Below are 142,345 nucleotides of genomic sequence, written 5' to 3'. Positions count from 1 at the left end.
TTCTCTTTCCCTGAGGAGAATCAGGGATAAATGAAAATTCTTAGACACAACTTGAATCATTGGACAATTTTATTATTCTAGACCTGTTATGACCTAAAACAGAGCAGCTGCTGACCTGATATCAAATTCATCTGTAGTCTGAGCCTACATTTAAATTCTGTTTTTGATTCTTCACTTTCTCTCAGACCACTAAACACCACTGGGGCTGCATCTAAACATTCATTTAATAAAATAATCAATTATAACCCATCAGATTCTCTGGTGTTTCAGTCATGGAGCTGTGATATTGATTCTTCTTTTATCTCACACATTTTGCCTTTTTGCCAGCTTTCTCTCCTGGCTTCAGATAAGCTAAACTTTTAATACACTAAATAAACTATCAATATAGTAAATCTTGTCCAGCCTTGGATACTAAAATATTGTGCAGAGCTTTTCCTCTCACACATACTCATAGCGCTGCTTTGTCTGACACAGTTGTGTCACTTTTACCCTGTATTGTGTGTTCAACCTCCCATATTTTTCCCATAACATAAAATCAGCCACTCTGTTACCAGTAGCGTCATCCATAGTTGTGACTTGTCAGATCCTTCCAACGCCGTGTTGATCATGCAGGAGAAATCCTGGATGGATCTTAAGTGACTTTATAACCAGATTCAAGCGGACGCTTATCCTGAGTGCCAGTGTTAAGGTAAGTGAATTCAGATAAAAGAAAGACACCCTGGGTATGCTTTACACCTAGTGTGAGCACACTCTTCAGTGTTCATGTTCATGTTTGTCAAAAAAGCTAATATTCCTGTAACTGTGTGTTCTATGGGTCACAGTAATATGATCAAATATCTGTCGCATCCCAGAAATTTTTAATTTTGTGTGGATGTATTTTTACATTTCTGGGCCATTAACTTTGAGTCTATTTATTATAACATTAGCTAAACTGTATTATGGAGCATTAAAATTAAATAGTCCTCATTTACTTTAGAACACTAAATTCAGTTCATCCTCCCCAAACGAGTTAGTATAGCTCGCCCCTCTTAAGTTAGCAAAGGTTACATTCTTGAGTTTCTATGAAGTGTAGTCCGAAAACATTTAGGTAGCCAATAACAGCCTATCTCTGTTTGACAGCCCACCTCTCTTACAGCCACATTTCTTTAGACATTGCCTCCATCCACATCACTGCTTATCTAACATGAAATCAGCTCACTCAGAAGTTACCCCGTCTGCTCTCCTTTGCACACAATGGTCCAGCTAATGCATCGTGTCCAACAAAGTTTCTATGAGCCTCCACAAATTGCATCAGCAATCAGATAAAATGCATTCAGCTCTCAATGTTAAAAGTTATCTGATTGTGACAAAGGCTCGGAGCTAATGCTATTTCTCAATCACGCTCAGCTGAAACTTGAATGACTTTTTGTACAGATAAGCAAAAGGCTTGACTGCGCCGCAGCAATCCACGAATTTAGGAGGTTTTTTTCAGAGAAGGTAAAATTATTGGGATAGAGACATTCTGAATGAGGAACTGCATAAATAACCTGTGCATGTCTGTCTCCTACAAAGTAGATTTCCATTTTCAAATGGGTTTGCCAAATTCAGTTACAGGGGAATATCTGTTCACAGCATCTTCTAGGACACAGGACTTTGTCACTGAAAATCAAAAACTGCTTCAATACAGTTTTTAACTGGCAGGCGAGTGAGGTGCTTTAAATAAAGAGGATACAGAGTTACTATGAAAAAAATTGAGATGGCATTTTTTGTGCTTCAATTGAGTTTTCTCAGACTTGGTATTGTTCTGAGTTTTTTGAACAGGCTTAACAGAAAGATTTTGGTTAGTATTTTTTTTCTCATAGAACCAAAACTGACAAAATTAATAAAAATAATAATTAATAATTAATAACAACTTAAACAGTCCACAATGGTTTTCACATAAATTTGTTTGACGTTCATATTGACCACATACGTCTAAGTGTGTATTGTCAAAGGCTTCTCTTTTTAAAAGCTCTATAAATGTGAATCACAAGCCACTCCACAGAAAGAACATTTTAACGTATGTTTTTTAAGTTTTAGTGCCATTGACCTCTTTTTTAAGTTTTTCTTCCAACGCTATTACCCTGCAAACACTATTATGTTCTGCAATATAGACAGTACAGAAAGTGAGTACAAAGAGACAAAGTACTTACAATTACCTTAAACAATAATTGTATAATAATAATATATCTTAATGCATGCTCAATCATCCAGGTAAGTAAATCCCAAAAAGTTGATTCTCTTCAACTGTTTTAGACCTAGTTTCAGTCATTGTACAAAGGTACTGTTTATAAGGTTGGGGAAACCTGCAGTCAGCTGAGACTGAAGAAGTCACTTGGATGAGAGATGAAACATTTCTCCCATAATAATAATATAATATCCCATATATATAATGATAATATATTAAGCTTTGCCCACAGTTACATGCGGGGTTTGGTAAAAAAAATAGCTTTTTCACACCTTCCAGGGTGAGATTTTTCAAAAGATTGAATTATACTATGTCAAAGTGTGGCTAAGATTCACTCCAGATCAGTTTGTGTTAGTTTTGTCCATTTCTGCATTGTCAGCCTGTAGGATTATCGTTACCAATTTTTATAATAAAGTGACATTTTTCACCAGTGGGTCTCATTTATTTGAACTTAATAAAACAACGTAAGCTGCATATTTTGTAGTCCATCCTCAGGACAGTGTAGTTTTAACGTGGCATCTCCCGCCAGTGTGAAGGAGTCTAATTTATGTGCATTCTTTTCTTTTTTTGTCATCGTGACATTTTCCGTCGAGGTCAAGAAAAACCTTTTTGTCAGTGTGTCCTTCCTGTGTCTCAATTTCTTTTTATTTTGCTAATATTTTTTGTCACCTGCTTTCCTGATTAGTCTCCACTGTGGTTTATTAGTCATATAAGACTATAAATACATGTCAGTCAGGCTCCTGAGTGTTTTTTGAAATCTCAGTGATTCCAGTTTCACTGATTTATTTTTTATATACGATTTTCTGTTCTTGTACTGGTTCTTTTTTAAATTTTTTATTTTAATGCTTGTTTTTTTAGTGGCTGGTCATTGTTAGGATATTTATTCTTTTGAAAAAGCTGAAGTAAAACTGGCTCTTCTTTTTAGCAGTAAATCTTACTGTGGCCTGGAGATATGGCAACAAGGAAACTTATTAGTTGGCCTTACATTTGTGAAGCTGTTATTGACTGAATGTGCGTTTTTTTTTCTCCCCCAGATAATAAATTTTAAAAACAGCCTTGTGTGCCAGAGGTTACAGAAGGAGAATGCCCTGGTCTTATTCTTTAACAGTGCTTTGTGACTTGCTATAACCTTTTAGAACTTTGTATTAGTTGTAATAAACGGACATTTAGAGGAAAATGTGCTGTGATTGATGTAATAAATGTACACTATATCCATTATGTTGATTAGAAACAAGACAAAATGCATTTGCTGTTGCAAATTAGTAGTTTCTAAATGTATTTTCAGGCTATATAGATGGCTGTGACTGTGATTATTACTGATTACCCTCTTATTTTAAAAATAACTGATCAGTTTTAATCTATGAAACTATAAAATGTCAGTCTTGCTTTTTATTTTTAATGAATGTCTCAACACTAAAGTAATTAATGTCACAATAATACAAAACAGTAAAGAGTCCTTATAAATTGGTGTAATTGGCACTTGAAATAAAAGCTTAATCGACCAGCAGGATTGTTTTTCTTTTGATTACCGAATCAATCAAACGATTTGTTAGCATGAAACAAAACTCCTGTTTCTCTGAGCAACACAGGGGTTGAGCTGCACGACATACTCACGCTGTTATTTTTTACAAGCACATATCAGCCACTCCCAGCCCCTCCAGACGGCTCCTCAGAGAAGATTATTCATCAGACCTGCAGATCTCTGGTCACAATACAAGCCTTTGAACCAGTGGTACTTGTATCAGAACCCCAGACAGTCTGAGAGACACACAGGCTTTAAAAGCCATCCCCAAATACCAGTCCTGACAGCGCCCTTCCTGCTGCCCTGACAGCACCACTACAGCTCGCCTCACACCTTATTAACTGTACACAGCACCCTCAAAGGATTCCTCTGGGTCACAGACAGGGTTATTTACCACACCTGTCACCTGGCTCAAAGGCTTTTGTTGCCTTTGATCTGCTGGATGCAACACAGGAGCAACAACATGCTTTTGCCCGGCACGGCCGCGTTTCATTAGTCTGCATAGTAACCTTTTAGTGACAAAAATCTTCTGATCTTCTGAATCGGGGAAAATTAGTGTGCTGTTATGAAGATAGGGCATGCCAATGAGATTTTCTTTTAAAACTACTTATTGTGTGAACTTTAACTCATCATCAAACTTTAACTAGCAGCTAATAGTCATGACAGTGCAGACTTTCATTAAACACTTACAATTTTAGCATCTAATCAGGGTGCGTGAGTTGGTGCATGAGGCTTTGAGCTGATTAAAAAAGTACAATATATGTAGAATAAACTGCACTGTAGGCTTGCAGCTAAAAATAAACCTAGAAATAAAGGCATACAGTGGAAACTGCACCTGCAATCTGGCATCCAGCACTATACAAACACACAGTCTGTTGCATGCAGCAAGAAATAATAAATCAGAAAGAGCACAGAAAGTTTAAACAGTGGAAAAATCCAACTACAAAACAAGATAAACAGAAAATTTCAGCAAAAAGAAGAGAAAAAGAGGACAGTAAATTTTAATTTATCCTCCGAGGAGCCAATTGAGTTTAATATGCAACCAAACCACCTTCAGTTTCAAGTGCCTTAACCTGGAGCGCCGTTTCCAATCCACGCTCACAAAATTCAATAAAACCACCTGGGAGTCACTGCAGGAAAAGTGAAAATTGAGCAGCCAGATCTCATCCGCAGAACAATTTCTACAGCTACTTTAGACAATTTTTCTTCAAGCATTTTATTTTTTCTGAAGCAGAAATGCTGGCGAAGGATTACTAGGATAAAATTGTATTTAGAGAAGAAATAAACAAGTTACAGTTAAGGTTTAATCGAGACTATAATGGGTGCAATGTGTGCACCTAAAAAAAGTATTTCCCATAGAATGGATTGACACTCTTGTATGGGCTGTCTGATGTTCCTTCCTCTGACCCCACACGCAGAAGAAGAGCTCATCATTGCACAGGTTAGATGGCGTAGAGGTTTTGCTGAGATATGAAGGCAGGTGTGATATTTCAGCTCGTCCTGTGATGTGCAGAAAAATGTGAAAAGCCCTGATAGAGAGCGCAAACCAAAGCTGTTGCACCTTTTGATAATTACAGTAGATTATGTTATTTTCAGAGTGTAGTTCTATTTGACTACAGATGAACACCAGAAAGCTAAGCTTCATACAGACTCTGCATATTCATAAGCAGATATGTTTCTACTGTAGACAGTAGAAAGGTGTAGTTAGTTAGGATGTCTTCACCCAGTGGCTTCTGGTGGTCCAGTTATGAAATCTCGAGCATTTTCATGTTTTTTTCATTTATTGTGGTATTTACTCTCTACATTTTTGCAAAGTCGAAGTAAAACTGGTTCTTCTTTTTTGCTGCACATGTTATTGTGGCCAAGATATATGGGAACAAGGAAATTTCTTAGTTGGCCTTACATTTGAGAAGCTGTTATTGACTGAATGTGAGTTTTTTTCTCCCCCAGATAGCAAATTTTTAAAAACAGCACTGTGTGCCAGAGGTTACAGAAAGAGAAGGCCTCGTTGTTGTTTTTTACCTGTGTCTCAAGATAACCTTGTTCGTATTAGTTGTAACGTTGAGATGAAAATGTGTTGTGAGTGATCACTAAGCAAACAGATGTACAGTATATCCGTTGTGTTCATTAGAAACAAGACAAAATGCATTTGCTGTTGCAAATTATTAGTTTCTAAATGTATTTTCAGGCCATACAGGGCTCTAAAGTGCGACCAATTCGGTCGCAAATGCGACCAAATTTTTCAGTGGTGCGACTAAAAAAAAATATTTGGTCGCACCTGTGTGACCAACTGTTCGGGTAACAAAAAAAAAATCTCTGCAACTCTCCATGTGGTCAACAACAGACACACATTGTGCCCCTATCGTGGACTAAACCAATCAAGAGATAGTCAGGGGCGAGACCTCTCTGATTGGCCGTGGTCCAGTTGAAAGTGCAGGTGGAAGAGAGAGGTGAGTAGCTTGAATAAAGCGATATCAATTCATTAACGGATTCCACACAAAGACGTAAACACAGAGCGGACCCGACGCATCAGAATCAGCTTTGTCTTTCTCGGCTTTCTCACCCCACGGCCCGAACACGGACACGCTGTCGGAATTCAGCAAATCTGATGCGTCGGGTCCGCGCTTTGTGTTTCCGTCTTTTTTGCGCTGATTCTGAGCTGCAGGTTTTGTCTCTCTCCAACCAAAATTCGCCGAGCCAGCAGCAAAAGAAGCAGCAAACTACGCTTCACATTTGATCAATGTCGTCATAAATTTCCTCTGACTTTTGCTGTTTTGCTTCTACCACGAAAATCACACTTCATACACAGCTCTCTCTCTCTCTGTGTACTTCAGGAACAGTTTCCCGTCTCAAATCTCTGTTTTCTGCATTATTCATTCGCTTATTACCCACCAGTCTACCATTGTTTACAGCGCTGTCTTTTTCTTTTTTCACGTAAATGACCTCCAACAAGAAAGCCTAATTTCTGCTGTTCAATACTGAAGAAATTTAAACTTCTTAAAATTATGCAAAATTGCAGAATATTGCAGAATATTTTCAAGGTTATCTGCTATAAAAAGCCAGACCAGGAAAATCTCCTTCATGTTTTTCTGTTTTATTCTCAGTTACTTTCACACAAAGGCATCTGCTGTGATGTTCACAATTCTGATGAAGTATCAGGCCTATCAGTACTGATAAATGATCAGAATTATAATATTTCTGACTGTCTGAGGCTAAATTGAATCGAATCAGGACTTTGAGAACCAGAATCGAATGGATTATAGAAATCAGTGATGATACCCAGCCCTAGTGAGCAGCCTACGCCCGACAGGAGTGGATGTAGCTGTGGGTAATAAGAAAAGATGAAGAACGATTGATAACTTTTTTGTTAAGTTAAGGCCTGATCCGTCTGAAATTCATAGCCAGTGCTCTGACACGGTGCCATCAATCTTTGAACGTTGAAAAAGCACAGTGTATCCAGAAAACACATTATATGCTGCAATAAATGCACTGCCCAAGTGTCCCCTCTCCCCACTGCCTTTCAGCAGCATGCAGCAGCAAACATGTCATCAGAGGAGGCCGAGATGATGATTAAGTTTAAAATTTTCTACAATATTGACAAAGCACTTTAAGCACAAGATTGTTAGTTAATAATTTAGAAATGAATATTGTCTGTATGAACTTACCCCGAAAAAGAAGGTGCACATGTCAAACTGCGGTGTTAAGCGATGCAGTTGAAAAATTTGTGTGCGCCTAACTTTTGTGCCGGTGCGCCTAAATTTTTAAAGTTAGGCGTACCGGTGCGCCCATGTCAAAAAGTTAGTCTAGAGCCCTGCTATATAGATGGCTGCGGCTGTGATTATTATTGATTACCCTCTGTTACCGATCTTTTTTAGGTTATGAAATTATAAAATGTCAATCTTGCTTCTTTTGCTTGCCAACAGTCTTCCTGTCTTTGCCCACTGGTTTGGTTTGTCTGGTTTGTGAGACCCAGTTATGAAGTTCAAACTGTGCATTTTCACTTTTGAGCAGGATTTGAAGGACTTGCTGCAAATGTCTGGGTGCCAGAAACCAGAGGACACACACCCAAACCTCAGAAGATCCAAGTGCTGGTCAGTAATTTCAGCTCATCAGCACTTATACTGTTGATGCTGTGATTCTGAATAGATTGCCATGAGTGATCATGAATAGAGACTCATAAAAGCTGAAGATAATGACGCAGTTTGGACAGATAATTCGGCGTAATTGGAGCTTTGTTAGCAGTATGAACACGTTGATTGTCAGAACTCTTTACTGCTGAAAAATGTTGCTAATTAACATTCAACCTGTTATGACCTTGTTCGTAAGTGCTTTTCCATGATGTGCTGTATTTCAAAGGAGGCACTTAACACCATAATGTAAGATCAATGAAGTAGATTATATATTAGTGCAGTACAGACCTCTATGTCTGCATGCAAAAGAAGCAAAGACATCGTGGTGAGGGTGAAAACACCTCAGATTAAGTCTTTACAGGGGTCACAGTTTTTATTATTAATAAGTAAAAAAAAAAGACTAATGAAAACTGCTATTTTTACACTTTTCTTTGGTAATTGTATTTTTTAATTAGTAATGTCATTTGATATTTTTGATTACTTATCACTAAGAAATGGGAAAACGCAGGGTTTGATATTTTTCAAACAATAACATCTCGTTTTGCTTCGTTACAAGACTTCTTTGCCTCAAAAACAATAAAGCAAAGGAAAGACTGAGCAAAAGTTTTAATTCAGATACATAAAAACACATAATGAGGAGACAGAGTAACACTATAAAAGGCCCACAGAAACTTAAATACACATTTGCAGGAAAAATAAATGTGACATCTGGCCAAAGCATACAATACATTTAAAGGCTGTTTATCTGAAGAAAACTGAATTCTAGAGAACAATTAAGACCTTAGGGTTTAAACATTTCTATAATTGAGTTCATCAACATTGGATTACCTTCCTGTTTAAATCAGATTGCACAATTGACCCTGTGCACGAGAAAATGCTAACTTCCTGGTTTGAAACCGGATGTGGGGTTGTACATTTCCGGTAGCTTTACTTTGCGGTCAATCGCTACTGCGAAGATATACTCCAAAATCATGTCCAAAACTCGAAAACGGAAAGATCGCGTTACGTTTCAAAGGGCAGAAGGTGGGAACACTCACCACTGTTGTGTCATAAAAAATCGAATGATCAATTTTGACGTTTAAAGAGTTTAGATCAATCAGTTGTTTACATCACTCAACACAAGCAGAACTGCATCACTGCAGCAGAAGACACATCGTCCACATTCAGAAGCACATCTCTGTATAGTGACTGGTCTTATGATTTAAACAGGCAAATGTTCAGCATTCAAACTACAGGTGAAGAATAGTCAAACCAGATGTTTCCCCGTCATGTCGATATCAGCTAGTCAAGTACACACCTACACAGCATGTTAACAAACCGTGAAAAAAGCCACACAAAAATGAATGATTGCTGGTAAGGGTTTTTATACATTAGTATTTACGAAGGGTATGTTGTGACTTACCTTAAAAATTACAGTGGTCCCTCGCTATAACACAGTTCACCTTTCACCTCGCTGTTTCACAGATTTTTTAGTGCAAGTTTGCATGTTTTTTTACATCACATTGTGTCCTGCGTCCTGATCGCTTGTGACAATCTCCTCCGTGACGTCTCTCCTGTACAGTACAGAATCGCTGAATCGATCGCTAGCAGTGTGACTCTGAAGTGCAGTGCTGTATGTCCACGATGTCCACAAAACGTTTTGCACCGTCAAAAAATAAAATTGGCTACTTGATTTCACCTATCGCTGGTTATTTTTAGAACATAACACCCGCGATAAAGAGGGACAGCTGAGAAATATAAGATTTGAATCCCTTTTCTCTTTTGCTCTGAGGCGCGGGGAAAAATATCGACAAGTTAATGAACATCATTTACAGATATATTGGGTAAATGCCCAAGACATCTGTAGAAATGTAAATCGCCGCTTGATTCATTCATTTGCTTAACTTGTTTTGGACCGTAAACCAGGCGCGAATAGGACACCGGAAACAAAGCTCCCCACAGGAGTTTCCGCACCGGAAGTAGCATATGCTAACGTGCACATAGTCAATTAACTGGATTTATTACTTATTAGAGAAAAAATACACACAATACTAACTTCTAGTGCACTGTTTAGGGCCCACTCACAAATGTATGGCTGAAATGGGCCAAACAATCTGTAAATAGAAGGGAAAACCAACGGACTTCATCCTATTAGGTCTGTATGGTCATTCAGCCTTCAGCTACACTAGCCAGCCTAAAAGCACTGTCTTGGTCCAAAAGTCTCGGGCAGGGCCATCTTTCTTGGCCTGGCTGAGAAGAACTTCCTGTTTGCTGTTGTAGTTTTTGTCCCCCTTCAGCCACTATTACAACCAGAGAAGATGCCTAAAATATGTCATCTCCCACTACTGGAAAGAAGAAAAATCTCTGTTTCTAAGCATCTGTGCACGCTCACATAAAAATGTGTGTTTCACAACTCATGTGACTACTCTTGCACACAAAATGATCACTATGAGTACCGCCTACTTCGATCAGAGACGTTATCGCGTGACCATGATGAGAAAATAAAACAATAAAACCTTATGCAAATAAGACTGAGATTAATGCTGCAGAAAATCATTAATCTAATGATTTGGCGCACAGAGCGGTGAAATAAAACATTTTAATCCAAGTTAATTGTATTGCTGAGTGTGCTCTCAGTGCGCTGCTGTTTATATCTAACAGTGACAGCTGAGCATTAGAGCTCTGAAACTTTGAACTTGAACCATTTAAACAGCTTAATAAAGGAGATGTTTTAATTTGTTGGTAGATGAAGGTTGAATTCATTTTGATTGAACAGTTATTCTGGGTGTCTGTGTTCTAGTAGCTGCAGCTCCACCAGTGCAAAACAGACTTTTCAGCAGATTAGACTCAAGTGCAACAACATTTATCCATTTTCTAACAGAATTGGTCAGGACCAGGTTTGGGGTTCCTCCTCTTACTTGGCCTTTCATCTCACTGGCTGAGGTCTAAGACCTGCAGCCAATGGATGTCCTCCAGTCCCTATCCTTTTCCATTATAGACTGAGAACTGTCCTTATTTTAGGCCTCACTCTCATACGGTGTTCCCCAGGGGTCTATTCTTGGTCCTGTTTTATTCTCTATATGCTTTTTTAATACAATCTGAAATGTTTGGGTGATCTCTTTTAAATGCTGGAGATCAAAAACTTCTTTCAGTTCTATGATTACTTTTCAGAAGTATGTTTGTTTGTTGACCTCAAAGACACTGACCTGTAATGTAAAAAAAAACCAGGGCATTCTATCCTCTGTTACGACCCAGCCTACGTGTAACTGGGCCTAAACATCTAGGTGACTCCAATGGCTCCCAAGAAAGGCCAGCGACACAGTAACTAAAGGTGATAAACAGCAGTTTATTTTCTTCGGACGTGAGAGGTGTCAAAACAAAAGGGAAAAAAAATCTTCGCTATCAGAAAATAAAAACAAACAAAAGACAATTCTCTAACCTAAGCTCCCATCCAAACACAGGAAAAGCTTTCAACAAAGAGGCTTCTCACTCCTCTACTAAATTACTGCAGTGCTGAATATTTACAGTGAATGAGAATTTACAATGATTCTACAGCAACTATTTGCAAAAAAAGCAATGCTCCTAAACATCAGATAACTACATTACAAAACTTTCACATTTTACAAAAGAAACCATCACTGAGGATTCTTCACACAAATTCACAGAATTACAAACAACCGGCTGGCTCTTTGTTGGGTGTAAAAGAGATAAAGGAAGCAGTAGATGACTTTCAGCTGGAGCTTAAAAGGCTGCTGTCTGTCAATCATCCAATCTGGACTTCAGGAGCTTGTTTGAATCAGCCAATCAGCAGTCCAGCTTGTTTCACCAGCCATTACCCAAACACACCCACATGCCAAGCCAGGGGGAGATTAAAAAAACACACATACCCACACACCAATATGGGAGGAACCACACATCAAAACAGACAGCATGTGATCACCAGTGTTGGTCAAGTTACTTGAAAAAAGTAATCAGTAACTAATTACTGATTACTTCCCCCAAAAAAGTAATCCCGTTACTTTACTGATTACTTATTTTCAAAAGTAATTAATTACTTAGTAACTTAGTTACTTAGTTACTTTTTAAAACACAATTTACAACCTGAATAGGTGATAAAGCGATAGATCTTTCAGCCCAATTCTACTTTTTTGTATAATCCATCATACAAAATGTAATCAAATGGAAAAGTCTCTTTTTAAAACTTGTTTTATTAGTTTTAATCTTTTAACTTTATGCATCAAGCAAAAAAATATTATATGTAACATTCTCTGACTGGAAGAAATTTGTTTAACATTTAAACCTATTTTCTGCACATTCCAGCACATAAAATATTTTTTTGTGTGTGTTTACACTCACTCTTTCAAATAGATGCAAGTAAAACACAGCAGAAAATAAATAAAGTCCTTTGGTCTATTTTCACCTGTAAAGCAGGGGCAGGGTAGGCGGAGGTTTACCCTGGTTCAGGTGTGCTGTAGCGGTCAGTGGAAGAATCCGCGAGTTTCCCATTACGTCGTAGCGCACTCGGTGCTTGCTTGGAAGTTTAGGGGTGTTTTTCGCTGTAAAAAGAAGTTTTCTTCCCATGCACAACGGACACTAATGTTTTTGTCACTTTTTATGGAATCAAACTTAAAGTAAGGTCAGTACTTCCACGCTTTAAACGCTGCATGCTCATACTCTCTCCCGCACTCGATATATTATCCATTGTTGATCTGCACACAGCTGTTGTCACTAACGTTGCACTCGCTTATGTCACTGTCATGAGACATTCTCGCAAAAAAAAAATCACGGTTTTAGTAACGCAGTAACGCAGCGTTCCTACGGGAAAGTAACGGTAATCTAATTACCGTTTTTGCAATAGTAATCCCTTACTTTACTCGTTACTTGAAAAAAGTAATCAGATTACAGTAACGCGTTACAAGAAACGCGTTACCACCCAATCTTGGTGATCACTACCCACAACATTTGATTCAATCATAACACCTCCAATAATTCTGCTTGTAATGGAGTGAAAGAGAAGCTGTTTTCTCCTTCAGGTGTGTCTGTGTCTTCCTGACTGTATTCAAGGTTGTGTTAAAGTGAATTAAATATTTTATGTAAACTTCTGTCAGAGGGATTGGGAAATCGAGTCAGGTAAGTTTCCCTTTTGATGAAAAGAAAACTTTCCAGAGGTGTTATTAATGCCATACTCATCATGGCCTTCCTGTCCAGAGCAGTGATAACACCATAGAGATTCAGTGTGATCATAGGGCTTGAAGAAGTCATCCTGATGTACCACAAAGGATGCCCATCAGTAAGGGTGGTTCCCCACTAATAGATGAACTACTTTGTGTTTTTTAGGTCACTACAGAAAGCGTTAATAAATTCTTCAAGATTTCAAAGATGACTTAATGTTATGGGACACTTTAGATGTGGAAGTGAAAAAAGAGAAATTGGAGGAGCAAACATCCTCAGGATGTTTTCCCATCTTATCTTTTCTTATTTCACTTCCCTTACCGTAACATCAACAATCCATTCAAACAAAGAGAAGTTATGAACTTGATAACATCAGATAACATCAATCGAGATACAAGAGCATTCCTGTCAGGGGCTGGGACCCAGCGTTTTGAGTTTATTTTGTATTTTTGAGCTTCTTATGTTAAGTTTGTGATAATTAGTTCTTGTGTTATTATTAGTTAGGATTTAGTTGAGTTTTATTCTAGTTTTTGTTTCATTTATGTCTCCTTGGTTATGTGTCATGTTTCCTGTCCTGTCTGTCATGTGTGTCGTGTCCATCTTGTGAAGCTGGTGTGTCATGCCTACGTCTCTCCATGTTTCCTGTTTTATTTTGAAGAGTGTAGTGTTTCCATGTTCAGTGTGTTTTGTTTTACTTCCTCCTGTGGTGTCACGATCATTTGTGTCAGCTGTGTCTCCAGGTGTTTCCACTTCCCTCGTTACCGTTCTGTGTATTTAAGTCCTCTGTCTCCTTCTTTTCTTTTTCAGATCGTCTGCTTGTTTTCATGTGAGGTCATGTCAAGTCACAGAGTTTTCGATTCCTACTGTTCATGTTTGGACTGTTTCATAGTTACGTTGTTGAATGTTGCTGTTCGGTTTCATGTTCTTTTAAGGTTTCAGTTTAGTTTTGTCCTTATTTCACCTTGTTTTTCTGTTTTTTGTATCAGCCGCAATGAAGGCTCACCTTTTGTTTAAATACCAGTTCATTTCTTCCATGTCTGCTTTTGGGTCTGTTTCATAAACACACCAGCATTCCCCACCATGACAATTTACATGAAAGGGGTGGTCCTCACAGCCTAACCTGAGCTAATTATACAAAGGTAAACAAAACTATAATATAAGAAAAATATGACGAGATTAAGCTCATAAGACAGAATAGAATAGAATAGAATTCAATTTTATTGTCATTGCACATGCACAGGTACAGGGCAACGAAATGCAGTTTGCATCCATCCAGAAGTGCTTTAGCCATGATATAGATATATTACAATATATATTAGCAATAATATAGGTATGTAAGTATATTGCAGAAATGGGTCTATTATTTCTGAAAGCAACAAAGCAAGGGGAAGGAATAACTCCTGTCTCAGCAGGAAGAAGCCAATAGCAGAATCATAACAAGACTCAGAGAGGGGAAGCCATCATTTCAAAGTGAATGTGTGTGCATTTTAACACACAGACACACACACACGGTGTTGAAGAAAAAAAAGTGTTTTGTTTTTTTAACACTTAAGCCAATAAGACTGAGAAAGGCCTACTATTTAAATAAACTCTGGTTTATATGAAGTCAGGAGGGAATGCTGGCAAAAATGCTGACTGTGTGGGGCCTCATTAATGCACATCTAGAGACCAGTTAAAACCTGGCAACTGGTAACTACCAGGTGAGCAGGTAGTTTCCCCCACTGGTTGCATGTATCTTGTTACTGGCATTCACTAGAGGTTGCATGGTGCTGCACAGAAGACTTCATGGTGATTGCTTTGGTCCCTGGCAAGTTCCAGGCATGTCTGCAAAGTGAGATTGGGACTGGGACTTTTTTCTTTAGAACTGAAGAAGCCTCTTGGATGAGAGGTGAAAAGTCTTCACAATCCTAAAGAGGTCCACTTGTCTTCTTTTTTTCAGTCAGTACAATACAGCTTTTACTTTGAAGGTGAACGGTCTCAGGACTTCTGTTCAGTGATGGTTGCTCATGGTGGGCATAGCTGACCTTCTCTCTCAAACTATCTGTCTTCAGTTCACAGCTGAGTCCGGGCAGGACTCTTTAGGGCATAAAGATGTGACTCTCCTCCTGTCTCATGCAGTGTTGTGTGTAATGCATACTAAGTAACGCGTTACTGTAATTAAATTACTTTTCCACTGAAAAAGTAGAGTAACTAATTACTGTTCATTTTTAGGTATTTTAATTACAGTTACTTACAATGTACTTGCGTTACATTGTAAAATGATTAAACTCGCTGAATATCATTATTTAATTTCAATAATTTGTCTTCTAAACGTAGAAGTAAACTCTGCCACTTTAACATCGCTGTAGTGCAGCTGCACGTCATTTCGCGCCAGTTTGCTGCATAGTCGTATTCTAACGCGGAAGATGTCGGACTCGGCTGAAGCCAGTGGCTGTTTTTTGAAATGGACATACTCTTCACTTTTCTGAAATAAGCAGACAAGAATATTACAGTAATATGTAAGCTATGTCCTGGGGAGAAAAAACTATCGGCCGCTGCTAATAGCACGAGTAACCTACTGAAGCACCTGACACGAGAGCATAGACGAACACTTCTGAGTGATCGTTGTTCATCCTCCATGGATAACACCGCGGCAACTCCTGCTAAGCAGGCAAAACTTGATTTTACTTCAGCAGCACAGAAAGCATCTGAAGGTGAGCTTAAAAAAACGATTGCAGGCTACATTGTGGAAGCGATGCTACCGCTGCGTAGAGTCTCCGTCTTTAAAAAATATTTATTTATTATTTAAAGAGTTTAATTTCTGTTGTCCACTCAAGGTTTATAGGGATTTTAAGAAGTATTTAGTTAAATTACTTATTTAGTAATTAAGTTACTTTTCTGACACAGTAATTTGATAAGTATTTTAAATACAATATTGACTAAGTAATTAGTAATTAATTACTTTTTTAAAGTAACTTACCCAACACTGGTCTCATACACCTGTGGACTGGTTGTTTCTTCTCTCCTACGTGAAGTCTGAGCACTGCTCAGCGCCCTGCACATCGTACACAGCATTCATCAGTTTGCATGCAGGTGTTTTATCCTGATGATGAACCAGCTCTTGTTAGTGTCCGAGGGTCTTACTGGGTCTGAAGTGCACTAGGATGCTTGTTTGCAGAACTACAGTGTTGTCAATGTCTGAGGTTCTTTCCTGTACAAATTACATAAAAATGATGTAAAGAAAGTTTACGATGTTCAGTTATTGTGTGCCCAGCTCCTCCTTCAATTTTATATTTATTGTATCTGCTAATCTTTATGTTATTATGTTGTTACAACCATCCTTTAGTCTTTTCACTGCATCATGGTGGTGCTGGATGATTATTTCTGTGGCAAATAATCCTGTCTGGCTTGGGTACTGTCAAAATGTGGCATCCCATAACGCCCTTTGTTTGGGAAACACAGCTTTAGTTTTTGGAAGCGCTCACTAAGGTCAGCTTGACCATCTGCTGCTCTATGTCATAAATGTGTACATTTGCCAGCCGAGCGGGGCTCACACTCTACCTCTTGGAGAGACTCAAAAACCGCCCCCGCCCCATCTATGATCGCCAGCCAGATACATTAACATCCTCATGCAAATGCCTTCCCTCTGCCAAGGATATTACCTTGGCTATTCTGCACAGGCTGTGGAGGTTAATTAAACATGTTAGAAATAATAAGTCAAAACATGAACAGCTACGGTATCATTAGATTTGATTTATCATCGGGTTTAAATTAATAGTATTACTTTCTTTTCAGGGCAGCAAGCACGTCACATTAGGGGTCACATTAAGATTCAGAGCGATGGTAAATCCCCGCTTATCTTGTCTCTATAGCGGTCCACATTGGCATTTTTAAAGAGAGATAATCTTGACAAAGATGAAAGAGGCACTGATGAAGAGAATATGACAGATAGGCTGTGGCTTGTCTCTTTTCCTACCATCTCTGATTGCTCTTAGCCGCGAGGGGAGTGGATCCATCCCTCCTCCAAAGTCCTATCACCCTCCACATCTCTGGCTGCCTCCTTGATATGTCCTCCTGGACTCCATCTTATCCACTTCTATACAGCCCTCAGACTTCAGCCGCTTTTATCTCCACTCTTCTCCCCGGACTCCTCCAAGTTCAGGCCCCAAATGATTAAAAAAGAAGCCCTTCAACAACCTTGATGTCCTCCTTCTGCTCTTCAGCTTGACCATGCTCTTTGTAGTTTACTGAAGGAAAAGCAACAAAAAGGAAGATCAGACAGAAGCGAGGGCTTTGGGCTGTGACAACTTTAATTTTAATGGATGCTTTCTGCGTAAACCTCTTTAAAACTGCTGCGAGTTCATCTTAATACCGATGTCCGAACTCATGTTAACGACATATTTTCTGCTTTCATGTCTCCTGTAAGTCCAAACTGGAATTTTTTTCATTTTTAAATCGTTTTCTGAAATGAAAGCAGGAGCACCCTGACTATTTTGAGTCAGAGTACTAGAGGAGGACACGCTACTGCTCAAGTGATTGAACCTTTTATCAGGACGCTTTAAAGGGATACAAAAGAGTCTGCACTTGTGCCCCAGATGGTAAAAACACTGCTGTGTATGACGGGGTTTATTTCAAGCTTAACTTCATTTGTATTTGGCCTCCATTAATAATAACTCACAGTACCTCTCTGATTTTGGGGGGTCACTTAGAAAATGTCCTTGTCTCTGAGAAAGCTTCTTTTTTTTATCTGATGTAATATTTTAATTGAACAGGAAAGCTTTAAGGATAAATCTGAGTCATTCATCATGCATCTAAAGTCCCATTTTCACTCCCTTGTTCCAGCAGCACATTATGTTATCTCATGAAAGTTTATCACGCTGACATGGCTTAAAACTGATGTACTGATAAAGGAAGCAATGCATTTCATGTCAGATCGGTTATTTTCACGACCAGCAAGAACTGTAATTAAATAATTTTGTATAACAATGTCAGCTGAAGGTGTAGTATGTGTGCTGTTCTGTTGTCTGATTTAGAAAAGCATTGTTTATAAGCCAAATATTATATTGCATTATTATATCCATCCATTCTGTTCCACTTATGCTGATCAAGGGTCTCAGGAGGGGTTGAGACTATCCCAACTACCACAGGGGGAGAGATGGGGTACACCCTGGAACCATCTACATTCACACCTATGGGCAATTTATATTCACCAGTTCACTTAAACCCACAAACTTCATGTCTTTGGACTGCGGGAGGAAGCCAAAGAACCCAAACGAACAGATAGTGGATTCAAACCCAGGACCTTCTTGCCGTGAGGTGCTGCCCATAAAATAAAATAAAGAAATGTTAAAATCAGAATGGGAGACTTGAAAACATATTTAACTGGCAACGACACAGATATTAACCTGGACATTTTCTATTGTTCATGTCTATGAACAGAGGACCTGGGAAGAACAGCTTTAAATCTAAGACTTGTGTTAGTGGCATCCTGTTAAAAGAAGATAACAGATAAAGAAAAGAGAAGTGGATCGTCACTGTTTTCGTCTCTTCACAAACCACATGGCTTTTGCCTTCTAATCAGCCCAGTCTCGTAGCAGTTTGTTAAAAAAGGACCGGGTAGGACCTATAGTGTTGTGTGTGTATACATATATGTGTACGTATAGATAGGTATAGGTAGTCACCGGCCACTTTATTAGTTACACCTTGCTTGTACTGCGTTGGATTCTTTTTTACCTTCAAAATCAACTTTATACTTTATGACACAGATTCAGCAAGTTCAACAAACTCCACAACACTCAGGTAGGCTGTGGTGTTTAAACAAAGCTCTGTTGGTATTAAGGAGCCCAAACTGTGCCACACAATCTCCTCCACACCATTACACCACCAGCTGTCTGAACTGTTGATGCAAGGTAGCATCAATCCATGCTTTCATGTTGTTTATATGCTAAATTCTGATCCTTCAGTCTTCATGTCGCTGCAGAAATTGGCAACGACTGTGTAGTTTTGGTGAGCCTGTGTAGACTGTAGACTCAGTTTCCTGTTCTCAGCTGACAGAACCTTTAAGGTTCAACATGTTGTCCTTCTGCAAACCTTCATTATAATGATATTGTAATGAGATCTACATGCCTAAAGTCAGGCATTAAGAGCCGTGTGATTTTCGGATGCTTTGTACCTAATGTAGTGGCCAGTGAGTGTAGTACTGCATTCTTGTTTGTCTGGAACAGAACTCTGTATTTTTTTTTCTTGCTCATGTTCAGTCCCAGTTTCCTGTTCTCTCCTCGCATTTTGTGATTTTGGATTTCTAGACTTGTTTCAGCATTAAAACTCGCTTTTCTTTTCAATTCTTCTGCCTCAAATGTCCAGCATTTGCATTCTCACCAGTACAGCCCGACAGGCAGTAAACCACCAGACTATTCAAATATATATGATGTTTTACATAAATAAGTACAATATATTTTATGCATTGCAGAATTTAAGATGTTATACTCCCCTTTCTCATCATTAAATGTGCAGAATGCAGTGATTTGCAAATCATTGAAATCTCCTATGGAAAAAATAAATATAAACTACAGAACACAAATTTTATTCAAAAACTGTTTGTTATGTTGAATGTGATATATGTGTGGGGAAGGTAAGGAGGTCTTTAGCCTGAGACATAACGCCTCTGAAAAGCCATTAAAATAAAGTCGATATAACCTGTTCATTAGTGATGGTGATGCGTTGGCATTTTAAAATCAGCTTTTTCTCAGATCCACTTTTGCTCCAAAAGATAAATGAACACTTCAGCATCAGTTCAAATGCCTTTTGGCCGTGACATAAGCATGAAATATTCAAAGTGTGGTTGTGATGAACACCGAAACATCGCCGCGTTCTGTCTGCTCAGGGCTGAGATTTTTAAAAATGCAATATTTATTCATCTTCAGGGCTGTGTACAGAGAGAGCAGCTACTCCTGAAATATTAGATCTGTTCACTCTCCTGGACAGAATCACTCCAATTTTCCTAGAGACTCTCTGGATTTCAGCAGAGGTAGTTTGGGAGAAAAAAAGCTTTAAAGGGAGATCTAGCAGAAAACTTTTAAAGTTTTCTGTAGGAAAATCCATCACAGTACACGAAGCTTGAATCTGTACTGAAAGAGAGCTGAGGCCGTCTGGCACGTGGTGAGAGGCTGGGACTTTCAAACTGGGCTGTAATGGAATTAAATTACACACAATGGTGCAAAATAAGAAGCAGAGTTAAGGGTTTTTGCCTGATTCAGTGCTGTGTGATAGTATTCTTCAACTTAATCTTCTTTTTCCAACACTCAGTATGATTTGAAAAAGAAATGTGGAGACATTTTAAAGCAATAAAAATGATATTTTTTCCCCTATCTGTCAGTAACCAAGTGTCAGCTGTACTTCACAAATGAGATCCTTGAATTATTCTTGAGATCTGACCACACAAGCTGAAATATTTGGAATCGCGTTAGAAAAACACGCACTGAGACATCAAGTCCAAGGACCTCTCTGAAGTCTGTCACGCTAAAAATGTGACAGGGCAAAGATCAGGATGCATTTCTAAAGCATTAAGTGTTCACAGGCACACGGTGGCTTCAGTAACTGTGAACTGAAAAACTCTGAAGGCCTCAAGACTCTTCAGAGTCTTATGCTGCCCCTAACATCAGCAATCCAGCTAATCAGTCACACAGTGATGGGACTCGCTAAATCAGTCCGGGGTTTCCCAGTCTGGCACTTTCACATCAAAGAGGCAGAGCTGCATATTTTACAAAGGAATAGAAATTATGATGTTAGAAAAACGAGGTTAACCAGGCAGAACAGGCTAAAAGCGTGTGTGTGTGTGTGTGTGAGACCAAAAATTCGAGTGTCGAGTGGCGGGGCGTGGGCTGCAGACCACGCCCCGCCACACACATTAACCAGGTAAATTACATATTTAGGCAGAATTTTGAAAATATCTATTTTTTGTTAGCAGCATAGTGCTTTTTTTCCAATTATTTTTTTAAAAGTCAAGTCAAGGCTCCAAAAGCCCAAAGGCGATATAAGGGTGGAGGCTCACAGCAGTTTTTGTTTGCTACATGGATCATTTTAGTTCAGCTGGGTGTCTTTCCTTTTGTTATATTTCTTTAAGAGTTCAAAATGTGTTAATTACATAAATAAAATGTAATTTTCTCTGTAGCACTTCATGGATTTCATAAGCAACACACCTTAGTTGCTCTGTGGATTCTTTTAAAAAGCAGTTAAAAACTTTTCTGTTCAAACAAGCCTTTTGTTGATCTATGTATTTTATATTCTTTACATTATTTACATTTGATCTTTTACATTGTGTATAATGTCTATTGATTGTGTTGTTTATTTTAATATTTGTGTACAGCGCTTTGTGACTGCCTGTCTGTGAAAAGCGCTTAATAAATAAACTTTACTTAATTTCTTTAGTTGTTCACACAAAGCATAAAGGTAAAAAAAAGACAAACAATATATACAGTGTTATCTTCATTTTAGATGTCAAAAAGTATTTGCGGCTCCCAGTGCTTTCTTTTGCGTGGAAACCTGGTCCAAGTGGCTCTTTGGGTGTAAAAGGTTGCAGACCCCTGGGCTAGGGAAAGCATTATGACAATTAGATGTCCTCACAAGGATATAAAAGGCAAGTATGTGTGTGTGAGAGAGAGGAAAGAAATAAGTGCTAATATTGAAAAACACTGTATAAATGTGTGTGCGCACTTTAAGCATTTGGAGAAGCACCAAAGTCAGTTTAAAGGTACTTTTAGTACTGACACGAATTCTGCAGAATTCAACTAAACTTCTCACCACCAGAGGGCAGTGTTTTACCAGTGGGTCTGTTGAGATGTTTTCAGATACGCGCTTTTAACTTTTGATATTTATTTTTGGTCTTAAGGTTTTTACACACTGGACACATAAAATTCATACAAATATTTTTTATGTTAAAAATGTTTTTGTGTCTCATTATTCTAAATACAACCTTTACACTGACTCACAGTCTACTTATATGTCAAGTTGCGTAATTTTGCAGAATGAATTTGCGATTTATTTATTTTTTAACCAAACTCAATTTTTCGGATCTGAAGAAACAGATATGACCAATCAGGTCAGTGCAGTTTGGCAATAAGTGCACTGGTACTGAATGTACAATGATATGGAAACAGTAAAATGATAACATTTTAGCGCATTTTAGCGCAGAAGCACAGCTGCTCTGAGTCAAACGTTTCTCTGAAATTCCCTGAAATTATTTCTCTGCCTCCGCAGATGTGATCGCAACTCTGCTCAAACTGCCCCACTGACATCTTGAAATATGTACGAAAGCATCCGTGATACATCTTTAAGTCCCAGATCAAACCATGACGTTCTCCCTGCTGCTGCCTTCTTCTGACAGATGAACTCAGAAACTCCTTTTCTTCCTTTTGCTGGTCTGGAAACATCTGCACCAGCTCTTTGTGGCTTGATTTAAACTTCATCTTTTTTTTGAGGATTAATTTTCTGTAACAAAGCAACGATTTCAGTGTGTGTATACGTTACACAACTAGTTTAACATTTGCATCTGAAAAGTTCTGAATTTCCCTTCACTTTTTTCCAACAACATCGGTGTGTGAAGGCCTTTAACTTCTTTGCAGTGTGAAATAGTCTAATTTAAGCAGGCTTAGGTCTCAGTTACACAGACCTAGGGACCAGTCGGCGACTATCAGAAAAACCAATGCTCACTAGTAAGAACATGACCGGCAGGCGAGTGGTTGCTAGAGCTGCTGCACTGTTCCACTGGTTGCTCGGATATTAGCTTGGTCACCCATAGTTTGCAGTGAAGATATTGACTTGTCCAATTCAATTCAATTCAATTTTATTTACATAGCACCAAATCACAACAAAAGTTGCCTCAAGGCGCTTTATATTGTACAGTAGATACAGAGAAAAGCCCAAAAATCATATGACCCCCTATGAGCAAGCACTTTGGCGACAGTGGGAAGGAAAAACTCCCTTTTAACAGGAAGAAACCTCCGGCACAAGTGGGACGCAACAGAAACGTGTAATATTGTCCTTCACAGTGAAAGCTGTTCATTATTGCTCCCCCCAAGAAATTTCAAAAGGCACAACTTTTACTTTGAAGGAGAACGCTCTATCGCAGTGATTTGTATGTGTTTATGTACCTCAAACATACCCTCATCCAGAGCAGACTAGGTGTGCAGCATTAAGTTACCATGACAATGAATCCTGGTAAGAAACCTAAAGTCCCCTTAAATTCTGCTTCATAGTTCAAACTTGTGATGTCGGTCCTCCTGCATTTATAACGTTTTTTCAACAAGACAGTAACCATCAGGGCCAAAATCACTCCAGATTCTGGACTGAGTACATTAATTTCTAAGGATGTGTTCAAACAACACTCTGAGGATTAATCTGACCTTTCCACTGACAGTCACTGACTCTCCTGATTTGCCAAATTAGACAGTAAAGCTGTGCAGTATCACCTCACTTCTTTGTTGCCGTTTAGCCAGTTGGTATTGTAATGAAACTCTGCTCTGATATTACTCTGAAGGACGCTATCATTCCTGTCATGATAACAGTAATAACTATAAAACATCCGCTGCAGAGCTGCACAGCTTCTCCTGCACCTTCTTGCTGATGCAGGCTACAGTGACCAACCAGCTGTCACCTACATGATGTCTGATTTCATATTACGGTGTGAGGTCTGTCAGCCTTCATCCTGTGATTGGCACTCACTCAAGAGAGCCAACATCTGATTTCTGGCCAGTTATTGAAGATAAACGGATATTACTTTCTTTTATGAAGCAAAGAGACCGGCAATCACTGCAGTGCGTGTGTCATTAGCCCTCAAATGAATCAGGACAACGGCCGTACCAAGTGGGAGCGGCGGCAATTTAGGCTGCAAAGAGGAAATGCCCTGTCAAATCGATCTGCCTGCTGTGACATATCAGTATTTAACCTTCCTGCAGTCTCTATCTGAATGGTGTCGGCACATGATTTTGCACACCGGGCTGCTGTGGAGAATTGTTCCTCCCACTCCTCAGACCTTTCACCTGCTGCAAAGGAAATAAAGTTGCTCAAAGGTTGTCTTTACTGAGCAGTGTCTTCATTTTGCAGCGTACGTGGAGCATTTAGACCCAAATGGATTGCATATTTATGCAAAGACATACAAGAACAGTTAGGAAGGAAAAGAGCAACCCCCGGGATGCAGGGAGAGTGACATCTGTTGGGCACATGGGGAACTACGTCTCTGTATGTTATTTAATGTTCCTGAAAGAAAGACTGACACCACTCAAAAAGCTCAACTTCTCCAAAGACATTTTCTTCCCAACTCCAAACACAGCAAAACACTGTGTATTTTATCACACGAGAATTCATTTAAACTTTGCCTTAGGAGATGTGCACTGTAAACAGAAACCCTGTCCGGTTAATGCAGATGTCAGAAGCTTGATGCGTCCTTGCCTGCTAAGAACAATGCCACACAAAAACCATTGCAAAGCTCTTTTTTTTCCAAATTGACTTCCTGTCAGGAGGATTAGTCCATTTAAATGCAGATTTCTACCTGGTGTTGTGTCGTATTGTCTGACTCTCAGTGAGAAACGATTAAGTGCATGGGCGGGGTGTGACACCCCCCCCACCCCCCCACCTCCATTTAGATGAAGCTTTTGCCTCCAAGTTTATTTGTCATTCGCACAGAAGAGATCCAAATGCTGAAGACAAGACTTTAATAACTGGTTCCCAAGGACCAAAGTGACAGCTGAGAAAAACCGCTGAGCCGTCTGGAGATATAATAGAGGCTGTTGCGTTATGCGTAGATTTCACACATTTTTTGGCATTTGAAGAGGACAAACAGCTCTGGTACACAGTTAAAAGTGCCCAGACACCTGAGCACAACACACTAACACTGATGTACCAAAATATTAAAAACACTCAGAAATGAAACCAGTATTGTTGGTTATTTTGGCAAGTGAGCAGTCAGTTTTTAAAGTCAGTGAGCTGGCTGCAGGAAGAAATGGCCTTGTGCAAAGATACTGGGGATTTTAACAAAGGTCAGATTTTAAAAAGCTGAAAACCCAAAATACGCCCGTAACCTTTTTAAGGTTTGCTAAAAGAAGATGGCACATTTGAAAATCCATCCATCCATCTTCTTCTACTTATGTGTCAAGTTGCAGCAAGCTAAACAGGCATCCAGACATAATTTTTCACAGCAAAATGGAAGCGATAAAGTGCTGTGAAAAGTATGTGCCCCTTTCCTGCTTTCTTAGCTTTTTGCTTATGTCACACTTTCATGTTTCAGATTATTAAACAAGTTTCAACACTGACATATTTACTGTGGTTATCTTTGTCTTATGTAGTCTTTAAATGATGATTTCATTTTTTAAGAAGTGTGTGAAAAATTAAACGCCCTCTAAACCCAACTCCTGGTTGTGCCATTCTTGGCAGTAAGAACTGCAATCAGACATTTGCACTAGTTGCGATAGAGTAATATCCTGTTTGAGGTCACACTAAAGAATTCAGCTGGATATAAGTTTAGGCAATGACTAGGCCACTCCAAAACCTTCATTCATTTATTTATTTATTGAGTCATTCAGAGGTGGACCTGCTGGTGTGTTTCTGATGATTGTCCAGCCATCAGTTCATGTCCTGAAGCATAACAATCTCCTTCAGGAGTTTCTGGTAGAGAGCAGAATTAACGATTCCACCAATTACAACAATTCATCTATATCCTGAAGCAGCAAAGCACCTTCACACCATCACACTACCACCACCATGTTTGACTGTTGCTATAATCTTCTTTTTATGAATTGCTGAGTTACCTTTACGCCACATATAATGAGATTCAAACCTTCCAAAAGTTTCAGCTTTTGTTCCATCAGTCCGCAGAATATTTTCCCAAAAGTCTCATCTCACATTCCATCAAGCAAATGTGAGATGAAATTTTTCTCTTTGGAAAATACTTCAACAAAACAAAAAGCGCAAACTGTTGCTGACTAAAAAGAACACAAACTAAATTTGAAGATGCATGATAAATAACAAGAGAGATGCAACTCAAAACAAACTTGACTAGTTTAAAAGCAGCAAACACGATTAACTTTATGAGGTGTGCTAGCGCTTTATCAGTGCATCAGCAGCAGTTGGCTAAATGTCGGGTGTACAGGGTTGTGGAAAGTAAAATCTAAATAACCAGCCCAAAGCCAACCAAGTGAAAACATGGTGCTGGGAGTGCCTAGCCAGGGACAATGACCAGTTGCACTAACTAACTCCGCCTACCAGGAAATTGCAAGACAACACAAATCTTATGACCCTAAGTGAGGACTGGGATGTAGCTGGACTGGTAAAACAAAAGCTTTGCCTTTTTTACCACAACCCTCCAGTACAACGCCCACATTCCTGCTGATGCTCCATCAATCTGCCAGTCATCCAGCATCACTCACCATCAATCCACAACATTTAAACTCCTTTGCTCGGGGTAGCCTCACCCCCACAACCTACAGGAACACCATTTTCCAGCAGAGAACCATAAATAGCCTCAGGCTTGAAGGTGCTGGCCTTTGAAACATTTCTGGTAAAATGTCGCCCCCCGGTGGTGACTGTAAGTTTTACTTACAGTTTGTGCAGAGGGTAAATACAAGAAACACCTTTAAGATGTTCTTTTAAAATGAATAATTTTAATAAAATCTTTTGCTTTTTATTTTTACTTTTTAAATGTATTTACTGAAAGTTATCTTCTCGTCATCAGGTATTGATAAATGTGTGCAGTGGGCTGCTGAGGCCGGCGTGTGATTTATTTTTTTTAATCATCATGATCATCATCAAAGTGAAAGGCAAAGAGTTACTTGGGTGTCCATCTTGTGGACTGATGAGGGATGTTGCACACAATCAATTTTTGATGCCGTTTCAGAGACTCGGTAATCCCTCTGCATACCCTCAGCAGGGGGCTCGTAGTCCTGTTGGGAATTCTTGCTGTGCAGGTCTGCAGGAGGCCAGAGTCTATTCCACCTTAAACTGGCTGATAGGAAGGACGTGTCCGTAGTCAATTTTGGAGGCGGTAGACTGCCACTGACAGCCTCCGGTGATTTTGAGCCTCCAATTGACCTCAGCTCAGATCTGTGGATTTCCTCCAGGCGCTCCGTTTTTTCACAGACACGAGGACGTGTATGAAAAGCTTCACGCCGTCGTGCTGCGTGGCAACAAGTTCTAACCGCCATTCCTCTGTTCCATCCTCTGCAATCATTACCCGCGTGTCACATTTTATAAACTGCTGCAGTTTCCTCATCACACGCCGCTCTGTGAGATTCGTGCTTGGAACAACTGCAGAGTGAACCTGACTTTTTCTGCCAAAGGAAGTTTTGAAGGTCAGAAGTTCAGAGCGAGTTTTTTTAAGGATATTTTCTGGGGTGTGATTTACTGAACTTTCTATTTCCTGATGTTTGATGGTAATAAAACCCTCAGACTCTGAGGTGGTTTGTTCTTATCATGAGAGTCATTACTTCTTATAGGCCTCAAAATGGAAAATCAGATCCTGGATTTTATGATCAGGTGAAGTCTTTACTTAATTTTTTGGCTTATAATAATTCCATTTCCATCTCTTTCTATCTTACTTGATGGGATGCTGCTGAACAGTCACTTTTAGGCTTTTTCTTCTTAAAAAGACTTGACACTTGGTCAAAGACTGGCAACATCCCTGATTCTCATATTGCCGCCTTCATCAGAGATTCGAACCCCATGTAGGAGCATGCCCCAACTGGGTCACCCAGCACCACCTCAACAGGACGATGACCACAGAGCGTGTAAAACCATTTTTAAAGGTGGCGCAAGCATGAACACAGAACAGCTGTGTGGTATATGTGTGCTTTCTGGCCTCTATCGGAGCATCCAGCATCCTATCGGCTCGTTGTCCAACTTCCGACCAGCACTTGACGTGACTCTCCAGACTACGAGGAATAATCTAGGAAAGACTGTATTGCTTTCCACTTGGAATGGCATCAGCTACAGGACACTTCATGACTGAACAGGAAGTTGTTAATAAAAAGAAAATTGCTTTTAGAGACCCTACCACGGCTCTCTACCTCTGCGTCCTTAAAATACTTGTAAAAACAGATTGCTTGTTTGTCCAAAAGCTTTTTTTTTTTTCTTAAGAGATAATACTATAGTTTTTTGTGGATATTTTGTGGATTCCATTTACATATAGAGGATTTTCACATTTGTCACCCTCCCTAGTCCTCCCTTGCCCCTCCTTTTGCCCCCCCATGTAAAATTTTCTAGATCCACCACTGGATTCAGGAAACCTCACCTAGACCATCCTGGAGCTGAGCCTGGGGAGAGGCTTGTTTGAAGGGCTTCCAGTGGGCCCACAGATGGAAAGCCTTGGGGGACTGGTGCTGGTTGGATTGAGCAGTGATTGAAGGCAGGTGACTAAAAGACTACAAAACCTGAGAAAACTGTAGCCAGTCGAAGGTTTTTTCCCCATTACCGCTCCATTTCAACTGATCCAGGGTTAAAAACAGTTTAACATATCCACCTCTTAATCCTGAGATGGATACTTGAGATTTACCCTAATAAGGAGTCACAAAGACGACAGCGGCACTTAGAAACAAATTTGAGCCTTTATTGGAATGTTGCATTAAATACACAAATCCCATTCTTTTCATAATTTGGTATTTAATAATAAAAAAAACTTCTAGTCTAACAATACTGGTCTGACAGTCATCCTTATTCAGTTTCACTTCGCTTTCCTGGAAACCTGACGTGGTCTGTGTGTGAAGAATGAGAGGGCAGACAGCGAGGACGCGGGGAATAAAAGGACGACGCCTACTCGAATTCAGTAAATACTGCGTATCAAAGCTGCACCGAAGATTAAAACAGTCTCTCGCTGGCACTGATATTCGTAACATTATTTCAACCCCTGATTTCCCCAAGTTTTACATATAAAAACTTTAGTATGAAATATAAACAAGCTCTTCCCAGGATGCAAACAGACAGGCAGATGCTGAAGCTGAAAGAAAAAAGGACAAAAATATGTTCTAAGCGTGATCTCAGAGAGTCACCAGATCTCGCCTGGACTCGCGTTTTATTCGCATAAATAATGTTCTGGTGTCAGGAAAATACCATCCCACCAACATCCACCAACACCGTCATCATCATCGCCACTCAACAGATCCAGAAATTGTCTTAAAATCATTTTGGCTTACAGACTGTTTTCCCTCATTATGAAAAGAACAAAAAGAAAAGAAACAAGAAAACGGAAAAACATTCACAACACGTTTTCCAGCCCGTCTGTTTGGTCTGGGCTCTTTTTTTTTCTCTTTCCTCCTTTTCCTGGATTCTTGCACACACCTCCACATGCCACCAAGCGCTGCCTAACATCACTGCCTCAGACCCACCCCACCCCACCCTCCCACTGCCAGCACAACTCCAGAAAGTTAGGACATCACTCCGAACACGGGGTTGTGGCGGCAGATGCTCGGCCCGATCTCTTCGTAGTCCTTCTTGGTGTGGCACACCTGGTAGAACTCCGGCTGAGGAAACACAAAACAGGAGCTTGTCAACATTTAAAATACTGCAAACAATGGCCAAAGATCTGAAACAGGAGGTGTGGGGGAAAACTAAACAGTTATCGCTGAAAACATGGATGAAACACGGTGCTGAACTCATGTGAAACATCCAGCAGCACAAAAACACAAAGCTTCCAAGATCTAAAAGTAGCTTATCGTGACAAATTTTGGGGGCTTATTTCTATAACAGGGAAGTACGGAGAGTTGACAGGAAATGACACAATGACCTGCTCAACCAGGCAAGTTATGGTACCGTCCATTCTCCTTTAACTGAAAAACCATTAGCCAACTCTATGGATGAGCTTCGCAGACTGTAATAATGACCATACTACTACTACTATTACATCTGCTGGAACAAACATTTCCTAAATTTGGGATGAATAAAACTGTATTTTTATTCTCTTACACAACTGGAAATCTTTATGCAAACAGAAGTGTTGCCCCCTGCTGGTCATTATAAAGAATGCTGTTGTAATAACAATACATCAGACGTGTAATAAATACACAGACTGATGGAGGACTTTACTATGTTTGGCAGAAAGATTCAAACTTTTCAGGGAGAAATCAGAGTGCAAATTATTTTAAAGTTCAAAACTCAGGTTTCACTTTACAAACCTGAAAAGTACTTCCATCTTTTACATACAGTCTGTGGCTTTATCTTAGTTTAGTTTTTCTTTAATTAACTGTTTGAGGTTTGAACTGTACGTGTGCTGGAGTGGGTTTGAATTGGACTGTATTTATTAAAAGCACGACTCCTTTGTGATGTTTGATTTTGACTGATTGATATATTGGTTCTAAATTTAGACCAAACTGCGGGGGTAAACAGGGGTCGAGGTACGAACTCAAGATGTTTGCGATTATCTGACAACACTTTCTTTAACTGTGAATCCTGAGACATGAAAAGGATTGTTATTCTTATCAGATTATTCGATTTTTAACATCAATTAGCCTTTGGTGAATCAGCTGTCAGACCTCCGCTCCCACTCTCGTTTCCTGCTGATAAAATTATCCGCCTCGCTCACACAAATAACTCATCAAGAGACAGGGGAGGAAAAAGAATAATGAAATGTCACAACCACCCACAGCACTCACTTCCACTCAGAGGCACTAAAAGAAACGACACAATAAATGAGAGTTTAACTAAAGTGTGTGTGGCCTTAAATGCCACACGGGAGCAAAGCTGACATGCGGGTGAATCTAAAAGCAGATTTCCTTCTCCTGCAACAAAGTTTAACCACATGATGATGATGATGATGATGATAACATGAGAAATACTTACAGTTGATGCTAACATTGATCCACCAAACCACACTGCGTATCTCTGCATATGATGAGTGATGACCTGGACATCGATCGGTTTGGGCTGCGGAGGAAACACAGAGGAAAGATTATTTCAGAAGCTGAGAGAGCTACAGAGTGAATGCAGCCAGGGGAGGACTCTGTGGTAGTGACATTACAAGAAATAGTCACTTTGATCACCACAGATTATATTTGAAACTGTGCAACCGTGCACGAACCCTGACTGACAGTTTCTCAATGTTTTCAAAATCTAAATCAGTGTTTAAGACTTTGTTTTTGGAGTTAATAAACCAAAGACAAAACCAGGTGATGACAACATCTACATACAACCTGTGATTGCTGGTGCCCCCTAGTGTGTCAACTATATCTTAATATAAATAAATGTGGGATAACGACATCGAGCGAGTGACATCAAACTGAAACAACTTCACAAAATCAAGGCCAAGAAGATCCTATCCTGTTTTCCTTGAATGTAATTGTAATTCCACCTTTTAATGACACATAGCTGTGAGGGTTCACAGGAGAGGAGAAGAACAGAGTCCAGCTGAGGCGGGGTGGATGGAGAAGGGAGTCAGGAGTACCTTGTCACAGATGAGTAAAAGGAAGAGTTTGCCGATCTGATATCTCTCTAATCCTGACTCACAAGTCACTGTCCAGGACAGTGCAAAATTATACTTAACAAACAAGTTTGCAACCGTGTGGCCTGGAAGGGTTTCAGTGTAAAGATGTTAAAATTAGGGATGGATCGCTCTGATATCAGCACGTTTATTCACTTAAGTGTAGACTGTGGTCACGTGAGCTGGCATGACTGAAAAACTCCATTTCCAACAGTTATTGGAAAGCTTTTAGAACAGTAAGAGAAACCTGAATCAACAGTTAGGAGGTTGGTATTACTTAAATCTTAAAAGTTTATCTGCATGTGATTTAAATAAGTGTTTAAAGAAGGTTCTGGACATTTCTGCTAAACCTGAACCTGCTCCTGCTCTACTTATGCACACCGAGGAGATTTATTCTGAGGTTCAGAACATTCTGGTCCGCCTTAAATTAGCTGCAGTCGCTGCTTGCTGCTCCTCTACTGTCTGAGGTAGATTTACAGCTGCAGGTCCCCTCGTAACGAATCACCTTTATGACCTGAGCATCTATGGAGCTATAAAAAGCTGTGCCCTGCATACCTGAGCCTGAAATATTTCAAATCTTTTTAAGCCTCATTAGATTTTTATAGGGAGAAATTTGCTGTTGAAATCAGTTCATCTACTTTCAATAAACCTGTGTGCCGTTTTGTAATTCAGCTGCTTGAGAACTATCGATCGGTGCCCAGTGTAAATTCACCTTGAGCTTGCCTCCGCTCAGTTCCTCACTCATCTTCAGGCGGGCATCGACCGTCCTCTTCAAGTCTCTCTGCAGACGGCGGCCAAAGTCCCTGAACATGGTGGAGCCACCCGACAGGACGACGTTCTGTGGAAGAAAAAGGACGCCGCTATTACAGAGCTACGAAAAATCACACAAACGCTTAACACTAGTGACCTGCAGCCGACCAGCAGCCTGTATGACTCTCACAAACTGAACTCAAAATGCATTAAAACCCAACAAATGATCACGTCACATGATTTTGTTTTAATAAAAGCTTTAAAAAAAAAAAAAACATTTCAAGACTTGTGGTTCTCTGTCAAACTAAACAAACATTCCCATGAGACCCTTAAAAAGACTGAGTAATACTGGCTTTCTAAGAGATATACCTGTACTCATGCCAACGTTGATATTTAAAGATTAAACATGGATATGGCGTTAATGAAGATGATGAGCCTATAAACAGTAACTGAACTTTTTGGAAACTCTCCACCTTCATTTACGTCATTTCGGAGCGATTTACCAAAAAGAAAACACACACACGCTGAACAAAGATGATTTTTACTAATAAAAAATAAACATTATCACACTTTTGCTCAATTTTCTATAAATATAAATATACAAGAAACTATTCATTGGATAATTTTTTGGCTATGATAAAATGGAAGTGAAAATGTGATGTGACAGCTGTGAATCTGCTAAAGCTGTGGCGTGCTCCTGTTACCTCGATGGTTTGGTGCCAAATGGTCGTGTTAAGTCTGTCTTTTTCCCACCATGGGGTTGGGATAATATCAAACATGTTTTATTCCATGGGCTCATGAAAACAGTCAAGCTCAGCATGGTGAACACCATCTGTTCTGTCAGCCAATGTCATGTCCACCTGTTGTAATCTTTTTATTTTGACCAGTTTTTTGTTGTTGTTGTTTTTTTACCTGAACAATCCATCAAATGCACAAACAGGAGCGTGTGCTTCAGTTCTCCCCCCCCACCCCCAACCCCACCAACAGCAGCATGATATGAATAAGACTTACAAAAATGCAGATTTTTTCACTCTTTAAGATGTTTGGTCTTCATGTGTGTCAGCTCACCTTATAGAGAGGACGCCTGACATCGATGGGGCAGTTCTGGATGACCTCGTCCACCACCTCGGAGATGGGCTGGGTGAAGTCCGGGTTGGCAAACTAGGAGGAAGAAACAAGGTTGACATGTCATCGGGTGCAGCACGGAGGTAGATACTAAATGTAGCCATCAAACAGCAAAGTATAAAACAAAGATGTGCAGTTAATTACCGCGGGTGGTTCACTGAGGTAACAGCAGAGCCACCTAATCAGCATTTATGAGCAGCAAAAAACATTCACAAGCCACGCTAATGCAGCGATAACAACATATCAAAGCTTTGTGCATGCCTAATAATGTCGTGGGACTGGGGACGTGTGTTCATTTGTTTAATTTTTGGGCTCTTTAATAGTTTATCCAGCAGAACAGCTCTGACTTGTTTCTTTACAGTCCTGCAAGTTTGCAGCAGAGCAGCATAACAGCAGGACACACACTGGTTTCCCCACAGCTTCAACTGTCAAACTAGCTGCTTACTAACTTGTAAAGTAAAGTAAACAAACTCACAAATTCCCTTTCTTTAATTTAACATCTAACTTTAACATTTTGCCTTTAAGTGCATGTGTAAACAATCCTGATAAACTCCTATATTGACATTAATAAACATGGAGGAAACATGGAGAAAGGGGGCGAATCAAGAAAATATAGTGACTGACAGAGGGAGGAAAAATAAAAGGAAGAGCATTAACATAAAAGTCACGTCAATACGTGACCGGGAAAGTTGGAAAATTAATTGGAGGAAAAAATAATGAATTCTTGAGACATGAATTTAGCTGCAAAAAACAAAAAATATTGATGTGATAAACTCCTATATTGACACCACAATTTCCCACATGTCTCAGCACCCAATTGCGACAAACAGCAGGTCAAATTTGCGTTTCATGATTTGCACGGCACAAACAGACCTCTGGGTGGAAGAAGATCTCGGGTCCCAGGAAGCGCTCGTAGCCCACGTCGATGGTGAACTCCTTCTTGCTAATTGCGTTGATGCCGGTGTACTGCTTGATCCACTTGGAGCCGTCCGTGTCGTACTTCTGGAACTCTTTGACTAGATCTGGGCACACGTAGCTGAACCGCTCCTGGTGATCAGAGCAACAGGAAAAAGTTGTTTTTATATCAGGTCACAGAAAGCGGAATCTGCCAACTTAATCATCGCAGCTCTATTTGTGTCACAGCTTCTATTATCATGGATTGTAATGCCGGAGTGATAGGGACATTAGGCACCGACACATTTGAATCGTGCAGCACTAACAGCGCCCCATACTCATTATTTTGATTTGCAGGGACTGGGGTACACGGTGCCAGCACACCAGGAGGCACCGGAATTAACATTTCCAGACACGATAGGCAATATGCACGACAGACAGTGCTAATGTTAATTATTTCAATTCACTTCATTTCTTGTTTTTCTGTTTCGGGGTAATGAAGAATGGCCCCTGACATCCAGAACAAAGTCCTGGATAACAAGCTGTTTAATAAACATGGAGGAAACATGGAGAAAGGGGGCGAATCAAGAAAATATAGTGACTGACAGAGGGAGGAAAAATAAAAGGAAGAGCATTAACATAAAAGTCACGTCAATCCGTGACCGGGAAAGTTGGAAAATTAATTGGAGAAAAAAAATAATGAATTCTTGAGACACGAATTTAGCTGCAAAAAACAAAAAATATTGATGTGTGCCGTCTGTGTCCCACAAGGAATCGTCTCAGGCTGAGTTTCAGGGAAACTGTGTGTGAAGGACGCCTGCTGCCTGCGACAGACTGATGGCGCCACCTGCTGTCACTGTGAGATAAATGCAGTGCAGTCCCACTTTGTTCCCTGATTTAAGAAATAATTCAGCGGAGTCCGGTGCTGTCACTGCAGCAAACCGAGCTCGAGTGCCCCGGCTCTTTTTCAGCTGAAGCATTTTAATCTAAGGAGTGAAATTAGTCTCATACTGCTGTTTTTTTTTAAGAAACAGAAACAGAAAATTCGGGCTATACAGATATAACACTGCCGATCCTTTTACACTAAAACTCATTATTGCATTTGAATGCTGCAGTTTGTCTTTGTTGTAGCTATTCAGCAGTATGACAATGATATTTTAATGACTGTCAGTAGAACATTCTTTAATAACATTATCACCACACTGAGCGTGGTGTTGTGTGTGAGAGCAAAGAGAGAGCGAGGGGATGTTTTCTGCCTCCACAGCCACAGGAGACCAACATGTTGCATGCCACTGCTGACACATTGAATAACTATAATAACAGCCTCCCCCGCAGAGGCAGCGGTGGGAGCTGGAGCTGTACCTTCACTGCCTTGGCCGTCTCCAGCGACTGCTCCGGCGGGATGCCGATCTCTCTCTCCCTCAGGAGCTGCTGGGTGAAGTAGGTGATGTCTCGCCCTGCGATGGGAATGTGCTTTATACAGCTGCCAATTACATAACCTTCAGCCTAAGAGAAAGAGACAGGTGGAGAAAGAAAGATAGAGGATGTCATACAATCTGCAACCAAACAGAGATTCCAGCGGTTAAAGCTGGATGCGTTTTTCCATCACATCTGCGAAGCCCCACGGAGACGTGAGCGTGCTCAGCAGTCTCACTGATTCAGCCTCAGAACGAATTCTGCAAGCACATTTCCTCAAACTGAGTAATTCCTTCCAGCCTCCGAGACACTCTGCCCTACTTTTTAAAATCGGCACTATCCGGTTACTCAGCAAAATGGAAAAATATATAAACACTGCACACGGTGTATAAAACTTCAAAGAAACATACACTGCTGCTCTGCATCACAGGTAGATGAAAGCCATCTGTGTTTATTAACAGTTACAAATAACCATAATGAAAAGAGCAATCAATTAAATCGCTGTAGAAATAATTGACTAAAATTAGCACAGGAGCATTATTTAATGAACAGAAACAGTGTTCCTGCTTCCTGTACACATGACATTAAACTCCATTTAACTCCTAAAGCACACACTAGAAAACATTTGGTTTGGTTAGTCATAACCAGGAAGTAGATGCATGTGAGTGGTTAGTTTCTCCAAAGGTTTAAAAACACATTTCCGAAACTTTTTGCTTTTTTAAGATATCTGATGAAAATTTGGACTTTTGATTTCTGATTTATATTAGAAACTCGACATCTCACGTCTCATATACACATCAAGATGGATCGTTTCAATAAAAGAGGTTCTGCAATAAGGTAGTAGTGCACACTGAAGGCAGAAAGGGGAAAAAAACAGTTAAGGAGCCTGGTGAAAAGGGGAAAACAGGGAAAATGTACGAGGAAATGCAAAAAAATATGTTTAATTTTCACATAAACAGTAAATTATAGAACAAAAAAAAGGAAAAAAGGTACATTTATAAGAAAAGAGCAGAGCTTTCAGGCACGACTTCAGTAATGAAAGCCACATGTCGAAACACACCAATCACATAAACTCGGTCTATAAACAAGTGTTGCTGGTTCTTTGTCCACATTGGAAGTTATACTAGAACTCTGCTCTGTTTCCATTTTACCTTCACTAAGCAAAAAAAGAAACACCAGACCCTCCACTGCTCGATTTATAAATGTTTTTTTAAATGATTATCTTTACTTCAAATTAACTGAGGTGGGTAAACAGATCAGAAATGACGCATCTCATTTTGGAATCAGAAATGTTTTAATTTTAAACTTTCAAACCATCACTTTCATTTCATGTTTCACAAAACATTTCTCGGTTGTCTTGTCGATACTTCCCCTCTGAAACTTTCTATTTCCTTCTAATGAACAGAAAACAAAAGTAAATGCAGCTCAGGGAGGCGTGTCCTTCAATGGCATGATCTGAATACTCACCACAGGGATGACGTGGGTGACGCCGTCTCCGCTGTCGATGACGGTACCCGTCAGCGTCCTCTCCCCGACTTGTCTGGATGTCCAGGAGGCAGCTAGAGCGAGCACGGCCTGTCACGCACACATACACACAGGAATGTCACACACTTCACAGTATGTTCACACTTCAGCAGTGCTAGTGATTGTGACACACTGCTGTGAACTAAACATGGTCCCATGATCACATGATATGAAAAGTTATTCAAAACAGACATGCTATAACTGAACCTTTCAAATTCCTCCATATACAATCATATTCTGTTCACATACGGAGGCTCGTTTGTGTCTTTATAATAGAACATAAAAAACAAACGCTACATTAAAAGTATTTTACGTAAAATACATTTCAGAATCTCTAGTTTTGCTTTATGTTGAACTGAATCTCACACTAAGATATCAGTATCAGTATGGGCGCGTCACACAGGAACAGATACCTGCTAATTAGTGCAAATAAAACTCCAGAATTTCACTCAGTAATCTGAAGCACAGACTTTTTGTACGGTCTGTTAGTACAATTAACCCCACAGCGACCTTTTTGTTGATGAATAACATCATTAAAAATGTTCCAAATGGCTCCAACAGCACACAGAGACCAACTAGCTGACAGCTACCAGCTACAGCCACCTGCCCTATAACGTTTCCAGGACCCTATTATTGCAAACTTTACACTCCTATATAAAGTTACCCCCTGTGCAGTTGAATTAATTCTAGTCTTCACTGCAAAATAAAGACACAAACATGCCTCCACAGTTAAACAAACAAACTAGAGCTCTAGGGTAATGGAGCCTGACCTGCACAGCGATATAGAGCCCCGGTACATTGAAGGACTCGAACATGATCTCGGCAGTGTACTCTCGGTTTTCTGGTGTGTTCAGTGGAGGCTCCGTCTGCAAACACAGGATGTGGTACAGTTAGACTCAAGTCTGGACCTAACAGTAAAACTCTGCAGATCAAAAACACTAACACAGATCTACAAATACTCAAACATATTCACGGCAGAGCATTAAATTTATTTATCTTTATCTTTCTAAGAAGTGACTGTTGCAGTTAAACTGAATGTTTAACATCACTGGAGAGGCCCTGTGTTTAAGACTCTTACCAACAGGAAGTAGTGGTCCTCAGGTTCGGCCCTCAAGTACTTAAAGATGATCTGCTCCATGAAGCGCTCCATTAGATCCCAGTCCTCCACAATGCCGTGACGGATGGGCCACTGTTGCAACAAAGCTCCGTTTAATGAGTGACATTAGTGACATTACAGAAACCTATTCTGAGAAGCTAAAGATGGCAGCTCTCCTTCCTCAGCCTCCAAACACTCAACAGCTGAACCCTCAGCAAAGTCACAGACCATCCACTAAGTTTAGATACTCCTACAGCCTCATCTATCCCACCTTTTAGCGCTGGGAGTCCAGCTCAGCCTGCAGTTCTCACGAATTAAAAATAGAAGGGAGCGCTGCCTGAATCGGCTTCTTCACAAGCTGTTAGTCTGACTCGAGTACAGAGAAACATCTACACAATGCACCCCAAAACCAAGTAGCCCAGCTTGAGCCTTGATAAAATATCCAATCTCTCCTTGTTTAGATGAAATTCACATCGACCGGGATTCTCTGTATTCCTCTAAAGGTCTTGTACCTTAGTGGAATACGTGGGTTTGTCTATGGCTTCATCTCCGATGTAGAAGTCCAAATCATCCACCCCCTTCATCATCCTACGCTGGGCCTGGTCCCCGACCTTGGCCGACTCTTTGATGGCGATACCTGACGAGAAAAGAGAGAATTAAACAGAAAGAAAATAAACTGATAAAATCTGGTGTATTTTATGACTAAAGACATTAGAAAAGTGGAATAATGTCAAACATTTGCGGAGGGCCGTTGGCGGAATTGGTTTAAATACGTAGGATGCAAAATACTCACATGATGGAATGATGAACTGTGGCTCTGTGTTCCCTGCATACCCCAGTTTGGTGTAACTGCAACAGACAACAATCAGTTTCACTACAGGGAAACAGGCTGCACGTCGTGGACATCGAGTCTGCTGGAACTGCATTTGTATGCGAGGCCTTTTCCTTCAGTAAAGATTATTTCTGGCCCTATCGTTTTGATCAATGGCGTCACTGTCCCTCAGGCGCTCTGGGTGGGTGCCAAAAGCAGCAGTGACTCTGGGGATTGCTAATGGGAGCCCCCTGAAAGAGCCATTCATGCTGTATTGGTCAACTATGTTCGTCTATGTTTGTCAAAGAAATCAAGCGTCTTTCATATAACTCGGGCAGCTGCATTTGCAGCGTTTCTGCAGTACGAGAGAATCTGTAAGCATGATAAATGATTTAAGATGTTTAAGATTTAAGAATGGCTGATCTTGAGAGAGCACACCTTCAGATTTAACATCAAATACCTGAGTTTACAACAGTCTCTCCTCTGTTTGAACAATGTTTCGCAGGCACATGTGAACCAGATGTGATCCCGGCTCAGGGCTCCTGTACTTCCTGCACACAAGGCCCGAGGGACCGATAGAGGACCCTGCTGACGAATGCCAGAGCACCGTGGGCAAAACAAACCACATCCTGGTCACAACAGTGGCTGCTTTGAATTCATCTTTGCAAAACGAGGAGCCGGAAGGACATCAGCAATATATCAAAGACGCTGAACAACAAATGTCCCAAAAATACGACTCAAATACCAACTTTAAAGATAAGATTCATATGAGGCTGCTTGCTTTTGATCTTCTTCATAAGAAATTGGGAACAGATATTATTAAAATATAAAAAATATTTAAATGTAAATAAAAATTTAACTAAATGCTAATAAGATGATACCCACCTATATTTACCTACGAGACCAGTTTACATTAATCAATTAGTTTAACTACAGGCACCTCTTACAGACATAATGGCCTAATTTTCTACTTCTAAACACCATCTTTAATCATACTGACTCTGGATGGCATGACCTTGGATTCCAGCAATACTGTAAAGGTATCTTTTAATCATTTTGGACCAGTATATGTTCTTCAATGTGTAGATTAATTAAAAATGTAGGACTGCTTTCTTTCATTTGATGATTATTGTTAGAAAAATTAGAAACATCTCGTCTCAGAGTGATGTTGAAAAATTAGTTTATGTACTTTTTACTTCTAGACTGGAATTCATTCATTCAATCTCTTAAAGACCTCACAGTACCTTATTATCGTAACAGAGCATTTCTCTCTCAGACTGCTGTCTTACTTGTAGTTTCTACAGTTTCCAAAAGTAAAATGGGAACTTGCTAAAACAGCCTGAAGCTTATGGCTGCCCCTCTCTGGTTCTATCTGAGGTTTTGTCCTCTCCGTGAAGTTCTTCCTCCCCACAGTCACCAGAAGCTGCTCACAGCCGATCACCTGATTGTACCATCTTTACCTTACAATATAAAACACCTTTAAGCAACTGTTGTTCTGAACTATGGCTATAAAAATAAAAACTGAACTGTGAACAAAATATGTTCAATGATGTCATCACTTCTCCTCCCATATTTTCTAAATGTTTTCACCTACAGATGAATTCATTAGATTTGTTTGGCCTCAAGCTGCTGTAATATTTCACTGAAATTCCTTAAAATGAGACGATGAACCTCAGAAGATTTATCCAGGATCAAACATCTATTTAGAATATTTACCCTTAAGACAGTTATGATGGCTTTTGAGTTTCCTGTCCAATCATAGATTTCTTTTTCCTGCACAGCACCTTCTGATGCAGAGGAAACGCTGCAGTTTGTGTAGAGTAAATACAGACAGGAAGCAGAGATGTACGATTAAGAAGAAACCGGCTGGGATGGTGAACATAGAAAAAAAACACTTTTAACCACTTGTTTTGTCTGATCTCATGGCCAAAGCCTGTGAGGAAACATCAGCTTTTACACAAAAATAACTAAATCGTCCTGATAACTTTTGAAAGAAAAATGTAAAAAATAAAAATCCCGGTTAGAAAGCCCACATGTTCTGCAGATCTACGCATGTCTGTGTAGCTGGGAGACAGAAAGGGAAACTCTGCTTCACAGCTAGGCAGATGTGTTCCACCATCTGATTTATGTTTCTGGGGTCAAATAAAGTTAAAGTCCTCTGACAGCAAGAGGTACAAGCTGACAGGCAAGAGTGAAAACACCGCACAGTTCTTTCTTTTCCGCTTCAGCTCAACAACTTTTGGTTATACGGTAAAATCTTATCTGGCATCTTCACACTTTATCTGTGCAACACATTGAAATATTAACAGAGCTCTGGCCAGCACAGATTTTTATTTGTTTTAAGGTGCAGCCAGAAAAAACAGCACAGCAGAAACTTGGACAGAAGCCCACCAAACCTGTGCTGCTGGAGCCTGGAGACCTACTGTATGATGTCACCATGTCTGCCGTGTCTCTTTTTACTGAATTGTCAGGTGAGACTCAGCAGACTCAATATTTTTACTTCACATGAGCTCAGATTTTTGTACTTTAGACGCTCACAGCGACAAACTGAGGCAGAATTATTAAGAGACCATGCAGCTTACCGCATGAATTTTGGTTTGGTCAAAGTTATTTTAAGCCACACAGAAAAGATAACTGCACCCACCAACCACAGCATTAAAACCACAGCCTGAAACGGAGGGCTGCTCTGCAGAAGCTTCACCTGCACCAACAGCATGCAAAGCTAGCAACGAGTTTCTCGGCTGGTGGAGCCCAAAACAGAGAAGAAGTGTGAACAGGCGCGGTGAACGCACAGTTTCTTTCTTCATGATGAAATGTAAGTGTGGTGCTTTCAGTTTGTTTTACATCCTAAATGGCTCCTTTCACAAAAAAAAAAAAGTAACAATGAATGAAAATTTAAATATATTTTTTTCCTTTATTGCATTGTGAAAGTTTATCTCCAGGTCGAAAACAGTGACGTGAGTCTGTGGGAAATCAGCTCATGTGAGCTATGACCTCAGTGAATTTGAATCTATAAATAGGATGTTTGTGTTGTAAATTAGAATCATCAGGGTCACAAAGGATGATAAAGCAGGATTTGATTTACCGTGTCGTTGTGAGTGAGCAGCATCTCTCTGGACCTCAGTCAGGCCAAGAAGGAGCAGCAGAAACGCTCATGGAAAGCACTGCTGACATATGAGTGATGTCAGGCAGCAATGTATCCCATAGCTGCTATGACATCACCCACTGACATCCCATTACGAAAACTTGAGCTAAGCAGTTTCGCCATCACCATCTTGGTGTTTTAACATTGGACATGACGTCACAACAGTCACTAGTCAGACAAGTGTTTACAGAGGTCTTAGACTTTTCTAGGACTGGAAGTCCTTTTGCAAACACATTTCTCGCCCCCTAGTGGCCATTAAAAAGTGATCGTTTAAGATACCTGGAAGCTAGGTTCATCTTTTCCAGAGTGTATGCTTCAGACAGCGAGAGGAGAAGGCAAACGGTCTTCAGCAATGCAGTAAATTTGAAGATCATTCATTACTTTTTGTGTGCTTACAGTGATAATATTTAACTGACACAAAATCCCAAGGGTCGCCATTTGGAAAGCAGTGGAGCTGTTTGTCTCCGAGGAAACCTTAAAGATTTATGCTGCTTGATTAAGGAAAAGATTGAGCTGACAAAAGTTCCCATAAAAAATGTTGTGCAACTTAATTTCCTTCATCAGTGCGTAATTAGTCACATTCATGTTGTTAAAGTCACAGCTACAGAGTTATTAATGATGATGATCTGACACATGCTACAAGGGATGGCTTCACACTTTGAATGGTAAACAGACTCTGTTAATACTGCATTTCTCTGGTTTTTTAAGCACTCAAAGCACTTTATGATACGAGTAACACTCACACAAACATTATTCTGCGACACAGAGCTGTTTAAAACTAAACTTGTGAGAAAAATGAGAACCAATAAAACCACTAACCTGATCCACCTCCTAAACCTCAACTTCCCATTTATTTAAAAAAAGATAAACTCTCAAAATTTCGTCACAAAAATGACCACGATTCAGGGTTTTATTGCCTTGGACACAGCTAAAAATGAAAAACCCTGTGCTGGCAATCGTAAACACTAACAGCTGTATCACATGTGTAACAACAACAGTCCTCTGAAAACCTTCATTCCACAGAGCCGTCCTAACTTGCCTACTTTGACCTGCCCGGACACGCTTTTAAATTCAAAAAAAAAAGGAAAAAAAAAAAAAAAAAAAAAGCACGTCACCCAGCACGACAGCGGACACATCGTTGCACAGGACAACACGAGCTGCAGGTTTTATGCTGCCTTTAGCTAAATTATCCTTTATTTTTATTGGAAAACACAGTTTTTAAGTCCAGCATGACTTATGTCAGGGTTAGGGTCAGGGACAGAAGACTCCACCCAAACCTCAGCTGCGATTGTTTTTTTTTAAGGAAGCTTTGGTGTCCAAAAAACAAGTATGACCGTGACTGAGCTTCTTTCAGTCTAATCTGATAACATCATCTTGGCCACTCAGAGGCCTGATGATGTGTAAAAGGATGTGAAGTGGTCACTGTATTAGTCAGAGGCAGCTGCTGAGCCCCATCAGAGCTGTAAAACATCTGCCCACAGCTGGCACTGTGTGCCTCCCCCGCAAAGTTTCTACTTGGAAAAATAGAAAACAATCAAACTTAAACTCTTCTTTCTTCTGGTCAGAGGTTTGCATGGGTATAAAAGTGGAACATGAGGGTTATTATGAAGCCGTCTGCTCGCTGAGGAGAAATTAGCTCACAGATTTCGCTGCAGTAGATTGGTTAACAGCCTGAGGGGATAGGCAGGCTGCTGATACGAGCTGTATGCACTGTGATGAGTTCAAGCCTCCACATGCAAGCAATGCATGGCACGTTTACCCCAGATTAACAGAGCAAGCACACCTATCACACCGGCAGCACCTTTTAGCCAGGGCTGCAGGTAGTTGGGATAAAAAAAAAAACAACACCTCCCTCTATTTGTTACTGTTCACGTTCTTGCAGCGTTTGAGCCTCTGAAAATGGCTGCACAGTCAATTTGAATATTTCAAACAAGCCATTAGATAAAGCTGCACTTCTATCACGACTCAGTTGGTGCATTTTGAATGCACTGTGGTGCCCACCAAAGATCTTTTGACCTTTCACCAGTTTGTTATGATTTTCTTTTCACATTTAGATCCATTTTGTTCATCAAATGACCAGAAACATTAGATCAACTGTTCTTGTGTGTATAATCACACACACAAGATGCTTCCAACAACCAAAACCGTCACCTCAGAAAACCATCCTAATTTCTGGTTTTGACTGTAAACCTGCAGCATGTCCAAAACAGGAATATTAAAGAACATCTGCACTTAAATGCATCATGCAGCATTTATGAAGCAGCATTATGGAAATGATGTCAGCTGTAATGTTGTAAACGTGTTTTTAGGGCACAAAAAAACAAAGGTTTAAAAATATAACTCACAGAAAGACTTTAACGCCTTCCTTCCTCATTCATAAAAAAAAAAAAAACAGTCCTGCTCATCTTTTATAACTCATCACGTGGTGCAATCACTAAAAACAATCCTTTCATTTATAGTTTTTGCAGCGTGTGAAAATGGCAGCAGTTCCAAGGGTGTTAATGCAATAATTTCTTCAGATTTGTAGAACTTTCAGCACATCCTGATTGCTTCATTTCACATGAACTGGAGTGGCAACAGTTTTTTTAATAAAAACTTTCTCCAAAGTGTCCTTTCAGGGTGGCCATGCACATGAGTATGACTTCAGCTTGAGTAAAAAGGCAACATTTTTCTCACAGTCTTGGTGATTTTCCTTCTGTGAAGAGCCAGCATTTATTTGGTGGATGTCAACATTTTTTTAAAGCAGGAAAAAACCCTGAAGTTGTTTTACTGTCCAAATACTTATGGACTGACCTCATTTTCCCCCCAAAGTCCCCAAAAGGGAACAGCACAGCTGAACAATATCTTTCAGAATCATCCCTTTCCAAAACTTCAGCTAATTGTTAACATTTTATTTTATTTCCAATTACCTATGAGCCTGGAAAATGACAAAACATTCTCATATCCTGCAAGACTAAAATAAATATGACCTTGTTTTAATACTGACTCTTAACTCTTTCCTTCCTCCTTCACAGAAAAGGAAACAGCATTTTTCAAATGTCATGCATGGTTTAATGCATCATCTAACAGAAAGTCTGCACCCAAAATTAGGCTGTTGACACCTAACACAGCATTTCCTTTAAAACCACGCATACAAAATCATTTCCATCATGGCAGCATTGAGCTACAAATTTATAAAAACTGTGTCGCTGTCCAAATATTTATAGACATGGCTGTAATACTTAAATAGCATTTGAGAAAAATCTGTTAGCTTCAACCAAATAAAAAATAAATAAATAAATCAGAGAGTGATTGCAGGATAGGGGAGAAAGGTGTGTTTTGTTCTGTTGTAGCTAGTTATTGTGTAAAGTAAAAATGACAGTGATTTGGTGGTGATTAAAATACGTTCAGAATTTGCAAATTAATGATGATTCATCTCATAATTGATGACAGACCGCTCTCCTCTACATAACCTACTTTATAAGTTAAAAGTATCGGCATTAATATTTGCAAAGCTAGCCCTGTATTTACTTTATGGGATTGATACCAAAATTCCAAGAGCATTGCACAGCAGTTCCCTGATCAATGCAAGGAGCTGCTGGAGGAGCTCAGATTGTCTTTCTCTGTTTTTTTTCCTCTGTCCTCTAACACAACATCCGATGCCAACGTTTTATATGTTTTTATCTCCAAGATCAAGTCGTTATGAGAAGAATCGGCGGGCCGGTAAAAGAGGCGAAATTAGAGAAGTTAATAAAAAAAAAAACACGCTCGGATGCCGAGAGACGACCATATATGGACTAAAAAACGTGAATGAGGAAGTGTAGGCAGTGTAGGAAGTAGTACCGCGCATGCTCAATCCCAAATTAGTGAGCTAAGAGATTTATGAATTACACTCGTTTTTACAATCTTTTTAAAAAAGTGGGAGCAAACATAAGCAAAGAAATTTTTATCTTATTAGCATCAGATATTATCATGAGAGCGGAGGTGCAGATTTTCCAGCTCCAGATGAATGAGGGGAACCCTTTCTGCCTCGGGTCTGCACCAGAAAACACCACCTGAGCGACAGGAAGGAGAACCAGAACAGGAAGGCGTTTAAAGTAACCCTGAAGCTCCCGACAATAAGCAGCAATAAGTCGCTGTTAGCATGTTTGCTCGCTGCCCAGCTGTGAGTGTACACAGACACACACCCATGGCTGCTACCCCTGCTGACACTGACAGCCCCCTCAGCCCCCCGGGCTGCCCGTCTGCCTGCACGGCGGTCCGGACTAAACAGCTTACCCTGTGCCGCAGTCGACAACACACGCCGGTAACCGTCCAGCCATCTCTGCCCCCCGGGTCTTTGGCGCGCTACGAAACCGTTAAGATATGATGGAAAGCTGGCTGTGTCGGCTGGAGGATCTGGCTGGCCGTCCACAGGCGGAACCCTGAGCCCCGCACACTGCCGTTTTCCACTTCCGCACTCGGCTTCTGGCAGGCAGGGAGAGGCAAGATGGCGGAGGCCGGGCAGAGCGACGCAGGCAGGGACGCGGAGCTGTCAATCACCAAGATAGGGCGGGGCCACAGTGTGGCGGACCAAAAGTGCCAAAATCAATCAGCAATCGATCAACAAAAAATAAAATAAAATAAATTAATTATGTTTAAGGGAATTTTAAAAATAAAATTGCGAGTAACAAATGAAAACTAATATTTCTATGAACCTAAAATTTACTTAGTTAAAAAAGGTAAAGTTACAAACTTCTTTTAAGGTTTTATACATATAAATATATATAGCCAGGTTTGAAAAAAAAACTGAGATTAAAGTTGCAAAAAAGCTATAAAAATCTCAAAATTAAAAGAGAAAAGAAAAACCTTTTTTTTCTCATCAATAAAAGAATATTTACTGCATCAGTTTGTCTTCATTTTATCTGAAACACACAAGGATCAAATCTCTGACTTTATTTTGGGGATATTGTGCTTAAATATAACTAAAGCTTTCACACAGGGGTCATAAATGATATGAAATAGAAATAAATACCTTGGACTGAAATGTCATATTTGATTCCACCACTGAGCTTTCCTTTTTCCAAAATGGTGTGTATATAGTAAAATATCAATAATGTCACTCCTGTTACGTTTGTACCATCAAACTGAAATGAGACTAGTGTCTGCAGCTACACTAGCAAACTATTTTACTAGCTAAACTTAGCATCATTGTTGTCTATGGGACTCAGTTCACAGTACATGATCGCCTTTAAGTGTTGCTCCACAGCTTATAAATAAAGTGTTGTTATCACATTAATAAGTGTCTCCGTCTGCATTTGCGTCCGTTTTCCTGATTCGGCCGTGACAAGTTCCTCCCATCCTTTCTCTCACCCCGAGTCAGGCTCTGGCTGAGGAGAAGTTTAAAGTGTTGCATGAGAATCTTCCTCCAGGATCTCCGCTAACCGCCCGCTCCCTCCATCACTCCAAGGACAAGGATGGCCGGGAGGCTTACGGACACTACGTCAGCGAGCTGTGGTGTCAGGTGGGCTTCTCTGTTCCTTTTTCACTTATAAAAACAAGAAAAATGAAGGAAACCAATGAACAGATGCCCAAGAAGCTGTTTAAAGTTATACATTCAGGCACAGTCGGTATAATCAAAGTCATGACTGCTTGCATAATCAGCAGGAAACACTTTGAGTCCATTCCAGCTCCTTTGGTGCAACTCAAAGTGACAACAGGTGACCTGGATACCTGCAGCTCATTCAGGTCATCCAGCTGAAGGTTTCCTGTGTCTGACATAGTGCAGCAGATCTACTCCAGCCTGATTCTTTTTTCTACGTTATCTTTAAATTCCACCAAATACTTAGATGTTATTGTTTAAGTAAGCGTACCAGTGAGCGTACTTTTTGTTTGTTACACACATTCTGTTACTGAACTCTTTCAATTTCTATTTCAAATGTAATAAAGCAAATAAAATGGCATAAATTGGCTTGTTTCCCTTCTCTCGGCTCTTCCGGCTTCTGGCTCTTTTTAGAGAACCGGCTCTTTTGGCTCGGCTCACTAAAAAGAGCCGGCTCTTCAGGTTGTTTTGTTGCTTTAATTAATTTATTATCAATAAAAATATGAAATTATGCACAAAAGGAATTACTAATGTAAAAAACATCGTGGTTTTATTTATCTATGTTTACATATAAATATATACGGTGGCAGTTCTACAGTATGGGAATATTTTAACAGAAAAGGAAGTGATTTAGTCGTTTGCCAGCTTTGTAAGGTGGAAATGGCCTATCATAAAAGCACGACAGCTATGCACCAGCACCTCAAACGCATCCAGGAGCAGCTTCTGCAAAGGATTAAATGTTTTAAATGTTTTGTTAACTTTTCCTTAATTGTATATATGTTTGCACATTTCATTTCTTGTTAAATGCTATCTCTAATATAATATTGTACTACAACTTTATTTTGCAATTTTTTTTATTAAAAGGTGTTCAAATGAAGAAATCTGTGTTTTTCATTGAGATATATAAATTAGCAAATGTGAAATTGCTATACAAGTCAAATAAATCATATAATACAAAAACCAACTACCGTAATTGTCGGGCTATAAGCCGCTACTTTTTGCACAAGCTTTGAACCCTGCGGCTTTTAGTCAGGTGCGGCTTTTCTATGGATTGTCCATGATTTTTGTGATATCGTAAGAGGATTTGTTTTGTTTGTTCCGCTGTTGTACGGCACTACGTTGCCTGGCGGAAGGATTGGGGTTCAAGAGTGGTATGTTGGTCACCTGTCCGGCCGCCAGGCTATGTAGTGCCGTACGAAGTAGCGCGAAAAACAAACTTCAAAGTAGCGCTACGCGTTCAGTGGGAGGCGTGGGTGATGAGCGGCGATAAAAAGCAAGTTATGCCCAACTCCACCAGTGGATTCTGACAGCGTGGAAAAGTGTGAAAACATCCACGATCACCAACGGATTTCGAAGGGCTGGACTGCTGCATGATGGAGAGGAGGACACCGCCACGGCCCTTCAGAGGGTGTTCGACTCCGACACTGACAACGAGGATTTGTTTGGTTTTGAAAGTGACAACGAAGGAAAGAAGCGGAGAGTGGATGACGAAGCCATCCTGAGCCTGTTCGTTTCCGACACTGGAGAAGAGGACTTTGGTGGTTTTAGTGCGCAGGAAGATGGTGGTGAATGACTGACTTTTCTTCTTGTTAAAGCCGTGTCACTGCACCTGACCCTAAAAGGTAGTCCGAATCAATTTTTCTGGTGTGCTGTAGGTTATTGTTATGTACTACATTTGTTACTCATTTATGAAGCACAGTACATGTTTCGTACTTACATGTGAGGCGGAAAAAAGTGCGAGAGAGAGAGAGAGGGCGAGAGAAATATAAAAAAAACCAAGGCTCCCAAAAAGGAGCCGGCTCGCGTCGTTCACTTCAAAGAGTCGGCTCTAAGAGCCGTTTCGTTCGCGACCGACACATCACTATTTGAAAAGACCAAAAATCAATATTTCCATACTGGGACAATATTAGGACATTAGTTAACCAAATTCCAAGATATTTGATTTCATTTTTGACAGGTATATCGTACAAAGAAGAGTGAGAACAATTGTAGATACTCATGAGATCACATTTGTCCAGGTTCAGGCGTAGTCCAGAAGCATCAGAAAAGATCTTTATTGTATCTAAGGCCAATGGAATTCGTTCTTCTTTTTTTTTTTTTAGAAATATTGTTGTATCATCTGAAAGCTGACTTATTATTAATTTGTGGTTATTTATGTCTAATCCTTTGATGTTTGAGTTTATGACAGTAATAGCAAGTAGTTCAGTGGCTACAATGAATAAAAGAGGTGAGATGCTGCAGCCCTGCCTGATACCTCTCTCAACCCTGAACCTGGAACATGTGCCTTCTGAAAGAGAAACACAACTATTAATATCAGTGTATAACATACTAACATAGTGATCATATCCAGAAATGCATCTCCAAACCCAAAATGTTTAAATGTCTTAATAATAAAAGTGTGTTCAATAGAATCAAATGCTTTATGGAAGTCCAAGAACAACATAAAATCATCATCCTCAATGAGGTAATTGTTATCGATAAGGTCCAAAACCAAGCGGATGTTATTTTGGATCAACCGTCCTTTGAGAAATCCTGATTGTGTTGGGCTAATTATCTCAGAAATACCCGTTTTTAGTCTGGTTGCTAAAACTTTTGTAAAACTTTTGTAGTCCCTATTTAAGAGTGTTATAGGTCTTAGATTACTTAGTTTTTTCTTATCTTTTCCCGGTTTTGGAATTAATGTTATAACTCCTTCTTTCATTGTTGGCATAAGCTCCTTTTGATTAATACGCACTGAATAATAGTAATTTTAGATCTTTCCAAAAGTGCTTCTAGAAATTAGTTGTTATTCCATCTGGTCCCGGTGAGCGATCAGATGCCATGCTCTTGATAGCAAAATCAAATTCTTCTATAGTTAGGTCTTCATCACAACTTTCTCTAAAATTATCATCAATTACTGGAATCCAAATACTGATTTTGTCAAAGAAGGAGGTGATAATTTGTTCTGAGTATGAAGACTTATAAAGGTTACTGTAAAAAGTATATACTTCATTTGAAATGCGTTTAGGGTCTGTACATTCCTCTCCGTTGATTATTAGGTTACATACTGAATTATATTCTTGTCTACGTTTTTCTAGATTGTTCTTTTCACCCTCTTCTATCCACTTGGCTTTGGATCACAAATAAGCGCCGATGGCTCTATGAAGGAACATTTTGTCCAATTTAGATTGTAAGTTGTTAATTTTTCCTTTTTTTCCCTCAGTCCAGTTCAATTTGCCATAAAGATTCATAAGTTCTTTTACTACGTTTGATTCCTCTTCTTTCCTTTGTCTGTTTAACTTTTTACCGAATGTGACTGAAGTTTTTCTGATTCTAAATTTAAGATATTCCCATTTGAGTATCGGTGTATTGATGGCTTCGTCATTCTGGATATCTAAAATAATTTCTTTTAATAGAATGACAATACTCCTCATTTCTCAGCATCTGAGAGTTAAATTTCCATTAATCCTTAAATGTGTTGTTTTGGTCTTTGCTTTGTAGTCTTAGCAAAATGGTCCAATGGTCACTTAAGAGACCATTAGAGATGACTGTTTCCTTAACCTATTGTAAAATTGAGTTGGATACCAACCAATAATCAATACGTAACCTGCTTTGACCATTAGGTTTGTGCCAGGTGAATTGTTTGACATCTTTGTTTAAGAATCTCCATACATCTATTAATTTAGTATCATTAGCGAAAATTTCAAATATTGGGTTGTTATGTTCTCTTGAAAATTTTGAAGGCCATCTATCCAACCATTCATTCGGGAGTCCCATTGAAATCACCTCCAACTACTATATAATCAGTGGGGAATTTGGTATTAAGTTCCTTTATAACTGTAGAAATTTGATACAAAGGGTTCTTATTCTCTTGATCATTGTTGAATCCATAAACATTGATCAAAATAATCAGAGTATTATCAGTATTTAACACACGGGCAACCCAATGTCCATCTTTGTCAGCCATATTGCACAAAAACCTACCAGGACATCTGTTGAAACAACCCCAGCCGACCTGTTTGTAACCATGATTTAAAAAATTTTTATCTCCCCATTGTTGTGACCAAAACTTCACATCAGATTCCTCAGAATGACTTTCCTGGAGGAAAAAAAACAATTTGCCTGTCACCCCTTGCAGAACAGAAAACAGCTTTATGCTTAATTGAGTCTTTAAGTCCCCTTGTGTTAAAGGGGAAAAAAGAAATGTTAGTTTTCAATTGGAACACATGAACAGCTTTAAAGAACGTGTTTAGGAGGTGGAGTAGGAAAGTCTTGAGGTAAAAGTCCCATCATCCGAAATGTTCCACTGTGTATTCCTTTTTTAGTCAAATGTCAGCCCGTACCTGGGTTTCTACAGTCAATGGTTCAGACAAGTGCGACTGCTCAGGCCGCCATCTCACGAGCCTCCGTCAAGAAGAAGAAGAAGAGCTTCTGGTTTACATGTAAAGTCAACTGAGGACACTCCACACCAGATGGCGGCGGTAATGCACCGTTTTACTGTTTGGCAACCGCCAATAAACCCTATACAGAGAAAGAAGAAGTCAATGGAGGAGCGCGAGTGGGGGTCCCGCTAAACTTCAGAAGCAGATTTGCGTCGCGAAAACGCTTTCTGCCTGATTCGCGCGACCAAGTATCGCGGCTGACACGAAATAAAATACACGCTGCATTTTATGCATTCGCGCTTATCGCGCTCAAGTTGGAAAAATCTGAACTCCAGCTTCAAGTCGCGCCAGGACAACCAATCAGGAGCCTGGTGACGTGACGCTCTGGCCTAGTTCAAAGGGGCAGGTCCAGCCAAAGGCTGTATCCCAATTTAGGGTTGCAGCCTTAAAGTACGCAGCCTCAACGATCCTCAAGGGCTGTGTACTTAAAGACCGCTAAGGCCGGAAGTGCCAGGCTTGTGAAATGGGACGGTCTAGCCCCCGTTGCGCTGCCCAGGTTGCCTAGCAACCATGATACTAACAGCTGGAAACGTTTCATACAGCATTGTTTGACAAAAATGAAGGAGAAAATCTTTTGTTCATTTGTTTGTTTGTTTCTACATGAGCTTTGATCATTCTCTGATTAAGGTCAGCTATTGAACGGCGTATATTTTAAAGTAAAGGCTTTAAAACCAAGTTAGTACAAAGTAATGTCACATAACTTTGCCGACATGTGGCCAACAGTAATGTTTTAATGTTCTTCGTTATTAAACATTTGCACATAAATAAGTGACATAATATTCAGTACTTAGTTTACTAAGTTACTCTTCTAGCTCCCCTCATCAGCCGTTTTTTTTCGGCAAAATTATCCACACCCACTGCTGCGCTATGCATTCTGGGATATGTTGGGCCACGAAGTCAACACCCCCACGTCTTTAAAATTCAGGGAAATGAAGGACGCATTTGAGGGCCGCATTTCAAGCAGCCTTCGTCGCGTCGCTGTGACGTAATCGGCCTTAAAATGCGGCCTTTAAAGCTGCAGATCCTGAATTGGGATACAGCCAAAGTCATTTGTTCTTCATTCAATATGGGGGAAAGGCTCATCAAGGCAGTAGCCAGCCACCCAGAGCTGTATGACATCAACTGCTCTTTCTACCGAGACAGGAATAAAAAGGACCTAGCTTGGAGAAAGATATGTAAAGTTATAGGGCAACCTGGTAAGTTCATTAATTTATCTTTTGAAATGTTTGACTGACCCGGGGAAGCCGCGCCAAAGCTAGCAAGCCCGCCCACTGTCCCACTATTTCCCACCGATGTACAAATACCTTTCCGCTAACAAGAGAATGTGTTTATTCAGAGGACATCTGCAGGAGAAAGTGGAAGAGCCTCAGGGACACATACTCCAAGGAGAAGAGGGTGGATAAGGAGAAGAGGAAATGGAAGTTCTACGCGGCCATGGGGTTTCTGGACCCCTTCCTCACCCCGCGGGAGACTAGCTGCAATATGGTGCGGACCCTGGAGAACATCCTTCCCGAGGACCAGGGACAGCCCGAAGAGGCAGCAGCGAAGTCCCAGTCAGAAAGTATGTTTACAATGAATTAATGTAGGCAGTTAATGTATGCATGTTCTCATATAGGTATATATGCTTCTGTCGCGTTCGGTGTGTGTGCTCTAGTAATGTGCAAATCGTTCAATACTCGAGAAGCACTTTACTGACTCGTGAATCATGATTCACAAACCCAACTGGCTCACTGACTCATCCCTGTTGCTGTTAGCAAACTAATTTCATTAGTACAAATATATGTAGCTTACAATTAAAATTGCGGGGGGCAACTGCCAGTTTCTTAACAGAAACATTTCTGCTCTGAACTGGAAGAACAAACTCTGAGTAGAAGCTCACATCAAGACAATAGCTCCTCAGTTTACAGTAGCATCGCTCTGCTAACATGCTAACAGCACATTTGAGTCACTCACCCCCACCCCCCTCTTTCCTGTGCTGAATCTTAGCATGAACAAATTGATGGCTGTGTCCCAATTCCGGGTCTGCATGCTTGAAGTATGTGCACTGCATACTACCTGTGTGTACTTTAAGTGTGAAAGTGAGAGGCTTGTGAAATGGGATGGTCTAGCCGTTGTCGCGCTGCTCAGGTTGCCTAGCAACCATGATACTAACCGCAAGAAACGTTACATACAGCATTGTGTGACATAAATGAAGGAGAAAAAATGTTTTGTTGGTCATTCATTTTTGTCATGACATCACTTTGATTAGTTGAATATCTGAGGCTGAGACCACAGGACTGTAAAACATGATTGTTGGGCTTCATTTCTGTACTGAACAGTCATTACAAGATTAGTTAGTAAATAACAATTAGCTAATGTTGGTCATGAGACTACAGTCATCTCACTGTGGTAATGTAAATATAATATACAGGATATATTACAGCAGTGAGCTTGAACTCTGGGTCAAAGATTCAAGTTGCAGTTATTTATATTTCCTATCACCTTAAATCTTCACTCAAAAACAAGTATCTTTGACAGTGTATATATAGATGTGTTATACATAAGAGACAAATATTGTTCATTTAATATGTTGGCATTATTACATTTGGCTCAATGCTTACATATATGTGTAAAAAGGAAAATGTACGAGCTATGAAAAGCTGTTTCTGATAGAATGAAGAGTAGACTGATATATTAAATATTCCTTTATTGGGTGAGGAAATCAGACCTCGTCATAACTGCTTTAAGTCATACAGAATAGATATCAGAGCCTTAAACAGGCTGACTTCTGCCAAATGGGTCAAAATGGGCAGAAAGTATACAAACACATAACATCCTTATAGAATATGATGTAACACTATAGATCAACTTACCTCAGAATATATAAAGCATATAAACAATTACAGCAATATGATGCAACAAACACAGCAGTAGTACTGATCCAAAATACTCAAAGCTTCATAGAACTGAAACAAACATTTATTTTTAGGTCCATTCTGCTGCTGATACATACTTTAGGTTTCTGAATATTAGACTTGTTTCAAATATATATTTGACACATTTGAGGAAAATACTAATAAAATAAAAATACATGTTCCCTTTAGAAATCTTTTTTTTTTGCTCTATAAAAATAGTTGCTTAGGATAGGATATATATATATGAAAAGAGAAACAAATTAAGTTTGAGTGAAAATGGAAAAATTTTTGCACTCTCTGGGCAACTGACTCAAATGACTCAAAAAACCAGATCCATCTTGGTGAGTGACTCATTCAAACTTGATTCATTAAGAAGAATCACATTTATTGCATTTGCACTATCCTACTACTGTATATTACTGTATACTACTATTCTTATTGTATATCTTATTTATCTATTCCTCTGTCTCTCCTGCTGCTTTGAGCATGTACATGACAAAAGAATTTCCCTCGGGATAAATAAAGGTATTCTTATTTACCATAACAAGTATGCACCGTTAGGCACTCTCACGACTGCATGTGTCTCGTGTTTTCTCCAGTGTCTGATGTGAAGAGGAGAACCAGGTCTCTGCTGACACGGTACAGGAGGGTGCTGTACCACCCGGAGACGCCGAGCCCTGGACAGCAGGAGACGCCGAGCCCTGGACAGCAGGAGACGCCGAGCCCTGGACAGCAGGAGACGCCGAGCCCTGGACAGCAGGAGACGCCGAGCCCTGGACGGCAGGAGACGCCGAGCCCTGGACGGCAGGAGACGCCGAGCCCTGGACAGCAGGAGACGCCGAGCCCTGGACAGCAGGAGACGCCGAGCCCTGGACAGCAGGAGACGCCGAGCCCTGGACAGCAGGAGACACTGAGGGAGAAACTCTGTTTCTTGAAGCCTTACATAGTTCGCAGGAAAGGATATTCATCTCTGGTAAGTCTGCAAAGAGAAAAATCCATTTCCTAAATATTAAAGAAGGTCCTTATCACAGTTTAAAGAAATAACAACATCAATCGGTGAGAAAATTGGGGGGGACGTTAAAGTTGCAGCAGCAAGTCCTTTATATTTAGAATAACCCAGAGGGCTGTGTCTAATGTGTAATTTTTTGAAGACTTCATGAGAATGATCAAGCGTTTTTTTTTAGCATTTTACATTTTTGGCTTTAAATTTTTTTAATATAGTTTTAATGACTAACTCAAACACAGTCAACAGCAAAACTGATAAATCCAGCAGACGACCACCCGCTGCATTGAACAGCAAATTACAGCAAAACCGGATAGTTTCTCAGATGGTGGAGCGCAAATATTCAATTCAAAATAAGTACTTAGGTTGTTCTGGGTCTGATGTGTTTGCAAAGCCATTTTATTTATTTTAATATTAGAAAGAAACAACAAGATTCAGACTACCCTCTATGAGCAAGCACTTGGTGACAGTGGGGAGGAAAATGTCATTTTTAACTGGAAGAACTAGGCTAAGGGAGGGGGAGAGGGAGCTGGCTGAGGAGAAGGAGACAGAACAAAAGACGCACTGTGAAAGAGCGCCAGATATTAATAATAATTGAGGACACCGTGATAATAATGAGTCAAAATAGTCATGCCTGTAAGAATAAATAATTTAACTAGTTTTTCAGGGTCAGATATAAAAAATTTTGCAGCTTGTTGTTCTTCTTCTCTCAAAGGACTCATGTTCTAAAAGGCTGCTTGCAGGTAGGAAGTCTGGCAGAAGAACCCTACCCAGGAGAGTTCGTTCCCAGTAGGCAGATGCTAGCAAGTATACACGGCTTTGAATCATGAAACTTTGTGCAGAGGTTTTCACACAGGTCTCAGTTGGAGGTGATCAATCGGGCTGGGTATCGTCACTGATTTCTAGAATCGATCTGATTCACAAGGTCTCGAATCGAGGAATCGGGGAAAATTTTGCCTCAGTCAGAAATATTATAATTCAGATCATGCATCTGTACATTTCCATATTTTTATATCTATAAAAAGAAAGATGACACTTGCGACTTTATCAAAGACTTTTGAGACTTTTTTTAAAGACTTTTGAGACTTTATCAAAGGTGTAAGCATCACAGAAGATGCCTTTGTGTCAAAGTAACTGAGGATAAAACACAGAAAAACATGAAGGCGACTTTCCTGGCCTGGGATTTTATAAAAATATTCTGTGTGCAGTAGATAAAAAAATGAAAGAAAACCATTAATCAACATATGAACATTGCCTGATGCTGCTGAAGTGAAGTTACAGAGGTTTTATTAGAGACACAGCTAAGGGTTTTGCAATTTTGCATAATTTTAAAAAGTTTAAACTTGTTCAGTAGCCTATTGAACAGCATGAAAGGAGGATACAGCTGGACAGCTCAGACTGATAGCCTGCTCCATAGCGACTGACGCTGTCATCATCACAGGGTAGCTTTATCTATATATCTATAGATATATAGATATCTATATCAGAGGATTACAGCTGTATTCAAACATCTCCTGGAGCTATAAATCCTCTAAACTGCATGTTTTTGTTTGTTTGTTTGTTTGTTTTGTTTGCAGGCGGACAACTTTGTGGATCATAATGAGAAGGATGAAGAGGAATTGAAGACTGAGGGGAGCATTGATCAGGAGATGGGCAGCTCAGTAAGCAGCCAGCTGGATGCAGATGGAGGTGGCCAAGACTTGGGTGAGCCCCAGTCTGTGGACTCTGCCCCGAGCTTCACCCCACTTCAGTGTCCACAGCCTCGGGTCACAGAGGTCGTGTCTCTGAGTTGTCCGCATCATCGCGATGAAGACAATCAACCTGATAAAACGGCACCCAAACACGACGTCCTCAACCAGTTTGCTGAGGTCATGCTGGCTGACATGCGGCAGGTTGAAGACCCTGTGCTGCTTATGAGGCTCCGCAGAGACATCACAGACCTGGTGCTCAAAGCGGTGGAGGAGGACATGCGGAGGCGGTGTGTTCGAGCGGCATCCTCAGTGACGGGGAATGGCACGCAAAGCTGCTGCAATCCTCTGCAGCTGTATTCAAACATCTCCTGGAGCCAGAGGCTTCTGAGGAGGAGGAGGAGGAACAAAGGGCATAGGACTGGAAGCAGGTCGCAGAGGCGGGAGGAGAATAGGAGGGTGTCCAGGAGTCAGTTAGCACCACCTGTCGATCCAGGGCAGTCAGCAGAGGGGTTGAGCGGAAACGGGCCTCAGGTTATTCTTCAGGTGTTTGAGATTAAAAAAGATGGGGAGCCAGATTTAGTAAAGATTAAAGATGAGCCTTTAGCCCTGGACTGACTTGAGTCTGTCGGGGCAAGGTGAGCAGGGTTTGGAGGGATGGAAGAGAAGGCTGTCATTTTTTTTCTAGTTTTTCTTTTATTTTTGGATCGTTCACCTCAGGGCCACCATAGGTAGAATTTAAACTAAAGACACATATCTGCCTTTGCAAAGTAAATGTTTATAAGCCTGTAGTTGAACTTTTAGATGGTCTTCATTCAGAAAACTGAATAAGATGAGGAAATTAGCTTTAAGCACAAGGTAGCTCTCTTTGTTACCCAGCTAAAAGAAGAAAAAAAACGTGTTTGCATTTTCTGTTGTGAATAAAGAAACTCTTGTTTTCAGCCTTGTTGGCCTTTTTCTTTATGGATTAGTAACCTGTCCCGCTCTAAACACAGCTGTGATGAATTTATGAGGAAATATTTGCAGTTTCCCCCACTGTCCTGCAGATGGAAGCATGGAGACCCACCAGACCCTTTCCCAAAAATTAGAATATCATGGAAAAGTTTATTTCCATAATTCCATTCAAAAGATTAAACTTTCATAGATTATAGCATCAGAGCCCACAACTTAAATGATTTCAAGTACTTCAAGTAGTGTTTATTTGTACATAATTTGGGCTTCCAGCTCATAAAACCCACGAAAACAGGATTTCAAAAAATTTGAATGCTGTAAAGACATCACCATTAACGTCTCCTTGTTTTGCAGAAAAAAAAATTAGGATCACATCAAATTAATCAAAATGTAGTATTTTCAAATGAAATGTCAATCTTCAGTCCCTTCGCCTTAATCACTGCCTCGATGCGCCGTGGCATTGAGGCAATCAGTCTGTGGCCTTGCCTGGTAGTTATGGAAGCCCAGATTTCCTTGGTGCTTGCTGTCAGCTCTTCTTTGTTTTTGGGTCTGATGGACCTCATGTTCCTCTTCAAACCCCAAAGATTCTCAATGGGGTTCAGGTCCTGCGAGTTTGCTGGCGAGACACTGTGATTGCATGGCAATCAAACCAGGTTTTAGTGCTTCTGGTGGTATGGGCAGGGGCCAGGTCCTGCTGGAAGATGAAATCTGCATCTCCATACAGATCATCAGCAGAAGGAATCATGAAGTCAGCTAAAGCATTCCGGTAGACTCTTGTGGTGACCTTGGATTTAAGAAAGAGTTTACCAACACCTGCACTGGATATTGCACCCCAAATCATGACTGACTGGATATTTCACACTGAACCTCAAACAGCTTGGGTTCCTTTCCTCACCCGTCTTCCTCCAAACACTTGGACCTTGATTTCTGAATGAAAGGCACACTTTACTTTTATTGGAAAAGAGGACCTTTGACCACTGGCCAACAGTCCAGTCCATCTTCTCCTTGGCCCAGTTGAGTCGCTTCCGACGTTGGCTCAGAAGTAGTTTTGAAGCTTTGACTCCTGGCTCATTCCACTCTTTCTGGATCTCTACCAGATTCTTGAATCTTCTGTCTGATAATCCGCTGAAGGCCACTGTCATCTCTTCTGCTGGTGCATCTTCTCCTGACACATTTTGCCCTTCCACTAGACTTTCCATTGACATGCTGTGACACAGCTCTCTGTAAACAGCCAGCCTCCTTAGCCATGAAGTTTTACGGCTTACCCATCCTATGACGGGTATCAATTATGCTCGTCTGGCCAGTTGTCAAGTCTGCAGTCTTCCCTATATTGAACCTAACTGAGACAATTGGGTCAAAGTGAAGCAATTTAATGACACCTGGGAAAACCTGTGCAGGTGCTTTCAGGTTAGTAGATGAGTTATGTGTGAAACTCTGTTTAAAACATTCATGCCCTGTAAAATTTGGGCTGATGTCTTCACAGTATTCAAATTTTTTGAAATCCTGTTTTTGTGGGTTTCATGAGCTGGAAGCCCAAATTATGTACAAATAAACAAATAAGCACTTGAAATTGTTTAAATTGTGGGCCCTGAATCTATAATCTATGAAAGTTTATTGTTTTGAATGGAATTATGGAAACTCTTCCATGATATCCTAATTTTCTGGAAAGGGTTTGTAAGTCACAGCTCCTCCTGAACTAACAGGACTCCAAATTAAACCCCAAACTTATGCTTATGCTTTTTAAAAAGGCAAATTTCTACCTTTATCCTAAAATGGTATTTCAAGACTAAGTTATTATTCCAGCATTTTCACCCTGCAAAATTAACATTAAAGAAATTAAATTTTTAAAATTTATTTATGTATTTTTTCTTAATAGCGTCTTCAGTCATTTGTGCATGCATTCATTTCCATCAATGTATGCAAACTTCCTGCCACAAAAGAATATATCTTATTTGTTTATTTAAAAAATAAATAATAAAATCAATTAAAAATTGTAAAAAACTGAGAAAACGGGAAAAAAAGTTTTTGGTGATTTATAAGTAAAGCTTCCTGGTAATGTGTTTTAGTACCCTAACTGTAGTGCCTTAAATGTTTAATATTATTTAATGATTATTACGCCACACTTCAGTGTTGATTATCTTTATTTCATTATTTTTCCCGTGTTCAGGTGTCTTTTCTTTTAGGCATTATCTCGGTTGTTTTCACAGCACGCGGGGTCCTTTTTAATTTTCAGTTAGGCGCTGCGGGCCGCTGTCTGTCTCTGCTCCAGTGAGGGGTCCTGAGCGTCACTCACATACACACGTGTGCGCCGTGTTCTCGGTAACTATGGCGGACCTCCAGATGAAGCTTCTCCGAAAGAAGATCCAGAAGCGAAACGAGAAGGACAGAGAGCGCAAATTGCAGAAGAAGAAGCGGAAAGACGAAGTAACAGGAGAAGAAGGAGAAGATGGTGAGTGTTTGATGGCTAGGTAAACTCTGATGTCGCAGGCTAAGCTAACAGGTAGCTCTCTTCCCTGGTCCGTTTCTAACTTTTTTTTACTCTTCTAAGGTTTAAATCTGAGTTTGGGTTCACTGTAGTTTCTCATGCAGGTATATTTTCTCTGCTACACAACTGCATGCGCATTTCGCCGCATATAAGCTCAAAAGATTAGCATACAAAACAATTTAGCTAGCACTGTGCTAACCAGGCTTCCAGAGTTTTCCTTTGGGGTTTATTAGCAACAAACTTTGATCATATTTCCAGTGAGTCTGACGGTGAGCTCAAACGGCCTCCAGGAGGAGGAGGAGGTACCCAGAGAGCCAAAGAAGAAACAGAAGAAGAAGAATCAGGAGGAGGAAGAGGGACCAGTGGAAGGGACCAGCACAGAGGAAACTCGGATGAAGAAGAAAGCGAAAAGGAAGCAGCTGGCTGAGGGTGCTGAACCTCCAGGTAAAAACAGAGCCCTTTATAAGCATAAGACACTGAAGTTTACTTTGTTGGTGTTTCAGTTAATGTCCGTGTTCTGATTGAAGCCGTGAAAAAGAGCAAAACTGCAAAAGAAGAAGAAAAGGGGGATGAGGACACGGAGGAGGCAGAAGTAGCAGATGACAATGGAGATACAGCTGCTGACAAACCACAAGAGGAGGAGGAGGAAGATGAGCCTGAGCTGCCATGTGGACTCACAGGTACTGAGTGAATTAGGTTCATTGCATGTGAGGCCGGCTCTGCCGTGCTGCCTTCATGTGTTGCCCGGTCGCTGCTTCCATCGTGAGCCGGGTGTCAGCTGAGGCAGACAGAAACTCTTATGGTGGTCTTTGTGGGCGGCGTCTTCAGTGACGCCTCTGACAGGAACGACCGTAAGGACACGCTGAATCAAACCGTATCTCTGCTCTGTTTATAATACACACTGGACACTTACTTACACCTGTTCAGCTTGGGCTTGCTGATATGAAAGAAAAATTGTATCACAATTTTACATCTTAGTCAATAACTATATCACAATATTATAATATAATAACAATATAATTCAAATCACTAAACCACTGTCAAGCTTAAAGATTCATTTTTGCTCTGATAAATGTACTGTAAATGTATTTTCAAATAAATAAACAGTATTTATGAGAAACTAAAATCTTAACAGGGCTCTAGACTAACTTTTTGACATGGGCGCACTGGTACACCTAACTTAAAAAATTTAGGCGCACCGGCACAAAAGTTAAATGCACTCAAATTTTTCAACTGCATCGCTTATCACTGCAGTTTTACATGTGCACTTTCTTTGGGGGGGAAGTCCATACAGATAATATTCATTTCTAAATTAACTAACAAACTTGTGCTTAAAGTGCTTTGTCAATATTGTAGGAAATGTTAAACTCAATCATCATCTTGGCCTCCTCTGACGACCTGTTTGCTGCTGCATGCTGCTGAAAGGCAGTGGGGAGAGGGGACACCTGGGCAGTGCATTTATTGCAGCATATAATGTGTTTTCTGGATACACTGCTGCTTTTTCAACATTCAGAGATTGATGGCACCGTGTCAGAGCACTGGCTATGAATTTCAGATGGATCAGGCCTTAACTTAACAAAAAAGTTATCAATCGTTCTTCATCTTTTCTTATTACCCACAGCTACATCCACTCCTGTCGGGCGTAGGCTGCTCACTAGGGCTGGGTATCATCGCTGATTTCTATAATCCATTCGATTCCGGTTCTCAAAGTCCTGATTCGATTCAGTTTAGCCTCAGACAGTCAGAAATATTATAATTCTGATCATTTATCAGTACTGATACACATGAGACTTCATCAGAATTGTGAACATCACAGCAGATGCCTTTGTGTGAAAGTAACTGAGAATAAAACACAGAAAAACATGAAGGAGATTTTCCTGGTCTGGCTTTTTATAGCAGATAACCTTCAAAATATTCTGCAATTTTGCATAATTTTAAGAAGTTTAAATTTCTTCAGTATTGAACAGCAGAAATTAGGCTTTCTTGTCGGAGGTCATTTACGTGAAAAAAGAAAAAGACAGCGCTCTGAACAATGGTAGACTGGTGGGTAATAAGCAAATGAATAATGCAGAAAACAGATTTGAGACGGGAAACTGTTCGTGAAGTACACACAGAGAGAGAGAGCTGTGCAGGAAGTGTAATTTTTATCGTGGTGGAAGCAAAACAGCAAAAGTCAGAGGAAATTTATGACGACATTGATCAAATGTGAAGCGTAGTTTGCTGCTTCTTTTGCTGCTGGCTCTGCAAAATTTGGTTGGAGAGAAACAAAACCTGCAGCTCAGAATCAGCGCAAAAAAGACGTAAACACAGAGCAGACCCGACGCATCGGAATCACTAAGCTCCGACAGCGTGTCTGTGTTCAGGCCGTGGGGTGAGAAAGCCGAGAAAGACAAAGCTGATTCTGATGCGTCGGGTCCGCTCTGTGTTTACGTCTATAGAGTGGAATCCGTTAATGAATTGATATCGCTTTATTCAAGCTACTCACCTCTCTCTTCCACCTGCACTTTCAACTGGACCACGGCCAATCAGAGAGGTCCCGCCCCTGACTATCTCTGATTGGTTTAGTCCACGATAGGGGCACAATGTGTGTCTGTTGTTGCGACCAATTTTTTTTTTTTTTTTAGTTGCACCACTGAAAAATTTGGTCGCATTTGCGACCAAATTGGTCGCACTCTAGAGCCCTGCTTAATTCTGACCAGTCAAAAGCTTCAAGATTTACAGAAGAACACAAACAGAAGAGAAAATAATTTTTTCTTCGGTCAGTTTCAAGTGAATAATAGAGATATTAATTATTAAATGATAATAAAAATATAAAATCTGCAAGGTCTTTCATTCGTACAGGGTAAAACGGCTTTAACTTGTTGGGAAACAATTTAAATCATTAGACGGCAAACATTGTGTATTTGTAAATAAACAGATCAGCTCCTGGTGGAGATCCACTCCTGCCTTGTTCTGCATGTCCATCTGTTTTTTTTAAGGACTGAGCGTAGATTCTGGATCAGACTATGTTAATCTAATGACCTCTGAGTCACTTTGCCTTGGGACATGGGGCACCGTAATGCTGGAAATTGCGCAGAATGTCACCAAATTGCTCCTGGATCACTGGAAGAAGTTGATCTTTGAGGGTGTTTTTAGTCTGGTCAGTCAGCAAAACCTCACAACTGCTTTTATCTTATGTCTTTTTATGATGACATTCAGTGTTGTACTAAATACATTAGTAGCAGAAGCACTATAAACCTGTGCATAATCAAACCATGATGTAATGTGAAAAATCCACAATTCTGTCTGTTTCAGGGGCGTTCGAGGACACATCCTTTGCCTCTCTCGCCAGTATAGTTAGCGAGAACACGCTGAAGGGAGTGAAGGGCATGGGCTTCGAGCACATGACCGAGATCCAGCACAAAAGCATCCGCCCCCTGCTGGAGGGAAGGTGGGTTGGTTGTCCATTTAGACTCTGAGCTGCTCAGCCGAGGTGGCGGAATAACATGAAATCGTTTGCTCCACTCTGCAGGGATGTACTGGCTGCGGCAAAGACGGGCAGCGGTAAAACTCTGGCCTTCCTCATTCCGTGCATCGAGCTCATCTACAAACTCAAGTTCATGCCCAGGAATGGTGAGCTGCCATCTGAGTCTCCTCGTCTCCTGCTTAGCTTCATCCTCCTATTTCTCACTCACCAACTCTGTAACTGCTCTCTTTCATCTCAGGCACCGGCGTCATCATCCTGTCTCCTACACGCGAGCTGGCCATGCAGACCTACGGCGTGCTGAAGGAGCTGATGACGCACCACGTGCACACTTACGGTCTGATCATGGGAGGGAGCAACCGCTCAGCCGAGGCCCAGAAGCTTGCCAACGGTGTCAACATCGTGGTGGCTACACCCGGACGCCTTCTGGACCACCTGCAGGTGAGCAGAAACAAAGTTCTCTGTTCTTCATTCTCATTTTTAATACTTTAAGAAGAACACCGTCTGAGTGGCTTGTTCCACGTCTACAGAACACGTCCGGCTTCATGTACAAGAACCTGCAGTGTCTGATTATTGACGAGGCCGACCGGATCCTGGAGGTGGGCTTCGAGGAGGAGCTAAAGCAGATCATCAAACTGCTGCCGAGTATGTATCAGTGGACGTATCAATAAACCCAATAGTGAGAAATCTGTGAACATTGATTTAGTTGATGATTTGGCACAAAAAAATTTTAGCTCTTTGATTTCCAAAGCAGCAAAGTAAAACCAACTCATGAGCATTTTTGTTCAGTCTAAACACATTTAAATCATGGAGCTTAGTGACATCAAACACTCTGGAATCAGTCCAGTTAAAAAAAAAAAAAAGTTTCAGGTAGAGCCAATAATGTGTCATTGTGACCCTTTGGTGTAACACCAGTCGTGGTTTTGAGAGAGAGGTGCTGCTTCTTTTTACTCTGTGACTCTAAAAGAGGAAGTGACTCACATGTAAATAAAGAGAAATGTGGGGGTTTCCTGCTTTTGTATTTAAAAAACTGACCACTAACCTGTGACATGAAGCAGCTTCCTGTTTTATAAAGACAGAGATGATTAGTTCATGTTCATTAATCAGTCAGCAAAAAAATCCCAAATACCCGTTTTCAAAACTGTCTTTTCTTTCTGCGCGTCTTTTTGTATTGTAAATGTTTTATTCTCATTTCTTTGATGTGCCTTGGCTTTCTCTGACACAGTAAATGAGCTCTCCACTGCCCTAAACTCGTGCTTTTAGTTTAATTCGTTTTCAGCAAAAAAAAACGAATCCGAACATCGTCACAACCCTCAAACACCTGTCATTGGCTTTGAAGAGCTGAAAAAACCTGACCAGTGTTACCAGGATTAGCTGATCTTGGATCAAATCCTAACTCTGAGTGTAAAATATCCCGAGAGAGTTCTTAAAACTCCAGATGTTGTTAAACCCTCTCACCTATTCTGTTTACTTTCTCTCGATGTTTCTCAGAGCGGAGGCAGACGATGCTGTTTTCAGCCACTCAGACAAGGAAGGTGGAGGACTTGGCTCGCATCTCCCTGAAAAAGGAGCCCCTGTATGTCGGGGTGGACGACAACAAAGACAAGGCCACAGTCGACGGCCTCGAGCAGGTACTCAGTCATAAACTGTTGCATACAGGCCAAATCCAAAGAAGCCAGTTTCCCTTTCATCCTTTTTACTGAAATCCTTTCAGTATTTCAGGAAATCACATCAGTTTTACTAGATGGTCTCAAATCACAGAAAGAGCTAGAACTCCGTCTTCTTTCTCGTTGCTGATGCAGTGATCGATCTCTCTCTCGTGTTTCAGGGCTATGTGGTGTGTCCATCAGAGAAGCGCTTCCTGCTGCTTTTCACCTTCCTGAAGAAGAACCGCAAGAAGAAGCTGATGGTCTTCTTCTCTTCCTGCATGTCTGTGAAATTCCACTATGAACTGCTCAACTACATCGACCTTCCCGTCATGGCCATCCACGTAAGTTCTCCAGACGCAGCTTACATGAATCATATCTAAATATACAAGTGGTCCAAAAAAAAACTGAGCCTCTAAAAGTTAAAGTTCTTTGGTTGTAACTGTGAAAAATAAGTTGGCTGATGTTAGAAGCAAATTGTTTTTCTTTTGTTTTATTTTATCCTTTGATATTTGAAGGGTGACGGTGAGCAGATGTTGACTTGCAGCTGCAGCTGTTCTGAGCGTTCCTTTGCTTTGTTTCATTTCGCAGGGCAAACAAAAGCAGACCAAACGTACCACCACCTTCTTCCAGTTCTGCAATGCTGACTCTGGCATCCTGCTGTGCACAGACGTGGCAGCTCGAGGGCTGGACATCCCCGAGGTGGACTGGATCGTGCAGTACGACCCTCCAGATGACCCCAAGGTCAATAAGTTGTTTTCTGCATATGCAGTATTAGTTTGTCATGTTAAATTATTGAGCAGGATCAAAAATTCCCAGAACAGGACTAATTTTAAGGTTGATTTTTCTCCCACAGGAGTACATCCACAGGGTGGGTCGAACCGCCAGAGGCATCGATGGCCGAGGCCACGCCCTCCTCATCCTGCGGCCAGAAGAACTCGGCTTCCTGCGGTTCCTCAAACAGGCCAAGGTGAGCAGACCACCTGCCTGGTCATTTCAGTTGACCAGGCAGGTCATCACATACATCACATATAGTTTTATAGTCACTGTTGAAGGCTTTGTATCTAAATCCTCCCACTGTGCTGTGGTGTCGCACAGGGCTCTGATTTGGGGACCTCCTGTTTTAATGTTTTTAATGAAAAAATAGGACATGGCAATGAAAAGATATTCATAGACACGGATTGTCCCTTTTTTGTGTTGATTAGTTTTCTTTAAAGTCTGCATTATCTCATCTAGGTCCCACTGAGTGAGTTTGAATTTTCCTGGAGTAAAATCTCCGACATCCAGTCTCAGGTGAGAATTAACATGCGGTTTACACTCAGCAATGCCTCAGATATCAAACGCAGTTTTGTGACTTGAACTCTGTATTCCCTCAGCTGGAGAAACTGATCGAAAAGAACTACTACCTCCACAAGTCCGCCCAGGAGGCCTACAAGTCCTACGTGAGGGCTTACGATTCCCACTCACTCAAACAGATCTACAACATCAACACCCTGAACCTCCCCATGGTGGCGCTCTCATTTGGATTCAAAGTTCCTCCATATGTTGATCTCAGTATCCTTTGCTGCTTGTTTTTATTCATTATGCTTGAAAACATCTGAATGTTACCGAATTGCACGTTCACGTAAAAGGTTGTAGCTCTCCAATAGAGAGGATCATTTTTAAAAAGAAAGATGTTCTCCTTAATTAAATGTTTCTCTTCAGACGTGCACAGCAGTAAAGGAGCCAAGCTGCAGAAGCGCGGTGGCGGCGGTGGTTTTGGATACCAGAAGTCCAAAAACGTGCAGAAATCGAAAATTTTCAAACACGTGAACAAAGGAAAGAGCGACCGGAGGCAGTTCTCCCGCTGAGCCTTGGATCCTCCCCCTCCTACTTTGATCCCATGAACTTCCTGCTTCAGAGCAGTCGGACTAACCCTTCTCCCTCAGACGTCTTTTATCAGTTTTCATGCTGAAACATTGTTTAAAGATATTTTTGTAAATGTTCACATTTAATCCCTGTATCGGCTATCAATTGTCCTTTCTTTCTTGTATTTGCAGCAAATTAAACCTCTAACAGATTAGTGTTTTATGCTCGTATCATTCTTTTTGTTAGTGCAAAAAAGCACCCAGCTGCAGGTTGATTAACCCAAATGTCCCAGAAAGACAGATGAACTGAAATTTCTGCAGGATAAATGCTGCAAAACCTGTCACTCCTGCTGTTTCTAAAGATCTACAAGAGTTTAGCCTTTAAGAGTTCTTCCTGCTGTGTGTTCAGAAAAGACATGAAAAGTACATTTTATTGTGTTTATTCTGACTTGGACAACTTTTTGAGGCATCCTGGTGATTCTGGAGGGTTCAAACAGCAGTAATAAATCAGCAGGATTTAACAGTCGCCACGTTTCTCCCTTTCACAGACAAGCTTTAGTCTCATGGAAAATGATCCTCCAGGTATTTATGGCTCGTGCCACAGCTCAGATCTTCAAAGGTCATCAAGTGTAATAATTAATTATAATTAATTATAAATGAGTCAAAGTCCTGTTTCTTCAAAACATCAAAATGTTTAAAAAAAAAGTTTTCCACAAACAGGATAAATTATAAAGTGCTGTTAAGAATTAGCTGGCTTTCAGATTGCAGTTATTGTAGTGCAGTAAATTACAATGAATTTTCTTTTTTTTAAAGGACGGTTTTTTGACTTAAAAGTACTCGTCCCCTCCATGAGTGACTTCTGTTCCGTGTTTGGGGGTTAAACATCAACATCATGTACAGAACACATTCAAAATAAAGTCCAGGGTTCCCTTTGGGTGCAGTGAGGAGTTACAGCAGTCTGTGTTGAAGGCATGTTTGTTTTAACTGGATGGTGTAGAAACTGTTCCTGGCTGCATGTGGCGTCGTTCTTCGTGAAAAGCTCGCTGGATGTTCAGAGCATTTGAGAGGCTGCAGGCTGGATCGAGCAGTCGCCAGTCCCGTCTTCACCGTACTCCACAATCTTCATGTTCCCACCAAAATGTGGCTCCACACAGTTTAAAGTTACTGCGAGTGACCTGTGAGGCGAACAGAAACGAGTCTCAGAGCGCAAACAAACACTGACAGACTTGTTTTCTGGAAGCAAAGCAGTTAGTTTAAAGAAAAGGATTAAGACTAAACATGTGGACTCAAAGGAGCTCTGTGGGACACTTAGCATCTTAGCTGCAGATTTAGAAGTTAAAGCACAAACCTCTTAGCGATCTGCAATCTCCTGATTTCCACACGTTTTAAAAAGTCATAGAAACAAGTGCAGTTTACCAGCAGGAAAATCAGAGCATTGTGAGAATGTATACCTCCACCAAGGCTAAAACTGGGACAGGAAGTGAGTTCCTGAATACCACCTGAAAGTATATGTAGATCTATCTGTAAACAAATGAAGCCAGCTTTTTAACTTTGACCTATCTTGTTTTAGAAAAGAATCCTAAAAGACTTCCTTGGTAGAGGCATACAGGAATAACTGCAGTCGCATGCCCACACACAACCAGGCTGGTCTGACTCAGATTTAATTGATCTGAAATGTAGGTTTTGCAAAAAAAACCAACAACTTTGTCAAAGACTCTAAAACCTAATGAAAATAATAAAAAAAAAAAAAAACAGAATGTGAAGAATTAACCGCTAAGACATTATGTACGAGACAACTGTGGTGTTGTATTGCAAGAATATCAGGTGAAATTGAAATGTACTGTCATGTAATACCACTAAGAACCACAAGGCGGTGCAGTGAGCAAGTGTAGCACGTAATTCCTGTTAACGTGACAGAAAAAGATTTATGGAAATTCAGTTGTAGCGTTGTTTCCTCACATTCTGTTTACAACTTTAGGAAGGATTAAAAGTATCATTAATTTGACCTATTTTGCTTTAACTTATTTCATGTTATGCAGGCTGTTTTAAACACTCAGTGTCACACAGTTTTTTCTATTCTTTGATCTCTGTGATGTCAGAGAGATGGAAAATCAGAAGCTCTGCTCACTTGTTCAAGCATTCTGCTTATAAGGACAGCCAGTAGGAAGGCAGTTGGCTTAAAGGGGGAGGGGCTAAAAAAGCTTGTTGTCCAAGCATGAGCTAGAGAAGGATTACTTTGAACCAAGAATCATGCAAAGCTGCTGTAGCAGAATAAATATGAACAGAACAGTTCTGCTTTAAAGTAGTTTCTAACGAGTGAGGACATCTGCGTCGGTTAAAGACGTAAACACACCGTGTTAGTAAAGCTTTTAATATGTAAACATGCCCCAAGTCGAAACTCAAGTGTCACGCACGCCATGCAGCGGCAAATGTCGGACCTTAGTGGTCCACTCTGCTGGGGGGAGGGCTGGGATGGACCCCCCAGGGCGCGCTGTTCATATTCTTTCCTAAACCTGTTGTCAGTAAGTGAGGAGATTGTGAGTGAGTGAGGGGGAAATTCTCCAACAATGAAACAGTTAACAGCTAAAGTCACTTCCTGCATGCAGTGGCTTACCGCTGCCGTTGTAGCAGGGCTCTGTGGTCTCCCAATTCATGGCTTTCTGGACGGCCTTCTTCCAGCGAGCGAAGCGGTACTCGCTCTCTGTTTGTGACGAGGAAACAAGTGTAAGTCATGTCGTCATAGTAACATCCACCAAATGCAGCAAATTACACTTAAAAGTCACTGAGTGGAAAACACTGAGATTACAGATTCAGTCAAAACTGATTTAAAGCTAAAGCTGTGTAAAAATAATAAGCTACACAAATATTTCTAAGCTCTTCACATTTGATGCCATTGCAAAGCAAAGACCACAAAACAGCACAGAGTGACATTGTTTTGAATTTTACTGCCCAGCAAATAACAAAAGAACATTTACATTACTTGAAAAATAAACACATCTGAATATATCTGCTAATTTTAAAGCTGATGGTAAAATAAGGAACATTTTCTCTGCACAAAGAAAAACACCATCATGCGCCTGAAGGGGGGAGGAGCCAGCCAATCAACCATCAGTTATGTTGACTCTTGCAGCATGTTACTGTCACGGGATAAAAACCAACTTTAAGTTCACTTTAATCTATTAAATGGAAAATTAATGTTTTACACAGTGTTTTATTTCACTGTAAATGTTTAACAGCATCTGGACAAACAGAAACAACGGCTGACACTGTAAATTCTAAATAACATAGTGCTGCAGAACATTAACCAAAACTTGAGGCCATCCTGCTCTGTGTTCTATTATCTGCTGTATGTCCTGTGTCATGTATGTCATATGATCCCATTACAAGCTTTTCACTCTCGCAGTCTTACCCTCAGGGTTTATCTGAGGCTCGTATCTCTCAGATGTGACATGTGGGAGCTGACCGGGACTCAGGCTCCATACGCCTATGCCCTCTGCTGCCCCCGCCGCCATGGCTACACCCAGAGCTGTGGTCTCGGACATGGTGGGTCGAACTGGAGCAACGTAAGACGGACGGTTAGAGAGTGACAGAGAGACATGATCGCTCTCATTCCCCCTGAGAGCGATCAGGCTCATCACTTCCTGTATTCTGGTTGTTATTTAAATGCAAAAATTCTTCATTTCCATAATATTTTTGGTGAAATCTTCAAGTCAGTGATTTTTTTTAAAAATTTTTTTAAAAGTTAGTTGTAGGAAGTCATCAGGTTGACATCAGCCATGTTGTATTTTCAAAGTAAAAGCTTCCATGTAGTTTTAGACTTTTTAAAGAGTCATTTTCTTTCAAATAAAATCTTCTTGTCAGCTATTACAAATTAACTACGTACTTTGACACCCAAGTTACAGAAATTAAAGGAGAACATAGGCAAATTCCGTGCAGCTACTGCGAGGAACAAAAAAAAAACCTTTAGTGCTACACTGGTTTTTACAAAAAGTACCTTTAATATATCTTCAGTTCATGAGGTCATGTTGTGGTTTTGTAAAATGTCCAAACTACTCAGGGGAGTAGTGCTGCTATTTTTGTTTTTTTGTGTGTTACTAGTCAGATCTATCATCCAGATAGTGACTGATTGTTTTTTCAAAAGTGCAGACTGTGAGTAAAGAACAATCTTTACCCTCAGACAGTGAGGACATTTTGTCATTTCTACATGTGACTAAACTCGTCACAGTGAACCAGGCGGTCACTGGAGTCTCTAGTAAAGTCTCTAACAATCAAAAGGAGCAGCTGTTCAGCTTTGATGGGAAACATCTTACAGGTGATAAAATCATCCACTTACACAATGCTGGCAAAGTATTCCAATGAACAGGAAGATATGTGCGTGTAAAGTCAATTCATGTTTAACTGGTGGCACGTCATGTGTGCACAGCAAAGTTAGCACAGGTACATTTCTGCCTTTACCTTCGACCTGTATATCAAAGTGTTTGTTTTAAATGGGTCAAATATCAGAATGGACAGTTTAAAGTTCAGGTTCGATTTTAAAACACAGAGTTACTCTGAGTGTGTGTGCGTTTAGTAGTCGTACCTACAGGGATGCAGAGGATGTCGGCCTGCAGCTGCATCAGTAATCTGTTTGACGTCATCCCTCCGTCCACCTTAAGCTGCGTCAGAGGGACCCCGCTGTCCTGATTCATTGCATCAAGAATCTAACACGCACACACACACACACGCACACACACTTCAATTCAACTACTGCTTTTAAACCCGTCTCTAAGCCCTCTTTATTAACTCTTGTTGCATCTGAAATTCAGCCTAGCTGAAAAACTACCATGCTCTGATATAGTGTTCAGTAAGCAAACCTGTATGTATCATAAACTCACGTTACACCTATGTGATCAATGCTTAGTGATAGCCCGGTTACACTCTTGTGTATCTTCTCGTTCTAGGGATGAGAAGAGGAGGCTCACCTCTCTGGTCTGGAAGCAGACGGCCTCCAGAGCAGCGAATGCCAAGTGGTTCCTGTTGGTGAACTGTGTGAGCCCACAGATGATGCTGCAAAACAGAGAAAGCAAAACTTTAATACTTTAATACAGAGACCAAACATTAAACTGTTCCACATTTACTACTGTGTTATTGGGCAGCACAGCCAAGCTCTGTCATGTTTTTGTGGCCTTGTGTTTTGTGTTTTTTTGTCATTGGATAGATATAGAATCACATGATCTTAAAACAACCTCTCCCCACATGTTCATACTTTGACACAGATAAAAAAAAATAAGAAGCAGACTGTTAATCTGATTGCTAAACACCGGATTTACATTAGAAGGAGCAGAAGCTTCATTTAAGGTTTTAAAAAGAGTCCAAATGTGCATCCTCCAAACTCTGTTATTGTGTCTTTTGAGGAACTGAAATTTAATGTGAATATACTAAATGTCTTTAAATATCGAGCAGCTGAGATGTTTTGTAGAAGCTCATCTGCATAAGTCACTTAACAGATCCCGACAAAAAAGCCCACCTGTTCGATTACCAGTGAGGGTGTCATCTCAGAGTTTATAATCAGCTTCCATCCTGTTTATTATTAATGCCGAATGCACAAAATGTGGGTGTGGATTTTCCTACATTAGCTTTGGGGTTCCTCAGGGCTCAGCACCAGGCTCATAGCTGATCTTTTAACACATGCACTGTTATACATAGAAATATAACCATTTCAACAAGCGTTCAAGCATAAAGGATTTCCTCAGTTTAGAATGAGCCTGGGCCGACTCGCTCACCCTCTTGCGCTGGGCTCCCAGTAGGGAGCGTAGAGCCCCGAAAAAGCTGGCACGAAGTAACAGCCGTACGACGTTCCTGCTGCCGCTGCCAGTTTCTCTGAAAGAGAGGACAACAGGAGACAGAAGCAGACGTGATATTCAAGCACAAACCCCAGGGCCGAGTCCTGAATGTAATCAATGATGAAGTGCACGTACCGATCTCTGAGGACGACTGCACCATCCCCATGTTGTCCTTCAACCACCGTACCACTGCCCCTGCTATGGCCACCGACCCCTGCAGGAAACAAGAAAATAACAGCAGACCCCAAAAATCAGTCCAGAGCACAGACGGCTGTCACCGATCAGAGTTACATAATAGAGGCCACCACACACCTCGAGGGCATAGCAGGCCGGCTCGTCTTTTCCCAGTTTGTAGGCAACTGTGGTGAGCAGGCCGTGGTCTGAGATCACAGGCTGACAGATCACATGAAAATTATTACTGAGAGGGTGAAATATTTCTCACTAAAATTGTTATAGCAATAAATATATATTTTAAAAACAACATCTTACCTTGGTGCCCGTGTTTCTGAGCAGGAAGCAGCCAGTCCCATACCTTTACATGAGAATAAAACAGAAGAGTTAGACAAGCGATTGGTTTATTGGGGACATTAACTCATCTACAGTGTGGGTGCGCTGGTGTTTTGATTTTTGATATTCGCCACACTTAACAGATTTAGTCTGTAGTGTCACATTTTGGCAGGTTTACAGCCAACCTGGGTATATTTGTTTTACGTTTCATGTCCACTTCCACTCGCTGGTTAGATTTAGAGAAAGCAGGTGGTCTGGGTTAAAACACACCTTAGCAACAGGAACAGAAATCGGGGGACAAAAATAAAGAAATGAGTACTCTTTCTGACTCCAATCAAGCACCTTTCTTGGGTTAGTTACTGCGACTTCTATCTCACAGAGTTGATGAGTCAGGAGGTGGGGAGATTACTCAGTTGATTGAGCAGGCACTGAGCGATGATTAAATCCACTGACTTAGCGTTTTGTTATAAACTGATAAATTTGTATGTTAACTGCTACAGTTTACTAAGTACTACCTTTCTTTAGAGTGAAAATAGCGACTTTACAATTTACTGAAACACAGCAGAGACACATTTGAAGAGAACTCAATCGTATCAGTGTAGTGCAATTTAACCCAGTCCACGTATCCCTATGATGATATTTATTAACAGCCTCAAATGTCATGTAATGTATTTTGCCAAGGTGAAAAAAAACAATCTCTGTATTGAACATCGAAAAACAATGAATTGACGTCACTGTGATAAGGAAGGGAGCAGAGTGCTTACGTGTTTTTGGCCTGGCCTTCGTTGAAGCACATCTGACCAACCAGAGCAGCCGACTGGTCACCGAGACACTGACAGATCAAGTAGGACGTGTAAACAGTCAGAGATGAGTGGATACAACCGCAAACATATCTGCTTCATCCTGGAAGCTCCAACCCAGCAGTTAACATAATTTTAAACCCACAGCCAGAAAATGACCTTGTGAAAATGCAACAGTGTGTTTCTGATCTACCCCACTAAACCTACATAGTGATATGACCATTAAAATGTACCCAGAATGCACTTTTTAAGTTTCAAGGGAATTATGAGAAAACAGATCAAACAACCAGGACACCAATGCTTGTTTCTGTTCCTCTACTCTACAGAGATGAAACTGCTGCAGCTCATTCAAACTACAACAGACCTCATGATGCTGATGCTCAGAGACGGTTATTTTTCTTTTAAATTGATTTGGTTGCAGCTTAAATGTGTTTTGCAGCCCTGAACTGGTCCTGCTGACATCTCCTGTACTTATGGAGCTAGTTCAGACCCGCCCACGTGTACTTGGTGGGCCTGAACTGTGAAAGAGAGTGTGAAGATACCGCTTTTGCTTGGCTTCATTACATACAAAACAAATCAGCTGATTCTGAGGTGTCACAGGGCAGATTTTTCATTGGTCGAGCGAAATGGTCTCTACTCAGAAAAAAAAAAAAGTTGGAGGGAGCCATGCGTCGCTCCAGCACAGCGACAGCCTCACAGCTGAACACAGACAGATGTGACTCATTAAACAAAGTTGCATAAGAGGGAAAAGCTCTTACCCCTGAGATTGGAACTCCTGCAAGTGAGCCGGATTTCTGGTTAGGAGACAGAAATGTGGACATGTTTAGATTCTGGATAAATGACCGCTGAGCTCAGTGCGACACAAAGAATGATATGAAAACCTTTAAGATGAAGCAGGAGGCCGTTACCTGTGCAGGGAATCAGGCTCGTGTAGCCAAGTATGCATCACACTGAGTTATCAGTGGTAATTACAGTTTAATAAAGCCCCACAAGCGTCAAAGTGAGCATAGGATACTTTTATTATTTTAAACGAACTGAACCCTTTCTAGTTTTATCAGAACTGATTATTTATTCATTAATTCCAGTCCTGCATGGAAATATACGTGAAGAGGCAAAAAAGAAAAAAAAAAAAAGACCCGATCAATGAGGCAGAGAGAGAAACAAACAGCTGCTTCAGCTGATCTCTGGACCTCAGTCCACAGAGCACGTTGCATAAAAAAGCTTCAACATTAAAGTCAATGATGTTGTCGGGAGATGAGATACGAGCCGCACGGCTTCTTATCAGGATGTTTATCAGGGAGAGGCCACAGAATGGGATTTTAAACAACTCAATGAACTCTTACCTACACTCCACAAATATACTATATACACACACATGCAGAAAATATTTCTGTGTTGTGATTCACAACAAATATGTAACACGTGCATTTGCACAGAAAAAAAAAACCTATTACTGATGAGGAGTCCATGGGCCATGGATGAGGTGCCTGCACCCCTGAAGGGCCATGGACAGGGTTTAAAATGGACCTCTGCAAGTGTGTAATTACACAAGCGGTCCAAATATATTTAAGGCAAAAATACTGCATTAACTTATCTAAACAGTTTGTGCTTTGGGAGCTTTTTGGAGTATTTTAAATACAATTATCTGAACAACAATAATACGACCGCTGTGCATTGATTCGTACTTCCAGACTGTCCAAGGAGGTTAAGCTCCAGGTTTGGTGAAATTCTAGGCATACACTGTACCCACACAGTTTGTGGCTGTAGGTTGCTAACCAAGCCATATAGGTTTAGTTGGAAATGTAGGAATCCACCTTCAGAAGTCCAGCATGGTGACATTTATCCTTTATATGGAAAGAGGTTAAAAACACTAATTAATATGATTTATGTAGGAAAAATATCTACTGAATTAATTTAAATGTAATTAATTAAAAAAATGTAGGATGGGATGAACTCATGTGTGCTTCTGGATGTATGGAAAAAACTGTGCAGCATAAATCCATCAGAATAATAAACGTTCAGCTGGAAATCTTCAGCAGACCTTCACTATCTACACTGTCTGTACATTATCTGCTCTCCTGATGCTTCTTATCAAATTTTATAGCCATTACAGTAATAACAACATTTAACGAGACCATTCACCAGAAATATTTATGGTTTGTGTCGGTATCAGGTTGCACTGATTTCACATATCTCTTGTTTGAGTTGTAGAGGGAAAAAAAAGGTTGTTTCAGGTCTGTGACCTCAAAACACAAATGGTGTCACAGAAACAAACACACAGCGTGCTGTGAGGCGTATCTGAGCTCACCATCCAGCCGTATATCTCAGACGAGCTTCTGACGCTGGGCAGGATTTCCATCGGGATGTCAAAGTACCTGAAAGGAGCATAGCAGGAGTCTGTCATGAGGTTTTAGGTTTATAATAAAAGCAAACACAAAGGCACTTATAGTTTTTCTTTTTTTTTTGATGAGGTCTTTGTTCTATTTTCTGTCCTGTTGTTCTGTGTTTTAATCCCCAGATTGCTGCAGATGAGGAAGAACAGACAACAAAGGAGAAAGTGGCAACAATGTAACTTTAAAAATGTAGCTTTCCACACGAGGTTTCTTTAAACTTTAAATATAAATCAAATCAATTAAAAACAAGGCAGACATTGATCGGATGCCAAGTTAAGCCCGTCCAGCCCGTCTCCAAGGGCAACCTGCAGCCTCAACGTAGGGGGCAACGAGGATTGGCCTGGGCAAACCACAAGCAATCAAAAGCAAACTACACGAGAGCTCCTCACCAATACAGGAAGGATGTCCGGTGTAAAATCTTTTACAATCGAATATATGACTCAGATTATTTCCTTACTGGGATGGTTAAGTCTGCATGAAGGCACGTGAGCCACTTTAGTAACCTCTAAGCAGAGCAGCAAGATGAAGAAGAAGAAGAAGAAGAATCATGACTGAAATTAAATCTGGAGGAGGAGTTCAACAAAACAGAGCTAAAACAGAGTGTTTGTTTCTGTCTCACTAAAGCTGGAGAGCCGACTCTGAATAATCAGGTGAAGACCAGTCCATTCTTTCTGTGCTTTTATGACTCAAAAGAAATAAAATGTATTGGTGCAGCGTTTTTTTCCACTGCTTCAACGCTCAGCCAACTGCATAAAACAAGAGATGGCTCATTAACTCCCTCAATGGGAAGTGAATGAGCTTTTACTGGAGTGTGCAAACAGATACGCAGACGATAACCTTAAATGCTTTATTCTGTGTGTGACAATTAAGCAGCAACCTCCAGGGCTAAAACATGAAACCAAAAACTGCAGTTCCTTTAGCCGCCACTTGAGACTGACTGCATTAAAAACTTAGTCCATCCCCAAAACATCCAATTTTACAGCAGAAATAAAGACATAACATATGCATCACTCATCTGTTTAAGTTGCAATAAAGTTTGCATTATTAGGGGTGTGGCGTCTCTGACAGATGGATGGCGACACAGGTAGCTGTAGCTGCTAGCTCTTTGCTAGGCTTCACCCGGCCTGAACTAGACCTCTGTTCTGTGTTTGTGCTGTTGGAGCCTTTTATTACCTAATATTTAATTCAGATGAATTCAGTTGTTATTTAATGTTATTAACACTAATTCGTTGGCTCTCTGATGCTCTTATATAGTTTGTTTGCTAACCTAGCTAGCTAGCATTAGCCAATAACACAGCTTTTCAGGCCCTTCGTGCAAATATGGTCACTCTGGCTCCACAATCCAACATGGCAGTGGCCAAAACATTTGGATAGGCTGTGGCACCCATCCTTTATATACAGTCTATAGTGTGCAGGGTATAGTGTGAATCACCTGCAGAGTTCAGGATCCCAGTCCATGGTGTGAATGTTGAAGAGCATGGTGCGACTGGCATTTGAAACGTCTGTACAGTGGACCCCGCCGTTCTTTCCCCCTGTCAGACACTGGGGGGTGGAGGGGTGGGGGTGTTAAAAGAACAAATCACACACTCATGACAGAAGTAGAGGTACAGGTTCAGGTCTTACCCAGATGATCCAGGAGTCCACCGTGCCAAACATGGCACGCTGGCTCAGGAAAGCCTCATGCACCTCGTCCACGTTGTCCAGCAGCCATCGCAGCTTCACCGCACTGAAGTAAGTGCTGATGGGAAGGCCTGTTTTATGCTGTGGAGATTAAGACAATAGAAACAGAGATCAGAAAGATATTTCAACAAAGAAAGAGTCCCGCATTCTTTCAGATTTCTGATTCAAAGTAGATAAAGTCACTACTACACCTCCAAGTGTTCCTCTGACCCACACAACTTGCCCTGATTAAGCTGTTACCAATTTCTTATCAATCATCTCTCACCCTGAGGTGGTTCTTGTTTCTTCCCGGAGCTTTGTTAATGAGCCTCTCTACCGTCGACTGAGTACGAAGGTCCAGCCAAACTAAACACAAAGCAGGAGAGGAGAAAGATTCAAACACGGGAACCCAAAACACTGGCATTAGTTTTGTGAGAAAACAGCAACCTCAATATGTAGTTGTAGATCTAAGCTTCATAAAGACTAACTCTTTAATCAGAGGCCAGGCTGTCTCAGCGTAATGAATAAAAACTGAGTAATGAGGAAACATTTTCCTCAGTTTCTAAAGAAATGGCAGGAATGAGGAGGACCAGCTGAAGTTTGAGACAACACAAGAACTTTGTTTAACTAATCACGCTCCTTACAGCCCTCTGACCTGATCTTCATTTAAATTCTGTGGTTAAACCTCAAAGAGGATCCAAGGCAACAGAGCTCCAGGTCTTTTTCAGGATGGATGAGAAATGAGACTCTCAGCTCAGCGTTCCCAGGGTTTGTTTGAATGGGCATGGGCATAATCCCAACTCTAATTTTAGCTTCTTTATTTTTCATCTTTCTGGAAGAACAAGGCCCTCCACAATGTATTAGTGAACAATGTCCTTGCTTTTATTTTGAAAGATTGGTCACTATTAACCAGCTAAACTTGAGCCCTTCCTGTCTAAGGTTTCAATTTGTGATATTTTATTATATATACACTTCTACTAGCCAGGCTGCTGGTGCAGCTGTGTGGTCATTTTCACACATGAACTCTGGAGCACACTGTAGAACCAGGTCGGGATTTTTCCCCAGTTGAGCTTCATCACACAAAGCACAGCAGGAAAGTAAAATGCCGCTTTGAAAATACAACTTTTGCAAGAGTGAATCCCGCAGGAGGCAAAACAGGAGACCGTGTGGACTTTGTATGAGCAAACCAGCACGTTAAATTCTGTTTAATTTTCAACCTAACTTGGATATGGGAGTTCTGCACCTCTGTGTGATGATGCTGTGGTGCATTTTTTGAAAATGGCTAACATTAATCTGAGAGCCCGACTTAAACTTCAAGTTATTGCAAACTGCAAATAGATAGTAAATTATCCCAAACAGAGCATATCAATAAGATAGCTGCTAAAAACAGTTTGAAATCAGGTTATATCATCAGACCCACTAATAACACCAAAAACCAGGAAAACTGGATTTAACAACATCTGTCTGTCAGCTTCTGATCACAGCGACAAACTGACACAATGAATCTGGACTTATTTTTACTACCATTCCACACATTGTCATTGTTGTCATGGCAAAAAGTGATTGCCGGTATTTAGATTGAAGAGATTTCTTCCTGTTAAAAGGGAGTTTTCCCTCCCCACTGTTACCATGTGCGTGCTCACAGCGGGTGGTATGATTGTAGGGGGTTTCTCTGTATAATTGTAAGGTCTTTACCTCACAATATAGAGAGATCGAGGCAACTGCTGTGGTGATTTGGTGTCATATGAAGAAAAGTGAACTGAATTTATTTTATATATGACTCCATTGTAAATCCTGTTAACTGCAGGTTATTTTCCAGCATGAACGGGGATATTAGACATAAAAAAGCCACATAAAAACATCTGCGTTCACTTTTTGGCCCAAAACCTGGTTAAATAATATGAAGGTAACACACCTTTTGAAGAAAATTGCTTTTCAGGTGCCTTTTCTTCTGCTGTGGGAACATTTTTGTTAAAAAAAACAAAACAAACTTTGCTAGCTTTTGTTGGCTGTTCGTAGCTCAAGCAGTGCTCTGATCAGTGAACAGCTGACACAACACCCCCCAGTCGAATCAGGGGACTGAAGAGCTCGCTGATAAACTGGCTTTTTAAACTGAAAGCCTGTGTGAGTGGGAGTGACTGCTGCTGGATCACAGCTCTGATGGTTTTTGGCGGGGCAGGAACAGACACGACACAGGATGCTTCAACCTGATGTAATCAAGTCATGCCCCGAGTCGTTTCCCACATTACACAATCCACTTTTTTACAGCTCGGTGAGTCTGACACCGATGTAGAAATCCTAAAATATTGATGCTGACGCTCTCACCGATGGCGTTGTAGAGCGGCTCGCCGGTGTCTTTGTCCCAAACCAGGGTCGTCTCTCTCTGATTGGTCACTCCCACCGCTGGAAACAAAAAAAAAGATAAATATCAATGAATTTGCCCCGATGCCCTCATTTTCTAACCCCTGTCTTCCACCCGTCAGCGTCCTACCTTTGATGTTGGAGACGTCGATGTTGAGCTTGCAGAGCTTCTCGCAGGTCCTCTCAATGCACTCGTGAACAGACTGCATGATCTCCCGCGGGTCCTCCTCCACCCATCTGACCAACACGCAAACACACAGAAAACACACACATGCATGTTTAAAGCCCGTTTGAAATCTGCGACAGATGAAGTTTTGAGACTTTTCAGGATGTGAAAATCCAGAGTGCTTCAAATTTTTATGAAAAACATGATAATCAAGATCAAATTAAAACGTGAACTGCTTCAGTTTGCTATGTTCTAAATCTGGGAAGCCTATTTACTGCTTTTATAGACCAATAGAAGCATTTTAAAAACTATGATCTGGCACACCAGCCAGACCCAAGCCAATGCAGTGACTTAACAAGTGGGAGTTATCCACTTCACTCTGGATGAGCTGCAGTTTTCTGATTTTTTACTCAGACCTGTAAAGACATTGTTACAACTGTCTAACCTGTAGACGGGCATGTTAGAACTTCTTCTGACAGAAATCCTTAATTTTTTCTACATTTTAAGGTTGTAAAAAGCCGACAGTCTGTCTCTTGTAGCGGGTCACACATGCCAGCTTGTTAGGAACAAAAATAAAATAAAACCTGGACCTTAGACTCAGTTTGTTACATATCAAATAAAGTTATGTGATTAAAAGGTGGTTAAACTGTAACTTAGTAGCCTGTTAAAAAGACACCAGAGGAGGGGGGAGGTGCTGCTGTTACAAGCTTTACAGTTCTATCAATACATATCTGTCCAACTGCGAAAGACTCCTGTATAAAGCAAGAGTTACAATTCAGAAGAAAGAATATTAACAGGTTTGAGCTATTTTCATTGGGTTATATTATATTGGTAAGTGAAAATATGTGAATCAAAGCGATAAACGGTGGCGGTCCGAATGAGATTTTGAAGGATAAGACTACAAAGGAAACTCAATGTGACTGCAGGAAGAAGCTTTAGCCTCTATATGGATGAGAAGGTAAACTTAACTGCTATCACATCAAAAAAGTCAGCCAGTGCATTACTGAAAACCAGTATGTGGATGAGACAGAGGTGTTTCAGAGAAGTGGGCAGGAAGTGATGTGGACAGACCTTTTTATTTTTCAACTGTTAGGCATGCAGGTGGAAATATCTGCTGTTAACAAACATGTCCTGCTATCAGACATGCAGGTGAAATAAAATGGACAACAGCTCAAAGGATAATCTGTGAACTACTCCCAGAGAAAGACAAGCTGAAGCTTTTACAGTGGCCCTTGCAGTCCCCTGACCGCAGCATTGCCAAAAATGAATGGAGGTGTGTTTACTTTGTGCCACGGTGCCTTTCAACAACGGCTTGCAGCTTTCTCAAGAACAGCTCCTTCAAACTGCACATCCCCAAAGAAACCAACATTTAAAAAAATAAAACATAAAAACTAAACTCGTGTATAATCTGCTCTTTATCTTCAGCGTGTGCACATATTTGATTGAAGGCCCAGTGTGATGAATCTCTGTGTTTCTCTCCTCTGCTCTCTGCTTCACAGCTGAATGAGCAACATTTGATCAAAGGACAGCGTTTTTATCATCAGCTTGCTGATGGCATCGTTTTTTTGTTTTACCAGCTTCGGCCTCAGTAGACAACAGAGCCGTCACCTGAAAACTGGACTCCTGTGAGTGCACAAAGACTTGAAGTGCAAAGCATCCTGTTATTCCACCAACTATTCAAGCAACACGGATCTCAGGCTGGGTGTGCAGAGATAATAAATACTGCACATAGGTGTGCAATCTGTTGCACCGGGACAATATGGTGGATACACACAGCGTCTAATTGTGTTAATGTGAAGTTCGAGTCACTCACCCCTCTTTGGGGAAACTCTGGTTGATCTCTACTTGGTGGTGACTGATCAGTTCAGCTGTTTTTGCATTGAACACCTGCAGAAAAACACAACTCATTAGAAGCAGGAACAGAAATATTAAAAGCTTCACTTAATTAGGGAGCAAATTAAAGCTGCGACAGTTTAATTTTTCCAGTTATGTTTTTCCTTCCACCCACTGAGGAGTGGAAAGACGATATTGATCACTGGCTCGATCGCCTCTGGGTGCTGCCAGAGTATTGTAGAGAAGAAGGGAATTAACACGAGGCAGGACTTTCCCTGTCACCTGCAGTCAGACAGAAGTCAGCATTTCTTCTGATTAAGTAATAGGATAAAGCTCCGTGCAGCACCACCCTCCTCTCACTGTGCGTTCACTCAGCTACAGGAAATCCTTGTTACGCTTTTAGAACATGTGATCCAAGAGTAGTTTCAACCCTAAAAGTCTAAACTTTAGACTTCCTGACTCACTTTACACTGGAAATCTAACAGGAACAAACTCAGCCTGTAAAAAGAGAGAGCATTGATGCAAGGAGGACGTCTGATGTCATCTTAGTTCAGTGTTGCACCATCAGTGTTAAAAGTCTGAATCATCACGCTTACTGAAAACTGATGAGAACTGAACTCAGTCTGAACTTGTTTTTTTTTACCTGCTCCCAAAAAACGTGACCTCACAAATACTGATCGTTGCAAATTTCAATCAGTGCTGCGGTCCCACAGAGGACGGGGCTACGCTCACGGATTCAAAAACTAATAAGCATATAAAACAACGTCCTCTGCACCCACAGACCCAATCTGTGACAAATACACAAATAAAGCAATAAAGCTGCTTTTCTTCTGAGTTCCTCATCTTGATTTCAACTCCACTGTCAGCTGCTGACTCTAGGGCTGATTCTCAATCATTCACCCACAGCTTAGACATGTATTCTGCCCTTCTGACTGCTAATGACACCTCAAAAAAAGGAAGGGAACGCTGGATCATCAGAGCATAACTCAAAGTCATGTAAACGTCAGGGATATCAAAGTCTCCAGGTCTTCTTCTTCTCTTTTTGGCTGCGCTCCTCTGGGGTCGCCAAAGCAGATAACCTCCCTCCATCTCACCCCATCCTTCACCCAACCCTCTGCATCTGTGAACCTCCTATTCCTCCTTTCCCTCTTCCGCACACATCCAAACCAACTCAGCCTTCCCTCTCTAACTTGGCCTCCAAACTGCTCACCCTGAGCGCTCCATCTCACGTACTCATTTCTAAACTTGCGTCCAGTTGGGAAGCCGATTGTTTGCCGTGTCTCCAGGCACAGTGTCAGGAGCGTGGAGTAGACCCAGCAGCAGGGACGGTATCTGCTTATTAATGCGAGGCGGCTCAGGAGGAGTACTGCCAGAGTCAGAGGCATGTCTCTAATTGAGATATCAGATACTCTGTGAGGGTCGCATGAGGGCATTTTAGTGGGACTTGTGCTCACAGCCTGGCTGGCATTTTCCAGAGAACACCAGAACTGGCAGGTCCACCACCGATGCTCTCTTCTCAGACGAGAGCAGGTTCACAGAGTCTGGAGACACCGTGGCGAACGTTATGCTGCCTGTAACATCATCCAGCATGACCAGCCTGGCAGTGAGTCAGTGATGGTCTGGGGAGGCGTATCCTTGGAGGGTCACGCAGGCCTCCACGTGCTAGCCAACAGCACCCTGACATCTGTTACATGCCAGGTTGTCGGACCTCCTGTTTGTGCAGGGCAATGCCCGGCTTCATGTACCCGGAGTGTGCAGGCAGTTCCTGGATGATGGAGGCACTGATGCCTTTGTCTCACATTCTCCAGACCTGATTCAAACTGAGACCCTCTAGGATGTTATGAATCGATGTTTTGGACTAACACAAAAAAGTAGCACATGCAACACCGTAAAAATGCAGTAAAGTTTGTTTTTATGAGATCATTATACATGTATACACAAACGAAGGCTCTGTGACAATTTTGCCGTCGAGCCGCAGCCAAATAATCAAGAGTCAAAATCAGGCGTTAGGTTAAAGTTTTACTGCTGCTCAGAACGACCGTTATGCCAGCTGATGATGACACAGGAAAGGCCTTTATTTTCAGAGAGTTCAGCACCTGTGGACGTTTAAATCTCAAGCACCAAAAAGAAATTCATTTATGATTCATTTATGAGTAGAAGCTCTTACGTGTCAGAAAAACCCACAAATCTGAATTTCTCTCTGTGCACTCCAACAGCACTTTCACCTCCTCTGAGCCCCTCACTGCTCATGCTCTGTGCCAAAGCTCAATTTTCCAGCTGACCTGGTTGAGAAGGTCCAAATTTGTTCAAAGTGATCATTCAGCTGGACTGATTTTAGCTCTTTGTACATGCACCTGAACACCATCCAAAGCAGGTGGAAGCTACGGGTCAGTGTGCTGCTCCAGTCCACTGGTTGCTTTTTCTATTTAAATCTCTGTTTAAATAGAAACATCGTGATGTTCAAGCTTGTTTCTGTGTTTCACAACACAGACATAAGTCACGTGTTTATTTGCACTTCATCCACGATTACAGCTGTTTGGCCAAAGCCTCTGAGCACTGGACAGAGTCTCTGTAGTCTGCTGTCCCAGCTGCTCTCCCGGTCCCTGAACACAACATGAAAACAGCGAAACTTCACTAAAACTCACCAGAAACCTCGTGGAGCTCGTGCCCTGATCAATAGCAGCAACCAGCGGGTCCATTTTTATTTTCTTTTTCTTTAAAACGAGTGTTAAACACAGCCGGTGAATCTCTGCTTTAATCTAACACGACTCCTCGGTGAGATGGAGAAAGACAGACGCCCGGTGCGCACGGTGCACACTGACACACAGTCCTCCTCCTCTGCAATCACCGGAACCGGCCCGCAGCGAGCGCAGTCTCCGATTGGCTGCTCGCTCAGAAGGCGTTGGCCACACTCCGACCAATCAGCTGCGAGGGTCAAGTTCACGCAAAACAAACAACAAAAAAAAAACAAAAAAAACGAGACACATAAAAACAAAAGTAACTAAAGATAATAGATAACGGAATTTTAAAACATCTGGATCTTATTCAAAAATGCAAAAAAAACCACATTAAAAAACAAAAAATTAATATCAAATATCATTTAAAAAGTTCTACATAACAGGAACATCTTTAAACATCTCCAAATAATAATAATAAAAACAATAAAGTAAATATTTTTTTAAAAAAAAATCATTTGGGGCAGATAACCTTCACAGTTGACCCGTTAGACATGGCCTTCATGTGGGCCATCAGACTCTTTCAGAGTCATCTTTAGTTTTTAGGGGATCACCTGGAGGCCAAGGATGGGGTTTGATTTGATGTGTAATCTGCTGTGGAGCATAATCACAGAGACCCTCAAAGACTGTGTAAAAATAACCTCAGCTCGTGCAGCTGGGCTGGAACACTTGTTGTCCTTCCGTCAGATCACTTGGAAGTCGAGCAGCTGCAGTTTGAAACACCAAAAAGATGGAACTGGATGACCCGAGATTATACGGGGAAGTCCATAGAGTCAACGGATAACTGTCTTTATATTTCTGATTAGCATTTATTGCTCATTCATTCTGAGGTTGGGTTTCATGAACTTTATAATCATGCAGTCAGGGTCATGTGTATTTGCCACTGTGGGGCCCACTACCTCTGTACAACCCTGCAGTGGATTTTAAACCAGACAGTGTGGACTGAAGTGCACACACAAGCGCTAATTCTCAGACGTTTAGAAGTCACTGGATAACTGGCTGAAGTAGCTCAAAGATTCAAAGCTGATTCCAAGTTTTTAAAGCGTTAATCTTTCCTGATTTTATTTGTGAGCACAAATACAAGTCCTCTAAATACTAAATATTTGATTTTTAGGGTTCTTATGGGTTTTAATCTTATTCAAGTGGGTTTTGTAAATGGACCATCTCTCAATCTGAGTCCTTCGCTGTCAGCAGCTGTTGCAGCAGCTCTGGGTGACGACGTTTGCCTGCCCTTCTCTTCTTTCACTCAGAGTTTTCCTCTGATTATGAGAAGCCTATAAAAAGAACGGATCTGTATTTGGCTCTGAGCTGTGATGGGATTACTACCAGCAAACTTTAATAGCTGATTCTGTCATTGAAAAAAAGATAAAGAGCTCACTGAAGAACACTATTCTGGGACTTCTTCCCCGCTGCCAAACTTGCTCCAGTTCACATTGCTTGCTGGCGTTTGTAGAAGAATGAATGGTGACCCCCTGCAAGTACAGAGCACATACCAGCGTTCATTCAGCCAAGAAAAGCCAGAGGCCCCACACACCACAGCATCTTTTGTCTTCCCGAGTGGGAAAGAACAGTCTTAAAGTGATGTCAATACCTCTAAAACAAGTAAACAATCAACATTTTAGAGAAGGTTTATTGTCTAAAGGTAAAAATATATCACACTGCTGGGTAATTCATTCTGAAAGTGCACCAAACTGAATATACATTAAAAGCAGATCAGAGGGAAGCCTCTAACAAAGATACCGGTGGCTAAGAGTTGAACTTCCTGTTGGAGACAAAGCTGTGATTCCCTCTGACTGAACTTCTGGTCCCAGCTGATCTTTCTGAGCTCTGCAGTATGGTGCCACCTAGTGTCAAGTAATGCATCCTGCACCTGCTGATAATCAGGCATTTGTTTCACTCAAAGTCTCTGTTAAAAACAGCAAAACAAGAGAACCAAACTAAAACTTTGATGTTTTATGGTGTTCTTATTCCAACATGATGACATCAGCCTGTTATAGTAACATTGCAACCACCTACGACTCTCTCCATGCTCTTTCATGTGAAATATTACTTGATATGGTTTCTTTACCAGCCCCTCAGTGTGCCTGATAAGGATAAGCAGATAAGAGAATGTATGGTTGGATCGTTTGTTGACATTTTTTTTCAAGGTCAACTTTGATCTTGAGCGCTAACAATGATGGTCAAGGTCAAATGTTTAGCTAACCTGGATATTAACATTTCTGATTGTCTTTCAGTTTTCAAGTCTTTAGCACTTTTTACACACACACACAAACAAACAACAGCAGCAGTCATTACAACATAGTGTTTTCATGGCTACTTCAGCACCAGAGTAACAACGCAGTGTTATGATCTGTTGCTCCTTTACAAATAATGTTTCTTTCATAAAATATATTCTGTGAGAAACAGTTTTATTTCAAAATAGACTTCTGTTGAATGTGATGTTATTCTATTCTAGTTACATCAACACTGCATGCAGAGAAACTACATCACAGGACGTTTAGTCCACCAAATAATCAATATGACAGTGAACTGATATGAAATCCTTCATGTTGACTGTGACTCTGGTTCCGAGGTGTCTGGCCCGGCGTCCGTCTGGCTGTCTTGTCGGCCTCCCGCTGCCTCCTTGCTCTTGGCTGCGTTCTCGCTCTGAGCCCGGTTCTGCTGCTCCGTCTCCAGAGCTTTCTCCATCTCTGTGTAGTAGTCGAGAGCTTTCCGGACAGGATCAATAATGTGTTGCTGCGAAATTATTGCAAAAAAAGTTTAAACTGATTACAATTTACCCAAAAACATGGGTTGAATTTAACCATTTATGAGTTCCTTACAATAGAAAAAGGCCGGCTGTACTTTAACACTTGCTGAGGACGGGTTTCTGTAAAGTAATTTCCTGTTTTATTTTGTAAATCTTACTCTGTTTACACTGTTCACCGTTCACTGTTTACCTGGGCTGTCTTTCACACCAATTATGTTGTTTTTTTTCCCGTTTATTTTAGTCTTTTCTTTTCATCTGAGCCACTTATTTAAGATGTTTTGGACACCTTCCAGTGAAAGTCTTCATTAAATTTTGCAAAGATACTTTTAAAGAAGTACATACAGTACATTTTCTCCATACTTTTGATTTTAATACCTCCAGGCAGGGGAAGAGGTTGGCCAGCTCGATGAAGAGAGGCAGAAGAACAAATCTGATGAAGCCTGTTTGAGACGAAGGTTTGGTAACTTTGTCCCGGTCCATAAAGGGGGTAACGGGAAGGCCCTCCAACTTCTCCACATCACTCTGACAGAACGACAGGAGACAGATTTGACCCACTTAACTTAGTTTACTTCTATTGCTTTATAAGGGATGTTCAGCTGTGTGGCACACCCTCATTACTGTAAGGCCACGGTGGATTTAACATTTGAATTTAAAAGGTAATATATTTTAGTTTCTGTAGCTTTAAAAAGTGAAGTTAATCTGCATTTGTTATAATGAACTGCACCAACAAGGTTAGATCATCTGAAAAAGAAATTCTCACACAACTTGATAACAGACTGTGTCTATAGAGAAACTCACAGTTTGTCTCTGCCCTTCAAAAGTCAGCTGGACCGTCCCTGAATCTCATCGTAGAGCCAAAACATTTAAAGTTCAGGTCACTGTGCTCCAAAACATCCCTCTTTAAGTTACAGATATCTCATCAAAAACAGCATCATATCATATTGTCACTTTGAAATGTCTTGACAAAGTTCAGCAGGAGTTGATGATGATGATGAGATGATGAGATAGCCTTTATTTGTCAGTTGCAGGTCTTTTGCCCACAACCGAGATGACAGACCTTGCCGACTGTACATACAATACACAAACATCACATTGGGGAGACAGGTCAGGCTAGGTAGCGAAGAAAAAAAACATCGAAATGTGTAACACAAAAAGGATAATACAGGAATGCACAGATATCAACACACCATAGCACAATAAACACAGACAAGCAACATGGGAAAGAGTTCCAGTGTGTACATCTGATCTGGGACCGCTGCAATCTTTCGACTGCGCCTCCAACTGACCCGATGTCCACATCAGAGGGGAGGTAAGCGTTGGAGGTGGCGTTGGATCCGGGGTAGGGAGGGTGATGCGTCAGTGAGTGCTTATCAGTATCAGTATATGTATGTGTGTGCGTGTCGATAGATCAGCTGAGACAGTGTCCTTCGCCCTGCCAGGCTAAGTAAACAGTCTTCCAGCCAACCCAGGTGGCCTTGCATGGAATGGGAAGGAACAGACTAAACACAGTCGTTATCAGGGTGTTTTTGTTCAGCTCCGGCCTTGTAGCTGGTGCCGAGAGGTATCCGGATGAGTGATGTTAATTTTTTACTTTAGTGCAACAGCTCATATGAATTTCAAAGCAGTTCTACAGTCCAACACTGGTCCCATTGGAGAGCCGCGAGCTTCGCCATACTTGCTTTCTGTGATGTTGTCATTTCTTGTGCTCAAGGAGCCGATTTCTGAGAACTCACGGCAGTGTGCCTCCCCGAGATGTCATCCAATTTTGCGCCCAGAGATGTTATTCCGGGCTAGTCCTTCCGAGATGTATCCAGTCTGCAGTCAGAGATCTTATTCTGAGTATTCACAGCAGCCGTAGCCTCTCCAAGATCTTATCCGTGGTGACTCAATGAGCCCATTTTGAGAAACTCACGCCTCTCCCATCGTTCCAATCCCAGCGGGCAGCCTTGTGGGGGTTTGAACAGCCGGTTCCGCTTTCTTAATTCTTCGATAAGTCAGGGCCAAGCCAGCTCCGATCCGCCAGAACCCTGTTACCATGGTTCCGAATAGGTAGATATCTTCAGCACTCAGGCTCACCCAAGCCCAAACTTCTCGTTGAGAAAGGGGTGTCAATTGCATTTAGGGACCAGTTGATCCAATCCATAATTCCATAATTCCTCTTTTAGGTTTTAGAGAACAGACTGTGAGAGAATGTTCCAGGGAAAGTACAAAAAAACCCCACGAGACTAGACAAGGACATAAGCAGGGAAGATAAGGGAGAGGAGAAAAGTGCGTCCGCCTCCTCCGAGAGCCAAAGAAGAAAGAAGTTGGTACCTGGTTGAAGAATTCCTGTAAAAGACAGTCCAGCCAGGGCTCGGCCACCTCCATGGGCCGGGCCTCGTTGGATATGTCGCTCACTTTGATCAGGATCGTCATTAGCTGCACAAACAACAACAGTAAATAGATGTATAGATGCTTCCAAATTTCCACGATGCTCTGTAGTCTTACCACGTCTCTGTGGTCCTTGTTGGTGAAGTCAAACACTGGAAGGATGGACTTGAACTTGTTGAGAACCTCACTGTGCCTCGACATGTCGGTGGCCAGAATGCATCTGAAACAATCAGTGCTCATTATAAATTCTGTGCTAAGACATCATGATGAACAAGAGCACTCAGAGATCACAACTTCCCCACAGAAGGCAAAGGCTACACTAACACATTGATGGTTTTTTTTGTGTTTTTATTATAAAATACTGATGTAATATTATGACATCATTGTGACATTGTAGGGTGTTGTATTGAAAAAATAAAAAGTGTTTTGTACTGCTCTCTGCGTGCCCATTCTTATGATATATTACTCAATATGGTTTCTACAATTTTTTTTCAAGGTCAACTTTGACCTTGGACGTAACAATGAAGGTTAAGGTTAAATGCTTAGCCAAACTAGGTACACATGTCCCTCAAGGTCTAGCATTTTTACACAAAATTAAATCACCTTTAGCTGATTATTGGTTTCTACTGGCACACAGAATTTGAACATGATATCTTGAAAATTGTGGATGCTAGACTGCTAACAAACAGACAGACAGACAAATAAACAGACAGACATATTCCCTCCTTTTGGGGGGAGAAAAATTAAAAACATGACTATTGGAAGATGATCTCACTTGATGATCCCCTCTCGTATCCGTTTGTACTGATCCGTGGACAGATTCCTGAAGATGTTGCTCTCTGTCTATGAAACAAAGACTCTCGGGTCACTGTGGATTCATCCATGCGTGTACGCAGGTTAATGGAGGGTTTTCATTCTTACCCTCTCCAGTATCTCGAAAGCTACAGCACAGTGGTGGTTCTCCAGAGGAGAGATGTCATTGTAGCGCAGAGCGAGTTCAGTCCGAGCGTTTATCTGAAGGACAGTCAGACATGAGATTTTTAACAAAGTTCAAGCCTCAACCTTATTTTGGAAAACTGGAAAATTCAGATGAATAAAACATCACAGAGTGTTGTAACATCATCTGCACTGAAGTCCCAGCAAAACCTGTGTTGGCTGTTCTTCTACAGTGCAAAAGGTGGTAGTTTCGGTATAAATAACTGGTATAAAAGATTTTAAGCGATGAAACTACAAAGAATTACATGGACTGGTTCTCAAAGAGTCTCAAAGAGACTTTTCCCTAATCTTAAAGGAGTTTCATTATTATATGAAAGCAGTAAGTGCCATCCATTATATGCAGAAAATTGTTGCCATACCACAGTTTTACATCATCTAAATGTGAACAAAAATCGCACCGAGCCAAATTTTCAGGTTGAATCAAAATTCTGTTCTCATATTCTGATATGTAGGCTGGGAGTGCTCTAACTCCAGCTGGTACAACAAACCACAATGCAGGTCTGAGTTTCAGTACTAGGGAAGCCTAAAGAGTGTGCTTTGTGTACCTGATAGGCATTGTTGTATCCCATGTGGTCGAGGTCGTGGCAGACTGCAGAGGTCAGCATAATCAGCAGGTCAATGCTGTCCATCTTACTCCTCAGGTCAGTCAGCCAGATCAAACCATACATCTGCTCAGAGGGAAGACAAACAAAGGCAACAACACAAATGGAGAGAATGAAGAAGAAGGATTTACCTGCATTTATTGGTAACACTTTATAATGTCCGATTTTTTATTTCAAATTCAAATCTAATTATATTTACCTACAAATACTTAAAGATGGGCACACTAGAATAAGGGGGAACAAGTCCCATTCTTAGAGGAAACAAGCAAATAATTATACTGTAAGTAAATTTGAAAACTGTGTAATTTCATGATAATTTTGCAGAAATGCCAGGGTGCTAGATAGGAGAGTTCATCCGTTAGTCGAACTTCAGACAAAGGAGAAACAATGTGATTTTCGTCCTGGTCGTGGAAGACTGGACCAGCTCTTTATTCTCTCAAGGATACTCGAGGGTGCATGGGAGTTTGCCCAACCAGTCTACATGTGTCCTGTAGGAGGTGCTTTGTGAGTATGGGGTGTCTGGCGTATTGCTTCGGGCCATTCGATCCTTATACAACCATTGCAAGAGCTTGGTGCACATAGCTGGCAATAAGTCGGACTCATTCTCAGTGGGTGATGGACTCTGGCACAGCTGCCCTTTGTCACCGATTCTGTTCATAATTTTTATGGACAGAATTTCTAGGTTTAGCCAAGTGGCGGAAGTCTTTCACTTGGGTGGTCTCAGAATCCCATCTCTGCTTTTCACGGATGATGTGGTGATGTGGCACCTACAAATCTCAGCCGGAAAATGGTGGAGTGCCAACTCCGAGTTCCTTCCCCAAGTGGAGGAGTTTAAGTATCTCAGGGTCTTGTTCACGAGTGATGGCAGAAGGTAGCGGGAGATCGACCTTCGGATTGGTGCTATGGCTGAAGTGATGCGGACGCTGTCCGTTGTGGTAAAGAGAGAGCTGAGTGTAAAAGCGAAGCTCTCGATTTATCGGTCAATCTAAGTCCCTATCCTCATCTATGGTCACAAGCTGTCTGTAGTGACTGACAGATTGAGATAGCAGATACAAGTGTTGGAAATGGGTTTCCTCCGAAGGTTCGCTGGCCTCTCCCTTAGAGATAGGGTGGGAAGTTCAGCCATCCGGGAGGGGCTCAGAGTAGAGCCGCTGCTCCTCCACATTGAAAGGAGCCAGTTGAGGTGGTTCGGGCATCTGATAAGGATGCCTCCTGGGTGCCTCCTAGGTGAGGTGTTCCGGGCATGTCCCACCGGGACACCCTGGAGAGATTATATCTCTCGGCTGGCCTATGAACGCATTGGTGTTCTCCCAGATAAGCTGGAGGAGGTGGCTGAGGAGAGGGAGGTCTGGGCTTCTCTGCTTAGGCTGCTGCCCTGCAACCTGGCTGTGGATAAGTGGAAGAAGATGGATGGATGGGTGGATTTTGCAGAAAAACACAATATTTCTTACATATGCGTAAATATGTTGTACTTTTCGGGGTGTGTGTTATATTTAATAATTTGTAGACCTGTGTGAGCTTATAGTGATGGAGCCAAAATATGGCTCACAACCTGAAAAGTGCTGTGTACCATTATTACCATGAAACTACACAGTACTTAAAATTACTTTCTTTGTTTCCTAACTAACTTTTTACCCTCTTATTCTAGTGTAACTGCCTTTAAGTATTTGTAGGTAAATTTAACCACAGCGTAATTGGGAATTACCCCTTAGTTGCGGGGGTTAAACATACTCACCATCTGGGTCACACAGAAGCAGTGTTTAAAGTTGTGGAAAGGGATGTTGTTGTATCTGCGATAGATTTCGAACAGAAACTGCTGCAAGACTTCGGGCTCGATGTTGAAGGTTGGTATGAAGTCTAAATCTGTGTACATGACTTGCAGGAGCACCATAATCTCTGCATCCTCCCACTGCCTGCACATCACCAGAAAAAAACAATCAATAGCCAACCAGTCAACATTTGTCCTTCCACACGGATTTCCAGGCTAAATGTGTCCTGACAATTTTTAGCTTAAAAAAAAAACCTTGAAGGGTGAAAGGTTTTCTAATGGACACACAGATAATGTAAAAGGCACAAATTTCCCATTGCTACAAAGTCCAAGAATGGATCTTTCAGCACATCTTTCAAGACAAGATTTTGAGGAAAGACAAGCAGACGATAATTATTCAACACAGAAATGCAGAAGCTGTGGAGTCAGCTGAAGTGTTGAGGAAGGAAAGAGGACAATTATTGAACCACATTTAGACATATTTAACCCTCTGATGCCAAAGTTGGAATAGTGCGGACCATAACCATCTGTCATGAAATTCTTTTGTTTAAAAAAAAGGTGAAAGTCTTGGAAATCCAGAAAGAACAAAAAATGTTATTTTGACTGACACAAACAAAAAAGATATTCTAGTGCTGTCAGCGTTAATCTCGCTAAAATGAAATTAACGCCATAACCACATTAACGCGCCAGATCTCCGTTAGCGAGTTCACCCTGTGCGTGTGGCTGCACAGCTCATTAATGCTCGTTAACGTTTTAGCGCCGTCCAGCCACATGCATCAGGGTGATCTGCGACAACTCGCTAACAGAGATTTGCCGCGATTAACGCTGATAGCACTAAAATATTCATAAAAACATCAGTTTTCACTATATTTCTCCAAAATTTAGTGCAGGTATAGCGTTACCACCTTTCTGTTTGCTGGGACCCTGTTCCCACATTTGTTTATCTATCTGCTGAACATCTACTTTTGCATCTTTGCTTAAAACCCATGTGTGTTTTTCTTTTCAAACACATGTTAGACAGTGCTCTGTGTTCATGAGGAGTGGTTGCACTCCTGTGTTGAGGAACATACGAACACACTGATGGTTTTAGTCTTCTCAGTAAATTTGTTTACAGCAGCAAGAGTGCAGGGTCACGTCAGAATTATTCCTGATAATACCGCACTGGCCAACTTGCAAAAAGCACATTTTATCAAGTGTTTCAAGGAATCCTGTAATTTAGCTCCAAGCTTTAGGTGTGTAGGTTGAACATAACCTCATCGATGCTCCTCTATTGCTGCAGGTTTGCTTTAAAAGCTTTTGGACAAATGAAAAGATAACTGAACCTTAGTGAATGCATGGCGCTCACTTCAAACGTGGTGTGCATATTAAGGCTTTTATAAAGACCTTCTTTTAATTAGCGAGCCCTCATCCAGCCCTATTCATATTGAGATGAGTGTGCGGATCAGAAGAAAAGGCCGAGGGCTTCCATCCTCTTCAGAAACACATGAGATGTGTTTGCTGGGCACGACTGTCATTAGCTGACCGCCTGCCTCACTGTCCACGGAGGAAACAGGTGCGCTCGTTTATTTAGGATCACAAAGACGCATCAAGGTGATGAACACAGATTCAGCAGGTGACATTAAAAGCAATTGGATTCATGCATTTTAAAGCAAAACTTACCAGTTATCGAAGGTTGGCGTCTTCAGGTACTGCCTCACTTCCTCAGATACCTCCAAAGAGCTGCAAAGATGGTGGCATGAGGAGTAAGAATAGCAAATTATTCCAAACATTTTAATGTGAATTTTTACAAACCTCATTTGCAGGAACTTTTCCCGCACATGTTCACACTCTTCCCTGGTTTTACGCAGCGTCCTTTTGTGGTAGAACGGTGAGGGCTTGTGGGTTCCCTCCGAGAGATCTTTGAACAGCCCCAGCCAGCTTAGATGCTCCACACTCTGAAGACAAATGGCAAGCAGCACTGAACACAAACCTACTGGAGCTCACACTACAAATTATTACTGACTTCTTCCTAAGTGATTATTTCCCCAGCCCTGCTGCACTGTGACATCTAATCATAGAGTTCCCCCCCCTGCCAAACCCACTTTATTCCCATGTTTGTCTCTAAGTTTTGAATTTAAAAAAACTTCTGGTATTTTTGTTCAGTTATTTGAGGCGGAACAAGCTTAAACAACACAACACTGGATGTGGGAAACTTTGCTGGGATACCTCCAGTTTCTCTCTGAATGAATCCACCTGCTTTTTCATCTCATACACAACTGCAGGCGTCTCACCAGCCTCGATGAGGATTTTCTTCTCCAGGCCCTGCAGTCTGGGATCAGTGAAGCAACCATTCATGAACTTTTCAGGTGTACGTGTCATGGCTCAGATTCTGGTCTTTAATGCCTGATATGAGACTTTAAAAAGCACACTGATGGTAGCATACCTAAGAGATCTTTATGCATGTTCTCTCCTTTGTTACCCGGCCTGCACCACCTACCTTTTTTCCATGGATGACAGGTCAAATCCTAGTGCACCAGCAAGCTCGACACCTAAAATGACGTAAAAAGATGGAGACCGTCAACGGTTTCCATGTGAACTAGATCACTGCCATTCCCACGATGCCTAATTAAAGATACCTAACAGCTCACTGTTACAGTCGGCAGCCACCACCTCCAGCTTGTAGCACAGGTTGGGGCTGTTGGGTTCAAGGCTCGGAGAAATGTTGATGATGTTGCCTTTAGGGTTGTACAGTTTCAGGATGTCATGGGGTCCAGCCTCGGCGGCAGAGCGGAACAGATCTAGAAAGACCAGCTTGAGGTTTATTTTATAGAATCACTTGAGGAAGTCCAGGAATTGTTATTCAAATGAACAGACATAAATAACCACGTCCACATTACTAACCAACTTTGATATGAATCATTTAATTTAGACTTAGATCTTTTGTCTATTCTGAGCTATTTTGAAAATTTTCTTGCATTTTGTTTTCTTTAGGTTATTGATATAATTTCCGTGGTAACACTTATACAATATTTGTAAAGTGCTCAGTATCTAAACAACCCATTATTGTCAAACAACTATAACAACCAGCAACACCAACAGTCACCAACAACAATCCACAACCAGCAACAATCAGCAACAACCAACAACCACCAATAACAACAATCAGCAACAACAAAAACCAACATCAACAAACAGTAACAAGGTTTATCAGAAAAAAGTAAAATGTACTTAAGAGGGGTGATTTACACAAATTTGGTCAGTGTGGTTGTGCTATCCTCATACTTGGATATTCAATATGAACTTCTATAATCATACAATGTATATTAAACTAAAAGAGCTCTATTGTTTATATTTATAGCACTTCATCTAATATTCGTTTAGAAATGTTTTAAAATACCCAGTTCTCAGAGAATTACAGTACTTAGAAAGCTGGGGGGGGGGGGGGGGGGGGGGGGTTGCCTTAATGTGCCCCATACACCGCAGTGTCTCAGAAACACGAGCAGCCCCGAACATGATTGGGGGGCATTAGGCACTGCAGGACTCTCTATTATAATTATCAGTCGCAAACGCTGAAAAACACACATCACGCATGTAAAGTTTTCTATAAATGACTGCACTGAAATATTAACCAAAAAAAGATGTAAAGGTAAACATTTTTGACAGTGCCTCAATTCTGAGCTTCCTGCAGAACTGTTTAGAAAAATCAAGCACAAATTAAGTGGAACGAGTGTCTACAAATATGCAGGTACAACGTTCAGGTAATTCAATACAGGAAAGTAATCTTCAAAAACTAGTACAATAGAAGTTAAATGCAGTCATCTAAATTAAGTAAGAACACTGCTTGTAGTTACAGCACTGTTCTAATGAGTAAAATCTGCAGTATGTAATGTGGGTGGAGATCATGATGCCAAAGGCTGAAGCTGCTGTGAGAGGTGAGGAGCTGTCAGTGGCAGCTGTATTTGCAGCAAAGACTGCTTTGTCTTATGTTGATCCATTTATCAAATTTGCTTTATTGATTTTAGTCACAAAAGAGTATTTCCTGAACTCTAAGCATAAGAATATTCCACTTTAATTCATTTGTCCAAAACAACACGTTAGAATGCATTTGATCATATGAAACATAAACTCTTACCTTTGACGTCCTGAGCCGGACAGTCGACCGGGAACTCCGCCTGCTCCGGTCTCCCGTTCACCGTGAAGTAGATTATTTTTGTTTCCATGTCATGAATCTAACCCGCTGATGCTGCTGTGTGCACTGCTGATCTGGCTCTGATGTTTATCTCCTCTTATTATCTTAATGATAAACACTCCACCCCCTCTCCACCTCCTCCTAAGCTCCTCCCCTGCCTTTGGACTGCAACATTTCTCAGAGCAATAGCCAACTGTCTTCACCTGAAATTTAGATTTTTATAACAATTACAAAGGTTATGAGGGTGTTTTAAAAAAAAACGATTACAGTAGTGGTTCTCAAATTGTGGGTGACAAATTAAGGGCACAGAGGTGAACACGGTGTTGATTTTTAATACAAATATAATTACAGTTCAACAAGAAAGAGAGAATGGTCTTTATAGAGTCAAACTGAGAATGAGATAACCAATCAGAGTGTTTTTGGCTGATTTTTAAGTGCTGTAGTGAACCTGCTGTTTAGTGCACATTGTTGTTTTTTAACTCAAAGGGTCAAATTGAACTCGACCTCAGAGTGAGTTACAGTTTCTCTGGAGACAACACTTTTAAATCTGACTGAAGTAATATAAAGCTTACATGTGATCAAATATCAGCTTTTTGCGGCTCATTTGTTTGGGCACATGTTCAGCCTTTACAGGGTTCCCCTGTGTTGTGATGCTGTGTACATACAGTAGTAGGCACATTACTATGAAAGAGGATTAGGACCATGTTAAGAATTTTATAGGATGTACAGGAGCCATTGCAGTTGTTTGGTTGAAACAACAATTTAGACACATTTAGACTTTTTTTCCTCAAAATACTAATTAAATTTAATGTCGAAATTTCAACTTTAATCCTAAAATGGCCATTTTTTTTTTCTAAATGTGAAAACTTTTATATGTGTTTTTTTTTTGTTGTTTAAAATTTGACTTTTATATATTTTTAGTTCATATTTTTGTATTTTTGCTTTTATTCTCCACAGTTTTAAGTTTTCTTTCATTTTAATTTTTTTTTTCATTTTAATTTTTTATATATTTCATTTTTCTGTATTTATTTATTGCATTTGTTTTCAAATGTATTCCTTTTTTTTCCAGTTTTTGCACAAATGTATTTTTCTTTCCTTGAAATATTTATCTTTTTTGTAATTTAAACATTAAGACTTTGTACCAAAATGTATGAAATCTTATAAAATAAAATAGGATGCCTGCACAATGACTTTTTTCAGTTTTACACATTTTTATATTTCAATTCTTAGGATTGGTGTTTGAAGCAGGAAGTTTTATCATAATTAAAATGTTATGAGATGTTTCTTATGAATAGAAATGTAGAGGTTCTCAAACTTAAGTAAAGATGCGCACAGCCAGGTGAGACATATGAAGTGATAATCACATAAGAAAACGAGATGTTGATTTCCCTTAAATATAGCTGATACTACTACTACTACTAATAATAACAACAACAACAACAACAACAACAACAATAATTAAAAAAGAAGAATAATTAACTAAAAATAAGATTTAGCCCAAGATTCTGACTTTAACTTAATTTAATTTTAATTCAATTACTTGTAAATTTTTCCATTTTTTGTTAAATAAACACGATGTAAAATGTTAAATTTAAAGGAATATGTTCAAAATTAAATGTACTTGATTGGTATACAAATATACCAATAACATTTTCTAAAATATTCTTAAAGAGGAAGAATTTTACCTTTGTTTTGTTTTGTTTTACTTTCACTTTCCTTTAATTAAAATTTTTTTTACTGAGGTTTTTTTTTTCTCTTTCTCTTTCTTTTTTGAGCGTGAAAATAATGTAGGAGAAGAAACCGACTAACAAGTACACCTCCGCACCTGTAGGTGTCGCTGCACAGAGCGCGGAGCTGCAGACGTGACGCGTTTCTCCGGCACTCGTTGGTGTTCAGCGCATGTGCAGCCGGATGTGGGTCATTATCAGCAGCAGCATCGTGGTTTATGGACGGCTAAGTGAGTGTTTGTCTCAGTTTATGTGGCGTTTGTAGCTTCCAACAGCGAAAAATGAGTGAAAGTGGCGCCGAAACGGCTCCTGCTGCCGCCAAAGAGCTGCTGGCGCTGAATCCTGCACAGGAGTCCGACTTCAGAAAGAAGGTTCAGGAGGTGAAGAAGAAGAAATCAGGCAAGGTGGGTGAGACATGTGGCCTTGAAGGAGACCCGATAGTCTGCAGTTATTTTCCTTTTGTTTACTGTCGCTGAGTTTACTCTCAGACTGCTTATGTCTCTCTCTGTAGTCTGTGTTTAACTCGGGTTCAGGTGCCGTGACATCTTTACAGGCTCGTGGTCTTTACTCTGTCAGTCGGCCCACGTGCAGCGTATTTACACAGGTTTACAGATGTAAGGCAGGCCCATTTAAAAAAAGAAGAAGAAATGACACCCTGTCTCAAATTATTAAGTTTACGGACTGAGAGGAAGATTAATGTTATTGCAGTAAAGAAATAAAGAGAACTGCCCCCAAAGAAATGTGACCAAACTGAATGTAAACTGATTTAAACAAGAAAATCTGTAAATGAGGCGAACATCTGTATGTTTAATTTATATAGATTGTATTTATTTTGTACTTTTATTTTGTAGACTTTTTAAAAGCCGGTCTGGGAAAAATAAATCTTTAAAGTACCGCATTTTCTTTTCTCATAATTTAGTCTGTGCATTATATTGTATTATAATCTGATCACAGGTGAAGGCCCAGCTATCTGTGTAATGTGGTGATCTGTCTTTTCCCCATCACAGGCAAACCGTCTGACCCCAGGAGTGATTTACGTCAGCCACCTGCCCCGAAACCTGGTGGAGCCTCAGCTCAAATCTTACTTCGGTCAGTTTGGGAAGATCCTGCGGCTGCGGCTGTCCCGCAGTAAGAAGGTAACCCTGAACATGTGGAAACGAATGTGTGAGGGGCGATCAGAATCTTCAACTGCATCTGTAAAACTTTCACAGCTATTGCAGCGATATATCACTTCCTTCAAACTTCACTTGGAGGCTTCTTTTTTTTTTTTTTTGATAAAACTTTAGAGGGAAATGGTCACTGAGAGGCTGATTATAGATTGTGTGGTTTGAGGCCTCATAGCCAGAACAGAAACTTCCAGATAAAAATCTCGGGTATAACTCACCAGAAAAGGAGCCCACATGTTGCATCTAAGCAAAAAATGACCTTTGAACTATAACTTGGTAAAAAAGTTGCAGGGATTTGTCTCCTGAAAGCAGTAACAAAGTAATAAAACTGACTCCCAAAACCTCCGTGTTCAGCAGGAGCAGTTGAGGAACTTCTTGATTGCCATTCTTGAATCCAGCACACTCTGCAAACATTCAGATTTCTTTATTTTGGTTAAGTAGTCCAGGCCAGGAGCCTGTTTGAAGCTCCACTTCTTAAAATCTGGCGTTTTGGCTGAGACTGAAAATGATCTCAGATGTAAAAGTGGTCTGAGGTCAGATAACTGAGCCTAGAGTACTCTGGTACATTAAGCTTATCACCTGCTCTGCCTGTTATCAGAGTGATAAAACCCATGTGCCAACAAACATCTGGGGGGAATGAAAACATCTGGAGGGCAGAATCTGTGACTGTCACTTTATTCCTCTCTCTGTTTGTTTGCAGACTGGTAACAGCAAAGGTTACGCTTTCATCGAGTTTGACTGCGATGAAGTGGCGAAGATCGTTGCAGAGACGATGAATAATTACCTGATGGGAGAGAGACTCATCAAATGTGAGTCAAACCTCATCTTTTAGATCCTGATTCACAGGAAGTTTCCCCCTAAAGGTCTTATTCCCTACCTGATGTTTATTTAAATGTATACTTTTTTATCTTTTTTTCTCCCAGGTCAGGTGTATCCTCCCGAGAAGGTGCACGAGAAGCTGTTTGTAGGCTCGGAGCGAGGGTTCAAAAAGCCGACGTATCCCGCGGTAACGCGTTACAACAAGCAGCACACGGAGGAGGAAATTGCAAAAATGACCGGCAAGCTGCTGCGCAAAGAGTCGAGGCTCCGAAAGAGGATCGCAGCATACGGCATAGAGTACGAATTCCCCGGATTTGTAAGTGTTTACACGCTGGAGATGAAACATTAAACGGATTTAGGTTTTAAAAACTGGAAATGTGCCGTGACATGGCGGCATATTTAAAGGCGTCTGATTTAATTAATGGATTTCTTCCAACTAAATTCCAAACAGCGTGCAGCTGTGATCTGTTCAGAAGCTTCAGTTTTTACAAAAAAGAAAAAGGATTTTCAGAGAATTACAGGCTGATAACAGCGATTTGGAATACTGCTGATTCCATATAAATTCAACTGAATCTGGAAAAACGTTCCCACCTGCCCCCCCCTCAGAATCATCTGGTTATTTACAGAAACTTTAGATTATTTAATGAAGCCATGCACCCTCATGCTTTCTTTCGAGTCATTCCCTGCAGGAATCTCCCCACTTCAAATATAAATGCCACAAACTAAACTCTGGGCTGTTTGTAGCTTAATAAAAAGGTTTTCAAAGTATGAAATCCTGTGATTTGCTGCGATTTAAGCCTGCGGGCTGCTGGGACTTGCAGTAGACACCCTGCACAGTAAACGGTGAAAACTACAATCAGTCTTCATACTCTTTATTCTGTCTGAGCAACAGTCCAGAAAGTCAAAGCAGATTCTCTTTAACGTCAGGCCTCAGATACTGTGTGCAGTCAGGACTGTTACACTGTCAGCTCGGCTTGGCAAAAAAAAAAAGTCAATATTTTTTTTTGTTTTGAGATTGTTTGTTCTTTCCGAGGTCTTATAAACTTCACCTTCACTGCTTTCTGTGCTCTTCCAGGCGGCTCAGGTTCCTAAGAAGAAGTCATCCTCCGATGCCGGGAACGTATCTTCGTGCACTGACGTAAGTCTTGTTGTCATGTTTGGTTTTATGTTGGGCGCAGACTGAAAATGGCCCCGGGTCTCTCAGTGGTCTGGGGCCAGATAACTGCGCCTAAAGAACTGCGGTGCGTTAAGCTTATTGCGCGTGTCTGATAGTGCCAGCGTGATAAAACCCATGTACCAACATTTAAGCCTTTTACTTAAAATGGATGCATTTAACAACAAAATCTGCAAAAAAGGATTGATATCATCCAGAGAGACTGAAGAAAGGTGTTGAATTTGATGCCTGAGCGTCATGCTGTACTTTCATGCAGTACTGGTTTTTACCACAAGGTGGAGCAGTGAGTCAGTGTAATCTTTGCTCTTCTTTAGGACAGCACACCTGTCTGCACACCCTCTTTCCTCGAGAGAAGAAAGTCCACGGCGGCAGAAAATGATGCTGATGATGAGATCATCATCAAGATGCCAGCTGTAGACAAAGAGGAAGACTCTGAGGAGGAAGAAGAGGAGGAGGAAGAGGAAGAAGAAGGGAGTGACGACGAGGAGGAAGAGGGAAGCGAGGAGGACTCTGAGGAGGAGGCTGAGTGAAAGTCCTGAGTTTTGTTGTGGACTCTGAGAGCAGAGAAACGAACGTCAGGATCCTGAACTGAATCGTTCTGTGTTCAGAAATCGATGGGACATGTTTGTGACGGACACCGCTGAAGACGAGCTGCGGCCGCGCGTGTACGACACACGAGGCTGCGTTTAGATTTTTTGCTTCGTCTAAAAAATGTGTAAACTATAATTCTTCAACAATAAATGTAAATATGGAAGGAAAGCTGGTGGGAAGGTAGCTCGCCTCACCTCTTATCGCTTCACATTTCAGCCACAGACTGTATTTAAAAGATGGTCGTAACCAAAGGGGCGTCACCTTTGTTGAGGATACCTGCCACCATTTACTTCTCAAATTCGTGTGTGTGTGTGTGTGTGTGTGTGTGTGTGTGTGTGTGTGTGTGTGTGTGTGTGTGTGTGTTGAATACACTTTAACTGCCGTGTATTCATCAGACCTCTGATAACTGAGGTAATTTTAATTGCAGCACATCTGTGAATTTATTAAATATTTTCCCAAATAAAATTAAAAGTTTATATTAAAACCAACCAGAGATTTCAGATTTGTTTTATAGCCTCAGATTTCCCAGTGTTGCACTTTTAGACGTCGTCTAAACGCCCGTTCACCCTTACTGGAGATCTGACTCAGTGGAATTCTACATCATAACCACAAACGCCTCTGAAACCTGACCCTGACTAAATGGCATGTCGACAAAGCTCACGCCTCTTGTGATTGGCCTGTTGAGTACCATCACCCCTCCTGTTTCCAGCTATGTTTTTGGGGCAGTTCTTGAATTTAGCCGTCAGAATAAAATCATTGTGTCAGTATAAGGAAAAATAATCATACGGTCAATATAAGGACGCACAAATGTCTGAAACCTTCAGAATGAGCAAAGAAGTGAAAAAACTAGAGGGACAAATTTAAGAGTGAGAACCTAGAGAGGGGAAAAAATACCTGGCTTTTTGATTGTATCAGCTGTTAAGTAAAAAAAGGGGCATAACCTCACCATAAATGCCGCTGCTAACATAGGCTACATTATTGACTCTGCAAAGACTCATTGCAGAAGTCTAAATCAGGTCTCTGATGAACACTTTTTGGGTGTAAGTTGGTGCGTCTGCGTTTCCTGAAGTCAATGCACGTGGGGTGAACTTGTGTGTGGACTGATTTATGGACAAAAAGATGTGACAGCATGTACAGGCCAGTGTAGAAACATAAAAATGGAGAATCGGGGTGAATCTGCAGTCCCTCCTGTGTAGTCTCATCTCATTTTAGTTCATTTAAAATTCAAACTTCTGACTGATAGTCTGGCTCTTTAGGAATTAAACAAGCATCTGACGCAGCAGAATCATCAGAGTATTTAAAAACTAAGTCGACTAATGAGGAAGAGCATGCTTGTTAGTGTGCAGAGTGCTCCAGCATTGACAGATTTCTGCTTTTAAAAATGAATGATGTAAGCGTCTGAATAAACAGAGGGGGCAGAGAATAAGCTGTACTGTAGTGAACTTTTAAAAGAGCTTTGGAAAAACACACAAAAAAACTAATTTCTCTGTAGAGTAAAATCTGAAGCTCGCACACTTTGCGGTAGTTTCCCGGGAGAAACCAAAGCTGGAGGCAGTGCAGAGAAACTCAGCAGGGGAAACAGGAGTGCTGAGCTGGTGACGTTTTGAAGACTGAAAACTGAAAGTTTTTCTCTGAATCGAGGGGACGCTGTGACTGCTCGCTCGTTCACTAACAACTAATGACAATAAGCATACGTGTGTTTATCTTTGAACTTTATTTAATTCAGCTTAATAAAGTGTGACTTAATAATGCATATGTCTCTTTTTGAAATGAAGCTGTTGAACTGATTTGTTTTTTTAAAGGTGTTTGGTTTTTCAATTTAAACTTTAAGTAGAAAATTTGCTTTCTTTTTCTTATTTTTAAACTGAAAAAAGGGTGTCCCGATAAAACCCTGCAAAACCCCCGCATTATAAATAGAACTTCCCACTTCCTGTTTGACAGGCTGGACCTTCAGTGTGGAGCAATTCTCTGTAACTATGAAAGTTTTGAGTGTGTGGTTAGTTTTTACAGTGAGAAAAAGCTGGCGAGCGGGGAAAATCCTTGCAGGAGAGATCAGAAACTCCACACAATTCGTTTTATTACCAGTAAAAGGGCTGAAAAAAATTCCGTACTTCAGCATAAGTAATGTGACGCTCCTGAGCTGGCCTCTGTTTACTATTAATTTACAGGAAATCTGAGAAATGCAACTGACTCAGTCTTTGCTTTATCTGTAAAACATTTCTCTAAACTTTCTATGAGTAACAGCTGTGACACAGTTGTAAGTGTGATTTGGTTCCTGAAAAAAATTGCAGCAATCGTTAAGTCCTGTTGGGTAAAACTGAACGACGCCCCTTGATACTGATGCTCACCTGTAGAGACGATCCATACCAACGCTGGGATTGGTATCAGATCGATAATCTGGCTCTATCCTCCAAGTTCAGCATGTAGCCCACTGAATTGTTTCTTTTATTTTTTACAAATTAAAAAATGTACTTCAAACATGCACAATAAAAAATCTCTGAATCTTTTCGTGTTGAATGTCACATCTTTTAATAATAGCCTACAGCACATTTAAACAGAAGTTGACCCAAAGACAGGCACATATACCTTCCTCTTCTCAAAACAAAACCGAAAGGTGTGTTAACTTATTATTGTGGAAAATGAAAGTGATTTGGTGGTAATTGAAATGTGTTCAGAATTTGGTGAACTGAGATTGAGAAGTTATGAAACACTGCTCTCCCTTACATAAGCTGCCTTTATAGGTTAAAAGTATCAGTATCGGTATTGATATCAACAATACCTCCCCTGTATTTACCGGGTGTTTTTGACCTTTTGACCAACATTCCTCTTTCCAAAGAGTTTACTACTATAGAAGAAGGCTTTGTATATCTGCCTGTAAACACAATAGCTCAAAAAGTTTTGAATCAATTCCAACAAAACTTTGCAGGGGTGTAAACCAGCGGTCCCCAACCAGATCGGTTTAATGTCAGACAATATTTTCACAGACCGGCCTTTAAGGTGTCGCGGATAAATACAACAAAATAAAAATGATACGATCAAGACAAAAACTGTGGTGTTTTGTAAATATAATAATAAATGTGAATTCACTGTGTAATTGTGTAACTTTATTAGCAGAGTCCTCCGGAAATGCGGCAACAACATTAAGAGTAACATCCTCCTCTCTGCCCCTTAATGCTCTCTGGTCACTATGGTATTGCATAAATATTTCTTTCAAAATAAGACGCTCAACTACAAAAAAAAAACCATGAAAACCATGAATTTCACACCTGAGCCTCAACTCTCGCGGCCTGGTACCAGTTCGTGACCCAGGGGTTGGGAACCGCTGGTGTAGAGTGAGGTGATGTTAACAGTCCAATAAAATTTGGCCTACATCTACTGAGGTCTTGAAGGTCAGCAGATTGATCTTAATGTCAAAGTGCTCTGTAGACTTAAACCTATGATTCTTCCTGCCTTTGTCTGTATTAACAACATATAGGCATGTAGGGGATGATATACGGGGATTCTAAGTATCTTCCTCTGAAGGTCAACCAGGGTCAAACTTTCATAAAATGTCTATTATCTTTAAAATTCTACTGCCTTTGTTTGTATTGGAAATATTTATGAAATGATGCTGTTATGCCTGGGCTGAGGTAATAAGGTAATAGGCTTCGTCTAGCCACGAAACTGCTTGTCAGTCGTCTATCCCAACAAAAACTATACAGAACGAAGATCAGTGATCACAGGGTGGGTGGAAGACGCGATGAAGCACCTCATGATAACACCAAAATGTGCAAAGGATGAAAGAAATGACGGGAAATCGTGCAAAGTTGTGCAGTTTATGAAGACGTGCCAAACGTTTTTGTCTAACCTCACACCTCCATTTAATCGTCTTTGTGACCATTTGACCTTTGACCTTACAGATGTCACATACTCCATTACACATAATACGCATTGCAAAACCTGCGTAACTATAAGTCAGCCATGTTCCTGTGAATCAGAAATAGCAAAGAACTGTTAGAGACATGCGTCATTACTTTAAAATGGTCATCAAAGCGAATTTAGGGGAAGTCCCGATGACGTCTACCGCATCTCATAAGAGGAAGCGGAAGATGCACCATGCCTGGGCACCATGCGTCTAAAATCAGTGTTGTCATCTCGGTTTATAGGAAACATCCTCACAAAAATGGCTGTTCTGCTTGGACTTTTTTCAGCTCTCCTATTTGGTAAGCTTTATATATTTTTATGCAAAGCCTGTGTGTTTACATTAAAGAAACAAAGTCGACTGGTTTTTGTGGGATTGGGTTTGAAACTCATATTAAACATGGCTGTTTGTTGCATCATCGAAAAGTCCAATACCGGTGTTTGAGACTCATTAACTGCGGTTCTTTTTTTTTTTTTTTACATTTTAGTATCTGAAGCCATATCTGTGTACAATGTCAACTCAACCATCATGGACTCAGCACTCCTGGGATGTAGCGTGTCAGTTAAAACCGACTTGAAAAATCTTCGCTTTTACTGGCAGGATGAAAGGAAGGCTGTTTTGTACTCTTTCAATAAAGGAGAGACAATGTTCAAGCATGTAAAAGACCATTATCTGAACAGGACCGCGGCCTTCACCCAGGACATGACGAAAGGAAATATTTCAGTCCTACTCAAGAATTTGACTCTTGGAGATAATGGGAGGATATTTGAAGCTTACGCTGCAGTTTTTAATGGTTCGGAGACAGTGATGCAGACCTCAAAAGTTTGCCATGTAAATTTGTATGTAACAGGTAAGAGAGGAAGTTGGCTTTGCTGATGTTTATGTTTTATGAAGAAGTGAGTATACCAGCAAAATTTCTAAAAAAGACTTTTTTGAGTTAACACTTAAAGTTCACACTAAATATGCAGAAGTGGTTTGGGATTAAAGAGAGAAGAGAAGATATGTGAACTCTTTTCTTTTTGTGAATTTCACTTTAGTTAGAGCACATGATTTTAAATCATAATGGATTGCATAACTAAAGACACAACTTCCCATGTAATTTATTTTAACTCACTACATGTAAAAGTTATCTGACCCAGCCCTGGTCATGAAGTAAAAGTGACCTTACAGTTGGGATTCTCTAAAGTTAATTTAGTTTAACATAAACCTTCGAACTAATTTTGCGTCTGTTTTTTTACATTTGGCTAACTACCTGCTAGCTAAAGATATAAGACATAAAATAAAGAAAAACTATTAGGGATTTAGCTGATTTTGAAATATGTTATTAGCTGTGAAATACAACAGGCTAACTGTTAGCTTTGGATAAAACTGGGTTTATGGTTAGCTTTAACGATCAGAAGAAATTACTTCTACTGATTTAAAGGTATTAGTGGATGGATATTATTAGCCATGACCATGCAAACAGTAGTCGATCACAGAGGGTTTTGTGAGCCGGTTGGGGAATGCATGCTTTTCTCTAGCAACAGACGGGTTGCTAGGGAAAAATTCAGGTCACTGATTGGTCGGTAGGCCTGTGTGACTTTAGCAGTCATTTTCCCAGCAACTACCATCAACCAGTGTAGGAATTATTCATTTCCCCTCATGACCAGTCTCGATGTCAGACAAGTTAATGTCATCATCATCATCGTGTCTGCAAAACCTCAGTAGGTAGAATGATGGTATCAGTTTGATTAGTCTCACTCGAAACCGAACAAGCAGATGAAAGGGACTTTTTAAAATTGACTTTAACATTCTTCCCCTCTCTCCTCAGTGCCTTACAAGCACCTCAAGCTGGCTGTAAACACTAAAACAATGACTTCAGTGTGCACGCTGCATGGTGTATTTCCAGCTCCTGAGATACGCTGGACCATCCACTACAACCACTCTGAATCCTTAGTTGACTCGAAGCATGTCCACACTAAGACAGAGCAGGATCCTGAAAACTATCTGTACACCTCCAGCAGCACTCTCCACATCCCTGCAGGTCATTACCGAGCCATTACCTGTCTGTGCCACAACCCCACTTTAAATACGACTCTGAACGCCACCTATACTTTAAGCAAAGGTAGGTTAAAAGTTCGTAATGCCCTGTTTTCAACATGTTGAGTCAGAAAACAGGAAACAGGAAGAGCTTTGTGGATACAGACTGTGTCTTTCTGCTTCTCCAGGTGCAGCAGTGTGGAGTTTACCTGGCCGGACTGCAGGTCTCATAGTGGCTGCTGCAGTTCTTCTAACAGCTCTGCAGCAGCTGTAGTTCACACATGATGTGAGTTGATCGACAGAAAAGGCTTTTTTCAGGTTTATATATGTTTAAAGGATGTGTATGTGTTTCTGTCTCTTGTGTATGTGACACAGCAACATCTTAGTGCCTTTACATTTTGAATACAGGTATTAAAAATAGATTATTCTGTGTATTTTGTCTACCTGAAGATAGAAAAATCTGTTAATTTATTTTCTGTTCCTTTCTCAGGGCCTGGTTTTGGTGGTGGACGACTTCAGCTGGTCTAGGATATTCAAAGTACACCAAAGTTTGTGTGACTTTTGATGTATTTATAAGTGTATTTATGCCACACTACTCCAGTCTTATTGCAAGCCTAAATCAGAGACTTTTGAAAATGCTGCTTATCCAGTTTCAGTCTGGCCTGGATGGGAAAACACAGACTGAGTTTCATGAATCAGAAAAATGAAACCAAAAGATCACACCTAGGATCAGGTTCCCTGTGTGGTTTCACCCATTTCGTGTCTGTAGTTACTTCAGGATTTCAGAAAAGGAACAATTGCGCACAAATGTGGGTTAAAAACCTTGAGGTGGATAATAATAGTCCTGCTAGTTTTGTGTTCAGTGAAGGGAGTGCGGGCAGAAGATGAAAGGAGTAGAGATTGTGAAGGTGGATGAGTTTAAATGTTTGGGCTCGACCTTCCAAATAGACAGAGCAGACGAGACGTGAGGAAAAGAAACAGAGGAAGACCTCAGAGATTCATGGATGTAGTGAAGGACTGGCGATGGAGGAGGGTGCTGGGAGTGATCTGTTTTGAAAAGCAGCTGAAAACTCCTTTTAAACTTGTTTGTTTTTTTAGCAATATGATTGTGAAGCACTTTGTGATATTTATCTATATGAATAAAATTTTATTTTACTTATGCTTCTGTTTCTTATTTTACAGTTTTGCCATTAAAGTTCAAAGGTTTTTTTAGTTCTTCCTGATATTCCCTGGTGGTTTCTGTAAAGTTTTGGAAATCCATTCAGATTATGCTGATGGCATAATGAACTACACTCACCAGCCTTCTTGTGATTGGCTCATAACTTTGTGGCAAGATGTAAACATAATGGTCTCCCCCTGCAACCCATAATAATGGCAGAGGAGAGCGCTGGACTGCAAACCACAAAGCACCTTTACATCCTTACTTTTTATGCTGCTGCGTGGCTTCATTTACAATAATAAATGTTTTTTAGTATATTTATGTTTTATATTATAAGCTGAATAATGTTTTATTCAGACTTCAAGAGAAATATGATGAAGCCCCCCCCCCCCCCCCCCCCCCCCCCCCCCCCCCCCCTTTGACTCCACCCTGCAGGCTGTACAGAAAGCAGCCCTCAGTCATCAGTTGTGTGACCAAAATACAATACGCTTTATTTTTTTCCAGTGTGAACCAAAATAAGCAACTGAGTCCATGAAATCAAAAGGAAAGAGATTACAGAGGTCAAGATGACCAAAGCTTATCGCCATCTGGTGGAGAGAAAGCAGGTTTAAGTCACGTCCACACTGGCTTCAGTTTACTGATCTTGAAGATATGAAGATATGTCCATGTTTTTTGCTGTTTGTGGATGTTATTATTCATGAACATGATTAATAACCCACCATGAATTTATCAACCAACCTTCTGCATCTTTTCATAGATTCTACAGGACCTGATTAAACTGATTGAGGCTAATGGTGCGAATAATGCAGAGCTGTGTGAAATATGCGTCTCTCTCTCTTTTTAATATTGTAGTCTTCTGATGTTATTGTAATTTCTCTGTAGTTATTATTACATAAATAAACTTCTCTTTTAGCACAATTTTCAGATATTTCATGAATCTAAATATTTTTTTCATCTTTTTGCACAAAAATCTTGAAGACTTCCACATCTGTAAACCAGATGTTTGTTCACATTTAGCTTGAAACTGAAGCATGGAAGTAATTTGTTGTTGATCAAAGTATTATGGAGTTACTGGTTCATCAGTGTTTTGATGTTAAAATAATACGAGTGTACTGGATTACAGAAAGCACAATTTGTGGGGGGTTTAGCTTATTTTACATGATTGAAAACTGTGATTAATTTTGCATTAGAATATTTTATAGTAAGCATCACAAATAAAGGACAAGGTACAGGTGTGAGAAACCCAAACAGCCATTAAAATAAAGTAGCTCGGTCACTTGTGAGTCAAAGAAACTGGTTTATTGGATTATTTCTTCAGTAATTGTAGGTTATAGTTCTCCTCGGCTTAACTTTTTTTTTTATTGGTATTTATGAGCCTGTTTGAGCTGGGCATATTGATTTAGTCATGACACGACAGGAAAATCAAATTAATCAATCATATTTTCAGCTCATTTTGGTTGATCTACTGAAGATGACACCACTTAGGACACAAATGTGGGACCCAAACCCTGCAAGAGACACCGAATCTCCTCACTGTAGGGTTAAAAGTTCAGGTTTTTCCTTTAATTTGTCCCTCGTCTGCAGCTGCGAGGTAAATTGGGAAAAATGAAGAGTGTTTTTAAGATGCCGCCTTTGTGGCTGCTTTAATGAAGTGTGTGTCTCTAAGGGTCCTGCAGGGTTAAGCCCATGTTTGTCAAACAATGTGAGAGAAAAGGTGCTGCTGCACAAGTGGCATTAGTGGTATTTGGTGTGTTTTTGCATACGTGTGTGTGTGTGTGTGTGTGTGTGTGTGTGTGTGTGTGTGATGGGTTCAGACGCCCGACCTTCTGGGTGGGGGGTGGAGGGTGAAGCCAGCCAGGACTTTAAGCTGTTGGACAGACGGGCTCACAGGGAACAGAGCGGGAAACAGTCAAACAAGCTAAGCAAACAAGGAGAGGATTTTCCGCTTGGCCTGATCGTGTGTGGACACATGACGCCGCTGGAATCACGCTCAAAGGTCGGAGGTCAGACTTTAGCAAATACCAAACTAGTAAAGACCTCATGTGTTCAGTCAATAACATTTCCATTCATTTAGATCATTATTTCGTCTCCACAGTGAGAGGAGGGCAACATGCTGAAGAATCACGACACCAGAGCTGAAATATGTTCCATGCAGTTCATTTTAGACACGAATGATTGTTTTAAAGTAGGTCTGAGTGTTTTCTGTGTCATTCTTTAAAATTAAAACGCATCCGTGCATCACTGAATTAATTCAAGCTGGCTTATATTTACTTTTTTAGGACATTTGTTACATATATGTAGTGTTTCTTTGGCATTCTTTCAGTTTTATTTTGTTTTTTTCATCTGTCTGGAACAACAACATGAATACTTCAGTAGCGAACAATCCCCTGGCATTTATTTTGAAACTTCAGTTGCTGTTAACCAACTAGCATGCACTAGTTTCCTCTGGTTTCTCCTCCTTTCCCCTCTAATATGATCAGAATTTATAAAATAAAAATTGTATGGCATTCATTAAGACTTAAAATTAATGACTGAGCAGGAAATAACTGAGATTATAAGCTGGGTGAGAAGGAGGTACATTTTTTTCATACTCCCATTGAATCAGACAGAAACGCCCCCTGCTGGTCACTGGAAACACTGCAAGTCTAAAGCATTGGTTTCACTTTTCAGACCCAAAGACACTGCAGACCTCTGGTTTCAAAAAGCTGAGAGTCAAAACGCTCAACCTTCAAACGCACAACCTCAAAACCCATTCGGTGATGTCACACAGGCTACATCTTTTAAATACAGGCTATGACAAACACTTTATTCAGTTTCAGACTTGCATGTTTCTGCAGTTCCCTGAAAATGTTATTTAGGAGTTAGATCCAAACTAATTTAGAACAATCAACTGATCATTAAATGAAGAAGTCAATTTATGGGGCCAAACTCCCAGCATGCACTCAGGTAGTGCAGCCATTCTCGGGAGCCTCTTGTTCCTGGTTCCCATGTCTCTGCTGGGATTAATCCCTGAACCACAGGTGTGATAATCCCAAACAGAATGGCCCCGCTGAACACAGGGACTGACGGTGCTCAGGCCCCAGTCTGCTTTGATCAGAGCCAGCAGCAGCTGTTCCCGTCTGTCCACAAATGGAGCCGGGAACGCCAAAGATACAAGAGGGCTAAACGACCCAACAGGGATCCTCTGTGACAGACACTGAGGGATGGAGGTGTTGGACAAACTCAGGACAAACGTAACCCTGAACAGATTTAGCAGCAGGCAACACAGTAGAAGAAGCTTTGCACAGCGACCAGGACACTGATGAGATTAAATCAGAGAGAAGAGTCTTTGATAGTTTTTATCTGTCACGGTGCTGAGGAGACCAGTCTGAAGGTCTGCTACTCGGTGTGGGCTTAAATGGGCAGAGGTTCATCAAGCTACAAAAAGAAAACCGTGTCTACAAAGTCTGAAATGCTATGAACGTGGACAACACGTCCTCTGGACCCTGCCTCTCTGATAGTAATGGGTTGCATCAGTGCATGTGGAGTTGGTAGGTTGCACATCTGGAAAAAGACCATCAGTGCTGAAAGACACGTCCCATCCAGAAGACATGATTTCAGGGAAGGTCTTGCATATTTCAGCAAGACAATGCTAAACCACATACTGCATCTATTCCAGCAGCATGGCTTCACAATAAGAGTCCAGGAGCTGAAATGGCCTGACTGCGGTCCAGACTGTTCATCAACTGAAAAACATTTTGAAGCTTCATAAAATGACTCAGTGGGCCCAGCAGCTCGAATCCTCAATCACCCGAAACGTCAGCAGCCACAGCAGCTGTGATGTCATGCACGGGTTTCTGGACTCCACATTCAGAAGCCTCAATGTTAGCATTTTGTCGCTATTGATTGCTGAATACAGATAATTAATAAACAGATAATTATTATTGACCAAAAGCAACAATGATAACATGGCAGCAGCTATAAAGCTAAATTCAGTGAAATTAACATGTTTTTTATGCTCAGCTCTAACCTGCTGCTAAGAAACTGATTTTGTGCTCTATGTTGTGTTAGTGTAATCAGACTGTCTGTCAATAATTTATCACAGAAGTTGTTTTTTTTTAACAGAAAATTACATTTTTTCTTTTTGCATTTTTTTCTACCCGATAGCCACAAATGGCACCAACTAACATTTCACATATTTCCAGATTTTCTTTTACGGTTTTGCTCCTGTTGAAATGTGTCCTCATCCTCATAGTCCCCAGTTTCCACAGACTGTCTGATAATCAGGGTTTTCTTTCCATTCTTCTTGAGTTTTTTTTACCTTTACCTTTCCTTAGAAACCACAATGAGATGCCTGTAGATGTGAATTCCGGCTGTGAAAATGTATCGATTAGCTTCACCTTAGCGAACTACAGCAGTCGATAACAAGTGCTCAAATTATCCTGAGGCATAAAAAAATCGTATATTTTATGCACTCGGTTCTCAGAGCTGCTCCAACATAAAATACTTCTCCAAAGAAAGTCAGGAAAACGTCTTGCAGCAATTTAGAGAAATCATGATGTCATTACGGGTACGATTTTGGGTGGTTTTACCAAAATATCCCCAGCGTTACCTCCACATGTTGCAGTGCTGGTGAAACATGTGCATTAGTCAGTAAGATCAGAAAACATCCACATAAAAGCCATCCTGTTCTCTTCCGCATATCATGACTCTGAACATTTTTATTCATAAAATGTGTTTATTCTCTTTCGTTTGTGCTTCAAGATGATTGGGATCCAATCAGACGAGGACCAGGAGTGTTTCTGATTTACAGCAAAGACACTGATTGCACTTTGGAGCTCCTACACAGCATTGAACCAAGTCCAGGTCTTGATGGCAGATGGAAACCCCTCAGGGAGAGGAAGACAAGATCACGGAGCGACAAAAAAGCCCAAGAAAGATAATAAAAAATTATAGCTAAAGGGTAGAAAACATTCAAATTTCATTCCAGAGTAAATGTACAAATAAGAAAGAAAAAATGAAGAAGATGAAGATTATCTCCTTCTAAGGACGAGAAAAACTCATTTACCGCTCGAATGTTGTGGCAAAGAGTGACCAGCTGAATCTTACGTAAATGATCAAATAATCAACAAGGCTGCGGGTGGAAGTTATCCATTGATTTCTTATATGTCTGTGTTTTGTTGCTGTGGATAGATATAGTTACAGTTTTATTCATAATCTGATTTGTTTTGTTTCATAAATGGACCCAAAAAGTCAATATCTAAACAAAAGCATCACAGAAGCTGATCTAAAGTTTAGTAAAATAAGTAAAAGAGACAAAAGAAAATCATCCCAAGTTGAACAGACCGATCCTGAAACCGTCCGAGATCAACGTCCTTCGAGGATTTAAAAAAAAGTAAAAAAAAAAAACATTAATGAAACCAGGCAAAACTGTACCAAGTCAGACAAGTCAGTTCATATGAGACGGCTCCTTCACAGGAGCAAACTTTTAATACCGGCTTCATCTTCTGGCTGTGACTTCCTCTGGGTTAAAATAATTTTCTGATTAGTCCTGAAGTCGTTTTTTAAAAGCACTTCTCAGATTTGTCTCATTTTATGTAGAACGGCTCAATTTGTTTGATCCACCGTCCATCCTATGTTAACCAAGGATGTGCATGTTTCTTATGAGTGTTTATAAAAGTTAAATGAATAATTTTTGAAAGAGAATCTTCCATAAAAATATTTAGAAATAAAGATTTAGTTTGCAGGACTTTAAAAACTGAATAGTTGACAAGATAAGGCACCTGTTTGTCCACTGGAGGGCAGCCTTTACCAGCGAATTCCCAGTTATATGTGTGTGTGTGTGTGTGTGTGTGTGTGTGTAGGTGTGTGTGTGTGTGTGTGTGTGTTGATGAGAAGTCCTCTGCTCTAACTTTCCCACTCTGAAGTCCCGTTATGAGATCTTTGATTTGCAGATGTGTTGTTACCTGCTAACATTGTTTGTGTTGCCACTCAGATGTGGGCGAGCTATGTCCTGCAGTGGCCAGACACGCACACACACACACATACACACACACACACAGAGTGAAACAAAAATACACAGTGAAACACACATGCTGTGGAGACTTTGTGGTAATATACCCTCCCTGTTGTCCTGTCAGGTTGCGTTTCACACTGTCAGGGTCACCCACCGTGTCCCGGGCTAAGCCTCGTCTCCCTTTGATTCACTCACACACACACACACACACACACACACACAGAGTGACACTGCAATCAGATTAAATGTAAAACGCATGTGCTCCACATCAAAGCGCAGCCGACTGTGCGTGTCCTTTGCCATGTGTTCGACAACAATCGCACAACATTCAGAGAAACTCAGACTCAGCAATGATTCATTTTCTTCTTTCTTTTTTGACGTGTCAACACCTTCTCAGATCTCGGGAGGAGGAGGAGGGCCCGGCTCCATCGAGTTACGGCCCAGGTTATAATAAATCAGAAAGAAATGATTAAAAAGGACTTAAAGCCCCTCTCGGTGGACTCTATCTGAGAGCAGTGGGGTTACCACACAAACAGAGCGCGGGCCTCAGCGCCGGGCGGCCCCGCTGCCCCGGGATCTGCCCGCTGACCTTTGTATGAATAGAGGAAGATATTGACTGACAGTGCGGCCTGAATAGGAAGCCTGGTTAGCTCCCAGTTGAGCAGAGGGGTAAGTTGATACCCTCGTGTTCCCCCACTGCTTGAGCAAACACCTCAGCCTCAGAGCAAAAACTGCAACAGTGACGAAGAGGTCAGGCCTGCAGACCCTCCTCCTCCTCCTCCCCGCTCGGTCACAAGGCCAAATCGATGCATCTGACCCCGCTTTTCTTCAGCAAATGAACTCTCACCCTGAGTCTAACAAAGAGAGAGAGCGAGATAGGACTTTGTTTTTGGTGTGCACAAACAGAGCTGTCCACTCGAGGGTCCGTATGAGCGGTGTGTGCCGAGGCCAAGAGAGTGAGATGGATGTGCCCATTGGAGCACTAAGTGGCCTGAAAGTGAGGTCTGTGTGCGAGTGTGTGTGTGTGTGTATGCTGAAGGTGTGTTACTCCAGCTCTGTGGGTCTCAAACTTTTTCTAGCAGGCGACGCACTAATTTAGTTCAATTTTATACCTACAATACAGAGAAAATCCCAACAATCAGACGGGCCCTTTGAGCAAATACTTGGTAACAGTGGGAAGGAAAAACTCCCTTTTAACAAGAAGAAACCTTGAGCATAACCAGGCTCAGGGAGGGCCAGTTTTACTTCCTGTTTTTCCCTACTCTCTGAATGTCTTCACCTCTTCTTTGCTTTTAAATGTATCTTGTTCCCTACCTGTGTCTTTGTTAAAGTGTTTTGATGACCCCCCTTTAGCTTGTTTTTCAGTTGATCTGTTTGAACTTTGCTGTCAGCTGAATTAAAAGGCTTGATTTTTAATATTTTGCCTGCTTGAGCTCTTCATTTAAATTCTCTACACCTTCACCTCGACCTTTAGTCTAGAGGTGCAACTGTACATCTACAAAACAAGTCATTATCTGCTCCCTGAATCACTGAGAACTCAGACTCTTTATTGGGACCTTTAGGATCTTGCAGGAGTGTACGAGCACAGCACTTCTATCGCATATGCAGGTACACCACCATTTAAAGACAAACAGTGCAACTTTACACTGGACTCTAATGCACAGTGATCCTGCATGAGTGCAGATAGATATAGTTACAGTTTTATTCATAGTCTGATTTGTTTTGTTTCATGAATGGACCCAAAAAGTCAATATCTAAACAAAAGCATCACAGAAGCTGATCTAAAGTTTAGTAAAATAAGTAAAAGAGACAAAAGAAAATCATCCCAAGTTGAACAGACTGATCCTGAAACCCTCCGAGATCAACGTCCTTCGAGGATTTAAAAAAACTACTTCAGGACTAATCAGAAAATTATTTTAACCCAGAGGAAGTCACAGCCAGAAGATGAAGCCGGTATTAAAGGTTTGCTCCTGTGAAGGAGCCGTCTCATATGAACTGACTTGTTCGGAGTAGCCATCCATCCCACACGGCTTAAATGTGTTTTTCAACCCTGAAAATCTGGCCAGCTCCTATTACGAGGTTACGAGGGATCAGAAATGCCAGAAAAATTGCATTTCAGCCCACTGATATGTACTTCAAATATATTCACGAAGGTACAGTTTTGCCAAACAGTGCAACTTTACACTGGACTGTAATGCACAGGGATCCTGCAAGAGTGCAAACCTTGGAGTAATGTGATCTTTCCTTTTTTGTCTGCTGCGTGACCGCAGCGTTATGGACCAAAAGAGCAAAAGATGATTTGCTTAGTCCAGCGTGCAGTGTGTTACACTCGTCCAGTAACAAAGTTGCAAAGGCAAGCACAACTTTCTTGAGATCTGATGGAAAAAAAGGATTTTAATCTGTTTTGCACAAACAAAGCTGTCCTCCAACACCCACTCGAGGGTGAGAGTGTGTCCTGAGCTGGGTAAAAACACGGTAACCACAATATTTATTTGCTTATCAAGTGTCCCTGTATGAAGTTAAACAGGAAAAAGTGAAAGAATAATAATAACCAGTTTGGTAGCCAGCTCAAACTTTACTAACAGCTGTGACAGATCTTCAAAACACGAGGAAAACGGCTCTCTAACAAATGACAGATCGTTAAAGCTGTGACTGTGTGAGACGGGACACCTTTCTCAGGTGTAGGCGGTTAGGTCCTGACGATCCTCTCTCTGTGAAGTCACAAAGCACGGCTGTGCCTCCCACTTCAGAGATGCACATGTGGATCGCATGAAACTGCAGGTATTTAATAAACTCACCAAGCACACCTTCAGACCCAGGAGTCACGTTTTTAATTCCTATGGATATTTACGGAGCAGTGTTGATGCCAAACAAGCTCTACCTTCATGTTTTGCCTCTCCACTCCACCACCCCACTCTGTCACTGCTGCTGACCATTACTGTAGCTATTATTATCATCTGTTCTTGCAAAAATTTGTTCCCTTCCTGCTGAAAATGAAATTTATTCTCTGATCCTCAATTCCTCCTCCCACCACAAAAAAAATATCAGACCCAGATTCTGAAGTAAATTAAGCGTCTTCATTGTATTATGTTGTGGAATAACATATTTTAGTGATGGCCAAGCATTTTATCTTAGTGTTTCACACTCGCCTGCACCTTCCTGCCTCTGTGACCTTGACTCAAAAAATACAGGAAAAGTGTATCAAGATTAGGGATGGGTATCGAAAACCGGTTCTTGTTGAGAACCGGTTCCCACTGTTTCAATTCCTTGGAATTGTTTGCCATTTTTGCAAACGATTCCCTTATCGATTCCAGTTCCCCCGAATGACGTCACCACGTTGCGGAGCGTCATTTACCTGGCAGGAAACACGGCGCCGAGGCTCAAATGCTCAAAAGTTTGGTTATACTTTACGAGAATGGATGACAACGGGGCAAATTGCAATACTTGCAAAGTAGATATTTCATTTAAGGGAGGAAACACTACAAATATACAAAAGCATTTGCTCACAAAACACATGATGACCTTAAATGAATGTCGTGTTTTTAATTCCGCTCCGGACTCGTGAATCTCAACCCAGCAGCAGCGGTAACGTTTGCACGTCCTCTCCCGTTAATGCGGCAGGTAAATAATCAACTAACAGTGCATATTATGTTAGCGCGATCTGCCTTATTACAAAACCTGCCATTACTGTGCATTTAGGTGACCATGATGAGACAGACAGAGTCTGGCTCAGATGCTGGCGGTTCTCGCTGCAGTCTACCGTTAGCGTCTCCTTTCAGGCCAGGATAGACGAATGTCACCGAGCAGTGACAAGTTTGTGGTAAAAGGCTTGAACCCATTTGCCACAGCAGATGATTTTCGGTAAGTGAATGTGTTTAATTGTAGGCAGGGACATTACTGGATATACTTGTGTAATTGCTACTGAATAATTTATGTTATACTTGTTATTGCTACAGAAGAATATTTATTTTATTATTTTACATTTACAATTTTTTTTCCTGGGGACCCTGTGACACCCCATTAAAGAGCCGTAGGCTGTGGATCTCTTAAGATCTCACTGTTGGGTTTGTAAGGCCGTGTTACTCCTAAATTTCTATCTTGTTCAAAGAGAAGATATAAAACAAAGTTCTAAGCTATTAGACCTTAGTGTTCTCCTTTTTTAAAAAGAATCGATAAGAGAATCGATAAAGAATCGAATGTTAAACAGAATCGAAAATGGAATCGGATTCGTGAAAATCTTATCTATACCCATCACTAATCAAGATTATACTTTTCTTCCCCCCTTCTCAGCACTTCATAGTCTCTGCTTTGCTTCTATTTATGTGTGTCTGCTTCTACCTCTGCAGGTCTGTGTGAGAGCTTGCAGCACCAAAACCTCACAGCCATGAGAAAGTAGCCATACGTCGCCTGTTCCCATCACTCAGCGGCAGCGTTAAGGAGCTGGGAGCAGGGAGAGGCATCATTCCCATCTGATCCCTGCAGGGAGGGAAGAGGACACAGAGAACAAGAGGAAACTGGGCTGAAAACTCATGTTAACAGGTGGGAACTGAGGCAATTTCACAGCAGGTGGGGTGTTTGTGAAACCGGCAACTGACAACAGTGAACCAAGTGAAAAGGCTGTAATAGCTTTAATGTAGTAAAAGCCTATTGATCTGTGAAACAGAGTAAAATCTGGGCCTTTCATAGCTCTAATTTTAGGGCAGTCCTGAATGCCTCAAAGCTTCAGTGCTTTGGCTGTTTATATGGTAATCAGCATTTTAAGGCCACAGACATCCCAAACAGCCCATGAAATAAGCAAGTAGAAATAGTACTCCAACAGTATTTAGCATGAAAATTAATTAACTGTGCCAGAATCGCAACACTGAACCAAAGTACGGCCACTGTGCTAACACCGAGCCAGCAATCAGCCAACGTTTAGCCACAACACAGCAGACTACACCAACGTTCAACCAGCTTAGCCAACCTTGTAGACACAAGGGTTAAACGGTTAAGAAAATGAATGGATAGGCTTCCACCTACAGCCCACCCGGGACTTTGGCTCTTACTCTCCCAAAGGTTGATGACTTGAAATCAGACTTTCATGAACAAATCTACATCAGCTAAAACGAGAGGATAAGGCCCACCTTCCCTGAGCTGGAAAACAGGTTCATGTCACTTCTATGTGTCACACTGCTGAAATGTTGGTCTGAAAATAGAGCCAGACTGTCTCTGAGGGTCACAGGTGAAGGTTGTGGGGGTCAGCTGGTAGCCCAGGGTTTGTGTGTGTGTCTGCTGGAGGGACTGAAGCACATCTGTCCAAACAGTTCAGCCTTGGTTAGTGTTTGCTGCTCTGTCCGAGTCCATGAATAACAAAAACACTGCAGTATACTGGCCTCTGGCAGGGCCGGCTGGGCATCTGTGTGCGTGGGAAGTCAATGTGCGTGTGTGTGTGTGAGAAATTTACTGTGTCTAAGGAATGCTTTAAATGTTTATGTGTGTAAATGTGGTTTCATAATCAGTGTAGAGGTCGCTTGCTCGCTTCACAGCCGCCGGGTGAACGACAAGTGAAGAAGAGGGGAGCAGCCAGGTGGATTTTACCTGACCAGGTGTGACACCCACCCACACTTCTCCCCTTGGACCTCTATGTGTGTGTGTGTGTGTGTGTGTGTGTGTGTGTGTGTGTGTGTGTGTGTGTGTGTGTGAGCAGACATCTTTTTTGTGTATGTGAACAGCAGTAACTTTACAGCCCGCAGGCTCGGTCATAAAGCAGCAGTAGCAGTAATAGTGGTAGTCACAGTAGTAGCAGTACTAGCAGGAGTGGTAGTCGTGGACTTTTATGGCAGCTTCAGGCTCTTTCAGTCAATAAAGCTGAGCTTAAACACTCCTTTCACAGATAAGTGTTGCTGCCACAAACAAGCTGGTTGCATCCTATTAAACCTGCTCCTTCATGTCCAAGTGTACTAGTGCCATCATTTCAGCTTTAAAGTGGATCCATTCAGCTCAATTCCAGCTTAATATTTTTATTCTTGGACTCTACTAGAGTAGCTCTGCATGACTGACGGCTTAAAACCCATATTCTGATCCTTACATGGAGAACAGAGTCTGCATTTGTGACACCCCCTCTGATATCAGCGTGCAGATAGTAAGAGGGTCCAAAGTCTTGGTCTTTATCTGTTGAGCATCAGTAAGAAATACAGATTCTTAGTCGAAACTTTATTCTTGCTTTTTTTCTTCTTCTGTTAACTGCAACTTTGAAACATTTTTATTGTTCTTTAAGAATTAATATATGCTCCTAAAACAGGAAAACTGTTTGTACCTGTGGACTTTATATCAAATCTGATCGCAGGCGAAGCCTTCAGGGCAGCAGCTGGAAGAATAAAACTGTCTTGCACACATCTACATATTATGTTAATGGTATAAAAATTGTAATCTGCCAGATTCTCCTGTGTCTTAATTATAGAGCTGTGACACTGAGAAGTGTTAATTTTCCTCCTGGCTTCAAATAAACTTTATAGCCAGTCTTAAAGCTGTTAAACCACACACACGCACACACACACACACACACACACTGCTGCTGTGAGGTATTCAGTCTGTATTATGTGTTTAATCCCTTATTTTTCTCTTACCAGCTGCTCTGCTGCCAATAGACCTGTACAGTTTTCTGATTGGTCAGGTGCTATAAACCCCGCCTCTTTAATATGGGCTGACTTTCTGGGTTGACCACAACTTCACAATAACTTCACAAACCTATAGGTGACATTACACTGGCTGCATTCATCTGTTATATATAGTGTGCTGAAGTTTGGTGAATTACCATCACATATGAACAGAATTGTCCCTGTTCAGGAAGTAAAGAGGATAAGGAATGATTAATGATTTAAGACATCATTTTTGTATTATTGTGGGGCTTTGTGGCTTTCTTAAATACACAGTAGCCCAATATGACTCCATCTGAAAGCTGGCACCTGATAAAACTGATGAATTATCTCAGTAGGAATTAATCATTTTCACATTTTCTGACATTTTAATGCAGATGCTTCACCTCTCACTGCCTTAGAGGACATCTTAATGATGGAGAAAGCCTCAAATGTGCACACAAAGAGATCAATAAAACAGTCTTTTAGCTCTGCTAGACCCAGGAAGCAGTAAATACCAGACCTGAACTTTGTGTGGGGTGAACGTGTGTAACAGTGTGTATGTGAGTGTGTGTGTTTGCCCTGTTGACCATGAAATCCTCTGCTTTCTCCCATCTCTATCTCCTCCTCTCCTCTTCCTCCCACTCTCCCTCATATCTCTTCATTATTGAGCTCTTGTAGGAAACATAAATCAGGGAGTTGCAGAAGCAGTAATCTCCATGGGAAGGAAAGATTCCAGCACTGAGGAGGATTGGTCTGAGAAACAGGTGCTGGTTTTACTCTCTGCTTCGGGTCACTGAGGTGAAACAAGCTTGGCAACGTGAAAACCTCCAGTAATAGCTGCAGGATTGTAGGAGGTGATGTGTGCTCAGATTCTTTAAGATCTGTATTTGTGCTGGGGGTTTTTGTAGAAAGTAAAGTAGAAAGCTGTGCCTGCTCTGACTCCAGGTCTGTTGCTGTTTGCACTGTAACCCCTGTGATTGATCACAGAAACATTAAAGAAACAGGAACACAATACCGGTTCAACAATACCCACAATGCTCTGTTAGCATGAAGCACATACAAGACAGTGATAGCATTGTGAAGAGCAGCACTGTTCATTGATCCCCCTCAAATATTTATTTAGATCCTCAGTAAATCGAGGAAGGTTTGATACATGCAGTTTGCTTTTGAAAACAGATTAGAAGACACACTCTCAGACAGGTGTGGTTCAGCAGGTAGAGTTCGCCTTTTGTTTTTAAGGAAAATACATTTTTAAGGAAAAATCCAAATTAAGCATGTGTTAGATAACATTTTTGATGCATTGAACACGTTTTAATCCCAGTCATTTAGTGGTTGCTATATAAAGGACTCAGGAAGGATTATCCCTCATTTTTTCCCAGTCCCAACAACAACAGTGAGGAACGTTAGCTAACATTACCTTTGAAATCTTCATATAATTACTAGCATTAACAAACACTGACAACTGATGTGGTTTCAGATAGTATTTTGCTAATGCTAGGGTTAGCCAGTTAGCTTTTACATATGGTATCAAGCTATTTTTTTGTATTAGCTTGGACGCTAATGATAGGTAAAATTAGATTGTAAGCTAATATTTAGCTTGAAAGGTAAATTAGCATTTACCAGATGAAATGAAGCCCTCCTAAACAAATGGCAAAACTGTTCATGTAGCAGCACTTGATAGTAAGAAGACAGTTATGCAGTCAAACTAGTGGGTGTAAAAACAGACATACACAGACATGAAAAATATGTTCATTTGATGACGTTAGCAAATTTATAGCATTAGCCAGTAAAAAAGCATGTTTTTTTTTTCTAATAAAGGCTAGAGAGGGATTGTTTAGTGCTTCATAATCAAATCCAGCCCTGAGCTATCTTTTCTTCTGTCTAATGTTAGCTAATGTTAGTGTGTCTGTGGACACAGACGCACACCATAATTAGCAAAATCCTATCATTGGATAGGTTAACAGCTAGCTATAGAGGCTAGTCCGGCTTTCTGACATTTAATGGACTGTCAGATGGACCTAATGTTTTATTCATCTGAGTGCATAAACTCATCAGGAAAGTCTTTATTGGGTTCATATCTATGGGAAGCATGGAAACATTGACTAGGCAACAGGTGTCTGGCACTTACTTTTGTGTCCAAGTTATCATAACGTATATGATAAACAAGACTTTAAAAAAATTAATAAATAAACAGACGCTGTTGAGCAATAAAATGCTAACGACAGCTCTGTTAATAGCTGTGAATGTTATTCACAGCAATTTAGAGAATATTTACCTTTTCCTAGGTCTACAACTGATTTTAAAGTCTTCATGATCCAATCTAAAGTGTAATATAACATTAATGCACCTCTTTCTGTAAGAGTCCTGACATTTCTAAGTAAAACTAAAGGAAATATTATATTTACAGTCTGTAACATTACACTATCAGTACCTGAACAGGGTTTAATCAAAGGTGATTTACAGGAGTGTTTATTTTGACTATGAACCATCAGTGATTTCCGCTCACATGCCAGACATAAACCACTCAGACAAACAATGCCCAGGCTGCCCTCGCTGATGCCTGTGAACCCTCAGAGGCCGTCTCTCTCATGCCCGCCTGTTACTCCCTCAGCATTACTCAGCATTAAAGAGGCAGCGATCGGAAACAGGATATTGTGAGAAACCGTCTGTGTGCTCGAGTTTGAGGGAGCGAAAAGGAAAAGATGGCGGTTTCTCACCTATTTACCACCATGCCAGAGGGTGCAGTGATAAGAGGGCTATTTATGTGGCTGTTTTAAGGGTTAATTCACTGTGTTTATATATCTGACACAATGCGTACAGGTACTTCCTGCCACTTTCAATCAACAACTGGTTTCCAGTAATATTTTTGCTCCTTGCTTGGGTTGTGAAATACATCATGAAGGCATTAATCTTAGTCAAACTATAAGACACACTTCATTGCACAAAAGTAATGATGATCTCACATCAGTCTTCAGTTTGAACGGCTGGGTTATTCTTCAGTGAAACTGGCGAAAGGAGTGTTGCTGACCGAGGCCTGAAATGTGCTGTTGTTACAGTCATATAAAGGATCATATACAAAATATATTAAAGGTCTTTTTAAGGGTATATAAAGAGTTTACACCTGATTCACCCTGGTGTGCTTTTCTGGAAGTCTTCTATGAAGCAAACATGGAAGTTACAGAAAAGTCTGTTGCCCTCTTAAACTGTTAATTTCACCGATATCACCTCATACTTGAGCAGAACCAAACTCAGAGTGGGTCTGAGCATTGAAAGCACATATTGCAAAAGGAAAGGGGTGTGCTTGATTTAAAGCACAAGATAAAGCAAAATAATTGTTTTATCCCCTTTATCTTGTTTCCGTAATCTTTGTTAGCTGAAAAAAAAAATCTAATAATCACCCAGCCCTGTCATTGTTTAGTCATGGTCTTAGACTAACTTTCCATTTCGCTAACATTTCCACTAAGAGAATGGACCACAGCCCCCTAAAAGGCCCCTAAAAACTGGATGCAGACATTCAATGAACAATGCAATCACGTGATTAGGAGCAATTAAAGCATCTCTGAGTGTATGACTCTCAAAGACTTCACAGACTTATTCAACTTCATTAATCTGACCTGCCAGCTTCTTTGTCCTCTCACATCATCCATTTTCTATTGTCTGGCTCTCTTCCTTGATTTCTGTCCACCGTGAATTAACATTCTTCAGACATATAGGCACAAAACACACACCCGTCTGAGGAGTGCCAGCCTACTCAGCAGACCTAAGACAAAAGTGCAGGCTTCTATACACACTGGCTGTGATAAGAGCAGTCTGGTTCTCAGCTGCATATACACAACCAACAGATAAATAACTTCTAAACTTGCACAGCTGCAGAAAGAATGCTCGTCATGTTTAAAATAATGATTTATTTGACCTGTGAGGTGGGTCAGTACTCACACAGAGACCTGAGCTTTGTTACAACCATCCCCTAGCTCCAGTTCCCCACATTTGTGCCAAAGCTGGGCTACTTTCGGCACTTATGGCTCAGCTACAGCACTGGAAAACGTGGGACAGATGTGACCCAAGTGCCACAACACACCTGACATCTTGTGCTCCCCTAGTCAACTTGGCTAGTCAAGGCCAAAATGTAGCACAAAGAAAATTCCAGGTGTCAGCAAAACAATCATTGCTATCTAGATGGAATACATTGGGGTTAAATCTGGGCTAAAGTGGACCAAATCTGGACCATATATGCCACAAGGCTAATTTAAGTTAGCTGACCTGAATGGGGTAAAACCACTCTAGTTAGCAAACAGGTTAGGCCTAATAGAGGCTACTTTTGGGGCTCTTTGTGACTGAATGTTGACCCTCTGTTCAGAGTTGGTCCCATATGGGCTAAAGTGTGCCCAAAGGGGTATTTGGTCATTATATTAGAGATTAGAGAAATGCAACACTACATTAGAGATTGGCTGTGATGTCATGATTTAGGGTCTATATTTCCGCTTTGGGATTTGTGGCCACTCCATTTTGCTTCTTAAGCTGCTGAATGCACTGCTATAGCCAGCTCTGGCCTGTTGCTTGGTGGTGGCCAGAAGATTTATTTTGGCTTAGCTTTATTGCAATGATTTGGAGGAGAGAATGTGTCCTTTAAAAGTATTTATATACACTTTGCTATTTAAGTCCTTACATGAACACAGCTTGCTCAAGCTCACGGTGTCACTGCGTCATCACATTCACTGTAAGTGAAAATAAAAAGGCCATTATTACCTCCAGCATCTCCATCTTTGTAAATAGATTTAAAGCAGTCGTAAAGAAACACCTCCCACCGTTACTGCTCCTCCTTTCATTTCTCCCCGGATGAGCATCCTGAGCCCGACAAAAGTCCCAGGAATGTCTCCTCGTCACTCCCAGGCAATGCGCTGCCCTCAGGAATGCAGAGGAGGAGGAGGATTCAATGGGAAGAAGTGGAGAAGTGATGATCTCGGCTGGTCTCAGCGTGAGAAAGAACAAAGCGGTGGAGGAGGAGAGCACCTTGGTTCTTTAAGGCCCCACGCTTCGCGTCACTAATTCCAGGAATGACAGGAATGGGACGATGGAGCGTTGGTGGGCTGTGGGACTTTATTTAGTCCTGCAAACAGAGAAGAGCTGCATACTTGAAGACAAAAAACAGTCAGAGGTGCAGACAGTAATGGGAACTATTTTATAAACTCAAGAACTGATCAGCAAAAGGAAGTCCAAGTCTTAGGCAAACCCAAGACTTGGACTTGACTGCTGTGAGATCTGGGTCCTCAAAGCCGACTAGAAATCTGAAACATTTGTTTTAAGAAGAAAGTTATGAAGACCTAATAATCACCTAGAGATTAATAAACATCTGGGATTAGAGTGACCAGATCAAAATGAACTAAATGTGGGACATGTTAACGAAGCTGAGAAGATTATAACATGAAGGGTAGGGTGACCTTACGTTGCTCTTTATCTGTGATTGCACAGCATTTTTATTCCTGAGACAGTGTCATATCTTTTAAATGGTTCTGCCAGACATGCACTTTTCGAAAGTCTGGCTTTTATCCAGTTTATATGAAGGGAAGGCTTTTCATGGTAGAAGGAAGTCTGTCTCATCAGGGAATGTTACAATGTTAGAATAGAATAGAATAGAATTCAACTTTATTGTCATTGCACATGTACAGGTACAGGGCAACGAAATGCAGTTTGCATCCATCCACAAGTGCTTTAGTGATATAGATACAGGGAATGTTACAATTCACCAAAAGGTTTCAAGATTTGCAGATTTTGTTGAATGTGATGGAAACCACTCCAAATATAACGAAGCAGTTGAACATCTTTTTGTCCTATTTTTCACTTTTACACAAGGGGAAAACGTGGTGTGAAGTGACACAGCACGCGTGTGTCATAAATGTATAAGATTATATAAAGAAAGGCTAAAAGTATCAGTCTGAAAAAGCATATGCTAATCCGTGGATCCATCCAAAGTGAAACACCAAACACTGTTACCAGGCAGAAGAGCAGCTGAAATCACAGTGCTTGTTGATGTGTCCTAAGTGTGTAAATACTTTAGTAAATACTCAAGTTTTCTCTATTTTATCCCATTAGCCTTTTAAATAATAAACAGGTGTTAGCTGTTGGAGCAGTTGCTGTCTGTCTTTGGGTTTCAGTAGGAATGCTTTGATCAGCTGGTACATCTCTTTTTCAGCTACAGGTTTGAGCCTCACAAATATCTGAAAAAAAAACACCATCGTGTTTTGTGCACATGTATGAAATTCGGTGCACACGTGTGCCTCCTGGAGCCATGCCCTACACCCAACATGAAGCCTGATCCCTGACTGGGAAAGAAAAGGGAGGATACTTGACATTCTTTAAAAATACTAATAAATTACATTTTATCACTAAGCTGGACAACAGAAACTAGAAATACTGACGTTTTTCCACAAAAAAAAGCACATTTTCTCCAATAAAATGACACCGAATATGGTCAGCTCGACCCTGCCTTTCACCATCACCCTCTCGTGTGTCGCTTTTTTCCAAATCCTTCCATTCCTCTAATCTCTCCTTTTCGTCTCCCTCTCCATCTTCCCTTACAAATCGACTGATTTCTACCCTTAAAACCTGTCTCTCCCTGTCTCAACTGTAAATATTCCTTCAACATCCTTCAGAGGATTTCTCCACAGGGTCAAACTAAAAGGTTAGCGAAAAGCCTGAATTTAAACATGACCTGCCACAATGAAAATCTTACTGACTTAAATGAAGGCTATTACTAAAACCTGCAGTTCAGCTCAGGGACGCACCAAATACAGAACAAAACACGGAGTAAAATAAAAACAAAAAGCAGACTCATAATTTAAGTTCAGAACAAAAGGTGAATAAATCTAGAGGTACATAAACAAGGCAGGAAAACTCTGGAGAGGGTAACAGGTGAAACAGACAATCCAACAAAAACAATCAGCAACCTGGAACTTTTAATACAGTGAGAGCAGAAAGTAATGCAGACAATTACAAAGGTGGAAGAAAAACTAATGCAAGGCAAGATCAGCAACCTTCAAAGTAAACAGGAAATCACTGAAGACAAATGCTAAACGCAGAGAAAAGACTCACCTCAGACATAACAACAGAGGCAGGCACAGAGAGAAAGATGAGACAAGGAAACACTGAAGGAAGACAAGACCTGAGCCAAAACACACTTTTACTTCAATTCAGTTTTCTTTATATCACACCAAATTACAACAGTTGCTTCAAGGCACTTCATATTGTCAGGTAAAGACCCTCCAATATTACAGAGAAAACCCCCCAAATCAGAAGACCCCTCGCACTTTGGCGACAGTGGGAAGGAAAAACTCCCTTTTCAGAGGAAAAAACCTCCGGAAGAAACAGAATCTGCTGCGAGTTGGGGGTGAGGTAAAAAAATAAGAGCTTGGATCTGGCTTGTATCAACAGGTCAGGCTGCTGGTGGTGTAAATGGTGTAGAGGATTGTGTTCTTGCCTCACTTTGGGTGCCCTTAGTGCCAGCTGTATTGTTGCCGACCGTGTCCATCGTTTTATGACCACAGTGTACCTGTCTTCTGGTGGCTGCTTCTAGCAGGATATCACATCATGTCACAAAGCTCAAATAATCTCAAACTGGTTACTTGAACCAGATCTAAACCCAGCAGAGCACCTTTGGGATGGGAACATGGACCAACATCTCTGAGAAATGTTTCCAGCACCTTGTTGAATCTATGGCATGAAGAATTAAAACAGCTCTGAATGGGGAAAGTGGTTCAAACCAGAGATTAAAACCCCAAATGCTGCAAAACTTAAGGACTGTGTCAGAAAGGATATCTGTACTTACACAAGTAACTCAGATCACCTAAAAAAGTACATAAGAGTTTATTTCCATTTGTCTGATATGCCAAGCATAAAGATGGTTTGAAAAGCTTGTTTATTGATTTATCTTCATGGCTTCACAGTGTATTTCTGTTTTAATACCTGCCCCGAACCCAAATTAAGTATCAAAAAAACACTAAAAAGTAGCACTGAAAATAACCACAACTAAACCAAACCAAGTAGCCAATGTATCAAAAACAAGAAATTTAATTAAAAAAAATATTAATAACATATACAACAGTATAATAACTCTGCATAAAACAGCCATCCTTAACATTGGTTTCTTGCTCCCGTCCAGGCACCATGATGCAGAGCTGCTAATGCCTCATTATAGGCTAAGTGAACTGGAAATCCATCACAATAATAATTTTGTTCAAGGTCATGTGATCCAGACTGTGGTAAAAAGATTTTATGGCAGTTTTAAAAAACATCCCATCTAAAGAAAAGCTGACGTTTGTATCAAACCTGCTTTTCGAGAAACCACCATCAATGACTCCCAAGCAAACCCGCCACTTTGGAAAGGAAGGACTGATCACGTTATTCCAGTTTAAGAGACAGGACGCCTGTTTGTGTTGTAACACATCAGCCTCATCTGTTTCTTCCCGATTCATCTCGTGTTTTGTTCATTGGATTTCATTCCCAAAGGTTAATTTAAAACGATTAATCACTCAGAATAAAGATTGTCAGCTGAAGGGTATTGGAAGCGTTTGCTGGGTCACTAACCACATTACAAACATCGGCACTTTAAAAAGTTAAATCTGTGCAGACACAATGCAGTCATTAATGCTGAGGTTCCTGTGTGTAAAGCTGCCTCTTCCCTTTTTGTGGGTCAGACGGAGGTGGCTCCATTTCGGCCGTGCGTGCTTTAGATAAAAAGAAGCTGTTGTTTTTTTCCTCCTGTCTGGCCGCTGTCAGGGATGAAGATGAGAAATATTTGGATCAGCGAGGGATCAGCTTCGCCACTCGGCCTTCCCCGTTCGCTGGAAAGTCGGGAAGATGAAGAAGGTGCTCGTCGTCTAAAACCTTAAACCTGCCTCTTTTTTACAGGCCGACTCCAGGGAACAAAGGCGGGTGTCTTTTCTACTTGGAGGCCTAACAAACATTCGGATCCGTCAGGGGAGTTAGACGTGAAGCGCGGAGACGGTTTGATCTGCTCTACATGTGGACTGTGTTACAGGAGATCTGAGCTTCATCTCTGGCTGTATTTCACCTTCTAATGGTGGAAACTTCCCCTGAGAGTGGAGAAGGTGACTTTACTGTCGGCGCCTCCAGGGACCACTTTGCATAAGAAAGGCTAAGAGGCGGCTAACAGCCTCTTTATATATATGTGTGTGTTGGTTTATGAGGCCAAAGAGAACACATCTGATTCATCTGATCAGCACTCCCTTTCCTCTTCTGCTCGCCTTCCGGAACACATTAACCATCAACACACACACGTTCATGCTCTCGAAAATCACCTGAACTGCAGGAGTCAACTTATCTCTGTGTGTGCATGTGTGAGAGGTCAGAGGTCGTGATAACAGCCTCCAGGTTCAGGGGTTCAGCCGAGGTCCTGAGACAATCCGCTCAGCTGCCCTATCTCTGCCCGATAAGACTGCACAAACAGCACAAATACAGCGGATGTGTGTGTGTCTGTGTGTGTGTTACTGTTTAGCTGCTGTCCTTTCCTATTTGTGTACGCTTGGCTGAGAGACAGATGATGGTGAGGAGGAGGCTTCTTGTTTCCCACAGTGATGCTCTGTGAGGTGTGAGGACAAAGAAAACAACTCAAACAACATCACAGGAGGTAAAACATAAAGTTTTACTTTGTGAATCTAGTATCAGGACTGCTGATGGTCTGGTTGGGGAGAAGTTTGAAATTCAGAGGAAAAAAATTAAAGATATAAAATTACAAATTCATGAGCAAAAACTCTGGAAAATCCTGCAAAACAAAAAAACACCTATTTTTCCAAAAAAACAAAACAAAAAAAACAATGGCAAACCAGTGAGAAAGAAATTACAACATTTACGAGAAAATGGCAAAATTCTGTTTATTTTTATTTATTTATTTATATTTGGAAAATGGCAAATTTAGAAAAAAGTAAAACCTATGAGAAAAATATGATATTTTGTACGGAAGAGGATTAGGGCCACTGGGGAAAAAAGGAAGTCAGAATTCGGACTTTTTTCTCAGAATTCTGGAAAAGAAGAAAAAAAGATGTGCCCACTTCTTTTTCCCGGTGGCCCCAATCCTCTTCTGTAATTTTGAAATAAAAAAAATTGAATGAAGAAATACAGAATACGCAAATGGAAGATTTTGAAGTTTTTCCTTAGCAAGTTTTAGTTTTTGTGTTCTTTTCCTCACCATTGACATTCCTCTCTCACCCTTATTTTTTTTCTTAAATTTCTGACTCTGTGCCTTTAAAATATTGTTTGAAATAATTTAATGACTGACTCTCTATCTTTCAACAAATTCCAACATTAATTGTGTAATCAGATTACAATCAGGCTGCATTTAGAAGATCACTTTAAATACATTTGGTTCCCTTTTCATGTCTTAAAGAGATTTCAGCCTGATCTTCAGTCAGATATTCAGATGATGTCCAAGATCCAACTGTGACAGACTTTTATCCATCACTGTGAACATTTACAACACAGCACATGATTGATCATCCACCAGTGTTTTTATATCTAAGCCTTTATGTATATCAGTTTATTATATTATCAGTAGGGTTTTAATAGTTTTGCAATTTTCATTAGTTTTTATTTTTATTTAGTTTTGACTTCAGATTTTCAATTTTATATCAGTTTTAATTAGTTTTTACCAATTGTTTGCTAGTTTAGTTTTTTATTTTTTTTGAAAATCCTTAGTTTCAGTTTAGTTTTGATTAGTTTCAGTTATAGTTTTAGTTGTGTTTGCAATAATTAAGTGTAACAAAATCCCAGTTTCATCATATCAGTCATTCTCTTCTGTTTATCCTTGGGTATGTTGCTATTCCAGCTACCATACTGCACCCTGGACAGGTCGCCTGTCTGTCGCAGGGCTAACACGCAGAGACAGACAACTCACATTCCCACCTATGGGTTCTTTAAATAAATAAATAAAGGCAGATGAACAACCATTGATACCAGGCAACTATAAAACGTATATCTTGGCCCCAATGAGACTATTAACTCTCGCAGCACCGGGTGTTCGTAATTTTGGTTCAAGTGAATTGATAAACTTTTTGAAGGTAATTGACTCACACAGTTATGTAGATATCCCAGTCCTGTTGTCTCGGGATGCATCACGCTGCCTTGCCTGGGGTTAGCTTCTGTTTTATGGGGATGAGGGTTGAGTGTGCTCCCTTACCTTCTCAAGGTAAGCTAGGTTAGCCTTCTTGTGTGAGCTTTTCAAGTGCACTTTAAGGTTTGTGGGATTTTTTTCCCTTTAGAAATGTCCCTCATAATTTGTCTGTTTCCACTACAAGACACTTGCTTTATCCAAAACACAGTCATATTCAAAGTAATCCCAAATTGGACTCTGGTGCTTTCTTCCGACTTTTCCTGACATGATTCTGCGCGTGGATGGAGCAGCAACACAGACGACTCGACTAACGTACTTGCCACCTGCTGGCATAATTAGACAGCAAGAAAAAAATCTGTAAACTAAACTTCATTTTCACCCTTGACTATTGTATGACACGCACACATCAATGAAAACTAAACACATTTTTGCTATAAATTCAGTTAATTTTAGTTCGTTTTGTGAACACTCATTCCAGTTTTAGTTAGTTTTCCTTTTTTTGTTTTTAGTTTTATTTCCATTAACGAAAATGTTTTTTCACTTCTACTTTTCGTTATTTCGTTAGTTTTCGTTAACGATAATAACCTTGATTATCAGTAATATTCAGTATATTCTGATGACATTTTACATTTACTGTAAGTCTGTTTTTTGGTGGGAACTTCAGTCTTTGTATTATCCCGCTGTGCTGTCTGCATGTGACTCAAACCATCTGTGCTATTTCATTATTGCTGCTGTTTAATTGTGTTTAATTTTACCATTGAATTTCCATCTTATCTCTGTGTTCGCTCACAGCTCGCCGTCAGCTGAGGATTGTTTCTGTTCCCCAAAACGTTTACATTCGCCCACTAAAACCAGGCGCAAACACTGTCGAGGTCTTTTGTGACCTTATCAACAAACACGAGCGTGCATCACAATCAGAGGCATGGTGCCACGGGAGAGAAGGACCTTTTCACTCTGCCATGTTTGGAAATTAAAATAACTCTCAAACTGGCACTGAGAGAGGCTGTTTCTTTCTCAGACAAAGCTCAAACAGGGACTTAGCACGTTGAATTACGTAGCAGACCGGGTCTGCCAATGTTGGACATGCTGCTTCATTTACATTTTCACCTTGTCCCATTTCCTTCCTGCTATGAAAGTATTAGACTCACAAAAATTATTCTATTAATGACACCCGTGGCTGTCGTGACTAACACCATGTTCCAGATACCTCAGAAGATACCTCGAAAATTTCAAACTAGGAATTGAGAATTTCGGACTTATTCTACAACACAACTCCTATTTTTCAGGCATTTTGTGGTTTAAGAAAAAAGCACACATTAGGGTGATTATGGTAATGTTTATATTCATGTATGATGAGGAATTTAGTATGATGTTTTCTCAGGACCACAAGAAATTAAAAATTCATAAAAAGCTCAAAAAGTAAAACAGCTACATTAGCAGACAAGCTAGTGTTAGCTCACATTAGCCAGAATAAAGAGTTTGAGCTTCTTTAGGTAAAATCAAATGTGTAGAAACGTAGCTTCTGTATCTGAAAAATGATTGATTGATTAAAATGTTAACTCAGCTTTTTCAAATTTTGGTTATTCTGAAAGTCAAAAGGGAGGATTATGCACAGTAAGCTAACTGGCTAATTGCTTGTCAGTTATAAGTTGTTAGCTTGTAGTCCCATAATTTCGTCCATCTCTTGCTCATCACATCTGGTTTCAAAACACCAACATGTCGACAGTGAAAACACTCGCCTGAAATTTCAAACGAACAGCCGATGTCACAGCTACATTACTGATTAGTGGAGTCCATTTCCAAACTAACTTTAGCTATTACTGCTAACTGCTTGCACCCTAGGGGAGCAGAAAAAAGGAACCAGCTGTGAAGTTGGTATAATTCTTAAAGTCCCAATCTGTTCAGGCAATGGCACTTAAAAAACATTTAAAACATGAACAATGCTCCTCAGTGCACTCTCAGACCCATGAGAATTTTTTAAGAAAGCGCTCCCACACAGCGAAACTGATGTGCATCAACAAAATGTAAGCGCAATAACCAGGAGTCTTTATTTTTCTTGGCACCTCCCCTCCTGTGCCTTCATTATCACAGCAACAGCCAAACAGGCTGAAAACAAGGTTTATACAGGAGGGGAGGGATGCAGTCATGTGTGATGCAGAGCTGTGAAGCTAACAGAGGGAATGAGGGGAGGAAGAGGGGGGAGGGCAATCACAGATGAAGATAGCAATCAGTTATATGAAGAAAACAAAGGCATAAAACAGATGTACAAGGAGAGAAATTGAGGCATCAAAGGTCCTCAAACATGTTTCATTAAATCTATGGACACATGATTATGTTTTGGGTTGTTTTAATGATATTTCAGGTTGGACTAAAGTCACAAAAAAAGAGTTTCAGGCAAAGACGAGTTGCACTGTTGTCTCACATTACATCTATCCACATAGCTAGATACAACACAAAGATTGTTGTTTTTAAAGAAATGCTCTTTCTGTCTCTAACTGTATTTTGTACAAAGTATCTTTTCTTTTTTTGCTTGACACGATTTAGAAAAGGCCAACCACCCGAGAAAGGGTGAAGTTATTTTGGAGACCATGGAGCTCAAAGTCATAACATCACTAATGCAATGCATGATGAGACTGTTGTTCAAACAAAAGTATACGAGTTGTATACCTCGAATATGTGGAGATAGATTCTACTTTTGGGTTTTAAAGTTAAATCCAGGACATTAGAAACTAATCAGACCGGTGAGCTGCTGTCTTCTAAAGTCTCACAGCTGTACGTATGATGGATGGAGTTTTTGGAAAATATAAGTATGTTATAACACATCTAACTGTTGTAGTTATGTGCAGTTACACCCATTAGTTATGGAATTTCTCTTGGCTGTACATGACGGCATAGCCAGAATGAAAGAAATTTTTTATGCTTTTTGTTTAAAAAAAAACAGCTTCTGAAATGTGACACTGTCCTATCGTTACACCTTGAACATACAGAAGTCATAGCTCCTCAGACCAGTATTAATAGAGAACAGTCTAGAAACTCCTACAGCTGCTGATGCAGCACCACAACACAACACAAAGTCTTGTAAAGAGGCATTGTACCATCATAAAAAATATAAAACTACTTCACACCTGAATGACTTTTAAGACTCCCAGTAGAGCTGCAACTACAAGTCAGAACAGGTGAGATAGTATTACAGTGAAATGTTGAACACCAAGTAAGACTTTATGCTTTATAAGTGTGTATGCAGAGTCGTGAGATGTAAAAATCTAACCTGCAATACAAAATTAAAAAATACAAAAAATATTTAAGTACAGTATTAAATATTAAGTCAGATGAACTACATACAAAGTTGTTAGTTATGCACAATGTGCTGCGTTTTTGTGGAAAATTCAACATCAAGAAATGATGAGCTGGACCTGATATTTCTAAACAAGAAAAGGATCAAAGTGGAGATTCTGGAAGCTGGAAGAATTTTGTTGTTTGATCCAGGAGTTAAAGTTGTATCCAAGACCATTCTTTGTGTTTATATGGATCTGTCCCTCATTAAACCATTACTTTGTCATAATCAGATACGTTAACATAACCTTTGTTAGTGCTATTGTCAGGTAACTAAGATCATTACAGCAGTATAACCTGTAAAAATGATGCTATCCAACAACAGGAAAAATGTACACCTGTTTAGCTTATCTGTGTTTTATATCAGGCTGCTGTATCACTCACAGGTTATTTTGGTGTTTTTTCAGTGTCTATTAGTCTGGTAGTGCGACTACCTAGAATACACTGCGATACCTGAGCTGTATTTGGAGACTCTGGAGGATTTTTCCGAAAGTAAGTAATTGTGTTTTTCTTTCTGATTATATAATCACTATTGCACGAGTAGTCCAGGCTAGCTGACCAAGTTGAAACAGGACCTAGAAACTGCAGTTCTTCTAATGTCCACTAGAGGCTGAAGCCAACAGCGAGTAAGTCCCCATAGGCTCTCATAATAAAATTTTCAGCACAAGTAAACACATTTACAGCCTGCTGCCATAGCTAAGTTCTGTAAACAGCAGCAGTGCACACCATCATGATATTGTGGGGTGTTTTTTTTATATAAATTACTGTCTGTAATCTATATTTAAATTGGAAGGAAGGCTCAGATCAACCACCACTTTACACTATAGATGATGGAAAAGTCATATTTAGTGAGGAATCCCAGTTAGAGACCAGTAAAACACCATGACGGAAACCGACTCATGAAGGCCGAGGATTGGTGATCAGCTCGGACTCTCCCCTCTTTTATGTGCCATTAGATCAGATAAGTGGGCAAGACTCCAGCTTCTTGTTCTTTCCACTAATCTTTTTCCATCTCGTGCTTTGCTGGTGAAATATTGAAGAATTAGACCTCTTTGTTTTCTTGTTTAAGTCATTTCTTTTCTTGACAGTTTACATTTAAATTGAACCCAGAGTTTAGAGGGGAAATGTCTGTTTGGAGGAAATGTCAACATCTCATAGACATCAGAAACACGATCAGGAGCCCCAGCTAAACATGGCTTGTTTTTCTGAGAGGGGTCACAACTGGTTTACTGTTTAATAGTCAGATAAACCACACAGAGTAATAAGCTTCTCAGAAATATGATGCAATGGTAGAATATTTGTGAAAAAGCTGTAAAACTGTATGTTTTTGGACCAATTGATCACTGCACTGTTGAAAAACTGTACATGCTCTATATAACCTACCTACCTACTATATTCATACACTGTATTACCAAAAGTATTCACTCACCCATCCAAATCATCAGACTGCTTCTGCAAACATTTGTGAAACAATGGGTCTCAGGAGCTCAGTGAATTCCAGTGTGGTACTGTGGCCCATGCAACAAGTCCAGTTGTGAAATTTCCTCGCTACAAAATATTCAGTCAGATGTTAGTGGTATTATAGCAAAGTGTAAATGATTGGGAACAACAGCAATTCAACATGAAGTTGTAAAATCAAAGAGCTGGTCGCCAACTGCCTGAAGAGTGAGTTTGCTACAGACCTCCAAATTTCACGTGGCCTTCAGATTAGCTTGTCTGCCTTGACATGTGTGCAGAGAGCTTCATTTAATGGGTTTCAATGGCCAAGCAGCTCCATCCAAGCCTTATATCACCAAGTGCAAAGCAGAGCGTCAAATGCAGTGGTATAAAGCGTGTCGCCACTGTGCTCTAGAGAAGGAGACGTGTTCTCTGACAAATCCCACTTCTTCGTCTGGCAATCTGATCAATGAGTCTGCGTTTGGTGGTTGTCAGGAGAAACATACTTGTCTGACTGCACTGTGCCAGTGTAAAGTTTGGTGGAGGGGGGATTATGGTGTGGGGATCTTTTTTTTGTTTGTCTGGCAGAATGATCAAAACTTTCTGGAAACAAACTCGTAAAATGTTTTGGAAACCCTTCCTAGAAGAGCTGAAACTGTCAAAGGGGGGGATAAAGCATATCATGGGGGGGATCGTGGCTCAAGAGTTGGCAGTTCATCTTGTATTCGGAAGGTTGCCGGTTCGAGCCCCGGCTCGGACAGTCTCGGTCACTTCACCCGTTGCCTACTGGTGGTGGTCAGAGGGCCTGGTGGTGCCAGTGTCCAGCAGCCTCGCCTCTGTCAGTGCGCCCCAGGGCGGCTGTGGCTACAAAGTAGCTTGCCATCACCAGTGTGTGAATGTGTGTGTGAATGACAGAATGTAGTGTAAAGCGCTTTGGGGTCCTTAGGAACTAAGTAAAGCGCTATACAAATACAGACCATTTACCATCATACTGAAAAGGATCAAGATAAGATAAGATAACCTTTATTAGTCCCACATGTGGGAAATTTGTTTTGTCACAGTAGGAAGTGGACGGTGCAAAAGTTATATAGCAAAAATTAGAATACAATACAAATAATATACTGTACACAACTGTACTGAATAGAATAAAATAAAATACTATATACAGTAGAATAAAATAGAATAAAATATACAATGGGATAAAAATAGAATGCAAATTCTATTTACAACTAAGTAAAAATACAACTTTGTCAGAAAAGAGTATCAAGAATGGGATTTAACTCAAGTTCATATATGCATGAAGGCTGGCAAGCGAATACTCTTATGACTCTGTACATATGCATATGAGTTAATGTCAGGACATGGAGAAATACTTACACACAGATTTTAAAAGGTCTCTAGTAATCTACAAAGCCAGAGCAGAAGTAAAAAACTTGCATCTTAAATTCACAACTTCCTGTTATTCCAGGACACCACACACATGCCCAGATTTTCATATGCGTATGTGATAAAAAGCAGTGGTACTGCTTCCTCAACACTGTGCGTATGAAGACGCCAAAACTGGACTGAACTTCAGCTTCACGTCCACCAGGGTTTACAGTCGCACGTCTGACATTTGCTGCTCGCTGTGGCTCCACCATTTACACCAACATCATTTTCACTGCTGCTGTGTCATCAGTCACTTTGTTAAGAAAAGCACTAGTCTGTACCAGTAATCAGAAAGAGTTTCATTATTATTATTATTTTGCTTACTGGTTTATGTGGCCTAATCTGCATGTCAACAGGCTCAACAAGAGCTACATTTCCAATTAATTAAACCATGGCAGTAAATGACAGACACCTGGCCCTCAATGGGATTCTCGTTTCCCAGTGAGGCCCTCAGAGAAAATGAATCTGACACCCTGAGATACAAAGATAGATATTTACTCATACAGACAGGAAGCCATCAGCGGCTCCAAGAGGCCTGAGAAAAAAAAAAAAGAAGTTAGTAACTCTATGTGTGTGTTCGTAGGCCTTTTGTCCCTTCACTGATCCCACACTGATAACGTAGGCCTGGTCAGGAAGCAGCACAATGCCAGGCAGACCCTGAGGAAAGGCTGGCCAGAACCACACACACAAACACAAACACACACACACACAGACATGTTTATACTCAGGTAGATGAACACTTATCCACTTCTGGCTTGTGTGGTCCA

General features: G+C 40.7%; 7 protein-coding genes, 1 long non-coding RNA gene and 2 other non-coding genes across 13 annotated transcripts in view; 7 read left to right on the top strand and 3 right to left on the bottom strand.

The window, feature by feature from the left end:
- The window catches only part of LOC146500968 (uncharacterized), a 2,613-nt gene extending 2,305 nt beyond the window's left edge, over positions 1–308 (top strand). Inside the window, exon 3 of the long non-coding RNA XR_014869940.1 lies at positions 1–308. This exon is cut by the window's left edge and continues 123 nt beyond it. This is a non-coding gene — a long non-coding RNA (uncharacterized LOC146500968).
- Positions 309–28,559: 28,251 nt separating this feature from the next.
- Positions 28,560–46,682, bottom strand: LOC146500967 (actin-related protein 3-like). The gene is made up of 12 exons (XM_085136360.1): positions 46,461–46,682; positions 39,041–39,096; positions 38,760–38,884; positions 38,230–38,340; positions 37,922–38,017; positions 37,095–37,202; positions 35,574–35,717; positions 34,191–34,364; positions 33,261–33,353; positions 32,155–32,280; positions 30,806–30,889; positions 28,560–29,490 (listed from the first exon to the last, which is right to left on the bottom strand). The coding sequence occupies exons 1-12, from the start codon at positions 46,502–46,504 to the stop codon at positions 29,395–29,397; spliced, it is 1,257 nt and encodes a 418-aa protein (XP_084992486.1). The 5' UTR covers positions 46,505–46,682; the 3' UTR covers positions 28,560–29,394.
- A 6,446-nt stretch (positions 46,683–53,128) lies between these two features.
- On the top strand, positions 53,129–60,865 carry LOC146500966 (uncharacterized). Its single transcript, XM_085136359.1, has 4 exons — positions 53,129–53,380; positions 53,521–53,745; positions 55,678–56,051; positions 57,659–60,865. The coding sequence occupies exons 1-4, from the start codon at positions 53,185–53,187 to the stop codon at positions 58,385–58,387; spliced, it is 1,524 nt and encodes a 507-aa protein (XP_084992485.1). The 5' UTR covers positions 53,129–53,184; the 3' UTR covers positions 58,388–60,865.
- A 116-nt stretch (positions 60,866–60,981) lies between these two features.
- ddx18 (DEAD (Asp-Glu-Ala-Asp) box polypeptide 18) lies at positions 60,982–68,376 on the top strand. Of its 2 annotated transcripts, none has more exons than XM_085136355.1 (14): positions 60,982–61,169; positions 61,464–61,649; positions 61,733–61,885; positions 64,500–64,635; positions 64,717–64,817; positions 64,910–65,109; positions 65,199–65,313; positions 66,160–66,299; positions 66,497–66,658; positions 66,906–67,058; positions 67,171–67,284; positions 67,551–67,607; positions 67,691–67,868; positions 68,019–68,376. In XM_085136355.1, exons 1-14 carry the CDS (start codon positions 61,046–61,048, stop codon positions 68,162–68,164), a joined length of 1,965 nt encoding a protein of 654 aa, XP_084992481.1. In that variant the 5' UTR covers positions 60,982–61,045; the 3' UTR covers positions 68,165–68,376. The 2 variants fall into 2 exon arrangements, with proteins under 2 accessions (XP_084992481.1, XP_084992480.1); XM_085136354.1 differs by having other exon boundaries at positions 60,982–61,175.
- A 209-nt stretch (positions 68,377–68,585) lies between these two features.
- LOC146500964 (glycerol kinase-like) lies at positions 68,586–86,539 on the bottom strand. 3 transcript variants are annotated; one of them, XM_085136356.1, is made up of 20 exons: positions 86,348–86,539; positions 83,683–83,756; positions 81,834–81,940; positions 81,668–81,745; positions 79,629–79,708; positions 79,307–79,444; positions 79,116–79,225; positions 77,599–77,665; positions 76,049–76,084; positions 75,255–75,322; positions 74,473–74,515; positions 74,296–74,376; positions 74,119–74,197; positions 73,924–74,020; positions 73,123–73,207; positions 72,741–72,861; positions 71,571–71,714; positions 70,776–70,862; positions 70,600–70,674; positions 69,211–69,336 (listed from the first exon to the last, which is right to left on the bottom strand). In XM_085136356.1, exons 1-19 carry the CDS (start codon positions 86,399–86,401, stop codon positions 70,601–70,603), a joined length of 1,623 nt encoding a protein of 540 aa, XP_084992482.1. In that variant the 5' UTR covers positions 86,402–86,539; the 3' UTR covers positions 69,211–69,336; position 70,600. The 3 variants fall into 3 exon arrangements, with proteins under 3 accessions (XP_084992484.1, XP_084992482.1, XP_084992483.1); XM_085136357.1 differs by having other exon boundaries at positions 69,228–69,336; positions 70,576–70,674; XM_085136358.1 differs by lacking the exon at positions 70,600–70,674 and having other exon boundaries at positions 68,586–69,336.
- Positions 86,540–87,487: 948 nt separating this feature from the next.
- On the bottom strand, positions 87,488–99,208 carry LOC146500963 (high affinity cGMP-specific 3',5'-cyclic phosphodiesterase 9A). Its single transcript, XM_085136575.1, has 14 exons — positions 99,034–99,208; positions 97,538–97,699; positions 97,399–97,450; positions 97,128–97,230; positions 96,714–96,856; positions 96,582–96,641; positions 94,890–95,067; positions 93,098–93,220; positions 92,478–92,570; positions 92,332–92,399; positions 91,674–91,776; positions 91,500–91,604; positions 89,562–89,708; positions 87,488–89,173 (listed from the first exon to the last, which is right to left on the bottom strand). The coding sequence occupies exons 1-14, from the start codon at positions 99,119–99,121 to the stop codon at positions 88,982–88,984; spliced, it is 1,617 nt and encodes a 538-aa protein (XP_084992701.1). The 5' UTR covers positions 99,122–99,208; the 3' UTR covers positions 87,488–88,981.
- Positions 99,209–100,989: 1,781 nt separating this feature from the next.
- Positions 100,990–107,072, top strand: nifk (nucleolar protein interacting with the FHA domain of MKI67). The gene is made up of 6 exons (XM_085136402.1): positions 100,990–101,221; positions 101,825–101,953; positions 102,684–102,792; positions 102,907–103,118; positions 103,878–103,940; positions 104,291–107,072. The coding sequence occupies exons 1-6, from the start codon at positions 101,099–101,101 to the stop codon at positions 104,504–104,506; spliced, it is 852 nt and encodes a 283-aa protein (XP_084992528.1). The 5' UTR covers positions 100,990–101,098; the 3' UTR covers positions 104,507–107,072.
- LOC146500962 (small nucleolar RNA ACA64) lies at positions 102,478–102,608 on the top strand. The gene has a single exon (XR_014870019.1). It is a non-coding gene; the product is annotated as a small nucleolar RNA ACA64 (small nucleolar RNA).
- Positions 103,977–104,107, top strand: LOC146500961 (small nucleolar RNA ACA64). The gene has a single exon (XR_014870022.1). It is a non-coding gene; the product is annotated as a small nucleolar RNA ACA64 (small nucleolar RNA).
- Positions 107,073–107,845: 773 nt separating the features above from the next.
- Positions 107,846–112,033, top strand: LOC146500959 (CD276 antigen homolog). Its single transcript, XM_085134548.1, has 4 exons — positions 107,846–108,769; positions 108,956–109,318; positions 110,279–110,572; positions 110,676–112,033. The coding sequence occupies exons 1-4, from the start codon at positions 108,676–108,678 to the stop codon at positions 110,759–110,761; spliced, it is 837 nt and encodes a 278-aa protein (XP_084990674.1). The 5' UTR covers positions 107,846–108,675; the 3' UTR covers positions 110,762–112,033.
- The last annotated feature ends 30,312 nt before the right edge of the window (positions 112,034–142,345 follow it).

The sequence above is a fragment of the Neolamprologus multifasciatus genome, chromosome 16 (assembly GCF_963576455.1).
Source record: "Neolamprologus multifasciatus chromosome 16, fNeoMul1.2, whole genome shotgun sequence".
NCBI classification, from domain to species: domain Eukaryota; kingdom Metazoa; phylum Chordata; class Actinopteri; order Cichliformes; family Cichlidae; genus Neolamprologus; species Neolamprologus multifasciatus.
This window is presented reverse-complemented; position numbering and strand designations above follow the sequence as displayed.

What these genes read in the sequence shown, in the direction of transcription:
- LOC146500967 (XM_085136360.1), bottom strand. Translation starts at nt 46,504, where the DNA reads ATGGCTGGACGGTTACCGGCGTGTGTTGTCGACTGCGGCACAGG. An exon ending in GGCTCTATATCGCTGTGCAG is followed by an intron (nt 37,203 to 37,921) that starts GTCAGGCTCCAT and finishes TGTGCGTGACAG; the next exon opens with GCCGTGCTCGCTCTAGCTGC. An exon ending in GATCAATGTTAGCATCAACT is followed by an intron (nt 29,491 to 30,805) that starts GTAAGTATTTCT and finishes GTGTTTCCTCAG; the next exon opens with CCGGAGTTCTACCAGGTGTG.
- LOC146500966 (XM_085136359.1), top strand. Translation starts at nt 53,185, where the DNA reads ATGCGGCCTTTAAAGCTGCAGATCCTGAATTGGGATACAGCCAAAGTC. An exon ending in AGCGAAGTCCCAGTCAGAAA is followed by an intron (nt 53,746 to 55,677) that starts GTATGTTTACAA and finishes TGTTTTCTCCAG; the next exon opens with TGTCTGATGTGAAGAGGAGA. An exon ending in GGAAAGGATATTCATCTCTG is followed by an intron (nt 56,052 to 57,658) that starts GTAAGTCTGCAA and finishes TTTTGTTTGCAG; the next exon opens with GCGGACAACTTTGTGGATCA.
- ddx18 (XM_085136354.1), top strand. Translation starts at nt 61,046, where the DNA reads ATGGCGGACCTCCAGATGAAGCTTCTCCGAAAGAAGATCCAGAAGCGA. An exon ending in GATCATCAAACTGCTGCCGA is followed by an intron (nt 65,314 to 66,159) that starts GTATGTATCAGT and finishes GATGTTTCTCAG; the next exon opens with AGCGGAGGCAGACGATGCTG. An exon ending in ACCCTCCAGATGACCCCAAG is followed by an intron (nt 67,059 to 67,170) that starts GTCAATAAGTTG and finishes TTTCTCCCACAG; the next exon opens with GAGTACATCCACAGGGTGGG.
- LOC146500964 (XM_085136356.1), bottom strand. Translation starts at nt 86,401, where the DNA reads ATGGACCCGCTGGTTGCTGCTATTGATCAGGGCACGAGCTCCACGAGG. An exon ending in CAGAGTTTCCCCAAAGAGGG is followed by an intron (nt 81,941 to 83,682) that starts GTGAGTGACTCG and finishes CGTGTTGGTCAG; the next exon opens with ATGGGTGGAGGAGGACCCGC. An exon ending in GCAGTCGTCCTCAGAGATCG is followed by an intron (nt 74,021 to 74,118) that starts GTACGTGCACTT and finishes CCTCTCTTTCAG; the next exon opens with AGAAACTGGCAGCGGCAGCA.
- LOC146500963 (XM_085136575.1), bottom strand. Translation starts at nt 99,121, where the DNA reads ATGGAAACAAAAATAATCTACTTCACGGTGAACGGGAGACCGGAGCAG. An exon ending in GAAAAGTTCCTGCAAATGAG is followed by an intron (nt 96,642 to 96,713) that starts GTTTGTAAAAAT and finishes CCATCTTTGCAG; the next exon opens with CTCTTTGGAGGTATCTGAGG. An exon ending in GCTTCTGTGTGACCCAGATG is followed by an intron (nt 93,221 to 94,889) that starts GTGAGTATGTTT and finishes CCCTCTGAGCAG; the next exon opens with ATGTATGGTTTGATCTGGCT.
- nifk (XM_085136402.1), top strand. Translation starts at nt 101,099, where the DNA reads ATGAGTGAAAGTGGCGCCGAAACGGCTCCTGCTGCCGCCAAAGAGCTG. An exon ending in GGCTGTCCCGCAGTAAGAAG is followed by an intron (nt 101,954 to 102,683) that starts GTAACCCTGAAC and finishes GTTTGTTTGCAG; the next exon opens with ACTGGTAACAGCAAAGGTTA. An exon ending in GGGAGAGAGACTCATCAAAT is followed by an intron (nt 102,793 to 102,906) that starts GTGAGTCAAACC and finishes TTTTTCTCCCAG; the next exon opens with GTCAGGTGTATCCTCCCGAG.
- LOC146500959 (XM_085134548.1), top strand. Translation starts at nt 108,676, where the DNA reads ATGCGTCTAAAATCAGTGTTGTCATCTCGGTTTATAGGAAACATCCTC. An exon ending in TGTAAATTTGTATGTAACAG is followed by an intron (nt 109,319 to 110,278) that starts GTAAGAGAGGAA and finishes CTCTCTCCTCAG; the next exon opens with TGCCTTACAAGCACCTCAAG. An exon ending in CACCTATACTTTAAGCAAAG is followed by an intron (nt 110,573 to 110,675) that starts GTAGGTTAAAAG and finishes CTGCTTCTCCAG; the next exon opens with GTGCAGCAGTGTGGAGTTTA.